General features: G+C 39.4%; 2 protein-coding genes across 2 annotated transcripts; both read right to left on the bottom strand.

Annotated features, from left to right (window-relative positions):
- Positions 1–55,961: 55,961 nt before the first annotated feature.
- BCAS2 (BCAS2 pre-mRNA processing factor) lies at positions 55,962–72,903 on the bottom strand. The gene is made up of 7 exons (XM_003409598.4): positions 72,681–72,903; positions 72,479–72,571; positions 67,769–67,839; positions 62,485–62,646; positions 59,007–59,057; positions 58,282–58,362; positions 55,962–56,293 (listed from the first exon to the last, which is right to left on the bottom strand). Exons 1-7 carry the CDS (start codon positions 72,771–72,773, stop codon positions 56,167–56,169), a joined length of 678 nt encoding a protein of 225 aa, XP_003409646.1. The 5' UTR covers positions 72,774–72,903; the 3' UTR covers positions 55,962–56,166.
- DENND2C (DENN domain containing 2C) lies at positions 72,479–122,887 on the bottom strand. Its single transcript, XM_023547492.2, has 18 exons — positions 121,819–122,887; positions 120,537–120,673; positions 119,932–120,044; positions 119,133–119,303; positions 115,739–115,835; positions 108,507–108,551; positions 106,471–106,658; positions 102,930–103,039; positions 101,216–101,285; positions 99,756–99,833; positions 98,835–98,975; positions 98,196–98,344; positions 97,517–97,694; positions 94,617–94,658; positions 93,473–93,578; positions 78,102–78,338; positions 77,762–77,848; positions 72,479–76,319 (listed from the first exon to the last, which is right to left on the bottom strand). Exons 1-18 carry the CDS (start codon positions 122,625–122,627, stop codon positions 76,288–76,290), a joined length of 2,790 nt encoding a protein of 929 aa, XP_023403260.2. The 5' UTR covers positions 122,628–122,887; the 3' UTR covers positions 72,479–76,287.
- Positions 122,888–140,829: the final 17,942 nt, after the last annotated feature.

Raw genomic sequence — 140,829 nt, 5'->3', positions numbered from 1 at the left:
TAGTCACTGTGTGGCCTCAGCTGTCCATTATGAACTGTATGTTGTCTGACGCACAGGACCACAAAGTTGAACATGTACAGCAGCACTCCATCATTAAATGGAAGTGGTATATACAAGATCAGGCCTGAGCAGGACCTGAAGGCACAAGTAAGTTATATGAAGAAATGGCCCAAATGCCCATGGTCTCCACTCCTGTTACAGTACCCTCTGCCTCCCAGCCTGTACTTATGGCCTCATGGGGAGTTCTTTACAATCAGTTGACTGAGGAAGAGAAAACTCATGTCTGGTTTACAGATGGTTCTGTGAGATATGTAGGCACCACTCGAAAATGTACAGTGGCAGCACTGCAGATCCTTTCTGGAATCTTCTTGAAGGGCAGTGGTAAATGAAAATCCTCCTAATGGGCAGAACTTCTAGCGGTGCACCTGGTTGTTCACTTTTCTTGGAAGGGGAAATGGCTAGATGTGCAATTATATACTAATTTATGAGTTGTTGTCACTGGTTTGGCTGAATGGTCAGGGACTTGGAAGGAACGTGATTGGAAAACTGGAGACTAGGAGGAATGGGGAAGAGGTATGTGGATAGACCCCTCTGAATGGGCCAAAGAAGTGAAGACATTTGTGTCTCATGTGAATACTCACCAAAGAATGACCTCAGCAGAAGAGGATTTTAAAAATCAAGTGGATCGGATGATGCATTCTGTGGAAACCAGTCATCCTCTTTCCCCAGTCACTCATGTCATTGCCCAAAGGGCTCATGAACAAAGTGACCATGGTGGCAGGCATAGAGGTTATGCATGGGCTCAGCAACATTAACATCCACTCATCAAGGCCAACTTGGTTACAGCCACTACTGAGTGCCCAACTGGCCAGCAACAGAGACCAACCCTGAGTCCTCAATATGCCACCATTCCTCAAGGAGATCAGCCAGCAACCTGGTGGCAGATTGATTACATAGGAACCATGGAAATGGTGGCATTTTGTTCTTACTTGAATAGACACTTACTCTGGCTATGGATTTGCCTTTTCTGAATGCAATGCTTACCAAAACTACCATCTGCGGACTTGCAGAATGCCTTACCCGCCATCATCGTATTCCACGCAGCATTGCCTTGGATCAAAGGACTCACTTCACAGCAAATGAAGTGCAGCAATGGGCCCATGCTCGTGGAATCACTTGTCTTACCAAGTTCCCTATATCCTGAAGCAGTTGGCTTGATAGAACAACGGTATGGCCTTTTACAGACACAGTTACTGCATCAGCTAGGTGGTGATACCTTGCGGGTTTGGAGCAAAGTTCTCCAGGAGGCTGTACATGCCCTAAGCCAGCATCCAATACTTGGCGCTGTTTCTCCCATAGCCAGGATTCATGGGTCCCAAAATGAAGCAGGTGCAAATGGGAGTGACACCACTCACTATTACCCTTAATGGCCCACTTAGAAAATTTTTGCTTCTTGTCTCTGCAACCTTATGCTCTGCGTGTCTAAAGGTTTTACTTCTAAAGGGAAGAATGCTCCTACCTGGAGACACATCCATGATTCCGTTGAACTGGAAGTTAAGAATGCCACCTGGCCACTTTAAGCCCCTATGGCTCTGCATCAACAAGCAAAGAAGGGAGTTACCCTATTGGCTGGTGTGATTGATCCTGATTACAAAAAGGAAATCAGATTGGTGTTAAATAATGGAGGTAAAGAAAAGTATGTCTGGAATGCAGGAGGTCCCTTAGGGCCTCTCTTAGTACTACCATGCCCAGTGATTAAAATCAATGGAAAACTACAGCAACCCAATTCTGAGGTGACTACTAATGGCCTAGACCCTTCAGGAATGAAGGTTTGGGTCATCCTGACACAGAACCCCCACAGCACTGTATTCTTAACCTGGCTTCCTCCCCTAGAGTGCTGTATTACAACAAAGTTTCCTTTGCTGACCCCCCCCCCCTTTGCATTTGAATCCTGCTTTTGCTTGGAGGTTTATATAAACCCCATTGCACCTGCACAGTATGATTAAGAACGTTGCTGATGTAACTTGTAAACCATTTTAAAATTAACCTATCTGCCCGCCCTTGTCTAGCAGTCTTGGCAGCAGTAAGCACTGACTTACTCCATTTCCTTGTACAATGAAATAAAGGTGCCTTTATTTGTTTTCTCACCTCAGTCTCTCTTTTATTGGCTAATACGAGTCATGCCAAGTGGAACCTGAGGTTTCCACCCAGTAACGTTTCTGGCAAGCCAACCGGGAGCCATCTGCTCGGTTCCTGAGGTGAATCTGAAAACAGAACAGTCCCAGTGGCTGGCACCACCAAGGAGATTTCTCCTAGAGACCTTGGAGCAATGCTCTGAAAGCCGATCCCCGCCCCCCCTCTCCCGCCACCACACACACACACACACACACACACATGCACACACACACCTGGGACCCACACGATGGCTCTATGAGAGATGTGAAATGGACCTGGGTTGTTTGGTAAGTGCCTAGGTAAGGCCTTAGAAGAGTCCCAAGAAGCAGAAGAAATTGACCCTTGGGGGCATTAGAAATCTGAGGTTATTTGGTAAGAGACAGGGTAATTCCTAGTTAAGGCCTTAGACAAATCCCAAGAAGCAGAAGAAATTGACCATTGATGGCATTGAGAATCTGAGGGTATTTTGGAAGTAACAGGGTAATTCCTAGGTAAGGCCTTAGAAGAGTCCCAAGAAGTGGGAGGAATTGACCACTGAGGGCATAAAAGGTTTACATACCTGTTAAGTTGGTGTACAGGATTAGGTTGTATGAGTGTGTAAATCTAGAATACTCAAAGGATCCCAAAATGAGGCTCACTAAGATGCATCCTTAAGAACTGGAGACAGTGACTCAGAAAGACATGGCTCTAGCAACATGCTTTTTTGCTTCCCACTTTTGCCTTTTTGAATATATGTCAAATAAAACCCTTCTTTTTGCTTTACTAAACTTTGTGTTTTCACCCTACAAGTGTTAGTTGCTGCAGGGATTCTAAAACCACAAATCCAGACGACCTTGAAGAGACCTGGACTGCAGAACAGAAGCCGGCAAAAAGAGAAGTCCTATCTTCTGGAACCAAGCATTCATACTCCATATCCCTTCGACACCAAGGAGGTGAGTACTCTCAGAAAATTAGCCTTTGCTTATTCTTTTTTTTTTTCTCATGTTTTCTTAAGTTTTGTTCTGGGTATTTGTTTGAAAAACTGATTAAGGAGACTCTTTCCTAGATTTTTGCTTGATTGTTCATTTTAAGAGCAGTTTCTACTAACCCTTGGTGAACCACAGTTTAAGTCCAGATTTGGGCATTTGAAACATTAAAGAGGTAATTCTATTTTCAAAGAGCTCTGAAGTACTATAAGCCACAGAAACTCAGGCTCGGGTCGACCAGTAAAAGCCATTAAGATGGTCACCATTGCTCATCATAAGCGTTAAAGACTCCCATGACGGGGTAAGGTGGTCTCAAGACAGGCTAGAGCACTAGGCTTCCTTCCACCCACAAGAGAAAGCTCATGCAATGAGGGTACACATTTGTCTAAGCAAAACACTGCCCAAACCCCACGGTGTTGCTCATTAGGTTTCTTTTGTGGTTCAGAGAAAAACTGGAAAATAGTGCTCGTTTTTCCAAATTTGCAGAGCGAAGTGGTAGTTCCGTACCTGTTTTATGATATAGTTTCTCAATAAAGAATCACAATGTTAAAATTAAAATCATCAGTAGATACTTTACTTTCCAGTTGGAAGAACTAGTATATTTAAGGTCTAAAATAAGAGATTAGGTCTGTAGCCATCAGAATGAATTAAGTTCAAAAAGAATATTACCAATCGCCAATCTGACACAAAGGGTCCTTGTCTTTTCCCAAGTAAGAATACATGTGAAAGACAAACTTTATCTTCAGCAAGCTTTATTTTGCTTGAGTCAAGCAAAAGGAGTCAGTGGGGGACTAAGCCTAACCGAAAGGCTAACTCAAAAAGGGAAGAAAGGCTAGGGTTTATTGGGTTCAGTGGAGACAATAGAGTAATGAATATTTAGTGGACTTCTTTCAAGGGACGGGTACTTCTCAGAATGGCAGTGCATTTTAATTAGGTTGCACACACATCTGGAATCCAAGATGGAACCCACTGATATTCAAGATGGAGTCCCCTCAGCAGCCCTTGGCATCACTTATTATGGGATATAGGTCAAGCACACTGATCTTTGGCACTACATCGCCATCTTCAGAGGGCTAAGGAAGGTTAAAAAGTGGTCACACTTTGTTCTTCTGCACATGCAGGAGCCTGTAAAGGGGGAAGGGACTAGAAGAACACTAAGAAGGAGATAGTAATTCATGGGTTGTTTCAACTTCGTCTCATGTTGACAGGGCGTGGTTCCTGTTTACCAAACTTCTAGAAGGTAATCTTTTAACAGCTCTTGTGTTCTGCCAGTACAGTTAATCCTATCTGCCTCAAGAAGAAAACCAAAAACTTGAACCTTAGAGCTTAACATCTTTGATAAATGAGCTTAGATTCCCCACCCCTTCCCCCCACTACCAAGACACTGGTTTGGGGTTCATATTTAAAAACACTATAAACTGAGTGTACTAAAAGTAATTTGGAATTTCAGCGACTACTTTGGGAAAATGAGCTTTCATTTGTGCTGTCTCTTCCTCTTTGGAGAACTTTGCTCGAAGCTCAGGTTTTGTCAAAAGATCTAATATTCCTCTATCTGAGGCTCTGCCAAGTTAATAGGTTTTATCTAAAACCTGTTATTTCTGTTGAATTGAGTCAATCTTACCAAAAATTGCTGTATACATATCCTTGTTTTGTGTGGTATCTTTTGGTGAGTTTATGTGGTTTTTCTGTTTCCTTTTGTTCTGATAGCTTGCTTCTGGCCTAAAGCATTGTGTCTAAGTTTCTGTCTTGTATGAAGTTAAAGGATATGATTGAAATTGCTGTTTTTTGGTAAGACTGCCTTAGTACCTCAGTTTATTCCTCATCCAAGAAAAACTGTGTCTTATTGCCACCAATTACCAATCCAACACAAAGGGTCCTTGTCTTTTCCCTAGTAAGAATACACGCGAAAGACAAAATTTATCTTCAGCAAGCTTTATTTTGCTTAATTCAAGCAAAAGGAGTCAGTGGAGATGTAAGCCTCCCCAAAAGACTGACTTGAAAAGGGAAGCAAGACTAGGGCTTACATGGGTTTGGTGGAGACAACAGGGTAATGAATATTTAGTGGGCTTCTTTCAAGGGGCGGGTACTTCTCAGAATGGCGGTGTATGTTAATTAGGTTGCTGCACATCTGGAATCCAGGATGAAACCCTCTGATATTCAAGATGGATTCCTCTTGGCAGCCCTTGGCATCACTTATTATGGGATATAGTGTAAGCGCACTGATCTTTGGCACAGATCACCATCTTTGGAGGGCTAAGGAAGGTTAAACAGAGGTCACACTTTGTTATTCTGTGCATGCGGGAGCCTGTAAAAGCGGAAAGGACTAGAAAAACACTAAGAAAAGATAGTAATTAACAGGTTGTTTCAGCCTTATATCATGTTGACAGGGTGTGGTTCCTGTTTACCGAACTTCTAGATGGTAACCTTTTAACAGCTCTTTTGTTCCACCAGCAGTTAACCCTGTCTTGATATGTCTGTCTCATGTTTTAGACTTTTAGTAGCAACTTGGGGAAATTTTATATAAATTGTTCTGTTTGAAAAGTACACTAAGATCTTTATGTTCTATACTATGTCAATTTTAAAAGCAAAACCTTTCTAAGTAACTTAAGCTAGATGTCATACAAAATGCGTTTTATCTAATGAAAAAGAATAATTTTGTCTGAAACTAAAAGTAGCAGTTCCAGAACAGTAAAAGGGAAAGAAATTAGTTATCTTTTGCCCTTCAAAATTCCTAGGTCAGCTTAAACATATGTAAATGTCTTCCATGAGTCAAGAGAGTGAGGGAGGGGCAAGATCACGCTTCCCCTGTTCCCAGTCTCCAAGGTCCTATAGCTCCAGGGAAGCTTTTGAAAAACTCTTTCCAACTAGGTGGAGAGCCTTTTTAGACAAAAAGAAGATAGGAAAGAATTGCTGCTTTGCTACAGTTATCAGAGATTGGGTGGATACCAGTCATAAAAATCTGTCAGCAATTTCTCTCTATTATAACCCTATGCCATCAATTCTGACTCATAGCGAGTCTATAGGACAGAGTAGAACTGCCCCACAGAGTTTCCGAGTTGCGCCTGGCGGATTTGAACTGCCGACCCTCTGGTTTGCAGCTGTAGCACTTAACCACTCCGCCACCAGGGTTTCCCTCTCTATTATAACGGAATTATAAGAAGCCAAAAAATAGGAATCACAATGAGGCACACCTGAAATGGCCTGGAAGAATGTTTCCAACAGTAGCCAGAGACTTAAGGTTATATCCATATCAATGAATTGGGATGGCCTCCCCGCCCCCCAGCCCAGTCTCCATAGCCAAGAATTGATGGATTCATTTACAAAATTGCTTAAGAGCTTAGATATTTACTGGGTAGGTAGCCTTTCAAAATCCCCTGATCAACTTAAACATATGTAAATGAATCAGAATGGCCTAATCTTGTCTTCTATATCCATCTCAAGGAATTGGTCAATTGAGTAGAGACTCTGTGATTTCTAAAAAAAAAAAAAAAACTAAAGCCAGTTGATAAATCTTTAAGGTCTAAAATTAAATTGGGAAAATATGAGAAATAGTAAAAGTTGAATGAAAACTTAGAATGTTTAAATGGACTTTTTTTCAACAACAGTTTTATGTTTTATGGTATGGAGGCTTAAAATAATTTCTAAGACCTTTTAGGTTACTTGTTGATGTTAAATTCCGTTCTTACATACTTTTGCTTTTTATGCAACAAGAGAAAGGATATATATATGTGTATATTTGGGTCTGCTAATGAGTGTGTTCATTTTTGCCATTTAAAAGGATGCAACTTAAGAGGTATACAACAAAGACAATGTTTAAGAAGTTTATTAAAAAGAAATTTATTTGATATGGTCAAAATTTTATCTGACTGACTGAAGTTAAATGGTTTAATTTATGAGATTTTTAGGAGCTTTAGCGTTAAATAAAATGTAAAACAAAGAATTGGGTTTCTTGTTAAAATAACAAAAATTTTTTTGATTTCTGAGTTGAAAGGTTAATTTATTCTTTGTGTAATCTGCCTTGAAGGCAGAGGTTTGGCCTCTCTTTAGAATAAGATTCCTGAGCCAAAAACCAAGCTGCATAGCTTTTAGAAAAAAAAAACAACAAGGTTTTTACTTTAAGATCCCTGGTTAAATAACTTAGGTATTGTTTCACAGCGACCTGTAATAAACTCCTGACAACTCTGAAACTTCATGGGAAGCCACAAAAAATTTTTTATAAAAGAAAAGTGCTAAAAATTTTTATTTAATAAATTACATAGAAGATGGCTGATCCTCTTTGGGTTAAGATTTGTATTAGTATTTCGTCTTGTGTTTTTGCCTAATATTAGACAGCAAACACATAATATTATGTCATAATTTTAGTATTATTTCTTAATTGCTAAATTGGTTGCAACTTTATCAAAGCCAAAGGTTTATTTGAGAATTCACATCATTTACTTATGAAGTATTCTTTTATTACTATTCACGTGTTTAAACATTCGATCATCTTGGTATAACCTGACTTGGTATATTCTGGTATTATGTCTCAAGATGATTATGTATTATATCTGAAACTCTTTAAAGTACAGCTAATGGTTAGATTTAGAGATTTTTTTTATCTAAAGTTTCTTTTTTTTTACTGATTTTATTTGGCCTTTATGCTTGTAATTAATTTCTATCAGGTCTTTTACTACTAAGAGTATTATTTTTATAAATTAATCATGGCACAAGGGAAAGATTAGTCCACAAGACTAATGGACCACATCTACCAAGGCCTCCACCAGACTGAGTCCAGCACAACTAGATGGTGCCTGGCTACCACCACTGACTGCTCTGACAGGGATCACAATACAGGGTTCCAGACAGAGCTGGAGAAAAATGTAGAACAAAATTTTAACTCACAAAAAAAATACCAGACTTACTGGCCTGACAGAAACTGAAGAAACCCCGAGAATACGGCTCCCAGATATAGTTTTAGCTCAGTAATAAAGCCACTCCTGAGGTTCACACTTCAGCCAAAGATTAGACAGGCCCATAAAACAAAACAAGACTAAAGGGACACATCAGCCCAGGGACAAGGACTAGAAGGCAGGAGGGGACAAGAAAGCTGGTAATATGGAACCCAAGGTTGAAAAGGGAGAGAGCTGACATGTTGTGGGGTTAACCAATGTCAAAAAACAATATGTGTACTACTGTTTAATCTTAATTAAAAAAAAAAATTAATCATGGCCATATTAAGTTTTGTCATCTGCAGATAAGTTTTTACTTTGCTGATTTTCTGAAAACATTTGACCAGAATATCTCAACAAAAAGATAGACTACACTGGACTTATGAAAAGGATTATGACTAGACTCAGTCAAGATTTCCAGAATTCTTATGCAGAAGCTGACTGTGGCTGAGCCAGAATCACGTGGAACAGAACTTAACTACACAAGACTGAGTAAACAAAAGGAAATTATGGATTCTGTGTGAGAATATTGCTGATGTTTTCAGGTCCTACTTTCTAGATATAAGAAACCGTTTTCCTTTCTTCTAAATTATTTAACTAATGGGTTTAGATATTGTAACTCTGAATTAGAAGTTCTTCTCTCATAAAAACAGTTTTGTGACACTACTGCTTTAGTGACCGGGGACTGTTAACAGGTAGCCCAAGGAGGCACAGCTTGCCCTTGAGAAGAACACGTACTATGTTTTAAACAGATTTACTAAAGATCTCCAATAGAGGAGGTCCATCCTATATCATCTTATTAATCATGTATTCTCTAATGAAAACCTGGTTGTCACATGTGAATTTTTCTATAACTTCTGTTTCTAGACAAACTTTGTGTGGGGTGGATCGAACTATACTGGTTTAAAATGATCCCTTTCCAACTGACAGTGAGTTTACATGGGCAAACTCTTGTTTAGTTTCCCGGTGAACGCACAGTGAATGTACTTTGAGAATTTTAAGCTTACCTTTAGATATTCATAGTAATGATCCTAGTAAATATTGAAAAGGTAATGTTAAATTGTTACACACTTTAAAACAAGAGTCAAAAGAAACCCGTTGGTCCAAAACTCAGGGTATGGTTGGTAGCTTTAATTCCAAGTTATGGTTTAGTTGAACTGGAGAAATCTTTAAGAAATTTATCAATCATTATGGGGCAAGTAACAAAGTTCCTAATGAAATAAAGACACAACAGTAATCTCTGACCTTATTATCCAAGGTGACATGAAATAACAAAATAGCCTTAAGATTTTTGTATTTGCCCAAGAAAGTGTAGTCTGTGCTATAGCAAATGCCTCTTGTTGCATTTGGATAAATAACACAGAAGTAGAACAAGATATACACAGAATTAGACAGCAAGCTACTGTAACACCCTTACAAACATAGGATTTCTTTGGTTGGTTACCAGCAGAAATAAGTACATGGGCTAGATCGATCACTACTCCAAGGGACAGTAATATTCTTAGTCTCCATCCTGATAGTATTAGGCATAATAAAATTTATCTTCTATTGTCTTACAGGCCTAATTCAGGCTAAAATGTTGATATACATTGAACCTGCCCACTCCGACAATGCGATTGAGAATATCGCTCTTAATATCCTGGTGAATAACCAACTGGTATCTGGTGAAAAACCAGCACTGTGAGTTTAAAGAGTCTGCAATGGCCACCATTTAGGAACTCAAACTAAGTCCAGGTCTTGATCATCGATAAGTTATCTCCAATCTCCGATCGACAAGAGGGAAGGATTTAGAAAATAATATTAAAATCATTATTCCCTCTCCTTGAGCATAGAGAATGTGACCCAGCTGGAGCTGGACTCACAAAGACTAATAAAGACACACCACCTAGACCCTGCAATTTAAAGGCAATAGCTAAAACAATCTGAAAAAAAAAAAAAGAATCTTCAGGGAGACATTCACATAAACAGGACATAAAAGTCACTCTTTTTCTTTTAATATTTGGCAAATAGTTATGAACCAACAAGATGTCAGTAGCCACAATGAAAGGCCTAGGTTCAATACTTGCCCCTCTGAAAATATGCCAAATAATTCGGAACCAGGATATAGCTCAAAATGGACACTAGTCTTGAATGACCGATGTCCAAAAGAAATGGGAGGAGTGAGACAGAACCCGCACAGTGCTGTTTTTCTTCCCTGTTTTCCTCACCTACAGTGTTGTATTGCAAAATAGTTTCCTTTGCTGAGCTTCCTCCACTCAGCTTTGCATTTGAATCCTGCTTTTTTTGCTTGGAGGTTATGTGTAAACCCCATTGTGCCTGCAAAGTGTGATTAAGACCTTTGCTGATGTAACTTGTATGAACTCCCTACTTGTAAACCCTTTAAAATTAACATGTCTGCCTGCCCTTGGCAAGCAGTCTCGGCAGCAGTAAGTACCGACTGACTCCATTTCTTTGTACAATGAAATAAAAGTGCCTTTTTTGTTCTCCCACCTCGGTCTCTCGTTTATTGGCCAATTAGGAGTCATGCCGTGTAAGGACCTGGGGTTTCCACCCAGTTTCTACCTCGGAAAAAACCACGACTAGCTGAGGTGCTTGCTGAGGGCAAAAGTAATATGGACTGAGTCGTGGAAGAAGGTATTTCTAAACACCAGCTACAACCACGGGACTAACTGCAGAAATGAGGACTGTAATTGTTATTAGTATTTCTTTCTTTTATGTATGCATCAAATATTTTTGTTTTCTTCACTTATAAAACATAACATGTAAACAGAGCTAGTGCATTTTTGGTTGTACATGTGCTAGATGTATCATGTTAGGTGCAAGTAAAACTCTATAATCATCTTTATTCAGGGATTATGTATGGTTTAAGGAGATGTGTACAGGCGTCAAGTTCACAAGGGGTGAACTGTGATGGTTGAACTGTGTGTCAACTTGGCTGAGCCATGATTCTCAGTGATTTCGCAGTTGTGATGTAGTTTGGCAGTTATGTAATGATGTAAAACCTCCTTGATGAGATCTGATATAATGTAATCACATCCATGATGAGATCTGCTATGAGCAGTCAGTCGGTTGGAAGGCACTTTCTAATCCATTGGAAGTCAATAAGTTGGAAGGTGTGGTGTGCATTCAATATATATGGACTTTCTGGAAAAACTTGTGGCTTTTGCTCTGCTCTGGGTCTTGTATTCGGCTCATCACCATGTGACCTCTTGTTCTAGGGATTTGAGTCACCAGCCTGCCATCTTACCTGCTGATCTTGGGATTGTCTGCCCCCTGCAGCTACTTGAGTCCGGAGAAGCCTCCAGCCTGACACCTGACCCACAAACTTGGGACTTTCCAGCCTGTACAACCCTGTGAGCAATTTACTTGATATAAGTCTCTCTCTGTCTCTTTTCCTGTCTCTCTCCCTCTTTTTCTTTCTATATATATGCTTCACTGGTTTTGCCTCTCTGGAGACATAGCATATGCTGAAATCTAAAAGGAAAATAGTGGCAATAGATTGGCTCACTCATTCTTCATTACAGAACTTTTTTGTTTGCCTTACTCTCCATAGAGTTTACAATCTCATATTCTGCATAGCTAAGTGTGTTCATGTGACTCAATTCTGGCTAAAAGACTTAGTTAGACTTCAGCTGCCACTGTCTTTTCCTCTCCTCCTTTCTGTTTGGAATGTATAAAATATCTGAGGGGCAGTATCCATTAGCTAGAAAGGTAAAGCAGGAAGGTAGAAGAAGGCTGGTTCTTTGAAGGAATCATTAAACTCCTGATACCACTTCTGGACTACTTACCTGTGTACATATAAAACAAATAAACTTCTTTCCTGTTCAGTGAAGCTTTCTGGTAACTAAATCTAAGTGTAGTTTTAACTAATATTGAAATCATAAATCAAAGTAATATATAGTATATTTTTAAAGAATTTAATGAAAGATCGAAAGCCAGATCAGAGAAGGCTAACTGTTGTAACAAACAACTCCAAAAATCTCAGTAGCCCAATCCAATAAAAATTTATTTCTCCTCTTTTATATTGTAGTGCAATGCAGGAGCAGGAAGAAATAGGAGGTGGGGGTAAATTCAGGCTTCTATCATTTCGCGGCCATCAAAATGTAGCCTCTAAGACTACTGAGAAGGGAGAGGTAGATGAATGGGTTTATGTGTGGAGAATCACGTATCATTTCTGCGTGCATTCCGTAGGGCAGAACAAGTCAAATGGCCCCACCTAGCTGCAACAGGGCTAGGAAATGTAGTCTTCCGATGTGCTGAGAACTGGCTCACTGAACACATTGAAAAGTCTTTGCCATGGGAAATTTTGTGGAGAAGAATGGAAATTCAAGACATCAAAACCTTGTACCCAAATATCCAAAAGTAATGTAATAAAAATTAAGGAAAAGATTATATATATACCTGCTTTCTTAAAATACAGTAGAGGTCATCCAAAATTTAATTCCAATATTGGGTTTGAGAAGTGTGGTATTTTCGTTAACTGAATTTTCTTAATAATTTAGGAATAACACCAAAACTCTTGTTTTAATTTTTGTTTAAAACCTCTCTATCATCTTAACGTGGTTTATACACTAGTAGTGTAGTGTGTGTGGTATGTCGGGCACTGTATACAAATATTTACTGCCTAGTTCTACTCCGTCCTATAGGGTCGCTATGAGTCGGAATTGACTCGACGGCAGTGGATTAGTTCTCCCCTAGTACATATCTGTATTAATTTCCTATTGCTGCAGTAAAAAAATTACTACAAAATTGGTGGCTTAAAACAACACAAATATATTATCTAATAGTTCTAGAGGTCAGAAGTTCAACCTGGGCCTCACTACCCTAAAATTAAGGTGTCAGCACAGATATAGGGGAGAATCCATTTCCTTGGCTTTTCCAGCTTCTAGAGGCCACATGCATTCCTTGGCTCACGGCCCCTTCCTCAATCTTCAAAGCCCGCAGTATAGCACCTTCAAATCTCTTGCTGACTGACATTTTACCTCCCTCTTCCACATTTAAAAAACGCTTATGATTCCATCTGGCCCACCCAGATAATCCAGGATAATCTCCCTAGTTTAAGGTTAGTTGATTGTTACTGTTAGATTCCATATACCAAAAACCAAACCAAACCCGTTGCTGTCAAGTCGATTCCGACTCATAGCAGCCCTATAGGACAGAGTAGAACTGTCCCATAGAGTTTCCAAGGAGCGCCTGGTGGATTCGAACTACCAGCTTTTTGGTTAGCAGCTGTAGCACTTAACCAGTACGCCACAAGGGTTTCCTAAATAGTCATTTCCAGCTCATAGCAACCCTATGTAGAACATAACAAAATTTTGCTCGTTCCTGTGTCATCCTTACAGTAGTAGGTATGTTTGAGCCCATTGTAGTCACTGTGTAATCCATCTTCTTGAGTGCCTTCCTGTTTTTCACTGATTTTACCAAGCATGATGTCCATTTCCAAGAATTGATTCCTCCTGATAACATGTCCAAAGTAAGCGAGAAGCAGTCTCGTCATCGTCACTTATAAGGGACATTCTAGCTGTACTTCTTCTGAAACAGTTGTGTTTGTTCTCCTGGCAGTCCATGGTATATTCAATATCCTCCATCAACACCATTTAATTATTGCATCAATTCTTCTTTGGTCTTCCTCATTCATTGTTTAGCTTTCACATGCATATGAGGCAATTGAAAACACCATGGCTTGGGTCAGAAGCACCTAGTCATCAAAGTGACATCTTTGCTTTTTAACACTTTAACATTTTAGAGAGGTCTTTTATAGCAGATTTGCCCAATGCCTTTGATTTTTTGACTTCTGCTTTCATGGGTCTTGATTGTGGATCCAAGTAAAATGAAATCCTTGACAACTTAAATGTTTTCTCTGTTTATCATGATATTGTTTGTTGGTCCAGTTGTGAGGATTTTTGTTTTCTTTGTGTTGAGATGCAATCCATACTGAAGACTCTAGTCTTTTTTTTATATATATAATTTTTATTGTGCTTTAAGTGAAAGTTTACAAATCAAGTCAGTCTCTCACACAAAAACCCATATACACCTTGCTACACACTCCCAATTACTCTCCCCCTACTGAAACAGCCCGCTCTCTCCCCTCACTCTCTCTTTTCATGTCCATTTCATCAGCTTCTAACCCCCTCCACCCTCTCACCTCTCCTCCAGGCAGGAGATGCCAACATAGTCTCAAGTGTCCACCTGATCCAAGAAGCTCACTCCTTACCAGCATCCCTCTCCAACCCATTGTCCAGTCTAATCCATGTCTGAAGAGTTGGCTTTGGGAATGGTTCCTGACCTGGACCAACAGAAGGTCTGGGGGCCATGACCACCAGGGTCCTTCCAGTCTCAGTCATACCATTAAGTCTGGTCTTATGAGAATCTGGGGTCTGCATTATCCCACTGCTCTCCTGCTCCCTCGGGGATTCTCTGTTGTGTTCCCTGTCAGGGCAGTCATCGGTTGTAGCTGGGCACCATCTAGTTCTCCTGGTCTCAGGATGATGTAGTCGCTGGTTCATGTGGCCCTTTCTGTCTCTTGGGCTTGTAATAGCCTTGTGTCCTTGGTGTTCTTCATTCTCCTTTGATCCAGGTGGGTTGAGACCAATTGATGCATCTTAGATGGCTGCTTGCTAGCGTTTAAGACCCCAGACGCCACTCTTCAAAGTGAAATGCAGAATGTTTTCTTAATAGGTTTTATTATGCCAATTGACTTAGATGTCCCCTGAAACCATGGTCCCCAGACCCCGAAGACTCTAGTCTTTGATATTCATCAGCAAGTGTTTCAAACCATCATTACTTCTGTAAGCAAGGTTGTGTCATCTGTATATCACAGGTTTTTAATGAGTTTTCCTCCAGTCCTGATGGAGCATTTCTACTCCTCACACATGGGATCACCATGAGTTGAAATCAACTCAATGGCAACTGACCACAACAACAACACAGCTCTTTCTATACTTGGCACTTAAAAAAAGGCTCTGTTGCCTTTTAGGCTGAGTAAGGTCCCCCTCAGGATTCTTGGGCAGTTAGTAGAGAGGAGGGGAGACCACAATTGGAAAAATAAAACTTTCTTCTAATGAGCTTGTAGGAGGTTTAAACTAAAATAGAGAAAAATAACGGAGATATAACTGACCACACTTGTATCTTAATTCCATCTGAAACCTTAATTCACCCTTGCCGTGTAGTATAACACATTCATAGGTCCCAGGGATTAAGACATGGCTATCTCTGGGGAACCATTGTTCTGTCTACCAAAATGCCATTAAAAATATATATATATATATATTTTTGTGATTAAAAACAATATATCTATTACAGAAAATTAGAAAAATACAAAGAAAAAAATTAAAATGAAGTGATCCTGTCACCAGAAATGACCACTGTTGACATTTTGATGTGTGCTTTTCAAAAAATTTTATTTATATAAAAATTGGATCATGCTAGGTATTGTGTTTTCATTCAATATAAATATCTTTCCAATTCAATAAATATGATTCAATCCCATTATCTTCTTTTTAATTTTATTTTTTGAATATGTAAACTTGTTTATGGTTCAAAAGTCAAACCAATATATAAAATTATATTTAGAGATGTCTTGCTCCTATCTTTATGCCTATATTCAAAGTCTTGCACACTAATGTGTAGTCTCTTTCATGTTATTTAGTGCAGAATTCTGAGGCTTATTCTAACTCTTCAATCCCGCCCCCCAAAAAAAGACGTTAGGTCTTTTGTAATATGTCAGCACTATGAATATATTTTGTTCCTTTTGAATATACACCTACTCCTAACTTATCAGCTATCTCCTTATCTGACATTTCACATTTATGACAATAGTAAAAAATCTACAGACTATTTTGTGCATCAGTGACATACATCTGGCAGTAGCTATGTACATCTGGCAGTAACTAATACCGAGGTATGAGGCGAGAGAGTAATGTTGGCTGTGATGGTTAAGGTTATATGTCAACTTGGTTGGGTCATGATTCTCAGTGATTTGGCAGTTATGTAATGACGTAATTTGGCAATTATGTAATGATACCATCCTTTGTTTCATGATCTAATGTGGTCATCCTCCATTTTCACATAAAGCCAAGGTTTGCATAACAACCTCGTCTTTGGAACCTAACCATGTGGAATAGTTTAGGATTAGAGGACATAGCCAAGCCAAAGTTTTGAAGTGAGTCTTGATAAGTAAACTGTTGCTTGATAAATGAGCTGTTTGCCCAGGTGAACAGATTATTAAGAAACTTTAGGAAGCAATCAGTGAAATTACTTCCTGGTTTATAGGTTTATCATTCTTGGACAAAACAAATCATGTTAATATAGGTGGTTGATGGTCTTATCTAAGATATGTTGACTCAGATAATTTCAGTTATCAAGTATTTCCCAAACTTCCCTCATATCACTCAGAATTTAACTAAACTTGTACTAGCTGAACTGGTGCTAGCCTGATACAGATGACAGGGTGGGTTTGGGGGGATAGAAGAGTCTACGCAAAGCAGGAGGGCTTTCTAAGAAATGTATCTTTAACTGTTAAATGTATCTTTAGGAAATGCTCTGACATTTCTCTAAGATAACTTCAAACTTTCTAGGAAGTCTGAAAACAGAAAAAAAAAAGTCAATGCAGTACTTTTTTGTGACTTGTTTCACTATTAAAATCCTTCTGCCTTGTCTTTTGGATAAGGGAGTTTTGTTTCAATTACTTAGACTCTTTCCCACCTTCTCCCCAACAATTGTTAGAGTACTGACCAATAGTTTTAGTCTCTGGCAGAACAGTTCCAAACACAATGTGAAGTTTGGCTTCTTTAAGGGTGTGAATGAGTCTTTTCTAGGACTCTGTATTATTTCTCCTTTACTAGCATCATCATGCCCTCATGCCTTTTATAGACCCAACTGGTTTCAATTGTCTCCAACTATTATTTTAATTTTGATGCTCAAATTGCTGCTCTTTTACCTCTAACAACTCCCTCTTCTGGGTGACTCCCAGGAACCTCTGAAATCATCTTTCCTTTCTGATAAGATATATATCTTTGACTTTCCTTGACTTCTCCCATTTTCAAACATAGAATGAAGTATGCTCCAAGGACTCATGTTCCTTCTAGAGAAGAGTAATATTAGAGAGCAAAACCCTGAACTGGATGTGTACATCAGATAGATTCACAGGACCAGTAGTGATAAGCAGGAAGGTATCAGAAAGGGGGCTATTAATTCATACTGGAAGAGCAGAAAATTTTTGGGTTGCTTTTTAAAGGATTTATATCAATGTTGATATTAACTAAGATTTTTCCCTAAACCATGTTCTATTATGAAGCTTATGAACACAGTTTTTTCTCTTCTACCTTCAGTGTAGGGGAGCCCTGGTTAGACAGCGATTAAGTGCTCAGCTGCTACCAGACACAGCTGTTCCTCAGGAGAAAGATGTGGCAGTCTGATTCTGTAAAGATTGCAGCCTTGGTAACCCTATTGGGCAGGTTTACTCTGTCCTATAGGATCGCTGTGAATCAGAATTGACTTAATGGCAGCGAGTTTGTTTTTTTTTAGCTTAATTGCACCATGCTATAATTTATTTTACAAGATGGTTAAATTACAATGTTGATCCCAAAGTTTAGGAGTCTTTTGCTCTTTCCTCTTGGTGCCAGCTCTCCAGGTTTGGCTTCAGATCTCCTTTCCCCATCTGACTAGGTTCTGAAAGAGCCAGCTCATTAAAAAAAAAAAAAATTTTTTTTGTATTACGGCACATTTAAATACAGCTTTCTATTCAAATTACTTTATAGGTATTTCCCAATACCTTTATAAATAATTCCCAGGCATTTTTGGCCCTCTCAGGAGGTTTTTATCCTCTCATAAAACAAATGTAGAGAAAGTAAGTTACGGAAAATAGCACATATATCTAAATTTTTGCAGGAATTAACACATGCTCTTTCTGTAACAACAATTTTATTATCTCGAGCAACTTTAAAAAATTTTTTAAATTTTCCTTTCTGTAACAACAATTTTATTATCTCGAGCAACTACACTGTCACTAAAGGGAAGAAACCCAATGAGACTAGTGGAGTGGCTTCAATAAGATCCACATGCGGGATATTGTTTTGCCAAAATGTAAATAGGCCAACCAGATATTAGATGTCCCATAGAAGCTAAGTGGGGCAAGGCTAGTAACATTTACAAAAAAATTTTAGTAACACATTTTTAATTGACCAGGTTTATTAGGGAATGTCTCTTGCTGAAGCAGTCAGCAGGAATTTAACTGCTTAGAGCAGCACTACGCAATAGAAGTATATAATATGAGCTATATCTGTAATTTTAAACTGAAGCCTGGCAATCTGCTTCTGAAAGGTCATAGCCTGGAAAACTCTATGGAGCAATTCTACTTTGCCATGAGTAGGAGTCAGCTTGACGATAATAGGGTTTTTTTTCTTTTTTTAGTTGCTGAATTTAAAAAATGGTGAAATCAATTTTAATAATATGTTTTACTTAATCCAGTATATCCAAAATAGTATCATTTTAACATTTAATCAGTATGTATTAATGAAATATTATACATTCTTTTTATGGTAGTAAGTCTTCAAAATTCAGAGTGTATTTTATATTTACAGTACTGTTACTGGGTAGAAACCCCAGGTTCTTACTGGGCATGACTCATATCGGCGAATAACAAGAGACCAGAGTGAGAGAACAAAAAAGCACCTTTATTTCATTGTACAAGGAAGCTGAGTCAGTCAGTGCTTGTTGCTGCCATGACTGCTCACCAAGGGCAGGCAGGCAGGTTACCTTTAAAGGGGTTTACAAGTAGGGAGTTATACAGGTTAAGTCAGCAAAATTCTTAGTCATACTATGCAGGTGCAATGGGGTTTACATATAACCTCCAAGCAAAAGCAGGATTCAAATGCAAGGCTGATGGTGGGGGGAGCCTAGCAAAGGAAAGGATTTTTCCATACAGCAGTGTAGGGGAGGAAGCCAGGTAAAGAATGCAGCACTGTGGTGGTTCTGTCTCACTCCTCCCCATTCTTTTTGGACATTGGTCATTCAAGACCAGTGGCCATTTTGAACTACACCCCAGCTCCGAATAGTGTGGCATATTTTTGAGGAGGGGCAAATATTGGACCCTAGGCCTTTCGTTGTGGCTACTGACCTCTTGTTGGTTTATAACTTACTGTTTACTAAATATTAAAAGAAAAAGAGTGGCTTTTATGTCCTGTTTATGTGAATGTCTCCCTAAAAGATTTTTTTTTTTTTTTTTTTCCGATTGTCTTAGCTATTGCCTTTATACTTCAGGGCCCAGTTGATGTGTCTTTATGACTCTTTGTGAGTCCAGCTCCAGCTGGATCACATTCTCTATGCTCGAGAACAGGGACTAATGATTCCAATATTATTTTTAAAAATCATTCCCGCTCGTTGATCAGAGATTGGAGATAACACATGGATGATCAATACCTGGACTTAGTCAAGTTCCTAAATGGCGGTAATTGCAGGCTCTTAAACTCTCAGTGCTGGTTTTCCACTGAATACTATTTGGTTTTCCACAGGATGTTAAATAAGAGTGATAATCTCACGCGCTTTGCTGTGGTGGGCAGATTCAATGCACATCAACATTTTAGCCCAAGGCCTTCTTTTGCCCTTTTAGGTATGTAAGACATTTTATTATGCCTAATACTATCAGGATGCAGACTATTACTACCCCTTGCAGAAGTGATCTAGCCTATGTACTTATTCTTGATGGTAACCATCCAAATAAATCTGGTGTTTGTAAGGGTGTTACAGTAGTAAAAAAAAAAAAAGAAATTTTTTTTTCTTGCTGTCTAATTCTGTGTATATCCTGTTCTACGTCTCCTGTGTTATTTATCCAAATGCAATAAGAGGTATTTGCTACAGCACAGTGGGACCATGGTTTAAGGGGACTTCTAAGTCAATTGGCAAAATAATTCTATTATGAAAACATTCTGCATCCCACTTTGAAATGTGGCATCTGGGGTCTTAAATGCTAACAAGCGGCCATCTAAGATGCATCAATTGGTCTCAACCCACCTGGAGCAAAGGAGAATGAAGAACACCAAGGTCACATGACAACTAAGAGCCCAAGAGACAGAAAGGGCCACATGAACCAGAGACCTACATCATCCTGAGACCAGAAGAACTAGTTGGTGCCCGGCCACAATTGACGACTGCCCTGACAGGGAGCACAACAGAGAACCCCTGAGGGAGCAGGAGATCAGTGGGATGCAGACCCCAAATTCGCATAAAAAGACCAGACTTAATGGTCTGACTGAGACTAGAGGAATCCCGCCGGTCATGGTCCCCAAACCTTCTGTTGGCCCAGGACAGGAACCATTCCCGAAGACAACTCATCAGACATGGAAGGGACTGGACAGTGGGTAGGACAGAGATGCTGATGAAGAGTGAGCTATTTATATCAGGTGGAGTGGACACTTGAGAGTGTGTTGGCATCTCCTGTCTGGAGGGGGGATGGGAGGATAGAGAGAGTGGGAAGCTGGCAAAATTGTCACCAAAGGAGAGATTGGAAGGGTTGACTCATTAGGGGGAGAGCAAGTGGGAGTACAGAGTAAGGTGTATATAAACTTATATGTGACAGTCTGACTTGATTTGTAAACGTTCACTTGAAGCTCAATAAAAGTTAAAAAAAAAACAGGTATTTGCTACAGCACAGACTACACTTTCTCGGGCTAATAAAAAATCTTAAGGCTATTTTGTTATCTCATGTCACCTTGGCTAATGAGGTCAGAGATTACTGTTGTGTCTTTATTTCATTAGCAACTTTGTCTGCTATTTGTCCCATAATGATAGATAAATTTCGACCCTATAGGACATTATAAAACATAGACTTCTCCAATTCAACTATAGCATAACTAGGAAATTAAAGCTACCAAACCTACCCTAAGTGTTGGACCAATGGGTTTCTTTTGACTCATTTTACAGTGTATAACCATTTAACATTGCTTTTTTTTTTAATTTTAATTATTATTGTATTTTGGAGACCCTGGTGGCGTAGTAGTTAAGCGCTACGACTGCTAACCTAAAGGTCGGCAGTTTGAATCTGCCAGGTGCTCCTTGGAAACTCTATGGGGCAGTTCTACTCTGTTTTACAGTGTATAACCATTTAACATTGCTTTTTTTTTTTTTTAATTATTATTGTATTTTAAGTGAAAATTTACAATTCGAGTCAGCCTCTCATACAAAAACTTACACACATTTTGCTATGTAACCCTAGCTGCTCTCCCCCTGATGTGACAGTGCACTCCACCTCTCCACCTTGTATTCCCCGTGCCCATTTAACCAGCTTCTCTCCACCTCTGCCTTCTCATCTCACCTCCAGGCATGAGCCGCCCACATAGTCTCAAGTGTCTACTTGAGCCAAGAAGCTCACTGCTCATCAGTATCATTTTCTGTCTTATATTCCAGTCCAACTCCTGTCTGAAGAGTTGGCTTTGGGAATAGTTCCTGTCTCGGGCTAACAGAGGGCCTGGTAGCCATGACCTCTGGGGTCCCTCCAGTCTCAGTCAGACCATCAAGTCTGGTCTTTTTACAAGAATTTGAGGTCCGCATCCCACTGTTCTCCTGCTCCATCAGGGGTTCTCTATTGTGTTCCCTGTCAGGGCAGTGATCAGTGGATAGCCAGGCACCACCTAGTTCTTTGGTCTCAGGCTGATGGAGTCTCTGGTTTATGTGTCCCTTTCTGTCTCTTGGGCTCATAATTACCTTAAATATTTTTGGTGTTCTTCATTCTCCTTTGCTCCAGGTGGGTTGAGACCGACTGATGCATCTTAGATGGCTGCTTAGGAAACCCTGGTGACGTAGTGGTTAAGTGCTACTGCTGCTAACCAAGAGGTCAGCAGTTCGAATCCACCAAGCGCTCCTTGGAAACTCTGCGGGGCAGTTCTACTCTGTCCTATAGGGTCGCTAGGAGTCGGAATCGACTCGACTGCAGCAGCAGCAGCAGCAGATGGCTGCTTGCTGGCGTTTAAGACCCCAGATGCCAGTCACCAAAGTGGGATGCAGAAAATTTTCTTAATACATTTTAACATTATTAAATAATTATAATTATTAATATTTTCTAGTATCATTACTAAGACTATCTAAAGGTAATTTTAAAATTCTCAAAGTGCGTTGCCGATGCATTCACCAGGAATCTAAACAAGAGATTGCCCATGTAAACTCACCGTCGGTTGGAAAGGGATCATTTTAAACCAGTATAGTTGGATTCACCACACACAAAATTTGTCTAGAGGAAAAATTCACATGTGACAACCAGATTTTCATTAGAGAATACATGATTAACAAGATGATATAGAATGGAACCCTCTTCTTTGCGGTCTTCGGTTAATCTGTTTAAAACATACTAAGTGTTCTTTTCGAGGGCAAGCTGTCCCTCCTTGGTCTACCTGTTTACAGTCATAAGTCACTTTCTCAGAAGCAGTAGTGTCACAAAGCTGTTTTTATAAGAGAATTTCTAATTCAAGAGTTACAATAGCTAAACCCATTAATTAAATAATTTAGGAGAAAGGAAAATGGTTTCTTATATCTAGAAAGTATGACTCTAAAACATCAGCAATATTCCTACATAAAACCCATAGTTTCCTTTCATTTACTCAGTCTTATGTAGTTATTTCTGTTCCATGTGATTCTGGATCAGCCGCAGTTAGCTTCCGTATAGGAGTTTTGGAAATGTTATTCAGACTAGTCAGTCCTTTTTGCAAGTCCAATATAGTTCATCTTTTTTGTTGAGATATTTTGGTCAAGTTTTCTCAGCAATTCAGCAAAATATAAACTTGTCTGTAGATGACAAAACAATATGGGCACAATTAACTTATAAAAATAATACTCTTGTAGTGAAGACTTGATAGGAATTAATTACAAGCATGACGTAAAGGCCAGATAAAATCAGTTAAAAAAAACTTTAGATAAAAATATTTCTAAATATAACCATTAGCAGTATTTTCAAAGAGCTTCAGATATAATACAAAATAATCTTGAGACATAGTACCAGGATATACCAAGTCAGGATATACCAAGTCGGGATATACCAAGGTTCTCAAATACCTGAAAAAAACTTCAGAGTTAAATGATGCAAATTCCCAGTCAAACCATTGGCTTTGATAAAGTTGAGATCAAGTTAGCAATCAAGGGATAATAATAAAATTATGACATAATATTATGTGTTCACTGTCTAATAGGCAAAAACACAAGAGGAAATACTAACATAAAAATCTTAACCCAAAGAGCTAAAAAAACACCAAACCCATTGCCGTCGAGTGGATTCCAACTCATAGCGACCTTACAGGACAGAGTAGAACTGCCCCATAGGGTTTCCAAGAAGCACCTGGTGGATTCGAACTGCCAGCCTTTTTGGTTAGCAGCTGTAGCTCTTACCCACTAAGCCACCAGGGCTTCCCAAACCAAAGAGAATCGGGCGTTTTTCTTAATTTCGACAACACCTTCCATGTAATTTATTAAATAAAACTTTTTAGCACTTTTCCACTAAGGGGTTTGGGTAGCTTGCTAATAATGTAAATAAGCTGCATGGCATTCCTGTGGGAGTGGGACCATGCAAATAAGGTATATGGAAACCTCACAAAGGGATTGGTCAGTTTTGCCATCCCACTAGGCTGAAAAGACAGTCAATTCCAGAGCAGAGGGAGGACCTCACCACCACTAAGAAAGAAGAGCCAGGATTGAAGTGTATTCTTTGGACCCAGGATCTCTGTACTGAGAAACTCTTGGAACCAGAAGACCATTCACTCTGTGGGCAGGGAAGCCCACTGCACTATCTCCAGCTGGTCTCCTGCCATCTTCAGTGTCACAGTTGTCTCCCTTGGTCTTCTCAAAAGGAGGCAGCAGAAGCAGGAGACCAGCTGGAGATAGTGCATTGGGCTTCCCTGCCCACGGAGTGAGAAAACTTAGTGTGTTCAGGCAAGAGGCTTGCTGGTGGAGTGGGGTGCCTCCAGGCACTTGCTGAGTTGGCTGACCTGTGGAGCTAGAGGTGAGTGCCTTTGGGCCAAGGCTTACTGGTGGAGTGAGGTGACTCTGGGTACTATCAGGAGAGCTAAAAGATCTTTATAACACTTGCCTGAGCAGGACAGAGGCCAGGCCAAGTAGCCGAGGGCCAGAGAGAGATCTGCCTGTGGGCATGGCTAAGAGGAGGCTGTCCTTATCAAAGAACTGTATCCTGAGCATTTCTGAACCTGAATCACAACCTGTTATGTCCCTAAAGTCTTAGTCATCTAGTGCTGCTATAACAGGAATATCACAAGTGAATGGCTTTAACAAACAGAAATTTATTTTCTCACAATCTAGTAAGCTAGAAGTCCAAATTCAGGGTGTTAGCTCCAGTGGAGGGTTTTCTCTCTCTGTCAGCTCTGGGGGAAGGTCTTTCTTGTCAATCTTTCCCTGGACTAGGTGCTTTTCCGTGCAGGAACGCTGGGTCCAAATATGTACTCTGCTCCAGGTGCTTCTTTCTTGGTGGTGTGAGGTCCCTGTTCTCTGCTTGCTCCCCTTTCCTTTTATCTCTTGTAAGATAAAAGAAAGATAGTGTAGGCTACATCCCAGGAAACTCCCTTTACATTGTATCAGGGATGTGACCTCAGTAAGGGTGTTACAATTCCACCTTACCCTCTTTAACACAAAATTACAGTCACAAAATGGAGGACAATCACACAACACTGGGAATCATGGCCTAACCAAGTTGACACATATTTTGGGGGGACACAGTTCAATCCAAGACACCTAATAAACCCCATAACTGAGTATGGTCTGCGAGTTTTGTGTGGCAATTGCAACAAATTATTGAACCCAGCAGAGAAGTAGAGAGTGCCATAGGAAGGATGGTTGGTATCAGAATTGGTAAAAAGATTGCCGAGAGGAGGTATGTCTGACTTCTACCTCATAGGAATCAGCTTTGGGTTGTTGATATTAATTCTCCTTCCCCCTTGTGAAGTTAGACAAGGAGGTCAGTTGCCCCTGCCACACCATTGTTACAGTTGGTATCAGAATTGGTAAAAAGGTTGGAGGGTAGAGGCATGTCTGGCACCACTCCATATGATTCAGCCATGAGCTGCTGATCTTGACTTTTCTTTCCTCTTGTGAAGTTAGAGGAGGTCAGACTCCCCCACCATGGCATTTCAACACCTGTTAATTTGCTTGGGAGAGACTTTTTATCTAAATGGAACTGCCATTTAAGGCTCACTGAGTGAGGAGAAATATCGCTAGATTTGCCTGAAACCAAATTACACAATGATTCCCAAATAGTAGCATCCCAAAATCAAAAAGAAATTCTTTGTTATTTACAGGCACTCCATTTTCTGCTGGAGGAACATAAGCCCTCAGCTGCCATCTCCTCCTTCTCAGATTTTTATCCACAATTTCTGAAACCTTACAAACTATCACATCTACTGATTTTGGCTGGGTCCTGTCAGCAGACCCAGTCCAAATTCAGATTGACGACTGTAATCTTTTACCAAAAATCTCAAACTATCCTTTGAGATGCGACTCTAAAGAGTAAATTTCTTCTATAGTTCGAGATTTCCTTGCTGAAGGTTTAATTGTCACATGTACTAGTCCTTGTAACACACCCATGTTTTCCAAGTTAAAAAACCAAATAATTGGGGATGGAGGTTTATTCAAGATTTATGTGCTATCGATAGCTTTTTGGTCCCTAGATTTCCATTAGTTCCTAATCCCTATTTGCTTCTTTCCAACGTTCCCCTTGATACCACTCATTTTACAGTGTTTTACCTTTACAGTGCACTTTTTAGCATTCCTGTATACCCCGATAGCCAATATTTGTTTGCATTTAGTTGGGAAAACCAAAAAACCAAACCCAGTGCCATCGAGTCAATATACTTGGACTATGATGCCTCAGGGCTTCACTAAATCTGCAATCTATTTTTCACAAATTTCGTATGCTGATTTGCAACCTTTACAGTTTACTAAAGGGTCTACTTTGTTACAGTATGTGGATAACCTGTTGGTGTATTCTAACTCTCATTCTGACTGTTTAGAGGACAGTATCCTCCTATTACAGCATTTGATCACTGGAATACACAAAGCATCCAAAGAAAAATTGCAATTGGTCCAGACCTCAGTTAAATATTTGGGCCGCATCATTTCTTCAGAAGGAATTACTATAGACCCCAAGAGAAAGGAAGCTATCGTAGCCTACCGTATTCCTAAAACCCAAAAAGCATTTGAGGGGGTTTCTTGGCCTCTACAGATACTGCTGAACCTGGATACCAAATTTTTCTTTATTGGCTTGGCTGCTACATGAACATTTAAAAACCTCTGAATCACTTGAGAAATAGTTTAAACTGAGAAGAAAACATTCTTTTGTGGTTACAAGAGCAGGGAGGGAGGAAGGGTGGGAGAGGGGTATTCACTGATTAGATAGTAGATAAGAACTACTTTAGGTAAAGGGAAAGACAGTACACAATACAGGGGAGGTCAGCACAATTGGACTAAACCAAAAGCAAAGAAGTTTCCTGAATAAACTGGATGCTTCAAAGGCCAGCGTAGCAGGGCAGGGGTCTGGGGACCATGGTTTCAGGGGACATTTAAGTCAATTGGCATAATAAAACCTATTAAGAAAACATTCTGCATCCCACTTTGAAGAGTGGCGTCTGGGGTCTTAAACTCTAGCAAGCAGCCATCTAAGATGCATCAATTGGTCTCAATCCACCTGGATCAAAGGAGAATGAAGAACACCAAGGACACAAGGTGATTACGAGCCCAAGAGACAGAAAGGGCCACATGAACCAACGACTACATCATCCTGAGACCAGGAGAACTAGATGGTGCCCAGCTACAACCGATGACTGCCCTGACAGGGAACACAACAGAGAATCCCCGAGGGAGCAGGAGAGCAGTGGGATAATGCAGACCCCAAATTCTCATAAGACCAGACTTAATGGTCTGACTGAGACCAGAAGGACCCCAGTGATCATGGCCCCCAGACCTTCTGTTGGTCCAGGTCAGGAACCATTCCCAAAGCCAACTCTTCAGACATGGATTAGACTGGACAATGGGTTGGAGAGGGATGCTGGTGAGGAGTGAGCTTCTTGGATCAGGTGGACACTTGAGACTATGTTGGCATCTCCTGCCTGGAGGGGAGATGAGAGGGTGGAGAAGCTGGCGAAAAGGACACAAAAAGAGAGAGTGGAGGGAGACAGCAGGCTGTCTCATTAGGGGGAGAGTAATTGGGAGTGTATAGCAAGGTGTATATGGGTTTTTGTGTGAGAGACTGACTTGATTTGTAAACTTTCATTTAAAGCACAATAAAAATTATAAAAAAAAAAAAAAAAAAAACCTTCTGAACCTGATCCTTTCCAGTTGCCAGAAGAGAGCAAGAAGGCTGTCCAACAAGTAAAAGAATCTTTAATTAATACTCCTGCGTTAGGATTTTCACTGTTTGTACATGAAGTGTCTTGAGATGTGTTAGAAGTTTTCACTCAAAAACATGGGGGCAGCAAAGACCCATTGGGTATCTTGTATCTAGGGACCACCGCCCCCCCCAACCTTGCCTCAGGGCAGTTGCCACAACTGCTAAACTGGTTGAAAGTATGGCAGACATGGCTTTGGGAAATTTTTTAGATGTCCATGGGAACTGACTCAATGGCACCTAACAACAACAAAAATGTTCCCCGTGCAGTGTCAGCCATTTTAAATTAAACTCTGACCCAGCATTTATCGGTTAATAGACTAACTTCCTGTGATGTTCTTTTAGCTGCGTCTAAAATTAGGTTGCATTCGGTAACCTCATTAAACCCAGCTACTTTATTACCTCCACTTAGTGAAGATGATTACCTTACCTCTGACTGTTTAAATCTTACTGAACAAGCATTGTCCCTCAGTCAAGATTTACAAGAGATCCTACTGCCAAATCCTGACTTGGTTTTATTTGTTGACGGATCATATTTAAAACCTGAGCCTACTAGCTCCCATTACCAGGAAGGTTATATGTGACCACATCCACCAAAATCCTTAAAAGTGGCACCCTTCCTAAAGTCACTTCAGCTCAACCAGCTGAACTGACTCATGAGGGCTTACAAATTGGTCTTCTGGGCAGTCAGTAAAAGTTTACATGGACTTGAGGTATGGATTCGGGGTGGTTCAAGATTTTATTACATTATAGAAACAGAGAGAGTTCTTAACCTCTTCTGGGATCCAAATTAAAAATGGCACCTTAGTAGCAGATCTCTTAATACCCTCATTCATGATTGTAGTGGTCTTACTCATGATCATGATGAAAAGGATGGAATAAATGCTGGTAGAGCACTTATGACACCTATATTAAAGAACCTTGGAAAACGCATGCTGAGTTTCTATTCTCATGAAATTTCAAAGCTGCTTTTTAAACACCAACAGTTAACTCCAAAAGAAGAATTTAGAGACTAGGAACAGGCCAGATGTCATCAAGACCCAACCACTGGGTTGTGAACTGGTCCTAATAACAAAATTGCTTTACCTGGGTGAGCCCATACAGAAGAAAATCAAACAAAACCATTGCTGTTGTCCTCGTCAAGGACAGGTTGGAAATTCCCCATAGAGTTTCCAAGGAGTGCCTGGTGGATTTGAACTGCTGACCTTTTTGTTAGCAGCTGTAGCTCTTAACCACTATACAACCAGGGTTTCCATGCAGACGAAGGCACTCTTTTTATTAGTGGTCAATAAAATGATAAAGAATTTCTCTCAAAATTCTTGATCAAAGGAGGGAATGTGCAAGGCTTCCAAAACTGAGGTGCCTGGCATGTTAAAGGTAGCTGGCTCCGGTGTAGCTGACTCCCTTTTGTGACTTCTGCTTCTAGATTCCTGAGAATGTAAACTTGACTTCCTCATATGCATATGGCTTCCCGGGCTTTTGGCTGGGTGAAACCAGGAGACTAATTTATTTCATTCATATGCATATGGCACTGGGCTTCTGGCTGGGCAGAACCAGCAGACCCTGGCCCCCTATCAATCATCTTGTGACCCACTTGCGAGAATATACTTCTGCAGTTATGAGAGTGTACCCAATCCCCTTGATTCACATCTTTTCTCTTGGGTTGGTCAGGTTTCCCCAGCAAAGATTCTTGCAATCTTCTTCCTGAAAGAGGTGGGGGAAGTCTTATTAGTTAGTACACATTTAAGTGTGTGAGCTCTCATTTAATCTCTCTCCTTTCTATATTGAATCCTTTCTTTCAACTGCTTGATGCTCCTCAGTCAGGCAATCCTCTCTTTTACTCTTTTCAGGGAATATACCTCTGCCTAGGTCAAGAAAGAGTAAGTAGTTGCCCAACCAGGTGGAGTTGGAAGGAGGAATCTGACAGTATGTTTCTTTAAAGTTAAGATATAACAACAATAAAGACATTTTTTGTGACACTCAGGGACAATATATTTAGATAATATAATAATATCAATATTTAATTTTATTTTTAGCCTCCTTTGCCCCCCTTCTATTTTTAACCTCACCTTTGCTCTCACTTCCAAAGGTCACTAGATCACAGACGCTACCAAATCCTGAGCCCAAAAAGGTTATGTGGATAAACGGAACTGCTTTTTATTTTTATTTTTTGCTTTACTCACCGCTGGTTTCAGGTTTAGCTTCCTTGTATCATGAAAGAGCTCCTCTTTTCATCTGCATTCCATCTTACCCATTTTCTTGTTGTTGTCTCCTAGGAAACTAAGACAAAGTTTGGTACTGTGAAGTTGGGTGTTGTTCTAACAAATACCTGAAAATGTGGAGTGGCTTTAGATTGAGTGATAAGGAAAGGTTGGAAGAGTTTTTTATTTTTTTTAATTTTTATTGTGCTTTAAGTGAAAGTTTACAAAGCAAGTCAGTCTCTCATACGAAAATTTATATACTCCTAGTTGCTCTCCCCCTAATGAGACAGGGCACTTCTCTCCACTCTATTTTCATGTCCATTCAGCTGGCTTCTGACCCCCTCTGCCCTCTCATGTCCCCTCCAGACAGGAGCTGCCCACATATTCTCATGTGTCTATTTGAAGGTTGGAAGAGTTTTGAAGTGTTTGATAGTAGAAGCCTAGATTGCCTTGAAGTGACTGTTGGTATACTTACGGACATTAAGAGTAATTCTGATGAGGGCTCTGAAGGAAGTGAAGACGGTAGCAGAGAAAGCTTCTATCATCATAGAAGGAATGTGGCTAAAAATGTGGATGTCACTTGTGCTTCTGGTGAGGCCTTAAAAAGAAATGAACATGTTATTGGATACTTGAGGAAAGGTACATAATCCTTGTTATAAAGTGGCAAAGAACTTAGCTGAATTATGTTCAGATGTTTTGTGGAGAGTAGAGTGGTCTTTAAACTCAACAAGATTGGTGTCCTTATAAGAAGAGAAGAGACGCAGACATAGAGGCACACAGGAAAGAATACCATGTGGTGACAGATTGAAATGATGCATCTACAAGTTAAGGAATCCCAAGGGTTGTAGGCAACTACCAGAAGCTAGGAGAGACACATGGAACAGACTGTCCCTCAGAACCCTCCAGAAGAAACCAACATTGCTGACACCTTGATTTCAGACTTTCAGCCTCCAGAACAGTGAGGGAATAAATTCCTGTTTTTTTTAAGCCACCTGGTTTGTGGTACTTTGTTATGACAGCCTTAAGAAACTAATACAGGCTCTTTAAATATTCATATTTTTCAATCTATGGTGCCAAATCACCTGAAGTCAAGGTATGAGTGGATAAACTCCATTGAAATGATTCCTTCTCATTAGAAGTCACAAAAGTTTGTGATCTTGTCCCCTGGGCATAATCCTAGAAATCTTGAAACATGTTTCTTTGCTTCCATTTTCCAACATTTTCCTCCAAATTACTTTAGGAGCTGGGTACTTTGAGCCAATCTCACCTCCGATGCCAGTCTGCGTTGTTGTCAAAGGGTGATAATGGCACGATTTACCAAAAGACACCAATAGAACCAAGCAAAGAGAACAGCTGTCTTTAATTTTGGTAAACACACAACAACTTAACTGCTAGAAAACAACTTTTCGGAATGGAAGACACAACAGCATCCTCAGGTAAAGGGGCTAGCTTCCCTGGGAGATACTGAAATGTCTGCAAAAGGGGCAAATTACATCTTAACTAATGTGAAAAATAATAAGAGATGTGGCTTTATAGAAAAACATGCACATGTGTTTTTACATACAGATGTGATAATCCATATATATGCTATTCTATAACTTGCTTTTTAAAAAATTTATCATTATAATATAAATATTGTATTAGTTATCATTGCTGCAAAACAATTACTCCAAATGTGAGTGCTTTAAACAACATTATGTCAAATTTTCTGAGGGTCAGGAATCTGGGTACAGCTCAGCTTGGATCCCTCTTGCTCTGAGTGTCTTGCAAGGCTAAAATCAAGGTGTTAGCTGAGGCTACAGTCATCTCAAGGCTTGGCTAGAGGAACATCCATTTCCAACCTCAGTCATGTGGTTGTTGGCAGCACTTAGTTCTAGTTTGCCACACAGGTTGCAGACAAAAATTATAAATATATTTTAAACCAGGTATAATTTGTCTTTTGACTTTGGGTATGATTTTATTTTTTGCCTTAAATTTTTATTTAGTCAAATTTATTACTATTTTCCTTTATGGTTTTTGAATTTTTACATATGCTTTTAAAAAGGTATTTACCACTCCAAAATAATTCACCCATCCTCTTTTCTAGTGCTTTTAATGGCTGTATTCTTTACGTGTAGAGTTTTAAATTTATCTAGAATTTATGCTTGTATAAGGAACTAGGAAAATATTGAGCTATATGTATTTTTCCAAAGTAGCCTTATGGTTTTCCCAACATTGTTTTTGAGTAATCTCTCCCTTCCCCACTGGTTTGAAAAAAAAAAAAAATTTTTTTTAATACTAAGTTTCCTGTATATTTAGGTCTATTTTTCTACTTTCAGTCTTTGATCTGACTTAGGTTCACTTCTGCAACAGTGTCAGTTTGTGTCAGTTACTAAAGCTTTATAATATATTTTAGGTGGCGCAATGATTAAGTGCAGTTTGAACCCACCAGTGGCTCTGTGGGATAAAATACCTGTTGATCTGCTCCCATAAGACCACAGCCTAGGAAACCCTATGGGGCAGTTCTACTCTTCTTATCGGGCGCTATGAGTTGAAATTGACTCAAGAGCACACAACAAATTTGCCCATTATTCGTCTTTACCAGATATTACCTGACTCTTCCCACGTATTTATTTTTCTAGATAAACTACAAAACTATCACCAAATTCCAACCAAATAAGCAATCAAAAACAAACCAATTGGTATTTTGATTTGGAGCTATGCTGAAATTACACATTGATTTTGAGAAAATTGGCACCTTCGTAATCTATTTCAGTCTTTCTGGCCAAAAATAGGATTTTTAAAAACAATTTAGTCTTTTTAAAAAATATATTTCATTTTAATGAACAGTTCTTCAGTGCCCAATATGTGTTAGATATATAACAACAAGCCTTGCTGCTGTTAACTAACTGTCAGGGAGTCAACCCATGACTCATGATGACCCCAGCACGATGGAACAAAACTCTGCTTGGTTCTGTGCCATCCCCAGTTTGGACTGTTGTGACCCATAGGGTTTTTGTTGGCTGATTTTTGGAAGTAGATTGCCAGACCTTTCTTCCTAGTCTGTCTTAGGGTGGAAGCTGTGCTGAAACCTGTCCAGCATCATAGTAATATGCATAGCTCCACTGACAGACAGGTAGTGACTGCATGAGGTGCCTTAGCTTGGACTTGAACCCAGGTCTCCCACATGGAAGGCAAGAAGCTCTACCACCGAACCACCATGAGTCCTCATTAGAGGTACAAAATTTAGTAAGACATGGCTTTCTAGGAACTCACATCTTGACTGGAAAGGCTGACAAGTAAAAAAGTAGCTCTAATATAATGTAACAAATACATATAAAAGTATGTCTGTAACTTAAAAATATAGATAAAGAAGAATGTAACTCTGCCTCACGGAGAAGGGTGCAGGAAAGGTTGCAGAGAAGCTATGACCCTTAACTTGTTTCTTGAAGGGTAAGCATAAATTCATTAAGCAGGAAAGTGGGGGAAGATATCCATTCCAGGGAGAGGAAAAAGCATAGGAAAATGGACAAAATAATGTCATGGTGGGTTTGGGAGATTATGGAAACTTCAGTATGGCTTGGAAATGGGGTTCAAATTCTGGATTGGCAGATGAGACTGAAAAGGTAACTTGTTCCAAATTTGGAAATAATAGTAGTGCTTAATATGTATCACACGCTGTTCTATGTACTTTCTGTGTATTAAATCATGTAATCCTTACAAAAACCCTATTAGATTATCATGCTCATTTTTCACATCGGAAACCAAGACACAGAGAATAAACTTGCCTGAAGTCACATAGCCATTAAGTGACAAAATCGAGATTTACCTCCAGGCAGTTTGGTTTAACCACTAGGCTCCACTATTCTGCCTCTCTCTAAAAGGCTTTTCATGGAATGCTAATAAGTTTAAGTTTTAATCATAGGTAACGAAGCACCAATGATGGTGCAGTGCAGTTGGGCAGGACTGTGTGATAGGGTAATTGTGGCCCACCAAGGAGATTGATCAGTTTTGCCTTAAAAAAGAGCCAATTCCAGAGCAGAAAATAGGATCCTACCACCACCAAGGAAGAACAGGCAGGAGCAGAGAGTGTGCCTTTGAACCCAGGATCCCTGCACTGAGAAGCTCCTGGGAAACAGGAGACCCAAAGAGACAGAGCAAGCTATAACCCTGAAGATGGTGAAAAGCTGTGGCAGGAGAGACCTGGCAGCAGGAGACGGCACAGTGGGCTTCCTGGCCCATGGAGCAAGAAAGCTGAGTGCCTTTGGGCAGAGGCCTAGGGCCAGGGAGAGGCGTGCCTGCGAGCGTGGTTGGGAAGAGGCTGTCCTGATGGAAGAACTGTATCCTGAGTGTTCCTGAGCCTGAATTGTAACTGTTACTTCCCCAATAAACCTCATAATTGTGAGTATGGTCTCTGAGTTCTACGTGGCCATTGCAATGAATTATCAAACCCAGCACAGAAGTAGAGAGTGCTGTGCGAGGGATGGCTGGTGTCAGAATTAGTAAAAACGGTGGACAGGAGGCTTGTCTGGCCGCCACCTCATGTGAGTCAGCCTTGCGCTGTTGATCTTGGTTCTTCTTCCCCCCTGTGTGGTTGGAGGAGGTCAGACACTGTCCCCAAGCTGTTTTTACAGAAGGCGTTTAAACAAAGTAGTGGCTTATTAGATTAATTTTGGAGGGAAGATTACTTCAGTAATAGCGTGGAGGGTGAACTAGTGGGAAAATAAAGGTTAGCAGAACAGGGAAGCCCTGGTAGTGCAGTGGTTAAGTGGAAGAGGCTATTCCTATCATTCAGATATAAGGAGGGTATGAATTCATGACAGGTGGCATTAATGTGACATTTCCAAGGTAAATGGATAGATTTCGTGGCCAGTTGGATAAAAGGATTAGGGAGGAGTCAAGAACAACAGTCTGAGAGTCTTGCAGAACACCCAGGTGGTAATTGAAACCAATGGAAATGGGTGGCTTAGGTTAGTGAACCCAAGACTGAGTTTTAGGGAATATCAGCATTTAAACAATGGACAGAAGAAGGGAAGTCGCCTGTAAAAATGCAGAGGAAGACCAGTAAAACAGGTAGAAAAATGATTAAAATACCAGATGGAAAGCAATAAATACTAAAAAAGAGATACAAACAAAGTAATGTGGGAGTTCAAAGGAGTTTTACAACCTCATCTTTCTGAGTCTCTGTTAACTCAACTGTAAAATTAGGTTGGACTAAGTGGTCTGTGAAGTCTCTTTTATCTTTAAGCCTCTGAATCTATTCAATGTCTGCCATGTCCCTACTAACATGGTAGATGCTATGGGAAGATATCAGGCACAATCCCTGCCCTAGAAGAGCTTTAGGTCTACTGGAGATCCTAGTCTCTACACACGCAAACACACACATACTTACACACAATAAAAAACACTGGAGGTAGGAGATTATTTATAATTAAGAGATGAATTTTGTGGTATGTCTTGAGGGTTGCAAATCCAAAGAAGGAAGACAGTATGGTAATAGTATGTGTATAGAAGTTTACTGGAGGAGGAAAAAGGAGATGAGATGGATTTAAGTAGAGAAAAGTGTGAGCAGAAATGGAAGTGTGATTCCATTTACCCGATGAACTACAAGTCTTCAGTTGGGGATTCATGGGAAATTGGATACGTAGGGTAAGGCCAGATTATGGTGGTTCTTATAAACCAGAGAACTGGGTTTAGAAATGGGTAGGTTTGTGATATGTTTAAGATACAGGTAATTTTTTTATTTGCTATGTACTTTTTTTTTTCATTGCTAGTTTCACACTGGAGTAGATGCTGTGGTGTGCCACTCAGGTCATCCCCTTCCAGATCTGAAGTATACACCCCTCCAGCTCTGGGAGAATAGGCAGCCAACAGCTCTCTGCTAAGACGCTCTCTGGGCTTTGCCCTTGGGTGAAGAGAACCGTCCTGCCAATATCACACCACCTTCCCTGGAGCAGGCCATATCCAATGACTGGTTGATGAAGATTATGAAGGCCTAGGCCCCTCTCCCTAGTTCAGGAAAACTCTAAAGTGTCATCCCAGCTCTCAAGCTTCCTGTAGGGATTGGCTAAGGCCTTTGTTGTAACTGCATTGCAGTTCAACTTCTCCTTTTGCCCAATCTTGCTTCCTTTACTCCCCCACAGGTGTTGCTCTCAAGAACTCTCCCTAATAAACTTCCTGTATGCTTATTTCCATCTCAAAGTCTGTTTCCTGAGGAACCAAACTGCAACACACGTGATAATTATATATTTGGCTTCACTTTTCATCATGTTATTTAACAGTTTTACTGTAGAAAAAAATGTGTGAGCCTAGATTTTGATCTGAATGCTATTTCTCAGCAGTTTTGACATTTGTAGTTTCGAATAGCAAGATCTACCTTTTATAAAACCTGTGATGTGGAAAATCACATACCCTCTTGGGAATATACCTTAGCTCAATTTGTGAAGACCGTAGTAGCTACAAACAGCTAAGCATAGGTAATGAATATCAGTCAAGAGGAAATAATGGGTTGGTGGTAAGCATGCTTTCACAGGCTGTACCCTTGGCTAGTGGAGCGCATTGCTAGCCAAACAGCAATGCCCTTCATTAGCCAAGGGTGTAATATGGTAACATTGCTGGAGATCACAGGTGCTCCGCAGATGGTGCTAACAGCTGGGAGTTTTACAGAATGTTGTCTCAGGTCATGAAGACATCATGAAGCCTTTTTTTTTCTTTTCCTTGTTTGTTTTGTTTTTTCTTTGCTTGCTTTTGAAGTTGTCAAAAACATCTGAATCTTATATACTTTGCATTTAGCATAAAAATACAATCACAAACCATAACACTGCCAGAAGATGCTCAGCTAAGCACATTACTTTAGTTTAAAAGCACCACAAATAAAGTTCAGAAACTTAAAATAATGGAAGAAAAACAGGCCACGAAACATTGTCATTGTAAAATTGACAGTGGCGAAGCCATCAGCACTGTTAGGGTGGCTGCCTCCCAGTGTCCACAGCATCAAAGTGGCTGTGTGAAATATCCTGCTAGGAAGATGTTTGGTGTGGAAGCTTTGGGAGGGATGGAAGGTGGGCAGAGGAGCAGTGAGAGACATTGGTCATCCATGTCACTGATGGCCTGTGTCACTTTTTTGTCATTATGATGTCTTATTTTTTAAAATGTCATTCCTCAACAAGATTAATAGAAGTAGCTTTACAAATAGCATTCAGTGCATGCTAAAATTATTATGTTTTTAACACTGAAGTTCAGGGTCTAACCCTGTCTCTCTCTCTCTCTCTATATATATGGAAACCCTGGTGGAGTAGTGGTTAAGTGCTACGGCTGCTAACTAAAAGATTGGCAGTTCGAATCCACCAGGTGCTCCTTGGGAACTATAGGGCAGTTCTACTCTGTCCTATAGGGTCGCTATGAGTTGGAATCGACTCGATGGCAACTGGTTTGGTTTTATATATACATTTTTTTGTGTGTGTGTAATGGGAAACATATTGAAGATGCTTGGTCTGCAATTGACATATTGTCAAAGAATAAATTATATCCTGTGTTGCAATTATGTATTCAGCAATAATGAATACGAGAAGAAAATAGCAAAGTAGTAATTATACCAATTACAATTGATTAGTTGATTAGTTGGTATTAACATAAAAAGGTGCTCTTATTTGGTTTTACTCTACTATGCCACAAGAAGGCTCTGATGAATTAAGACATCTGATCCTTTTTTTAGGTGATGAAAAAACTTGGAAGCAGATGATGGTGATGGTTGCACAACATGACGAACACAAATAATGTCACTGAATTGTACGTTTGAAGAACATTGAAATGGAAAATGTTGTGTTTTATATACATATATATATACCCATTGCCATCAAGCTGATTCTGATTCATAGTGACCCTATAGGACAGACCAGAACTGTCCCACAGGGTTTCCAAAGAGCAGCTGGTAGATTCGACCTGCCAACCTTTTGGTTAGCAGCTGTAGCACACCATAGCTCTTAACCACTGCATCGCCAGGGCTCCATATATATATATTATATATATACATATATATATATAATATATATAAGGGGTTGGGATATATACATACACACACACACACATATGTATTTGTTGTTGCTACTGTTTTTTTTTTTACTGTTAGGTGCCAACAAGTCGATTCCGACTCATAGTGACCCTATGAACAACAGAACGAAACACTGCCCAGTCCTGCACTATCTTCACAATCGTTGTTATGCTTAAGCACATTGTTTCAGCCACTGTGTCAATCCATCTCGTTGAGGGTCTTCCTTTTTTTCGCTGAGCCTCTTCTTTACCAAGGATGATGTCCTTCTCCAGGGACTGATGCCTCCTGACAACATGTCCAAAGTATATGTGAGATGTAGTCTCACCACCCTTGCTTCCAAGGAGCATTCTGGTCGCACTTCTTCCAAGACAGATTTGTTTGTTCTTTTGGCAGTCCATGGTATATTCAGTATTCTTTTGCAGCACCACAATTCAAAGGCATCAATTCTCCTTTGGTCTTCCTTATGCATCATGCAGCTTTCACATGCATATGAGACAACTGAAAACACCATGGTTTGTTTTTTTGGGTCAGGCACACCTTAGTCTTCAATGTGATATCTTTACGTTTCAACACTTTAAAGAGGTCTTTTGCATCAGGCTTGCCCAGTGCAATGAGCCTTTTGATCTCCCGACTGCTGCTTTCATGAGTGTTGATTGTGGATCCAAGTAAAATGAAATCCTTGACAACTTCAGTCTTTTCTCCATTTGTTATGATGTTGCTTATTGGTCTAGTTGTAAGGATTTGTGTTTTCTTTATGGTGGGGTGTAATCCATACTGAAGGCTGTGGTCTTTGATCTGCATCAGTAAGTGCTTCAAGTCCTCTTCTTTTCAGCAAGCAATGTTGTGTCATGTATATTTACCACAATAAAAAAGTTATTTGATTCATTAAATTTTGTGAATTTGGAAAGAGACTGAAAATTTGTATTTTTAACACATGACAAAATTTTATTTAGTGATGCTACAAATTTCATTCTTCTGTGCCACTATAGTCTCTAATTTTCCAATCTGTTTTTCTTCAGGGTTAATGGAATACTATCACTGAATCTTTTTCACTGTAGTGAAATAAATATCACAAAACGTTTGCTGTTTCAGTCTTTAGTGTACATACAGTTCAGTGACATTAATTACATTCACCATGCTGCGCAACTGTCACCAGTATCCATTTCCAAACATCTTTTATCACTCCAAACAGAAACTCCTTAAACAAGAGCTCCCCATCCCGCCTCCTTCAATCTCCTGGTAACCACTGATAAACTTTTGTTTCTGTGTATTTCCTGTTCTAGATATTTCACATGTTGTAGGGAAAAAAACATCACAACGTTTAGTAAAGCAAAAAGGAAGTTTTGTTCAGCATATATTCAAAAAGGCAAAAGTGGGAAGTAGACAAGCATGTTGCTAGAGCCTGTCTGCCCAGAGTCTAAGGAGACTACAGAAGAGACAAAAGTGGGAAAACAGACAAGCACACTGCCAAGTAATGTGTACTCGAACTCAAAGAATGTTACCGAGAGATCAGTATGTATTAACACTACAAAATGGGCAAAACCATCAAAAGCTTCATCTTTTCACCGATTGGCTAGAAACTGTGATCCTACATTTTGAATTGTCTTTCTTAACAATCATTGGTACAGGTTTCAGTAATGACAGTCAAGAGGTTCTCCACTGGTCCAATGAATTTTCAATTCATTAAATACTAACAGGAAAAAAAAAAAAGAGTGGAAAGTCTTTTGTGTTCTATTTCATTGGCTTATGTGAAAGGTTGCCTAAAAGATATTTTCTAAGATTATCCTAGCTATTGTCTTTATACCTCAGGGCCCAGTTGATGTGTCCTTGTGAGCCCAACTACAGCTGGGTCACCTTCTCTATGCTCAAAGAGAGGGAATAATGACTCCAATATTATTTTCTAAGTCACTCGTACGTGGAATCATATAGTACTTGTCATTTTAATCTGACTTGTTTCACTTAGCATAATGTTTTCAAGGTTCATCCATATCGTAGCATGTATCAGAGCTTCATTTGTCTTTATGGCCGAGTAGGATTCCATTGTATGATGCACCACATTTTGTTCATCCATTCTCTATTGATGGACGTTTGCGTTGTTTCCACTTTTTGGCTATTGTAAATAAACTGCATTCTTTAACAGAACAAAGTAGTCCAGAAGACCTGTAACAGCTGGAATGCATCAGTATCCATTGTTGTTTACTTTTTGTTAGAAATTGAGATTAAGGGTGGCAAAGTAATTGCCTACATAAAGCTGAGGCTCTGTTCCTTTGCAGACCTCAGAAGTGCAAATTTGACAGCTTTGCAGGACAAGTTGATAAACTTAGACTCTTCTAGTGAGTTGGAGGCTCTTTGTATTTTTGACGATGAAAGTGAGGTCTACATGTGATCAAATTTAATCTCTGAAAAAGTGAATGAAATACCAGAGTAAATTTAATTATCTCCCTTTTCTTGAGTGATGGGAGTAGACAGTGACAGGTACGAAGGACTGCTGCATGAGCAATTTATTTAGCTTTTTCATGACCTTCTATGGAGCCCTGCCCTCTGTAGTCAGTCAAGAATACTATAAAAAATAAGCAGTTTCTCTCCTAAAAATGGAGGAACAGAATAGAATGAAGACTGAAGACCTTAAAAAATTAGTGAAAAGTACAAGAAAAAATAAGTCAATGAGTGGCTAAGTAGATGTTCTTAGAGACAATTTTAGTGAGGGTTGAGAATTTAATTATAATTGTAAGCAAAAGCCTGACATGCATGTTCATTAACAGGATTCAATTTAAGAAAGCTGTTTTCTGAGCTGTGTACACATCGGTAGCCTATTCCTTTGAAAGAACCTGGTTGTACAGTGTGGAGAAGGAGGGAACACTGAAGTAAGATAAAGCTGAGTTTTTTACTGTCCTTAATTATGTACCCTTCAAGTCTATACCCAAATTACTGTATATTTATGCAAATAACACGTCCCTTCTACTTTGTTTCCCAACTACTCCCTTCCCCCATGTTGCTGTTGGGAGCGGTTGGCAAACAAACATAGAAGGCATGTGTTACTTATGTAAAAATACAGTACTTGACCAAAAATAGAAAAAAAAAAAATTATGTTAAGGTGACTGTGTTAACATGGCTCTTTCTTCTTCTGTATTTAAAGTATTACTTTTTGCTTTTTGATAATAGTGGGACATTTGGGGTGCCTTCTACTTCATTTCTAGTTTCTGCAGACTGAGATTGTGTGTTAACATGAACAAAATTTGGCTATAACACAATGCTGATACCATTTTAAAGGCATTTCTATCTGTAGACAATTGGATGTAAACTAATTTTACTAGTGTACTTCTTTCTATTCTCTATAATTGTAATTAATTTTTTTTATGATGGTGCAAAATCAGCTTTGGGAAAACCAAAGTTTAACTGTGGATAACTCAAAACATTGCAGTTAAAATGAATGATTTTCGCCGTACAACAAAATCTCATTGTAATGAATTTGAGTTGCTATGACGTATCTAAATCTCATTAAAATGGAAATTTACTGTTACTGTGCGTTGACAGACTATTTGATCATTTAAATAAATACTAAGCATGTTGTTCACATTGTTATCAACACAGTATTCCCCTTTTTCCCTGTCTTTACTCTTTCTTCATGTATTAGCTTGACAATAATTTATGGTGTGATGCAGGACAATTTATCCTATCTAGGCCTAGGCCTCCTGGTTGGTAAAATGTGGGAATTAAGTCAGGTAAGTCGGGATCAACTTGACAGCACTGGGTGTTGGGTTTTGTGTCCCTTTAGCTCTACATGAAAAGCCTAGTCTTCAGGAAGCTCGAATCACTGGTCTCTGCTCAATTGTCACCTGCATATTCTACCCCATGTTGTTTAAATGTACGTGTGGTACACGCTGTCTCTCTGAGCAGATAACAGTCCCTAAAGGGCTTGTTGACAGATATGGGATAAGTGATTTGTTATTGGCAGTAGGTCAAGATTTTAAGTTTTTCATAATTCTCTTTTTAAATAATGTACTGTGTGCACAGTACCTGACACAGTGAATTTTTGTTGTGAACGAAGTTCTTGCTCACTGCGGTTATTTTTCTTTGAAGAGGAAGAAAGCTAAATAAAACGCCATAGAGAAAACTAGATGATGCTTCCACGACCAGATTACAGTTACTTTCCTGGTTAGCAAAAAAAGTTTTTAATCGTGTACATCTTAAGTCAGAATAATATTGTAGGGCAGGTGTGCATGATGGGGGGAGGTGTTCACTTGCTTTCCTCCTTAGCACATACTTCAGGGCAGTCATTTTTCAACCATGATAACAAGACGAACAACACAGAAGTATCTTACACACTCCCTTGTTTATTGTATTAGTTAGGATACAGGTTAGGTTTCTGTTAAAAAAAAGAAGAAGAAAGAGAGACAGACATCAATACACAGCACCTTTTTTTTTTTTTTTTTTAACACTGGGCTTCTGTTAAGGGTGATGGAAAAATTTGGAAATAGATAATGGTGGTGGCTGAACAACATGATAAACATAATTACCGTCACTGAATTGTACATGTGAAGAATGTTGAAATGGCAAATGTTCTGTTACATATACATTTATCATACACACACAAAATACAGTGCCTTAATTAAGGTAGAAGTTTATACCTCTTATGTAAAAGTCTAGGTAGGTACTTGAAGGCTCATAAGGTGGGTTGGCAATGTCAGGAATCCAGTCTTTTACCCTGTTTTCTGACATCTTTAATATGTGACAACTTCCATCCCATAGTTCAAGATGCTGCTCAGCTACCTCTATAACATTAATGTTTCAGTGAGTTGGGAGAAGGAGAAGGAGAAGGGGAGGGCACACTCCTTCCCTTTAAGGGCATGACTTGCAAGTTGCACTGCAGATCCTATCTCATTGGACAGAACCCAGTCACATACCATACATGGTTGGAAGAGCAACTGGGAAATTAGATTTTAGCTGAGAGCAGACATGTGCCCCACTAAAACTTCTATTATTTTAGAAGGGGATAGCATATATTAGAGGGATAAATAGTAGTCCCTGTCATAATAAGTAATCAATACAGTAAGCTCTGGGTTTACCTCTTTCCCTTTCAAAAACATAATTTAAAAACCATTTTTGCTGTGCGTATTCTCAACAACAAAATAAATTAAAAAAAAAAAAAAAGAACTTTGCACATAGAAAACTATAAGCCCAGGTTGTATCACTAGTGAATTCATCCAGACATTTAAGGAAGAATATTTCTTACACAAAGTTTTCCAGAAAATATTTCCCAATTTGTTTTGTGAGGCCAGTATAACCTTGACTTTAAGAAGGGAAAGTTACAAATAAATCTCTTTCAGGAGCAGAGATTAAAAAAAGAAAAACTGTATTAAAAATAATAATAATAATAATAAGGTATTATGTCCAAGTTGAGTTTATTCCTAAAACACAGGACTGGGTTATCATTAGGAAAATCCATCGCTATAATCCCTACATTAAAGGAGCCCTTGTTGCAAACCCACTGAACAGTTCTGCAGGAGAAAGACCTGGTGATCTGCTTCCATAAAAATTACAGCCAAGAGGAAGGAGCCAATATGGCACTATACACCAAAGCCCCATGCTGTTCCTCCACAGCAAAGACCTGAAAACTAACTAAAACAGAGACAGACATTAACCGTGGAAACCTAAGTGTCAAATGAAGACACAAAGAACTCAGCCAAGCACTGCATGGAATAAGAAACTGACAGAGAACTGAGAAATACCAGAGGAGGTCCCCTATCAGCTAACGCTGTGTGGATTCACCATCTTGGACTCCTGTTGGAGATTGGCGGACAGGGACAGGAGCTTCACGAAGCTCCCAGCAGGAGACAGAGCACCCAGTAACCAGCAATATATGCTTTCCCACCCCTTACTCTTCTCCCCACCCCCACCCCAGCCTCCATCTACAGAAATGAAGTTTTATTTTTATAACTCAGGCAAAAAAACAATTAAAAATGAAATTTTAAAAATGATACCATTCTGGGTTAAATAAAAAAGATCAAAAATACCTAGGAATAAATCTAAAGAAAGAAGTCTAAGATTACTACACAGAAAATATAAAACTTTATCAAGAAAAATTAAAGATCAGCTAAGTAAATGGAGAGTCCCTCGTGGTGCAAATGGTTAACATGTTCAGCTGCTACTGAGAGGCTGGAAGTTTGAGTCCACTCAGAGGTGCCTTGAAAGAAAGGCCTGATCTACTGAAAACTCAGCCACTGAAAACCTTATGGAGAATAGTTTACACTGACACACACAGGGTCACCATGAGTCAGAATTTATTCTATGGTAACTTGTCTCCCATCCGAGGTGGAGTCTAACTCCTGTCCTCTTGAATATGAGCTGGCTTTAGTGACTTGCTTCTAACAAATATGTCAGAAGTAACACTATGACTTCCAAGACCAAGTCCTAAAACGTAATATAGCTTCTGCTGAGGTCTCTCTGACACTTGCCTTTGGAACCCTAGCTGCTATATAAGAAGTCTGGCTGCCCTGAAGCCACCATGCTGGAGAGACCACATAGACACAGAAAGAGAGATACCCAAGGATCCCCAACTATTTCAGCCCCCCGTTTGAATATACCGTGGACTGCCAGAAGAACGAACAAATCTGTCTTGGAAGAAATACAGCCAGAATGCTCCTTAGAAGCAAAGAAGGGAAGATTTCACCTCACATATTTTTGTCCCTGGAGAAGGACATCATGCTTGGTAAAGTAGATGGTCAGTGAAGAAGAGGAAGACCCTCAATGAGATGAATTGACACAGTGGCTGCAATAATAGGCTTAAGCATAACAACAATTGTGAGGACTGGGCAGTGTTTCATTCTGTTGTACACAGGGTTGCTATGAGTCAGAATCAACTCAATGGCACCTAACAACAACAACAATGACAGTTGTTTGAGTCATTCCAGTCCAGGTGCCAGATATGAGTAGAGAACTCCAGGCCCAGCCACCATCTGACTACAACTGCAAGAGAAATCCTGAATAAGAACTCTGTACCTGAGCCCAGTCAATCTTAAGAACTGTGAAAGTTAGTACTGTTTGTAATTAGTGTTGTTAGGTGCCTTCTAGTCAGTTCCGACTCATAGCAACCCTATGCACAACAGAATGAAACACTGCCCCGTCCTGCGCCACCCTTACAATCGTTGTTATGCTTGAGCTCATTGTTGCAGCCACTGTGTCAATCTACCTCATTGAGGGTCTTCCTCTTTTCCACTGACCCTGTACTTTGCCAAGCATGATGTCCTTCTCCAGGGACTGATCCCTCCTGACAACATGTCCAAAGTATGTAAGACGGAGTCTCACCATCCTTGCTTCTAAGGAGCATTCTGGTTGTACTTCTTCCAAGACAGATTTGTTCATTTTTTTGGCAGTCCATGGTATATTCAATATTCTTCACCAACACCACAATTCAAAGGTGTCAATTCTTCTTCCATCTTCCTTATTCATTGTTCATCTTTCACATGCATATGATGCAATTGAAAATACCATGGCTTGGGTCAGGCGCACCTTAGTCTTCAGGGTGATATCTTTGCTTTTCAACACTTTAAAGAGGTCTTTTGCAGCAGATTTACCCAATGCAATGCATCGTTTGATTTGACTGCTGCTTCCATGGCTGTTGATTGTGGATCCAAGTAGAACAAAATCCTTGACAACTTCAATCTTTTTTCCATTTATCATGATGTTACTTATCGGTCCAGTTGTGAGAATTTTTGTTTTCTCTATGTTGAGGTGCAATCCATACTGAAGGCTGTGGTCTCTGATCTTCATTAGTAAGTAAGTGCTTCAAGTCCTCTTCACTTTCAGTAAGCAAGGTTGTGTCATCTGCATAATGCAGGTTGTTAATGAATTGTTAACAAATTATGGATAACATTGTGAAGAATGGGATTTTCAGAACACTTAATTGTGCTCATGAGGAACCCGTACATAGATCAAGAGGCAGTCGTTCCAACAGAACAAGGGGATGCTGATTGGTTTAAAGTCAGGAAAGGTGTGCGTCAGGGTTGTATCCTTTCACTCTACCTGTTTAATCTGTATGCTGAGCAAATAATCCGAGAAGCTGGGCTATATGAAGAAGAACAAGGCATCAGGATTGGAGGAAGACTCATTAACAACCTGCGTTATGCAGATGATACAGCCTTTCTTGCTGAAAGTGAAGAGGACTTGAAGTACTTATTTGTAATTAGCATATATTGTTTTACATCATTAAATCTGAGGTGGCAGAAATAGATGATTGGAACAGAAGAGGAGGAGAAAAAGAGGGAGGAAAAGGAGAGCACGGGAAAGAAAGGGAACAAAAAGTACATTTTCGATAAAAATTAAAATGTCTCACACTTCCAGATTTCAAAATATACTACAAATCTACAGTAATTAAAACAGACTGGTACTGGTATAATAATAGACATATAGACCAACGGAATAGAACTGAAAGTCCAGAAATAAATTCATACATCTAAGGTCAACTGATTTTTGACCAGGGTGCTAAATCCGTTCAATGGGGAAGGAAGAGTCTTTTCAATAAATGGTCTGGGAAAACTAGATTTTCACATGCAGAAAAATGAATCAGGATCCATGCTTCACACCATATACAAAAATCAATTCAAAATGGATCAAGGACCTAAATGTGAAAACTAAAACCATAAAACTCTTAGAAGAAAATGTAGGGACAAGGCTATGGGACCTAGTGTTTAGCAATAGATTATCAGGTATGATAACAAAAACCTGAGCAGCAAAAGTCCAAATAGATGGGACCTCATAAAAATTAAATACTTATGTTCCTCAAAGGACTTTATCAACAAAGTGAAAAGACAACCTACAGAGTGGGAGCAATTTTTTTGGAACTATATATCATATAAGCACTTAATATCTAAAATATATATAAAACTTCTACAACTTAACAACAAAAACACCAACAACTGAATCAAAAAATGGGCAAAGGACTTGGACAGTTAACCAAAAAGTATATTCAAATGGTCAACAAGCACATGAAAAGATGTTCAACATCATTAGCCGTTACCCAAAAAACCCATTGCCATCAAGTCAATTTCGATTCATAATGACCCTTGACAGAATACAACTGTCTTATAGGGTTTCCAAGGCTGAAATCTTTACGTAAGCAGACTGCCACATCTTTGTCTTGCAGACAGGCTGATGGGTTTGAACCACTGAGCCTTTGATTAGCAGTCAAGCACTTAAACACTGTGCTACCAGGGCTCTTTCATCAGCCATCACCCATTAAAACCAAACCCACTGCCCTCGAATCAATTCTGACTCATAGTGACTCCATAGGGTTTCCAAGGCTATACATCTCTACAGGAGCAGACTGCCACATCTTTCTCCCGCGGACCCACTGGTAGTTTTGTACCACTGACCTTCCCGTTAGCAGTCCATTGTTTTAACCACTGTACCACCAAGGTGATGCAAATAAACAACAATGAGGTATCACATCACTACCATTAGAAAGGCGATGATTAAAAACCAAAAAACAACAAATGTCGATGAGGTCGTGGAGAAACTGGAAACCTCATCCATTGCTGGTGGGAATGTAAAATGCTACAGCCACTGTGGAAAACAGTTTGGTTTATATACCCATAAGTGAAGGCATGAATGCAAACAGAAACCTGTACACCAACGTTCATTGCAGCACTTTTTACAATAGCCAAAAGGTGGAACAGAAATATCGATCAACAGATGGAGGGATAAGTAAAATGTGGTTGTCATGGACTGAATTATGTTCCCCAAAAATGTGTGTATCAGTTTGGCTGGGCCATGATTCCCAGTATTTTGTGTGGTTGTCCTCTATTTTGTGATGTAATTTTATATTAAAGAGGATTAGGGTGGGATTGTAACACCCTTACTAAGGTCACATCCCTGATCCAATGTAAAGGGAGTTTCCCTGGGGTGTGGCCTACCCCACCTTTTATCTTACAAGAAATAAAGGAAAGGGAAGCAAGCAGAGAGTTGGGGATCTGACATCACCAAGAAAGAAGCATGGGGAGCAGAGTGCATCCTTTAGACCGGAGGTTCCTTCACAGAGAAGTTTCTAGCCCAGAGAAAGATTGATGAGAAAGACCTTCCTCCAGAGCTGACAGAGAGAGAATGCATTTCCCTGGAGCTGATGCCCTGAATTTGGACTTCTAGTATACTAGACCGTGAGAAAATAAATTTCTCTTTGTTAAAGCCATCCACTTATGTATTCCTGTTATAGCAGCAGTAGATGACTAAGAGAGTGGAATATACATACAATGGAATATTACTCAGCCGTAAAAAGAAATGAAGTTTGGATCCATGCCACAACAAGGATGAACATTGAAAGCATATGCTGAACAAAAGAAGTCAGTTGCAAAAGGACAAATACTATATGATCTCAGTTATATGGAAGAGCAAATATGTAGAGACCAAAGATTATTAATGGTTACCAGGCGTGGGAGGTAGAGAGGAGACGGAGTGTTCGCTTGGTGGCACTGAGCTTATGTTAATGGTGGGGAAATGTTGGATGAGGATATTGATGTTGGTAGCAAAACATGAAAAATGTAATCAGTGTCATTGAGTTGTAAATGTGGAAGTTGAGTGGGCAGATGTTTTGTTGTGTAGGTTTTCATCCCATTGAAATACAGGAGAAAAAAATTGAAAATCTGTAGGGTAATGCTATTCAACTATATGGATCCCCTCCTAGTGGAGTCATCTTTGCTCTTCCCTGAAGCATGCTGGGGATGAATTCTGGATGGATTTGGGCTAAGGTACAAGGCCAGGAGTGACATGACTGGGCTGGTGCCCAAGGCCAAGGAACGCCTTAATAACAAGAAGGAAAACATCTGTGTCTGGATGTGAAGTCCCTGGGAACGCTGGCTGTCCAAGGACTTGGAAGAAACCGATGAGCCTTGGTCCCAGCTGGAATGGTATATAAGCTTGTGTTCCCTGCTAGGTGGTTGCGGAGCCCTACATGGGTCCAGACGCTGCCCTGGGCCATGGTCCTGTAAGTAAGCTTCCCGAATAAACCATATGTCATGATTGCTGGTTCCAGAGTCTTTCTTGCATCTCTCAGAGATGTGGCCGACCTTGAGTTCAGATGCCGCTGAATTGTTACACGACAATTGGCAACCCAGCCAGGAGACTGAGAAAACCTTCGTGGGCACTGGCCATATGGTGGGGAGAGAGACCTTGATGGGAGGAATCCTGGGATGGTCTATATCCTCCATGTCAGCAAGGGCGGGGGGAGGGGTGCATCGGATGGCCCCTGTCCTCCACAGGGGCCGGGGTTGCTGCTATCTTGGATAGCTGGAGCCCACTGCATGAGTACAGGACCACCCCCCAAACACCTAAGGGCATTTAAGATATGCTGTGTCAGCTGGAGACCCCAAAGTGAAAGCCAGATTGCTATGCTGCCGTGGCTAGTTTGGGGTGGCTCCTACTGGCAGCATCGAGAGGGGCGTCTGATGTGCAGCTAGCCGCTAGGGTCCTAACTAGGCAGCTAAAAGCAGAGCTGCAACTGGATGATTTGTGTGCAGCATATTCCTCCTCCACTGAAATATTAGTGTCCCATTTGTGGGAGCAAGAGGCGTCTGTGGGGGAAATCCCAGGATGGCCAGTGACCTGGGATGTATGGTTTTCTGGCCCATATGCTCTTCTCTGGGGGAAATCTCAGGTTGGCTATCAAAGCCTGGCTGGCTCAGTCCGTAGAGGATGATGGGACTGGAGCTAGTTGCAGGTGGGATAAACAGGTCCCTGGCACGGAGAACAGCCTGTAACACTCAATGCAAAGCAAGAGTTAAAACAGCAGGAAAAAAAGGAGTAAAAAGCCCTTCAAGATAGCTTGTGTTGAGCGACCTTGAAGAGACCTCAGAATTCTCTGGTATCTGCCCCTGCCAAGATAACCGAGCAGCAACATAGCCGCAGCTACAATGGTAAGGGAAAAACCAAAAGAGGGAGGCCCCCACTCCAGGTTACCAGGCCACTGGGCTGGACTCACGCTTGCACTTGGTATGGTGGGGGCGTGGCTCCACAAATGAGTGAGGGCTCTGCCAACTTTTCCCAGATCTTCTTTCAGAAATAATTAAGACTGAAGATTAAGCCTAATTTCTCTGTCACCAGCAAAGAACAAAGGCCTTGTGTTACAATTAAAATTCAATGAGGTAAACTTTCGGGTCTGAAGTCACTATCATTGAGACACTTGCCCAAGTCTGACTATAGATAAGTCCGTTTGGGGCCCCTACAAATCTTTATTGTATGTACTGATGATGTTGATGTATTAATACACACCTTTATATATTTTGCCTCCAAGCCCTGATACAAATTGCTACGGTTAGGGCCACTTTTAGAGAGGCACGCAGAAACTGTGACGTAGGGTATAGCTAATAGCCTGGCCATTCAATCTGGCCACTGGCAACCCTCGGACTGACATTTAAAACAAGCCCCTATGGAAATGAGACATCTGGACAAAAAAAAAAAAAAAAAGCAGACAAACAAAAACAAAATCAGTTCTGCTCCTGCTAAGCTTTTGTCACTTGTGTAGATAGTCATCAGAACAGCCTCTATGCTGAGAGGAGAAAACAACCAACAAACAGATCGGTCTTCCAGCTGACTGCAGAGGCTAAAACATTGTCCGCTCCAGAACAAAGAAATGTGCAATCAACCATCTCCTAGATTTAAGAGAAGACAGTCCATGGAGATTCACACACCATCCTAGGCTGGGCCTACACACATGGACTGCCACTATCATCAGAAAATGCTGGTCAGCACAAGAAAGCTGACCCGCCTATGAGACCCTGGCCAAGGCTAAAACCTGTGCAGGGACAGATTCCCGAGCCAACAGGTCAGGGCGTTCTTGACAGATAAATCATATCGGGGCCTTTTATCCTATACAGAGGCTTCCACTAGACCCTAAATAGGCTCTTCACATTCTTTATCACCCCAAGCCACAGGGGCAAATGAGCACTTCAATGGACAGGTTTAAATGGCTGATGGGAGGGGACAAGACAACCCCAGCCTGGACCATGCATCTCAGACAAGCACTCTGGGCTCTCAAGACAACAGTTCCCTACAAGGGCATTCCTTATTTGTGCTGTATGTTTGATTAAACTGTCTATTCTATAAAATGTGTTTCTTTAATATACAATTGCTCCTAACAAAAGATCTGGGTTCCACAAAGACACTGACCAGAGCCATAGAGAGGAGGCCAAGCCCAGGGCTCCAAGCTGAGCGGTAAGAGCCTCCCTCGCCTAGGGGTGTGGCCAAGGTGCCCTGCAGTTGCGGGAAGCCTTCTGCCAGGGTGATGGGGGACCAGAAGCCACACATTTAAATGATCATACACTAGGCCCCCACTAACAAGCAATATGTTTTGGGCAGTGGAGCAAAATGCACCCTGATTTACGGTAACCCGAATAGGTTTAAGAGGCCACTAACAATTATTGATGGATACATGGGTGGGACCGTCAGGGTGCTGCCAAATCAAACTAGTGTTACAGATTGGAAGGCCACCCCGAAGGCCTACCAAGTATACATAGCGCTAATACCAGACTACGTTCTGGACATAAATGTCCTGTAAGGACTAGAGCTGCTAGACCTCCGCAGACAAGTTCCACATGTGAGTGAGAGCCGTAAAAACTGTAATATGAGGTAATGCTAAATGGTCCCGTGTGCGGTTACCCTCTCCAGCTTGGGTTGTGGCCCTTAAAAAAATACCGCCTCCCTGGCAGGCACCAAGAAATCACTAAGACCATACATGAACTACATCAAGTGGGGATTCTGAGACCAGCCAAGAGCCCCTTCAATAGTCCTGTCTGACCAGTGTACAAGCCAGACGGCTCCTAGAGAATGACAGTAGACTACCGGCAATTGAGTAAGGTGACTCCCCCCCTTGTTTACAGCTGTACCCAACATCGCACAGATGATGGGACAAATAGAAGAGACATTGGGCACTTAGCACTTTGTGCTCGACTTAGCTAACACTTTCTTTAACATCCCTCTACACCCATGCAGCCAAGACCAGTTTGCCTTCAGCTGAGAAGTGAGACAGTGGACTTTCACCATGCTTCCACAAGTGTACCTGCATAGCCCTACCATGTGCCATGGCATGGTTGCCCCTGACCTGAATTTGTAGACTCCCCGTGTTCCACTATATTCATAATGTCATGCTGACCTCTGATTCGTTTGCTTCTTTGCAGACTGCAGCTGGTGAGGTAGTCACACATCTCCAGTCGTGGGGATAGATAGTGAACGAGGGAAAACCACAGGGGCTTAAGTTGTCAGTCAAATATTTGGGTGTTATCTGGTCGGGTAGGATGCAAGTGACACCTAAAGCGATGATAGATAAGATCCAAGCCTACCCATGCTCAAAAGCTGTGAAACAGCTACAGGCATTTGTTGGGTTCCTGGGGTACTGGCGCTCCTTCACACCCCATGTAGCTCAAACCCTACGGCCCCTATATAGCTTAGTGAAAAAAAGAGGTGAGACTAGAGAGAGTTCTAGAAAGTGAGGGTGTGAAAAGAAGAGAGAGCCCATAAGAGAGACAGAGACATAGTGCTACTGGGATTTTAGTCCCAGTTGTGGAGAAGAGCAAAAGAGAGGTACAGCATGTTGCAGAAAAGTCATGCGCAGTGTATAATGCCCTACTATAAGTGGAAACAAGTCTTTATAAAGGGCCAAGCTCCCCTTTGCTGGGAGTGTCCAAATGAGACTAATACCTCTCACCCCTTCGGGGTGATGGGTTAGATCTCCCAACAACAGTGTGCTAGAACCCTGCTAGTTGTTGCCAAGAGTTGGTTAGAGAAACAAAAACAAAGCTATGGACAGGGCCGTACCCTTTGCCCAAGGGGTGGCTTTAAATACGCGGCTCACATGGGTGGCCATACCTGCCCTATGACTGGGTGGGGCACTGCACCTGGGGGTGGTGACCTTACATAGCTGCTAACATTTACATTGCCCTCCCCAGTGTTCTCAACAATTGGCAAACTGTAACAGCCTGACACAGATACCAACACACATCATGGTGGTTTTACCCCTTGGCCCTTTTCTCACCTCAGGCTGCCACTGTAGATGTACAGTGACAGGTAGTGGCACTAGCCAGACACACCACGGCTACCCCTAATGACACCAGGTGGGTTATCACCCTTCTGAATGGACAGACTCAAAAAATACAAAAGGTCGTCCTTCAAAATAAGATGGCCTTTGATATCCTGACTGCTGCCCAGGTGATGCCTGTGCCATGGTAAAAACTAAATGTTGCAAAAATATCTCTGATGCCTCTAAAAATATGTCTTTGACTCTACAGGACTTATAGCAACACATCACTGCCATCAAACATGATGCCACTGACCCCATCTTCAGCTGGCTACAATCCCTCCTGTCTGCCTGGCGGACAGGCTTCTGAGTGTTATTGGGACTCTTATTACTATGTCTTTTCCTGTGTTGCAGGTTATACTGAGTATGTGGTCTACTTTTACAATGCTCTTCTGCATACCAAGTCTGAGGGCTGTCGCTGAAGAGGGGACAGTAAGATTGTAAAGACATTAAGAGGGTATATAGGGTTGGAGTGTAGGGTAATGTTATTCAGCTATACGCATCCCCTCCTAATGGAGTCATCTTTGCTCTTCCCCGAAGCATGCTGGGAATGAATTTGGGATGGAGCTGGGCTAAGGTACAAGGCCAGGAGTGGCATGACTAGGCCGGTGGCCAAGGCCAAGGAACGCCTTAACAAGAAGGAAAACATCTGTGTCTGGACATGAAGTCCCTGGGAACGCTGGCTATCCAAGGATGTGGGAGAAAAAGATAAGCCTTGGTCCCAGCTGGAATTGCGTATAAGCTTGTGTTCCCTGCTAGGTGGTTGCAGAGCACTACATGGGTCCAGCCACTGCCCTGGGCCATGGTCCTGTAAGCTTCCCGAATAAATCATATGTCATGATTGCTGGTTCCAGAGCCTTTCTTCGGTCTCAGAGATGTGGCCGACCTTGAGTTCAGGTGCCTCTGGGTTGTTACCCAACAAAATCAATTAAAAAAAAACTACAAATGACAATGTGATTAAAACATTTAAGACGAATAACATATATGCTAATGAACTGTATGGTAACAGAGCTTTCTTTCATTTGGGGTAGGAAGGTCAATTTCTCTTGAGGTTGATAAATAAGGGTGACCAATCCATGCTTCTCTCTCCCCAATATTTTTCCTTTACAGGAAAATGACAGATAAAGATTCCAATCCAAACTGTATATTGTGAGATAAACATTATAAAAACCATGTCTCTTGCAACATGTTAAATCCCTTCAGAATGGTTTGGGTATTTTATCTTAAGGATCTTGTTTAAATTAAGACACTTAATGTTGTGATACAAAACCCGACTTAAAGGGGCTCAAACAGAACAATTTATTGGCTCACATGTTGAGGGTAGGCCTAGCTAACTTGCTTCAGCAGTTCACCCAATGTTACATAGACTTGGTTTTCTCTTAGCTTTGTTAGGGTCACCCTCAAACTTTTGGTGGTTATTTACGAATAATTCATAAATGGAGCAATATTTAAAGAGTATGTTCAGTCTAAAGAAATAGAACCATAAGCCTTATTTAGTGGTTTGTCGTCTATCATGGCTGCTTCTTTTTATGGAGTAATATCCTGAATTTGGCACACTCACCTGGGACAAAGAAATTTGAAGCTTTTGCAAGCCAGTTGCTGAGATCTACTAGCAAACTGTTCAAAGAAATCATTGGAAAGACAGGAGTTTGGCAAGGAGCAGGGACTACCTGGGGTCCAGTCTCAGCTGGGAAGGGCTGGAGAAGATATAACTTCTTAGGGCTGAGTAGAAGGTACAGCCAATTGGATTATACTATATAATGAAATGAATTCCCCCATGGGGCAAGAATGTAATTAAAAAAAATTTGTTTTTCAAAAGATTGCAACATCTGGTATGCATGGCACTCACTTCAGGTTATGGCTGTAAACCAGAATCCTTCCATTCACAAGGTGGTCTTTACCCTCCTCCATTAGAGAAAAAAAAAACTTTTTTTTGGACAAGCATTGTTCTAGCACTTTACCTTACTTCCTTCAAGATTAGGTTTCTCAACCCAACACGTATAGTTTGACTAAGGCCGAATCCGGTTGGGGATAAGGGGGCTGGGGACAGAGGATGGTGGAATTTGATGTGACAGAAAACTCGTATCTACCAGGGGAAGGACCTTTCTAGCATTACAGATCCCTCTGAGTATCTGATAGAAATTATACTTTTTATTTAAAAATGCATGCACACACACATACACACATAATTTGAAGAAGCTCATTGCACCCTTAGAGCCCATTCATAGACCGCCAGCCAGTCACGTGTATTTAGTGTATCTTTTCAGATATTGGTCTTATGCTGGAAGGTTGTTGCATATGGGTTCCTAAACCAGTTTAGAATAGTCAGAAGTAAAAATGAGCTGAGGGGAGGATAGGAGGGAGCTGTTGTTACAGAAAGGCAGAATACAGAAAAATTTTAAATCTTGTTAGTATTTTTTCCCTTTAGTGCTGCTAACTTTGAAAGGTGTATTATCAACCTGCCTTAAAAAAAATGTTAAGGGGAAATTATGGGGTCGTATTATACAAATTGTTCTGTAACCTGCTTTTCCTAAACACCTATCTTCAAAAGCACTGACCATTATCAGGTTAAAAAGTTCTAGGTTTATCTCGTAGTATTAATTCTAAGCATCTTTTCCTGTTTTCTGGAGGGGCGTTTATTGCTCATTGATTTATAAACGGTCTTTGTACGTTAAGGTTCTTACCCTTTGATATGCTGCAAATGTTTTTTCTCAATTGGGCAGGAATCTTTTCTACAAACACAAACTCCGGCACTAAACCATCTGAGTTCAAAACCTGGCTCTGGCACTTTGCAGCTATAAAACTTTAGCAAGTAAATAAATGGTGACTGTTAGATGTCTGTAAATGGGAACAACAGTACCTGCCTGCTAAGATTTTTGTGAAGATCTAATTATTTTTATTCATGTAGGTTTAATTCATCTACCCAAAGTGCTCAGAACAGCACAAGTTAAGCTTCATGTAACTATCAATGATGATGATGTTGTAGATGACAAGACACTGTATTTCTGGTCTTGTCTGATTATCAAAAATTTATTTAGCATTGCCTCTGCTGTAGACAAAGGTATGAACCAAAAGCTTCCAAATTCCTGTATGTGCTGACATATTTCCACAAGGATTTCTTGGCTGCAAAACGAGACCCAAGTGGTCAAAATGAATTGTGTCAGAATATTACTCTACAGTCAGTCACATTTATCTTGAAAGCCTAAAGTTTCCCCCCAAGACTATAAAAATACCACCACGTTGAAAATTTTTATTTTGCTAAAACATACGAATAGAGAAATAAGACAACAGTTCACACATTCTATGGTTTCTACACATTTAACCACCAATGGTTCCCGGAAGATGCTGCTGCCCTTCGCGGGGCAGAGGTAGTTCAGGTGTCTGATCTTCTGAGAAAGCTCAATTCTCCCTTCTTTTTACCCAACAAATTCATTTTTCTTTTCAGAAGTCTTGTCGAATATTTTCTTTGTTTGCCTCTCCATGTTGCTGCTTAATCTGATAGATTTCATTTTCTAGTTGTACAATAGTCCGTTCAATCTCATAATTCTTACTAACCAGAGATACCCAACTAGAACAGAAAAAAAAAGGGGGGGGGGAATTATTCAATGTAAAATTTCTTTTGGAAGATTTTATGGTATACATATTTTCACTCAGTATCACAACACAAACCTTCATTTTTAACTTTCCATTTAAAAAAACTGAGGCACAACTGAGGGAATTAGGTAAAGGGTATATTGTACCTATTTCTTATAACTGCATGGGAAATTACAATTATCTCAAAAAAGAAAACTTTATTTAAAAAAAAGGGGGCAAATTCCAAGTGGCCATCCAAGGCATGACAACTGGTCTCTATTCATCTACAGCAACAGAGGAAGGAGAGCCAGGAATAGGAAGGGGGTGTGGAATGTGTGGCTAACTGCCTCCATTGCCATGAAACCAGAAGAGCTGGATGGTGCCATTACTGAACATTTTGGTCAAAGATTCTACAGAAGAATCCTGATCAAAAGGGGGAAAATGCAGAACAGAATTCCAAATTCTCATGGACTTTGAACTTCCTGGAGCCAAGGGGGCTGGATGAACCCTTGAAACTAACGCCGTGAGATAACCTGTAAAACTTAAATCAAAAATATCTCCTGAAGTCTTCTTTAAAAAAAATAGTTTAGCTTCACTAGTAAAAAAAATACCTACCTTGAACATTATGCTCTTTTAATAACTATCTGTATGGGATCCAAATGACAATGGTAACCCGGAAGATTAGATAGGAACCTTAAGAGTGATGAGTTTATTTTAATGGCGGAGGGACAACTCAGAAAAGGAGGGTGAGAATGGCTGTACAACTCAAAGAATATAATCAGTGTCACTGAACTGTACATGTAACAACTGCTGAATTGGTGTATGTTTTGCTGTGTATATTTTCAACAACAAAATTTCAAAAAAAAGGCAAATTGGACATAGCCGAGGAGAGAACTGGTATAACAGAAGAGACACAGAAGACAGTGTGATGGAAGATAGTGTTTAAATTGGATTAACAGAAAAGGAGAGAAAATAGGGCAATATTTAAAGAGATAATGGTGGAGAACTTTCTAAAATTAATTAAAACACAAAACAAAACAATCCACAGATTCAAGCAGCCTCCACCCTCCCCATCAAAAAAATTTCTAGGACAAATAAAAAGAAACACATGCCCATATACACATCTGTAAGATTAGCTTTAAAAAAAACTGTGGAAGGATACACAACGGACTAATAATGTGGCGTACATGGGCATGAAGGTGGAGGCGGGGTGGAACAAGGAGAATGATGTGGGTGATGAAGGGAGGAAAGGTAGGGATATAGCAAAGGAAAAAGGAAGAAATAGCAAAAAAAAAAAAATCATGATAATATGTAGGTATTTAAAGAGCCCTGATGGCAACGGCTAAGTGTTCAACTGCTAACCAAAAGGCTGGCGGTTCCCACCCACCCAGTGGCCCCACCGGAGAAAGAGCTGGTGACCTACCCCCGTGAAGACTACATCCTAGAACGCCCTGAGGCAGTCCTACTCCGTTACATGGGGGCGCTAGGAGCTGAGAGTGACTCGACGGCACCTAACGACAACATGGAGGGATTTGTATAAAGTGACGTGTGTGTAGATGTGGAAGGACATTTTAAAAATAGAAGGTATAACCAAAGGGAAAACAGGGAGACATGAACAAATTATCAAGAAACGTATGGAACTCCCCTCCTGAAAAGTTTAAGAAAAAGACAGATAATTTTTCTTCCTTCTAAGTGGAAAATATAAGTAGAATCCGATTCAGAACCGGAAACAGTAGAAAGACTGAAAACAGGGCTCTCTAAGACCAGGATCATTTAGAAGTAGACCAACTCTTGTTTATCACTCTCTTACTGCCTTCCAAACTCACACCTCAGAAAAGCGCAGAGGCAACGAAGGGTGGGATCCAGAAAGTACCATTCCTTGGATACTGTGGCATCATATTCAAACACCGAACCATATTATTGAATCTTGACATTAAAAATGTGCTAAGCAACTAAAAAGATGATGGAACTTTGGATACTTACTTTGACTCCATTTCTCTCAATTTAGACCCAGCTGTTAGTTGCATGTTCTTTCGCTGCCAGTTTAAATCTTGAATATGTTTCCTGTGGGAAATAATTTATACAACCCAATTACACTTTAACATAAAACTAAAACCAACAGAAAAATCAATAATCAACACAAGACAATATCTTTAATCCCTTAAGAACATATATATATGTGTGTGTGTCTGCGTCTGTGTACACACAGTTTATAAGCTAATTCCAGAAATTTGCTTCTAACTATTTTTCAATTACAAATTTCACAAAGCATGTGAAAAATTAACATACAGAGAGAGATTAAATCGAGAGCCCCTTTTCCCATGCTGTTTTCCTCCTCCATTGCTCAGTTTGGTGAGCATCTGTCCAGGCTCTTTTCTCATATGTGTATGTGCACAGAGAGATCAGTGTATTACACACAGTCAGGTTATATATGTTATTTATTCTAGAACTTTTCTCTCTTCTAAAAATGCCTTTTCTATGTCTTCAGACTTACAAGGTGTCAATGACCTGGCAGAGATGTTTTTAGACCTTAGGCCTTTTTCTCCTCCACTCAGCGCAAACCCTGTCAGAAGTTGGACAAAGAGTAGATCAATCTCTTACTCTCATGTGACTATTTTCTCACAGATTTCTTTTTCTTCCACTCTCTATCATATTTATTATGGGTTCACCTAAACATTATTCTGAAATAACATGTACATACAATTTACCTTAATTTCTGGAGCTCTTTCTGCGCATGTTCAATCATATGAACTAGATTTCTAAAGAAGGAAAAGACGTTAAGGTACATTAAAATTTATTCGTACCAATAAAAGTGAATTATCTGGCTGATACCAAGTATTTCTGCTAAAATCAGTTAATATTTATCAAGCCTTCTATGCCAGGCACCATGTTAGACACTATATCGTTGTTGTTAGCTGCTGTTGCGTCAGCTCCCAATTCATGGCGACTCCATGCAAAATGGGATTAGACCATTGTGATCCACAGGATTTTCATCGGCTGATTTTCAGAAGTAGCTCCCCAAGCCTTTCTCCTTATCTTAGTCTGGAAGCTCCGCTGAAACATGTTCAGCATCATAGCAACATGCAAGCCTCTACCAGCAGACATGTGGTGTCTGTGTTTGAGGTACACTGACCAGGAATGAACCTGGGTTTCCTGCCTAAAAGGTTAGAATTCTACCACTGACCGCCGATCCCCTTCACAAATATTTGTTGTTGTCGTATGCCACCACATTGGATTCTGACTCATACATGAGCAGAAGTTATAAATACTAGCTAATTTAATTTTCACAGGAATTCTTTGAAGTCAGTATAACACCTGACCCAAGCCATGATATTTTCAGTTGCCTCATATGCATGCGAAAGCTGGACAATGAATAAGGAAGACCGAAGAAGAGCTGATGAATCTGAATTATGGTATTTATGAAGAATACTGAATATACTATGGATTGCCAGAAGAACAAACAAGTCTGTCTTGAAAGAAATACAGCCAGAATGTTCCTTGGAAGTGAGAATGGCAGGTCTGTGTCTTACATAGTTTGGACATGTTATCAGGATGGACCACTTCCTGAAGAAGGGCATCATGTTTGGTTAAGTAGAGGGTCACTGAAAAAGAGAAAAACCCTCAACGAGATGGACTGACACAGCGGCTACAACATCAGGCTCAAACACAGCAAAGATTGCGAGAATGGCATAAGACCAGGCAGTGTTTTGTTCTGTTGTTCATTGGGCCGCTATGAGTTGGAACTGACTTGACGGGACCTGACAAAAACAAAAGCTTCACATGTGAAGAATGAGGTATGTGTCAGAGCTGGACCCTAATCCAGGTCTTTTCAACTCTAGAGCCCAGTTTACTCTGATTTTGAGCACTTAAGTCACTTCTTGGCAGACACTATGTAACCACCTCCCATTTTGTGATCTGATGTGAGCAACCAATCAGTGGGAAAAGGAGCTTCCTTGTGGGTGTGGTGTGCATCCATGATATAAATGGATATTCTGGCAAAGCTCGCTCTCTTTCAACACTGCCCTTTTTTTGTCCCTTGGCCTCCAGTTCTTGGGATGCGAGAAGCCTTCAGCCTACCGCCTGACCTGCAGATTTCGGATTTGTTACCCCCCGCAACCACATGAACCAGTAGGAGCTTTCAGCCTGCTGCCTGACCCATGGATTTGGGACTTGCCAGCCCCCAAATTGCGTGAGCCATTTCCTCACAACTGTGTGAACCACTTGCTTGAAGTAAATTTCTACCTATATGTGCTTCACTGGTTCTGCTCCTCTAGAGAACCCAGACTAAGGCACTCTTCTGTCTTCTTTCTCAAGTATATAGGTCCCTCCTCAGGCACAGTGAACATACTTCTAAACGAAACAGACTCCATTGTTATCATGGGAGTCAGAAGATTTGGGTTTGGGTTCTAGTTCCAGCTCTGCCCTGAACAGCTGTGTGTCCTTAGATGAGTCACTTGACATGACTGAAGCTATGCCTACTTATTTGTAAAATCAGGGGCTGAACTTAAAGATTTCTCTTTAGTAAAAAAATTCTAAGTTACAAGTATAGTATTTTCTCCTTATTAATGAAATACTATTTCTTCAGCAGGACTGCACCAAGACTGTCTTAGGGCTAAGAGCTCTTTGCCCAATATGCATGAGACCTTCAAAGCCTTGTATGAGGAAAGAAAATTTACTTTGGTAAGATATAGTACACCTCCTCTGGATAAGTGTCCATTGGGATTGGAGGAGACAAAACATGCTGAGGAAAGTTAAACACTACAGAGTACTACATGATTAAATGAAAAACAGATGATGAGCATAGTAATTAGTATTATTACTTAGAGAAGGGAGAGATTATTATAGGCAGAATTTCAATCAGGGAATACAAGCAACCAGACTCAAGTTGGGTCTTAAGTTGAATTTGGGTAGAATAGGTAACGGCATTCCAAAAGGAAGCAAGGCATGAGCAAAGACCTACAAGGAGGGTTTACGATCATCAGAGAGGCAGCTCATTTGGCTTGGGTGAAAGTCTAAAATTGAAGTGTGGAAGGCCTTGCGCATCATGTTAAATAGTCTGGACCTTATCTTGCAGGTAATGGGGAATTATTAAAGGTTTCCAGGTGGCAGAGTAACAAGTTAAAAGCAATGTTCTTTGCAACTCAATGTTCTTTCCCCTGCATCCATGTTTTGCCCCATTACTGGAATGTTCTTTCTTCTCCTCTAAATATCCAAATCTTACGCTTCTTTAATGACCTTCATTCTTAGTGTCCCTGCTCTACATCTCCGTAGTTTATACATACACCAGAGTACACAATGTAGCACTTGCCCCTACACCACCAAAAACGGACCAGGGGTTATTTTGCACAGAACATCTTGTACCCTCAACTAGATAAAGCTTCTTGAGAACAAGGATCACATTTTTTCCATTCTGTGAAACAGAGACATGTTTTTGATTGATCAGTCTCTTAAATGTCTTAATAACCCTGACCTCATTCTTTGTTTTTTCCCTCTTGCAACATGTTCACAAAAGAAACCAAGTTGTTTGTTGTGCAGTATTTCCCAAATTCTGGCTTTTGCCCACTGGATCCTTATGTTGCCATAGAAAGGTAAAACATAGTTCTCTGAGGATGTGAGAAAAGGTATTTATCATTTTGTGGTTTTGTTTTACTTTTATACAGTTATGTTTCAGGAAACACACTCTAGCAAATAGTTTTGTGTACAATCATGAAGTTTAATGGTCTTTTCTCTCTTAAATTGTTGCGACACTTGAGAATTTAGGCTCAAAGGGACCAAAGACATAATCTAACCTCCAAATGTTGCAGATAAGGAAACTGAACTCTAAATAGATAATAAATGGTAAAGCTACTTACACAGAACAGAAATAGGAGTTCAGAGGCCAGTTCTGGCAGCAAAATCCTTTATGGGGTTAATTCTTCAGTTATAAGGAACCCCAGATTTAGAATTGCATTCCACCAAATAGTAATTTGTAAATTAGACCTCCGTATTCTTGAACTTTGAGGTGGGTCTCAAACCAGTGGTCTTTCACATGAGTTGGTGGTTTTAGGGCATGGTCCCAAGACAAGAGTCTAGCTATACTGATTTTCATCTCACTTCCCTTAGCCTAATCCCTTCTCCACTTTAAAAAAATAACAAAGCTGGGGCTGGAATGGGTTTTAAACAAATAAACAAAGAAAAGCTTCTTACTCATTATAGACTTTCCAGGCATTGCATCCATGCTGTGACATTAGTTCCAGGTTCTCAATTCGAACTGCTTGATGTTCTAACTGGGCCATAGAATTGTTTACACATTCTTGCCATGCAGTTATATCATTTTTCTGACCTGAGGAAGGAGCTGGAAGCTCATATCTAAAATTAAACAACAAAAAAGGAAAATAAAACCATATACTCCCCCAAACCTTTGTCCTTCCTAACAGCATGTCCCATGGGTCTACATATACTGTAAATACCACAAAGACTGAAAAGATGCAGACCTCAAAATAATAAGAAACTTCTTTATCCTAAGAATCAACGTGCAAATAAGATTTAACATCATTATATACAATAGCAAAAAATTATTCACTTCAATGTCAATGCAAGGAAATTGAATAAGCTATGACACATTTATAAAAGGTATTGTTATGGTACAGAATACTTAATAACATTAAGACGTCTGTAATATATTAAGGGAAAAAAGTAGAACACGGTAAACTATGCCACCACATTTGTAGAACACACACACAACCCCTCTAGAGGAAAAGATGGGAAGGATATAACAATTTTTTGCATCTGGACCTCACTTCACATTACCCCTTTTTCAACATGCCAATATAGTCAGCAAATACAGACCACTGTAAGAAACATATTTTACACTGTGATCCAGTACACAAATCCACATAACTGAAGTTTCACAAAATATTTACTCATATACGCAATGTGCTGATATTTCCTATTCTACTTCCTTTAAAAAGTGCTGGTAGTACCTTACTAAATTTATTTCATAACCCACTGCTTAATGGGTAATTACAGGTTGAACATACTACCATAAAGGAGTTGCTATCATTATAAAAACCATTTCAGCAGAGGAACAAAAAATGGGAGACTTGAGGAGTCCTAGATTTCTCTACCTCATAGCTCTGTCCTGTCTTCATCACTCAGACCAGATAGGAAAAAGAAGAAATCCTAGTCTTCTAATATGATGGTTAACGTCTGTCACCTTGGCTAGGCTATGATTCTCAGTGGTTTGGCAGACACCATGTGATCTTGTGATCTGATGTGAGCTGCCAATCAATTGAAAGGGGTGCTTCCTGGGGTGTGGCCCGACTCCAGTAAATAAGTGGACCTTCTGGCAAAGGTCACTCTTTCTCAACTCTGTACTCTTCTACTCACCTAACCTCTGGTTCTAAGCCTGCATTAGTCTCTGGCCTGTTGCCTGACCTGCAGGGTTTGAATTCACCAACCTCCCAATCCCACGAGCCAGCGGAGACCTCCATCTACTGCCTGGCCTGAAGATTTTGGGTTTCTCAGCTCCTGCAACCACAAAAGCCAGCAGAGGTCTTCACCCTGTTGCTTGGTGCACGGATTTGACACTTGGCGGCCCCCACAACTGCGTGAGCCATTTCCTTAAAGTAAATTCCTCTCTAAACATTTATATACACTTCACTGGTTTTGCTCCTCTTGAGAACCCCGACTAAGAAATTTGGCAGCAAGAGTGATCCCAGAGGAACAAAATCTTACGGATTGAGTTTTCTAAATTGGTTCTCGGGTCTCACTAGACTTAAAAGTCATGAATTACTTTATTTTCAGTAGTAAAGAGGCCACTGTTAATCCACAGCATGATGTGGCAATACACAAAATATCACCACCATTGGATCAACTATCTGTGAGAGACAAGGCGATCGTGTACTTGATGCCTTTCAACATTTGTGTCAATCTAAGAATAATGAAGGTGGAAGGTTGGTTCTATTTTCCATAGACCAAGTGGAGAAAGAAAAAGTGTGCCACTCCAGCAATACACCTTCACCACCTAACCTCAGTGGTATATAAACTCTCCAACTTTATGTCCTACTTTAGTGCGCAGGCATCTTGATCACCTTTCCCTTCCGTAAGATGTCATCTGATCCATTACACTAATGATATTATCTTGACTGGACTTAGGAAGGAAGAAGTATCAATGACTAGACTTATGATAAGACATTTGTGTGCTACAGGATGGGAAATCAACCTGACAAAAATTCAGGCAGCTCCCATCTCAGTGCAATTTCTAGGGGTCCAGTTGAGCTATTCCTTCTAAAGAGAGGGATAAGTTGTTGTATCTGGATTCTACTAAAACTAAAAAGTAAGGACAATGCCTGGTAGGACTCTGGATTTTACAGGCAACATATTTTTGCTTCCTGTCCCCGTGACCCTATGCTCTATGGGTCTAAGTCTTACTTCCATAAGAGAGGAATGCTTCCTCCAGGAGACACAACACTGATTCCATTGAAGTGAAAGTCAAAAATGTCACTCATACACTCTGGGCTCCTCATGCCTATGGATCAACAGGCAAAAAAAGGAGTTATCTTATTGGCTGGTGTGATTGATCCTGATTACTAAGGTGCAATTGGGCTGATAGTAGATATTCGAGGTAAAGAATATTGCGTCTGGGATATAGGAAATGCCCTAGGGCATCTCTTAGTACTACCTTGCCCTGGGATTAAAGTCAATGGAAAACTAGAGCAACTCAATTCCAATATGACTGCTAATGACCCAGACCCTTCAGAAATAGTTTTGAGTCACTTCACCAGGCAAAGAGGCACGACCAGCTGAGGTCCTTGCTGAGGGCAAAGGGAACACAGAATGGGTGGTAGAAGAAGGCAGCTCTAAGTAACAGCTATCACCATATGACCAGCTGAAGAAATGAGGGCTGTAATTGGTGAGTGCTTTTCCTTGTTTTGTGTGTATATCAAATACTTTTTTTTTTTTTATTAATTGTGACTTAGGAAAAAGTTTACAGAACAGATTAGTTTCTCATTAAACAATTATTTCACATACTGTTTTGTGACATCAGCTGCCAACCCCGTGACATGCCAACACTCTCCCCTTCTTCACCTTGGGTTCCCCACTTGTATCTGTCCAGCTTTCCTGTCCCCTCCTGCCTTCTCGTCCTTGCCCCTGGGCTGGTGTGCCCATTTAGTCTCAACACATGGTGAACTACGTGTGTTACTGTTTTATAAGCCTGTCTAATCTTTGGCTGAAGGGTGAACTACAGGAGTGACTTCAGTACTGAGTTAAAAAGGGGCCCAGGGAGTCAAATATCTTTGTTTTCTTCTTTCAATTACTCCATTCCTTATTATAAAATACAAGATGTAAAAAGGGCTAGCGCATTTTCAGTTGTATACGTGTTAGTTGTATAGACGCAAGGTGCAAGTATCACTTTGTGATTGTCTTTATTTAGAGAACATGTATGGTTTAAAGAGATGTGTATAGGTGCCAAGTTGATAACGGGTGGACTGTTAGGATTAATGTTAAGTGTCAAGTTGGCTAGACTATGATTCTCTGTGGTTTGGCAGTCACTATGTAATCACCCTCCATTTTGTGATCTGACATGAGCAGCCATCAGATGAAAGGGGAGTTTCTTTGGGGGTGTGGCCTGTCTCTAGTATATAAATGTATGTTCTGGCAAACCTCTTTCAACCCTGCACCATTCTTGTGGCCTGACCTCCAGTTCTTGGGATGTAAGCCTGCATAAGTCTCTGGCTTGCTGCTTAACTTCGAGATTTTGGATTCGCCAACCCCTGCAACCCTATGAACCAGCAGATGCCTCCAGCCTACCGCTTGACCCGTAGATTTCTGGTTCGTTAGTCACTGCGGCATGAGACAGCAGAGGTCTTCAGCCTGTCACCTGATCCACAGATTTGGGAGCTGCCAGCCCCCACAAGTGCGTGGGCCATTTCCTTAATTTCTGTCTCTCTCTATACATATACACTGCACTGGTTTTGCTCCTCTAGAGAACCCAGCCTAAGACACCTAGTTCACACACTCAAGCCCCTCTTTTGATACATGCTGAGAGGATAGCACTGTTGTTCACATATCCCGCCATGCTAAATAAGAGGCATGATGGGCAAATTCCACCTTCATCACTAACTGCATGGCAAGGATCAGCATGAACCCCCATCTGGAAATGGATCCAGTCCTCACCTTCCCACTTCTCCATCCTTGTCGCCAGCTGATTCAAGCAACACTCTCTCTCTGACCCCAGCCAACCAGAGCTGTTTCAGAGCTCACAAGTTAAAAGGACATCATCCTTTAGACTGAGCGCCTATGCAGCCCTTCTGACTCTAGCCACCCCGAGTTAGGTGTAGCATCTAAGACAACACAGTCCTTCAGACTGCTAAATTGGCAGACACCAGCCCCTGACAGCTGACTGCCCCTGTGGGGTTCACCCCTTCCCTGAAATAAACTCACAGATTCTAGAGAGAGAGTGTACCATACTGATTTATTATAAACAGAAAAAATACAAAGAGACACATAGGGCAAAGTCTGGGAAGGGTCCCAACCAGTGCCTCCACGTTCCCAGAGATGCGTGACCCTCTCCCATGCATGGATATCTTTTTCCAACCAGGAAGCTCACGGAACTTCCATGCTTAGGGTCTTTATTTGGCCTCATTGCATAGTTATGATTGGGGTCTCGCCGAATATGCATGACTGACTAAACCATATCCCTCTCCCTTCCAGAGGTTAGCTGACCAGGTGTGGTCTCTTGGGCCTGGCCAGCCCTCATTTGTTTGCACAAATCCTGAAGTGTTGTCTGGAGATGACAATAAAGGTGCTTTGATTACTTGAGAAATTCTAAGGGCTATCTCTTGGGAACCAAAGACAAAGGCCAAATCAAGTTCTTAGTCTCATACCGTCTCTGCTCTGACAGCTTGTATTAGTATAATCTGACAGATTATATTATTATAGTTCCATAGTATCTTAGCATTGGCAGAAAATTCAGGTGTTAACCAATCCAATTCTCTCTTTTAGGGAAAGTAACAAAGGGTGCCTGACCCCCACCCCAGGGAGAAAGGAAGAAGAAACAGTGGCATGGGAAGGAAGATAGTGGAGCCAAAGTCAAACTATTATCCAGGTACCCTACAATTACTAATACTGCCTTTTATAAGAGTGAAGCAAGAATCACTATAACTCGTAACATTGGTTATACTACATGATAGGAAAGAACTACAATGACTAATCAGGGATATTTTCTTGGGAAGTCTTGTACATAAACTTTAATTCACATTACCATTTCCCTCTTGTTGGAATTTAAAAGACTTTGCACTTTTAAGTAATGGTTCAAAGAACATCTTTCAACATTAAAGCTGTGTCATATGATCTACTGTCACATGAAAAAACATAAACATATAGGAATTTTTTTTCAACATTTACTTTTATATCGTCATAGCACAGCTTTACTAATAAGTTAAAGTGAACAATGATTGAGCCCCAAGAACCCAGAAATAGGACTTACCGTTTCATACTGAGTAATTCAATTGGTTGTCGAGCAGCCAATCTTTCAAATTCATTTCTCATTATGTCAGTCTGATGTATAAATCAAAGAAATAATTATTTCCAAGACTGTAACTACAAATTGAAATTAGCAATCACCAAACAAATAATGAATCTAACCTACTCAAGCATTTACGTATACTGTATCAGCTGCCATCGAGTCAACTCGGACTCATGGCGACCCCGTGGTGTGTCAGAGTAGTACGGTGCTCCACAGATCTTTAAGGACTGATTTTTCGGAAGGAGGTCAACAGGCCTTTCTTCTGAGGTGCCTCTGGGTGGACTCAAACCTCCAACCTTCCCGTTACCAGCCAAACGCATTAACCATTTGCACCAACTGGTGACTCCTAGGTCTATCAATTGTAATGTATCATTTCCCTTTCCCCAGATCTTCTCTGAACTAAATGCTCTCGAGGAGCAGGAGTAGAAGCAGAAAACATATGTGCACACAGCAAATGTGTATTTCTTCAATTCTGTACCCAGCTCAAGCAGGAAATGTGGAATATAAATAAGGACTCCACGGAAAAAAAGGTTTAATCCTAAATCAGCGGTTCTCAATCCCAGCAGCATATAAGAATCAGATGGGATGCTTTGAAAACAATTACAATCCTGGCCATCTCTCACCCTTCGCCCCCACTTCCACTGAATTAGTCTGAGCTGGGGCCTCACATGGTTATTATAATTTTTGTTTTTAACTCACCAGCTGATCCTAAAGTAAAGCCAGTGTTGAGAACCATGGATCTAAGTATGCATTGGGGATAGGGGACAGAGGACTTGGACATAAGATAACGTGCATTAGGATACTTCCTTTTTGGCTGTTATTTTCATACTTTGATTTTTGCAAAGGATGGAGGAAGAGGGCAAAAGGAACTGGTTCTGCTATCTGATCTAGCAATTTTACTGTTTTCAATGTTCTGCCAATGTCCTATTCCACTTCTGTTCTGCACATTTCCTACTTCAAGTATAAAGAACTGTTTAAGTACAATATTCATTTATCCCATGTAATTTTCAATAAACTGTAAGCTTCAACTTTCCTAACAATGAAAAACTGAAAAGTAAGCAAAAAGAGCCTTTCAGAGCCCAAATTCCTGTTTGTAAGTTTTTTAACAGCTTTATTGAGATATATTTCACATACCATACAATCCACCCATTTAAAATACACAATTCAATGATTTTTAGCATATTCGGATATAGTCATTCATTACCACAATCAATTTTAGGACGTTTTCATAACCCTCTCCCCAAAATTCTGCCCTCCCCCCAGCCATTACCTTTCTACTCTCATCCCCCATCCCTCCTAAGCAACCACTAATCTACTTCCTTTTTTTTAATACATTTCCTTATTCTGGAAATATGAACGGAAACAGACTACATGTGGACTTTTGTGACTGACTTATTTCATGTAGTATAATGGTTTCAAGGTTCACCCATGCCGTAGCATGTATCAGTACCTTATTCCTGTTTATGCCATTTATCCAGTGATCAGCTGATAGACATCTGGGTTGTTTCCACCTTTTGGCTCTTATGAATAATGCTACTATAGCATTTATGTACAAGTTTTTGTGTAGACATATACCGTCATTTCTTGAGTATACACCTAGGAGTGGAATCACTGAATCTGTTTAGAAGTTTTACATTAAGTATTTCTCATGGTAGAAAGCCTTTCTTAGGCTATTACTAAATCACATACAACTCTAAGAAAAAGTGGCTATCTAGTTTCCTGCAAAAAACTAGGGCATTTGAGCTAGACGGATATGCACAGTGACAAGGAGTAATAACTAATAATGAGATAAGAAACAAACTATAAAAATGCAGTACAAGTGGCCTTGAGCCATGTAACACAGAAGCCCTTAGCTAACTCACAAGGCCAGTAAGTGATAGATCTGGAATTTTAGCTTAACTCCCTTAGAAGATAGAGCCCACACTCATGGAGTTCTTGCAAGGATTAAATCTCATGAAACGTTATTTTGGGCATGTCTGGCACACTGCAAGCATTCATTAAATAAAACTGCCTTAGAAGCTCTTCACGTGTTCGACTAATAAATATTTGGGTTGCTATCATGTGCCAGGCACTGTTCTAGGTGATAACGATACAGTAGTAAAGAGGACAAACAAGGTTGCTGCTCATGGAGCTAACATTCAGTCTCATCTCAGCACAGATAGGATTTCCTCAAGAATGCAATCTAAAGCAGCCACTGAGCCACTCTATCACATCATTACTTGAATTCTTTGTATATCATTTATGAATAATCCACTACTTGCTGATTTACTTCTCTGTTTCAACACGCTAGGATGTAAGCTCCACGAGGACAGACCTTGCCTATCCTGTCCCCCCAAGTGTGGCACGTAACAAACCTTTATAAATAGTTGTTAAATGAATAAATGGAAGAGCAGTTTCAAGGGCAATTTGAGGAGTGATTAAGATCTTGAACACAATTACCCACCTAAACAATGGGGATAATACAGATATTTGTTCATAGGGCTGTTCTGATGACTAAGTAAGCCCAGAACAATATTTACCTCCTATTTTTAAGAAAGGATTAGGTCCCCAGACCTTCTGTTAGCCCAAGACAGGAGCCATTCCCAAAGCCAACTCTTCAGACAGGGATTGGACTACTATGGGATAGAAAATGATACTGGTGAAGAAAGACCTTCTTGGATCAAGTAGCTACATGAGACTATGCTGGTATCTCCTGTCTGGAGGGGAGATGAGAGAGCAGAGGGGTCAGAAGCTGGCCAAATGGACATGAAAAGAGAGAGTCAAGGGAAAGGAGTGTGCTGTCTCATTATGGCCAGAGCAATCAGGAGTATATAAAAGGTGTGGGTAGTAGTGGGTATAAATTTTTGTATGAGAGACTGACTAGATTTGTAAACTTTCACTTAAAGCACAATTTAAAAAAAAGGGGGTTAAATAATCAGTATACTAGTTATAAAGATTGAAAACATGTTGTATTTGAGAGAGCAAATTAAAGTAAAAATAAATTTAAAAACTGGTTAAAATATTTAAAAGTTTCAGTCCAATAAGGAAGCATTACTGTACTTAGTACTTAATGTGAAATAACCCACATTTGGGTAACTACAAAGGAGCCCTGGTAGTGTAGTGGTTAAGTGCTCAGCTGCTAATCAAAAGGTTGGTAGTTCGAACCCACCAGCTGCTCCACAGGAGAAAGATGTGGCAGTCTGCTTCCATAAAGATTATAGCCTTGGAAACCCTATGGGACAGTTTTACTCTGTCGTTCAGGGTCAGTATGAGACAGAATTGAATTGATGGCAACGGGTTTTTTAGTTTTGGGTAACTACATTTAAAAAAAAGTATGAGAAAACAGAACCCATCAGCTACTCTCCGGTAGAAAGGTGTGGCAGTCCGCTTCTGTAAAGATTTACAGCCTTGGAAATCCTATGGGACGGTTCTACTCTGTCCTATAGGGTCGCAGTGAGTTGGAACCAGCTCTGTGGCAGTGGGTTTGGTTTTGGTTTTTACGTGAAATGCCGAACGAAACAGAATTTCAAAGGAACATCTCTCTCCTACTTAAAATTTAACCAACATTTTTTCATGTAACAAATATAAATACTGCTTTTTAACAACAAAATCCTCTCCTAAATAAATGGTTGCATATAGGGAGGGAAAAACGCCAAACATAATGTTCGGAAATGCCTAAAACAATCCAGTAATTTAGAAATACTTTACATTCAGCGGATTAGACCATAATTAGTATCCTGGGTTCACTCCTACGGTAAACAGTTTAAAACGGTATCCAAGTGTCCTGTCTCCCCGCCCCCCATCCAAAAGTAGAGTTCCCATGAAACCTTTCCTAAGACGAAATGGCTTACAGCGAAGAAGCAATTACCATTAACTTATACGGGAAAAAATCTGGGGCATTTCCAGACCCCCCCCCCCAAAATAACCTACCAAATAACATATAAAACACAAAATAATACCAACATATAGTAAAAGCTGAGATGCTGAATGTAATTCCCGGGGAAGGAGCTTGGCGACGCCGCCACTCTCGCCGCCTCTTTAATGGCTAGGTGCAAAACAAATGCTGAAAGCTATTTCTGGTTTTCGTAACATCGAAAATCCTCTTGGGATTTCTTTCTATTAGTGAAAACAGGTACTCATGTAGGTCTTTTCGTAGAAGCGAAGTGGCGAAAGGCAAACTTTGAAAAGCGGGGGATACCTGTATAGGTACCTTGGTTTGCCCATTCGGTCATTCTCATCCATTTGGTAAAATACAAATAGAAAGCCCGCCCTCCAGTGGTTCTCAAGAGCCAAGGTAATTAAGCTTATTAAAACACACACAAAAAAAAATCCCAAACTAGATCACTTGTTTTAGAGTAGACCTTATAGAGTAGCGGGTTCCTTTGAAAATTTATGTGTGGATCCCATTTCAGAAAAAAATGTACACACAAGTTTCTGCATTAAGTTTGGGAGTTCGCGGAGCATCCCCCCTCCTCCCCGAAAGTCCTTCTAAGGGTCTCAGGATAAGAGGCCCGGAGAATGCTTATCCATCTAGTTGTTTTCCATAGACGGATACCCATACGTCAGAGTAAGAGCTAAGCAAGCAATAGAGTGGGAATCTGAAATTCACTTTTACGTAGCAAAGGCTCTCAATCCAAAATAAAGATTCGTGGAATTATCTTCCACGTCCGGGGCTCAAGACAGCTCACTTACTTCAAAAGCAGAATAATCCGGGGCTGTCAGGTAGCTCAGGTAGTTCTTTGTAGGTCGGTATCTCCGAGTTTCCTCCTCCACCAGAGCCGCAGCCTGAGAACGAGAACGGGGGCCAGGGTAGGGGCGGCAAACTGTCACGTGTATCTTCCAGCATTGTGAAATCTAGCAAGCGCCGAGTCAGCTACAGACACCCCTCACTCACCGCTTCCCGCACACCAGGCGCTTCGTAACCTTGATCAAAATAGGGCAGCGCATCCACCACAGCCTCTCCGGCGACCAATCCTGTGCCCGCCATTCCGGGTACCTCAGGTCCGACTGAGTTTTCTGAGTCTGCGCAAACTCGAGTACTCTCAACTACGCCTGCGCCTACCTCGGACGTCGTCCGTATCGCCTGCGCCTGGGCCTCAGCACTTACTCAATCGCCAATTCGAAAGGCGCGCTCGCCCCGCCCCTTAGAAGAGCCGGGCCCTTTTATTTTGGTGGGCCGTGACGTCACGTCCGGATTCCCTAGCGTCAGCGGAAGGTCTCGGTTGTTTGTCTCCCTCTTGCTCTTTTTTTTTCTGCCTCCGACTGGAAGCGGTTTGGTGAAGACGAAAGTTTCCTTTATTTAAAAACTAAAATGCGGGAGGGGAGGCCTTTAAAACTTTTTGCGGCAACTGGCTGCAGGGTTTGGCGGGGAGAGAAACTAGTTTACCAAATTGGCTTACTCCCCTAACCTTTCTTCTCCCCTGAGCCTTCTCTCCCCCTGTGGTAGCCTTTCCTCCTCTTGAACTTCTTTGCAGCACCCCACTATCCTTCGCTTTAGGCGTCCTGAGAATATCTGCATTGGGTAGTACAGTTCTTTCACAGACACAAGAAGTGTATGCCAGTCTTCAGTTAAAACTGTGAAACTTGGGGTCTGCGTAACAAAAAGAATCATATCTGCCCACCGCGAAACTGATAACCGCTCATCAACCGCACTTTGAACAATCCTGTCATTTTGCTTTTAGGGCGTATACAAAACCCAGTCATTTTGCCTCTAGGACTTCTGGTAATAGAAACGCACTCCTCATTGCCTCCCAACCAGCCCGGTGCACTGCAGTGCCCTGTGTGGTACGTAGCTCTCAGCCTCCTTTGATGAAGCAAAGACCCTACACAGTGTACAGTCTAATCCAGGCTTTGTCAGCCAAGAGCCTGGAAATGTTGACCACAGTTATTAAGCCTGGTTGGTATAAAATTGATTTGGATTAGCTTTCTGTTGTGTGCTGACCAGTGGATTCCAACTCATACCGACCCTATAGGACAGAGCAGAACTGCCCCATAGGATTTCCAAGGCCATTTTTTTGGAGGGGAGGAGGTTTAATCTATACAGAGGAGCACTTGGTGCAATCGTTAAGAGCTTGGCTGCCCACCAAAAGGTCAGCAGTTCCAATCCACCAGCTGCTCCTTGGGAACCCTATGGGGCAGTTCTACTCTGTCCCATAGGGCCCCAAGAGTTGGAATCTACTCAACGGCAACAGATTTGGCTTGGTTTTTGGTAATCTATACGGAAGCAGATTGCCGTATCTTTCTCCCACTGAGTGGCTAGTGGACCCAGATCACCAACCTTTTGGTTAGCAGTTGAGCTCTTAACCACTGCACCACCAAGGCTCCTTGATTAGCTTTCTAATTTACCATTATTTAGATAAATGTGCTACCCATGGATTTAAGTGAAGGATAAGATCTCTAAGTCCCTAGGTGGCTCAACCAGTAATCTAACGCTTGTCAGTTCAAACCCAACCAGCACATCATGGAAGAAAGGCCTGGGGATGATCTGCTGTTCTTAAGATTAAAGCCAAGAAAACCCTATGGAGCACTTCTACTTTGTAACACATGTGGTCTCCATGAATTGGAATTGATGCAATTTTTTTTAAAATAAGATCTCTAAATCTTAATTTTATTTAAAATTGTCCAGACGTCTGTGGGATTTTTGTGTGTTTATTCTTTTAAAGATCTGTAAACATTTTATACAAATCTTGAGCAATTCTTTTACAAACATGTCCAGAATATGTAACACTTTACAAAAACAAAATATAATAGACCTAGGGGAGCAGCTTCAAATTGCAGGGATAAAGTCCCCCATCCTGAAGCAAAGATCTCCTCATAGAGGGATGGTAAGGAATGCACCACAGTAATCCCTCTTACTCCCATTTTATAAACACTCAATTCCCAATTACTGCTTGCTTGTTCCCTCAGGGTTTCAGTGTTAGAAAAAATCAAACGAGGAGATGTCTGGTAAAAGCCCCACTGGGGTAAGCTGCTTAATAAACATTTTTAATAAGACATGAGCTCAGTTCTATTCCCTGGACCCACATCTATAGGAATTATATTACACAGCACCGTTCTTTACATGGTGTCGGCTTCAGATTCATGCATGCACACCTGAATGTGTTGTTAAGACAATACTGTACAAGTCAATAAATTGTAGCACAACACAACTTTTAAGGTTTTGTTAAGTCTGAATACTTTTTATGCCAGTTAAAACCATTAGCAGGGTTTGAAGAAAACAGACTGACATCTGCTATAACTGCTATAACAGTGAAAACTGCCTCTCATTAACAAATTCCTCTTTCCAATGATTAATACTAGTTTAGAAATTAAGGATTTGGGTGGTTAAGTGGAGGGAGCCCAGGAAAGTTCATAATTCTGAGTTCAATTTAATTAGGGCAAAAAGTCCAACAATTCATGAGGAGCTAAAAAAAGAGTCTTATCTCAGGTACTATAATTTAAAGTCCCTCATCCTCAGAGCTGGGAGGTGGCCCTGGTATGCTTCAGCTTAATAGGAAACTTTTTAAATACTGAAATCCCACAGAGCGCAAATTTTCATCTGCAGTACTAACCAACTTGCTCTGCGTACATAAAATAATAGTCCTGGGCGTCAATATGGGCTCTTTTGTGTAACTTTGGGCAAGTTATTTCACCTCTTTGAATTCCAGTTTCTTCACTAGTAAAATGGAGATGCAAATATCTATCTCATAAAAATTGATGTAAGGATTGAATAAGATGACATACATACATGTAGCATAGTACACAGCACATGATGGATAATTAAAAAAAAATGGTAGTTCCCATGCCCTTGAAAGGACATTTTCCTAGCAACTATAATTCCACAAAGTTTAATGTTGACACATGAGGGACAAGCTACCCAAGTGCAACATATTGTGAAGGAGGAGCTCCAAGACATCTATATTTATGAAGCAATACCAGTCCTAACAAAAAGGATTTCTACCTAAGTGGGATTCTCCTAGATAGAACATGAGACAAAAAATCAAAAAACAGGAGGCATATGATTATATTACTTAGCCCAGCTCAAAGAGTCCATGGGGTTAAAGCTGCCATGATATTTCGGTGATGAGAATTATATGTGTAGCGCTAGTGTTCTCCACTTCCATCATGCTTTTCTAGTACCCTAATCTCGGCATTTCCCTTGTTATGTTAATCTTTGAGCTGTTTTTTAAATGCAAAACCAACAAGTCTGTCCCCTGCAAAAGACAAGTGCCTTCCTAAACTAAGCACAAAACGATGAGTCCAAATATCAAGTAAAAAGCCCACTTAAAAAAAAAAAATTGGAGGCAGACTGAAGAGAGCATTGGTTCCAGATTACCGCCAACAATTCTCCAGTGATTACCACAGCAGCAACAGGAGAGTCCTCCTCTGAAGGCAGGCCTCACTCTGAAACCTTTTAAACTTGCAAGGAGTTTGCAGAATACCTCAAGGCATCTGACTCTTGGGAAAATATTTTCTTTGGCACATTCCCTTCTAGTTAAGATAGAGACAGTCAATCAAAGATTTCATTTCTTCTGGAGAAATTTCATTTTACTCCCTAAAAGAAAAAAAAAAAAGGAAATTCTCATTAATTCATTTTTACTTATCGTAGATTATTTGAGGCAAATGGCTAAAATTTAGTTATTCAGAATAGCCCATGAGTAAGCTATCAGGTGATATGTATTCTGAAATGACATATTTTAAAATTAACCAGCAAAAAAACTCCCAAGTGTCTAATTGTAGAGGTAGAAGAGTATTCAGACTTTGGAGCTGAGAACCACTGATCTAATAATCACTGTGGTTTAAAGAGGAAATAACAGCCTGGGGCATAATTTGTCCAAGGTCTCTCAGCTCATTAGGGACAGAGCCTAATTAGGAACATATATTTCAAAGACCAGTATAAATACCATAGAATTTAAGTTCATTGTTTTAGACTAGCTACACCACAGTTCCTAGATCCCCTGGATAATTAACAGTTAACTGTAATTGAAAAAATTACATGAACATCTGTGTTTCTCTATGATGCATAAAACATTTGTAGGAAATTTCCTTTTGCCTCAGATTCCATGCAAACCAGGTGTTTTTTTTTTTAATACAATTTATTTTGTTGTTGTTGAAAACATACACAGCAAAACATACACCAATTCAACAGTCTCTACATGTACCATTTATTGACATTGATAACATTCTTCAAGTTGTGTAACCATTCTCAACCTCCTTTGAGTTGTTCCTTCCTCATTAACATAAATTCATTGCCCCCCTAAGGTTTCTATCTAATCTTTAGAATTGCTATTGTCAGTTTGATCCAATATAGATAGTTCTTAAAAGAGCATAATGCTCAGAGTAGACATTTTTTACTAGTTGAGCTAAACTATTGTTTGGTTTTAAGAAGACTTGAGGGGATATTTTTGATTTGAGGTTTAAAGATTATCTCAGGGCAATAATTTCAGGGGTTCACCCAACCTTAATGGTTCCAGGAACTCTGGATTCCATGAGAATTTGAAATTCTGTTCTGCATTTCCCCCCTTTTAATCAGGATTCTATGAACTAAACCAGGTGTTTTTAATCTGGAGTCCATGGATGGACTTCACGGACTCCATGAACTCCCTAAAATTACATGCAAAAATTGTTTATATGCTGTAAGTGTATTTTTCTGGGAGGAAGGTCCACATTAAAAAAAAAAATTCTCTAAGGGATTTAACCTAGGAAAGATTAGTAATCATGATATGCAAACTCTTATGTCATGAGGGGCTAGTTCAGGGTGCTTCATCTGAGGAGAACAGCCCCATGGACCACTCTGATAGGGGATCCTAACCTCTGAGAAAGGGATGTCTTTTTCTGCAAAACACTTTGGGATGACAGTCATGGTCTCCAGTCAGCCTACCTGAGATTATCAATATTCAGATATATCCCTGACCTGACTATAAAGCCTTAGTGACTGAGGCATGCTTTTCTTGTTTTTTAGCCACATTTATCCAAGAGGAAAGTACAGCAACTCACCAAGACTCCGCAAAATTCTGTTCACCCCACTTGGTTCAGACTCAGGAATTGTTTCCAAATACTGAAGGGCCCGGACCTCAAACAAACCTATGAGGAAAACTCATGTTGATGAAATTGCCTAACATTCAAAACTGAATGTTAATTAAATAAAACTTGATGTTCATTACCAATGTAGTATTTCCATGGGCAAAACAATATTACAAAATAAATAAGTCTCATAATAAACAACTCACTTTTTGAGCCCTTGTAGCTATTACGTTATTTTTTGTTTGTTTCTATTATTTTCAAAAGTTTCACAATTTTACTAAAGAGAGAGGGAGAACTTTCTGATGAAACTGACCTTTCACCCCACTTTTCCGAAGCTCTCGGTCCTGGATGAATCCTGCAAACATCTGAGTCTCCATGAAGAGATCCAGGAAGTGGCGGACGCTTCGGGAGGTATGGGACTTACGGAATGGCTCCCTTTGAAATACACGCTCTCCACGCTCAGTAACAGTCATGCTCAAAGAATAATGTCCCACCAGCTCTACAAAAAACTTGACAAATGCTTCCGACACCACAGAGTTGAGTGTCACATCTGCAGCAAGATGAAAAAGGGGAAAAAAAAAAACCCCTAAGTTTTGTGTATTTGGGAACACTGGCTCTGGTTTTGGAAATCATGACTAAGAAGTCATACTGAGAATCAACTTAGGGCTCCAGATTCTTAGTTCTCTCTTGCTCTCTCCATGATCTGATGAAAAGCAAATGGTTTATACCCTTGCCCTCATTTTCTTCCTACACATACTCTCATTAAATTATGCAGCCTGGCTTCCACATCTGTGATTTCACTGGAACTGCTCTTCCAAAGGCCACCAGTGAGAGCTAGCCAAATTCAATCTGCTTTTCTATTTTTATTCTCCTTTACACTCTATTGCTGCTTTGGTGCCAGTCATTCCCTCATTCCTCTTGTCTCCCACAAATTTCTGCTCTCCTGATTTCCTAGTTTTATGACCCAACATTTGTTTTTCCGTTGCTTCTTCTTCCTCTTCCTGAGATAGTCCTCAGACCACTTCTTCTCTTCAACACTCCCTTCCTTAATGAGCTAATTGGCACAGAGATAAAAGCTGGCTTTCTAGGTTGATAATTCCAAACCTTAAATTTCTAGCCCTGATATGTCACCAAAATTCCTCTTCTGTGTTTTCAGGCTGCCTATGAGCAATCATCATTTGGCTGTTCCAGTAGCACCTTATATATCAGGTCCTTTTTGGAATTTTATACAATACAAATCAGTTAGATAACACATCTAAAACAACATTTACTAGGAGGCGGAGCCAAGATAGTGGAATAGAGAGTCACTTCCCGCAAGCCCTCTTACAACAAAGACCCGAAAAAACAAGTGAAAAGTATATTTATGACAAGCTAGGAGCCCTGAGCATCAAAGGCAAGCTTAGAAAATGAACTGAGGGGTAGGGGGAGGAAGAGCTGGTTCAGAAGTGGAGAGGAGTTACCAGACCTGAATCGTGGGGAGTCCTCAGGCACCATTACAGGGAGTGGCAACGGTGGGCTGGTACTAGTGTTTGGCCGCAGTTTCCTGAGGGAGAAGCAGCCAGACACACAGCCTACTCACACCTCTGGAACCAGAGAAGAGCGGCACTCTTGGCAAAAGCTAAGTACTTGTGTATATTTTACCCACCCCTGCAAGCCGGGTTCAGTGGCTGATTTCCTGGGGCTGAGATAGACCCTGATGAGCGCATAGAGCCATCCTCCTGGCCTTGGAGAAGGAATAAATTTGTAATTGGGGGAAAAGATAATTTGCCAGCTCCACTAACCTGGGGAGCTCAGGACAGAAGTGGCTCCTGTCCAGGCATAAACGGTCCGTGGATTTTGAGTACCTTTACCCTCTGCACGGACCTGTGTGGACCTATTTCAGGAGAACAGGCCCTTGTTGGCAGACTCCAGCCATTTCAGCTGTGCAGTGGAGAGGTGGGTGTTTGATGTTTGACATTTCTTTGCCTATTAAACACGGTCCTCACCTACCCACATCAGGGGCCTAAGAACTGGTGGCTCCACCCAGGTCACCCAGCCACCCGCAACAGGGGTCCAAGGATAACTGGTAACTCCCAGTCCTTAAAACCAAAAACACTGGGTGCCCATGGTCTGTCTGTAGAACCCACACACCCGTATGCTCTAGGGAACAGGGACACACTCTCCTCAGAGACACATGGGGGACAATTCTCAGTCCCCTGCCTTGTTCAAAGTGTGACCCCCTGCTGCAACCAGATACTGGTACCTACACCAATCACCCGTGCCCCTCTAAGACTGTATGACAGAGCCTATACCACGCACTTGATGATCAGCTACCTGGACACCTGAGCTGAATTCATACAAGAAGAGTGAATGGACTCCTAGACTGATATACCTCATAACAACTCTAGCCATCTGGGGACAGAGCTCCAAAGATGAAAATAATCAAGCTGGCTCACTCAAGCAACCCATTGGGCATATCAAAACAAAACAAAGCAAGAAGCTATGACACAGTAAGCAAACATAAAATAAACTAATACAACAACTTATAGATGGCTCGGAGACAACAGTCGATATCAAATCACATAAAGAAACAGACCATGACTGCCTCAACAAGCTCTCAAAACAAAGAATCAAGGGATCCTCTAGATCAAGGTGCCTTCCTAGAATTACCAGAGGCAGAATACAAAAGATTAATATACAGAACCCTACAAGACATCAAGAAGGAAATGAGGCAATACACAGAACAAGCCAAGGAACACACAGATAAAGCAACTGAAGAAATTAAAAAGACTATTCAGGAACATAATGAAAAATTTAACAAGCTGGAAAAATCCATAGGCAGCATTCAGAAATTCAGAAGATTAACAATAAAATTACAGAGGTAGACAACTGAATAGAAAGTCAGAGGAGCAGAATTGTGAAAGTAGAAGGCAGAATTTCTAAACTTGAAGATAAAGCACTTGGTACTAATATATTTGAAGAAAAATCAGATAAAACAATTTAAAAAAATGAAGAAACCTTAAGAATCATGTGGGACTCCATCAAGAGAAATAACCTACAAGTGACTGGAGTACCAGAACAGGGAGGGATAACACAAAATACACAGAGAATTGCTGAAGATTTGTTGGCAGAAAAGTTCCCTGATATCGTGAAAGATGAGAAGACATCTATCCAAGATGCTCATCAAACTCCACGTAAGGTAGAATTTAAAAGAAAGTCACCAAGACATATTATAATCAAACTTGCCAAAACCAAAGGTAAAGAGAGAATTTTGAGAGTGGCTAGGGATAAACGAAAAGTCACCTACAAAGAAGAGTCAATAAGAATAAGCTCAGACTACTCGGCACAAACCATGCAGGCAAGAAGGCAATGGGATGACTTATAAAAAAAATTGAAGGAAAAAAAAATCCCAGCCAAGAAATCTTATATGCAGCAAAACTGTCTCAGATATGAAGGCAAAATTAGGACATTTACAGATACACAGAAGTTTAGGGAATTCGTAAAACCCAAACTAAAACTACAAGAAATATTAAAGGGAGTACTTTGGTTAGAAAATCAATAATATCAGGTATCAACCTAAGACCAGACCACTGGGCAGAGCAATCAGAAGTCAACCCAGGCACGGAAATCACAAAAATAAATGAAGATAAAAAAATGCTCAAAACAGGGAAACAGCGATGTTATTATGTAAAAGAAGACAACATTAAAACAATAAAAAGGGACTAAGAAATGTAGTCATAGATCTTCCACATGGAGAGGGTGACAAGGCAACACAAAGAAATAAAATTTAAGTTTAAATTTAGAAAAATAGGGGTAAATAATAAGGTAACCACAAAGGAGACAAACTATCCTACACATCAAAATAAAATACAAGAAAAAAATAGCAGAAACAAAACCAACAACAATGAATATGAGGAAAGGACAATATATAATCTACTCAGCACATAAAATGAAGTGAGAAAAAGAAACTGTCAACAACACACAAAGACATCAAAATGATAGCACTAAATTCATACCTATTCATAATTATGCTGAATGTAAATGGACTAAATGCACCAATAAAGAGACAGAGAGTGCCAGAATGGATTAAAAACCACGATCCATCTATATGCTGCCTACAAGAGACACACCTTAGACTTAGAGACAAAAACAAACTAAAACTGAAAGGAAGGAAAAAAATATACCAAGCAAACAACAATTAAAAAAGAGCAGGAGTGGCAATATTAATTTCTGACAAAATAGGCTTTAAAGTTAAATCCATCATAAAGCATAAGGAAGGACACTATATAATGATTAAAGGGACAATATACCAAGAAGATATAACCATATTCAATATTTATGCACCCAACGACGGGGCTGCAAGATACAGAAAACAAAACCTATCAGCACTGAAAAGTGAGATAGACACCTCCACAATAATAGTAGGAGATTTCAACACACCACTTTCAGTGAAGGACAGGACATCCAGAAAGAAAACTCAATAAAGACACAGGAGATCTAAAGGCCACAATCAATCAGCTTGACCTCACAGACATATACAGAACACTCCACCCAACAGCATCCAAGTATACTTTCTTTTCCAGCTCATATGGAACATTCTCTAGAATAGACCACATATTAGGTCGTAAAGCAGATTCTAAAACATTGAAATGTTACAAAGCATCTTCTCTGACCATAAGACCATAAAAGTGGAAATCAATAACGGTAAAAGAAATCAAACACTTGGAAACTGAACAATACCCTGCTCAAAAAAGATGGGATTATAGAAGACATTAAGGATGGAATAAAGAAATTCCAATGAGGATGAAAACACCTCCTACCAGAACCTTTGGGACACAGTGAAAGCAGTGCTCAGAGGTCAATTTATATCAATAAATGCACACATCCAAAAAGAAGAAAGGGCCAAAATCAAAGAATTATCCTTACAACTTGAACCAACAGAAAGACAGCAACAAAAGAAACCCTCAGCACCCAGCACCGGAAGAAAACAATAAAAATTAGAGCAGAACTAAATGAAATAGAAAACAGAAAAACAACTAAAAGAATTAACAAGACCAAAGGCTGGTTGTTTGAAAAAATCAACAGAATTGATACACCATTGGCCAAATTGACAAAAGAAAAACAGGAGAGGAAGCAAATAACCCAAATAAGAAATGAGATGGGTGATACTACAACAGACCCAACTGAAATTAAAAAGAATCCTCTCAGATTACTATGAAAAATTGTACTCTAACAAATTTGAAAACCTAGAAGAAATGGATGAATTCCTAGAAACACACTACCTACCTAAACTAACACAGAGGTAGAACAACTAAATAGACCTATAACAAAAGAAAAGATTGAAAAGGTAATCAAAAAACTCCCAACAAAAAAAAACGCCCTGGCCCAGATGGCTTCGCTGCAGAGTTCTACCAAACATTCAGAGAAGAGTTAACACCACTACTACTAAAGGTATTTCAGAGCATAGAAAAGGATGCAATACTCCCAAACTCATTCTATGAAGCCAGCATATCCCTGATACCAAAACTAGGTAAAGATACCACAAGAAAAGAAAATTACAGACCTATATCCCTCATGAATGTAGATGCAATAATCCTCAACAAAATTCTAGCCAATAGAATTCAACAACATATAAAAAAAATAATTCACCATGGCCTAGTGGGATTCATACCAGTTATGCAGAGATGGTTCAACATTAGAAAAACAATTAATGTAATCCATCATATAAATAAAACAAAGGTCAAGAATCACATGATTTTATCAATTGATGCAGAAAAGGCATTTGACAAAGTTCAACACCCATTCATGATAAAAACTTTCAGCAAAATAGGAACAGAAGGAAAATTCCTCAACATAAAAAAGGGCATTTTTACAAAGCCAGTAGCCAACATCATCCTAAATGGAAAGAGCCTGAAAGCATTCCCCTTGAGATTGGGAACCAGACAAGGATGCCCTTTATCAGCACTTTTATTCAGCATTGGGCTGGAGGTCCTAGCCAGAGCAACTAGGCTAGATAAAGAAATAAAGCGTATCCAGATTGGCAAGGAAGAAGTAAAAGTATCTCTATTTGCAGATGACATGATCTTATACACAGAAAACCCTAGGGAATCCTCCAGAAAACTACTGAAACTAATAGAAGAGCTCAGCAGAGTATCAGGATACAAGATAAACATACAAAAATCAGTTGGATTCCTCTACGCCAACAAAAAGAACATTGAAACCACCAAATCAATACCATTTACAGTAGCCCCCAAGAAGATAAAGTACTTAGGAATAAATCTATCTTACCAGAGATGTAAAAGACATACAAAGAAAACTACAAAACACTTCTGCAAGAAACCAAAAGAGACCTACGTAAGTGAAAAAACATACCTTGCTCATGGATAGGAAGACTTAACATTATAAAAATGTCTATTCTACCAAAAGCGATCTATAGATTTAATGCAATTCTAATCAAAATTCCAACGACATTTTTTAATGAGATAGAGAAACAAATCACCAACTTCATATGGAAGGGCAAGAGGCCCCGGATATGTAAAGCATTACTGAAAAAGAAGAACAAAGTGGGAGGCCTCACACTACCTGATTTTAGAACCTATTATACTGCCACAGTAGTCAAAACAGCCTGGTACTGGTACAACAACAGATACATAGACCAATGGAACAGAATTGAGAATCCAGACATAAATCCACCCACATATCAGCAGTTGATATTTGACAAAGGCCTCAAAGCAGTTAAATGGGGAAAAGACAGTCTTTTTAACAAATGGTGATGGCATAACTGGATATCCACCTGCGAAAACATGAAACAAGTCCCATAACTCACACCATGCACAAAAACATGCTCAAAATGGATCAAAGACCTAAATATAAAATCTAACAACAAAGATTGCGGAAGAAAAAATAGGGACAATGTTAGGAGCCCTAATACATGGCGTAAAAAAAAAAAAAAAAAATACATGGCGTAAACAGTATACAAAACATTACTAACAATGCAGAAGAAAAACTAGATAATTGGGAGCTCCTAAAAATCAAACACCTGGAATCGACTTGACAGCACTGGGCTTTTTTTTTTTTTTGGTGATGCTCATCCAAAGACTTCACCAAAAGAGTAAAAAGACTACCTACAGACTGGGAAAAAGTTTTTAGCTATGACATTTCTGATCAGCACCTGATCTCTAAAATCTACATGATACTGCAAAAACTCAACTACAAAAAGACAAATAACCCAATTAAACAATGGGCAAAAGATATGAATAGACACTTCACTAAAGAAGATATTCAGGTAGCTAACAGATACATGAGGAAATGCTCACAATCATTAGGCATTAGAGAAATGCAAATCAAAAGTACAATGAGATTCCATCTCACTCCAGCAAGGCTGGCATTAATCCAAAAAACACAAAATAATAAATGTTGGAGAAATTGGAACACTTACACACTGCTGGTGGGAATGTAAAATGGTACAACCACTTTGGAAATCCATTTGGCGCTTCCTTAAAAAGCTAGAAATAGAACTACCATACGATCCTGCAATCCCACTCCTTGGAATATATCCTAGAGAAATAAGAGTCTTTACATGAACAGATATATCCACATCCATGTTCACTGCAGCACTGTTTACAACAGCAAAAAGATGGAAACAACCAAGGTACCCATCAACTGATGAATGGATAAATAAATTATGGTATATTCACACAATGGAATACCATGCATCGATAAAGAACAGTGATGAATCTGTAAAACATTTTGTAACGTGGAGGAATCTGGAAGGCATTATGCTGAGTGAAATTAGTCAGTTGCAAAAGGACAAATATTGTCTGAGACTACTATTATAAGAACTGGAGAAATAGTTTAAACAGAGAAGAAAATATTTTTTGATGGTTACTAGAGAGCGGAGGGAGGGAGGGTGGGAGAGGGGTAATCACTAATTAGATAGTAGATAAGAACTACTTTAGGTGAAGGGAAAGACAACACACAATACAGGCAAGGTCAGCACAACTGGACTAAACTAAAAGCAAAGAAGTTTCCTGAATAAACTGAATGCTTCGAAGGCTAGCGTAGCAGGGGTGGGGGTTTGGAGACCATGGTTTCTGGGGACATCTGAGTCAATTGGCATAATAAAATCTATTAAGAAAACATTCTGCATCCCATTTTGGAGAGTGGCGTCTGGGGTCTTAAACGCTAGGAGCGTCCATCTAAGATGCATCAATTGGTCTCAACCCACCTGGACCAAAGGAGAATGAAGAACACCAAGGACACAAGGTAATTACAAGCCCAAGAGAGAGCATGGGCCACATAAACCAGAGACTACATCAGCCTGAGACCAGAAGAACTAGATGGTGCCTGGCTACAACTGATGACTGCCCTGACAAGGAACACAACAGAGAACCCCCAAGGGAGCAGGAGAGCAGTAGGATGCAGACCCCAAATTCTCATAAAAAGACCAGACTTAATGGTCTGACTGAGACTAGAAGGACTCCAGTGGTCATGGCCCCCAGACCTTCTGTTGGCCCATACAGGAGCCATTGCCAGAGCCAACTCTTCAGAGAGAGACTGGACCAGACAATGGGACGGACAGGGATGCTGGTGAGGAGTGAACTTCTTGGATCAGGTGGACACTTGAGACTATGTTGGCATTTCCTGCCTGAAGGGGAGATAAGAGGGTAAAGGGGGTTAGAAGCTGGCGAAATGGACATGAAAAGAGAGAGTGGAGGGAGGGGGCAGGCTGTCTCATTGGGGGAGAGCAATTGGGAGTATGTGCAAGATGTATATAAGTTTTTGTGTGAGAGGCTGACTTGATTTGTAAACTTTCACTTAAAGCACAATAAAAATTAAAAATAAATAAATAAAACATTTACTATATTTCACCAGCAAATCAGTTTCCCTCTCAACTTTCCCATTTCATATAGTACCAAGATTATTCCATAATAAATAATTTACTGAATGCTTAAGATATGCCTGGCAGGTAAGGTTGCAGAGCTGATTAATGTAATTGCTGTCAATAAGTTGTATACCTGTAAAAAGTTGAATTGGCAAAAGTTGTGTGATAGGTATACTTATAACAATGACAAAAAAAAAAAAAAAAGGAACTGCTGAAGCTGCTTATGTACAACCAAACACCTCAAAGGATTTGGTTTCTTGGGTTTAGAGTCATGGTTTCATGGGATAAAGAAAAAAAAAAACAATTAGCCTAATAATGTGTTTAGCGCTTCTGCTTTACCTCCAAGTTCATTGTAAAGTGCCTGGGATCTTAAAGGCTTGCAAGCGGCCATTCAAAGCACAAATGATTTCTATTCTCCTGGAGCAACAGAGGAAGAAGAATTGGAATAGAAGGAGAAAATGGAATGTGTGGCTACTTGCCTTCATGAACAACTTCCTCCTTTGCCATGAGACCAGAAGAACGGTGCCCAGCTACCATTACTGAACATTTTGATCAAACAGTTTATAGAAGAACCCTGACCAACAGGGAGGGAATACAGAAGAGAATTTCAAATTCTCTTGGAATCCTGATTTTCTAGAGCCATGGAGGGTGAATGAACCCCCAAAACTATTGCCCTGAGATAATAAAAAAATCTTTAAACCAAAAATATCCCCTCAAGTCTTCATAAAACCAAATTATGGTTTAGCTTAACTAGTAAAGAATGTCTACCTTGAGCATTATGCACTTTGAAGGTCTGTCTATATAGGATCAAGTGAAAACAGCAACTGGAAAGATTAGATAGGAACTTTAGGGGGCAGTGAGTTTATGTTAATGGGGGAGGACTGGCTCAGAAAAGGAGGGTGAGAATGGCTGCACAACTTGAAGAAAATAATCAATGTCACTAATTGTACATGTAGAAACTGTTGAATTGGTGTATGTTCTACTATATATATTATAAACAACAGCAAAAAAAATAAATTATTAAAAAAAAGACATGTAACCTAATTTTAAAAATGGGCAAAGGAACTGAGCAGACACTTCTCTACGAAAGATATGCAAATGGCCAATAAGCACCTGGAAAGGTGCTCAATATCATTAGTCATTAAGGAAATACAAACCAAAATCACAATGAGATACCACTTCGCTTCTACTAACCAAAAAACCAAACCAAATCCACTGCTGTCGAGTCGATTCCGACTCATAGTAACCCTGTAGGACAGAGTAGAATTGCCTGATAGTTTCCAAGGAGCGCCTGGCAGATTCGAACTGTTGACCTCTTGGTTAACAGCCATAGCACTTAACCACTATGCCACCAGGGCTTCCTCACTTCCAGTAGCACGGCTATTTTTTGAAAAACAAAACAGCAAGTGTTGGAAAGGGTGGGGAAAATGTGGAACCCTCATACATTGCTGGTGAGAATGTGAAATGGTTCAGCTACTGTGGAAAAGTCTGATGGTTCCTCAAAAAGTTAAATGCAAAATTACCATATGACTCAACAATTCCACTTGAAAGCAGGGACTCAAACAGATACTTGTACATCAGCGTTCATTGCAGCCACTGTCCATCAATGAATGGATATACAAAATGTGGTATTATATATACAATGGAATATTATTCAGCCATAAAGAGAAATGAAGTTCTGAAACATGCTACAACATGGATGAGCCTTGGAAAGGCTCTGCTAAGCCAAACACAAAAGTACAAATATTATATGATCTCATTTACAGAACAGACAAGTGAATAGAGACAGAAAGTAGACTAGTGGTTATCAGGGCCTGGGTGAAGGGGAGAATGGGGAGTTATTGCTTAATGTGTACAAAGTTTATGTTTGTGGTGATGAAAAAGTTTTGGAAATACATAGTGGTGATGGTTGCACAACATCTGGATATAACTAATGCCACTAAATACACCTTTAAAAATGGCTAAAATTTTATATATATTTTATACGATAAATAGAAAAAAGAAAATGCCATCATTATGTGCCTGTTAAAAAAAGATATGCCAGGCACTGTATTAAGCACTTTTACAAACACAGCAGTCCTGTGAGGTAGGTAGATATTATTTCCCTTTTACAAATGAGGTAACTGAGGCTCAAAATGATGACAGAAATTCTCCAGGGTCATCTCATCTAGTAAGAGACTCCCAAGTCATGTGACTTAACCACCGTAATATACTAAAATGTCCTGCCTCCCAGGCCCCAGGCTCAAACCTCAGATTTGACTCAGACTCTTCCTTTTTATTACAAAGCGCCATAATCTATCTTCTTCTTTTTTCCCTTCACAATATCTCTTACTCTTTTTCATGAACTGCACCCTGGACTGGGAAGCAGAGACCCAGGTTTAGTCACAGTTTATATAACAGTTGGTAGCTCACTTCACCTCTTTTGGCTTCTCTTCCGCATTATATTTGATTCTAATCTAGGTTTTTATTATATTTTGCTCAACAGACCTCCCTCTTGTCTCTTTTCTTCTAACGTGTAGAATCCATGGCCCATCACTGCATTTATTTTCAACACTTTTGCCCTGCTCTCCCACCCCTTCCAGTTGCTACCCCATTTCTGTTCCACCTTGCAGCAAAATTTCTTAAAAGAGTTGTCTATACCTGATATACTACTTTCCTTCCTCTACTTCCCTTTCTTTTTAAAATTATATTTTTCTCTAATTTATCTTCCATTCTTTCTTTTTTAATGTACATACTTTACATAGGTGTGTATGTATATATGTATACATATATACGCGTATGTATGTAGAGTCATTCTCTGGTATATATGTATTATTTCATAACAGTGAACAACGAAATCAATATCCAAGTACTCACCACATAGCTTAAAAACAAGTCTCTCTGAAGCTCCTTGTCTTTAATTTTTTTTATTGATGAAAAAATATGCCACATAACACCTGTCAATTCAATATTTTTTGGGTATACAATTTGTTAGTTGCCATTGAGTTGGTTCCAACTCATATTGCGACCCCACGTGTGCAAAGCAGAATGGCTCCATGGGGTTTTCAAGGCCGTGACCTTTCAGAAGCAGATTGCCAGGCCTGTGGCTATTGTGAATAACGCTGCAATGAACATTAGTGTACATGTGTCTGTTTGCCTTGCTGCTTTCGAGTCTCTTGGGTCTATACCTAGGAGTGGAATTGCTGGATCATATGGTAGTTCTATGTTTAACTTTTTGAGGAACTGATTACATGTTTTTCACAGTGGCTGTACCATTTTACATTCCCATCAGCAAAGGCTAAAGGTTCTCATTTCTCCACATTTTTGCTAACATTTGTTCTTTTACGTTTTTTTTTTTTCCTTAGCCATCCTACCAAAAAAAAAAAACAAAACAAAAACTGTTGCCATCAAGTCAATTCTGACTCATAGTGACCCTATAGGACAGAGTGCAACTGCACCACAGGGTTCCCAAGGAGTGGCTGGTAGATTCGAACTGCAGACATTTATGGTTAGCAGCCAAGCTCTTAACCACTGCACCACCAGGGCTTTAGCCATCCTGTTGTTGGGTACTGTTGAATTGATTCCGACTCATAGCGGCCCTACAGGACAGAGTAGAACTGCCCCACAGGGTTTCCAAGGAGTGGCTGGTAGATTCAAACTGCCGACCTTTTGGTTAGCAGCCTGAGCTCTTGACCACTTCACCACCAGGGCTCCTTTAGCCATCCTTTAGCCATCCTACTGGGAGTGAAATGATATCTCATTGTTGTTTTTATTTGCATCTCTAATTTTTTTTTTTATAATGGTTTTTCAGTGAAGGAGCCCACCAGCTGCTCTTGGGGAGAAAGATGTGGCAGTCTGCTTCTGTAAAGTTTTACAGCCTTGGAAACTCTGTGGGGCAGTTCTACTCTGCTCTATAGGGTTGCTATGAATCAGAATGGACTCAAAGGCAATGGGGTAATGGCTAGTAAGAGGAGCCTTGGTGGTGTAGCTGTTAAGCGCTCAGCAGCTAACTGAAAGGTCGGTGGTTTGAACTCACCAGCTGCTTCGCAGGAGAAGGATGTGGCAGTCGGCTTCTGTAAAGACTACAGCCTTGGAAGCTGTATGGGGCAGCTTTTCTCTGTCCCAAAGGGCCACTGTAAGTCCGAATCCTTGATGGCAGTGGGTGATGACTCTGTCATTGAGCATCTTTTCACGCATTTGTTGATCATCTGAATATCCTCTTTGTTGAAATGTCTGTTCAAGTCCTTGCCTATTTTTTGATTGGGTTTTCTTTTTTTTTTTTTTGTGACTCTCTCTCAATGGTGTCGCTCCCTACCCTCCCAAAGAGGTTGATCATTACTTGGAATTCTATCTTTATCACTGCCTTGCTTTATAGTTTCACTACACAAGTATGTAATATGCAACAACACATGGTTGTGTTTGATATGTGTTTGAACGTTATAGAAAACATTATGTTCTTCTGCAACTTACTGTTTTATTCAATATTGTACATTGAAGTTGTTTCTAGTTTTCGCTATCGCATACAACGTGACTATCAGATTATTGTACTTGTTTCCTAGTGAACATGTATGAGAGTTTCTCTAGGGTATATATCTAAAAGTGGAATTGTTCGGATGTAGGGTATGTACATCTTTATTTTCCCTAGCTAATTTTTTAATAGGGTCGCTATGAGTCAGAACCGACTCGACGGCAGCAGATTTGGTTAATGCAAAATTGTTTCCCAAAATGATTTAATTAATTTACACATTTTTTTGCAACACTCGATATTGCTAGACTTTTAAGTTTTTGCCAGTGTGGTAAGTGTCTCATTGTGGTTTTAATTTACCTTTTCCTGATCCTGACTAACTGCATTCTGTTACATGTTTACGGGCCTTTCACATTTCCTCTTCTAAGAAATGACTGCTCATATCTTTCCCCCATTTTTCTATTGGTTTTGTTCATCTTTTTCTTACCAATTTTTTAGCAGGCCTTTATAAATTCTAGATACTATTCCTTGTGTCCGTTATATTTTATTGAAGAATTCTTCACTCAATTTGTGGTTTGTTTTTCATAGTGTCCCTTGATGAACAGAAGTTTTAAATTTTAACACAGTCAAATTAATTGATCTTTTCCTTTATGGTTTGTGCTGTTCTTTATCTATCACTGCACAGTATTGTATATACTGTGCAGTGATAGATATTTAAGAAATCTATCACCGTCTTCAGTATATACAATATATTCTTTTCTAAAAACGTTTACAGTTTTGCTTTTAACATTCAAGTCTTTAATTTACTGGAATGGATTTTGTATACAGGGTGATGCATAGGATCTGTCTTCATTTCTTTTAATATAGAAAGTCAATTGCCCTAGCATCATTTATTGAACAGTTCATCCGTTCCCATTGATGTGTAACGCCAGCACTGACGCAAATCAAATTTCCATATGCGTGTGAGTTCTCTATTCTTTTCTCTATTTGTTCATTCCTGCACCAAAACCAAACTATGCTAATTACTATGACTTTAGAATTAATCTTGACGCCTGGTAGGGTAGGCCCTTCAATTTTGTTCTTTTTTTCTGGAGTGTCTTGCCTATTCCTAGCCCTGTGTACTTGCATTTATGTTTTAGAATCAACTGAATAGCATTTCATTTCTCTCTTGAACCCTCTCCAGTTATGCTTTTCTTCCTACTACCCTAATGAACTTGCTGTTATCAAGGTCTCCAAAGCTTCCTGTTGTCAAATCCAATGGTCAATTCTTAGTCTCCGTGGCATTAGATGTAATTGTTTACTCTTTCCTTCATGAAATACTTTCTTTACCTCAGCTTCTGTAATATCATACACTTTTGGTTTTCCCCTACTTCACTAGCTTCTCCTTTGTTGGATCTTTCTCCTCTTCCCAACCTCCAAATGTTGGAAACTATACCATTCTCAACCAACCTAGGGCTCAAACCTTAAATTTCTGTTCCTTTTTGTCTATATTCACTTTATTGGGTAATCTGATCTTGTCCCATAGCTCTAAACAGCAACTTCTAAATGTATATCTCTAACCCAAATCTTTCTGCTGAACCACAAATTCATGTATATAAACATCTACTTGACATTACTAGTTGGATGTCTGCTAAGTATTGGACACCCAGTAGGTATTTCAAACTTAATATACAAAACTAAACTTTTAATTGCCTTTCTGAGCTTGCTCCTTTCCTTATGTTCCCAACAGTAAAGAGCCTTTTCTCAAATGTAAAATGGGGATTAAATAATGATACCTATTTAATAAGGGTATTACAAGGGTGAAATTATATGTATTTTAAGTGCTTAGCCCAATGCCTTGTACCTAATAAGCACCCAGTACTACTATTCACCCATTTATTCAACAAATACCTATTGAATACCTATTTAGTGAATACTTATTTTTATACTGTTTAAAGTATTGGGGATGAAGAACAAAACAGACAAAGTCACTGCCCTCACAGAACTTACAACATAGCTCATCAGATGGTGGGATGAGCCATGAAGAAAAATAATGCATGGAAGGAGGACAGGGAGTGCTGAGGGAATGGGTACAATGTTAAACAGGATGGTCAGGAAAAGCAACATTTGAGCATGGACCTGACGGAGGAAAGGGCAGAAGCTATGTGGCTATCTGGGGAAATAGTATTCCATAAATGGAACAGGGCAAGTGCAAAGGTTCTGAAACAGAAGAGGGCCTGGTGTATCTGAAAGTCAGCAAGGAAGCTGATTATACAATTTCCAAGGTACAGACAATCTAACACAACTTTTGTATATCTGCAAGTGCTTAGCAGGGTGCTGAGTATCCTGTAAATATTTACAGCTTTGACCATAAGTCCTTAGCTCACTTGTCTCATACCACGTGAAAAATTCTGCTCCTGAGACAAGATTTCATTTCGTTCTTCCAAAATCTGCATCAGGGCAGCCTGGAGTTTAGGTGGTAGAATTTCATCCTCATCAGATACCTTAGGAGAAGAAATTGAAATTTCACATGAGTTTTGAGGAAGAAAGTCTCAACCACGAACTAGTTAGGTCCCAAAATTCCACAGTGGCTTTGTACATTTTTTGGCTAAAGAATCAGTCTTAAGTGTCCTTCCCTACGCTGAGCAGAGTACATGATGTTTATGGTTATATATCTTATCCATAAACATGAAAAAAGTAAATAATATACTTTATAAACTTTTCTGGGTCTTAAAGCAAATAATACTAATAACCAGCATTTTTCCTCCAAATATCTCTCATCAATAAGTCTCACGCTTTATTACACAGATCATCCCAAATAAATGGTGTTTTAAATGTGGTGAGCCAATTGATTTTTAAAAAGAGACAAAGTCCTAGGGAACACTGTTTTCACCTGTGTTTCCGAAGTTATAAACCTATGTACAAGTTATATATGAAAGGCTGCTCTAAGAAGGCTTTCCTAATTCTCCCTTCCACTTTGATATCAGGATAAATGACCACTTTCTTCTTTTCTGTCCTAACTGTAACTCGGAATCAACTCAACAGCAACAGGTTTGGTACCTTGCACAAATTTCTATTATTACCATTTTTAAATGTTTCTAAGTTTTTAATATATATCTGCCCCCTACCCCATGTTAGACTAGAAGGCCTGGGAGCCCAGATTGTTTCTAACTCATCTATAGGTTCCAACTGCCTAAAAGAATATCTAGAAATAATAAGTGTTTAATAAACGGCTGTTGAACTTAATAAAATTAGAGGCTTATATGTCAACCCATTCGGATTTGAAGGGAGGGTCACCTCTTTTGAGAATGACATTTATTCTGTTTCCTCTTTCCTTCCTTGGGACAGACAACTATAAACCCAAGCCAAAATTTTCAGGTCAATCTTGTATAATTGGCCACAGTGTCAATTCAAGGATATGTGGAAGCTAAAAGTCTTCCCTGAGTCATCTTCTCTAAGTATTTTCCCATATTTTCTGTCCAATTACCTACAGACAGACCTTTATTCTCAAACATTATGTAATCACCTCATTTGTCACTCACCTCCTGTAAGAACTTGTCTGCACAGAGATCAACTATCAGCACCTATGGGATAAAGGAACCAGACAAGTTAAACCAGAGACATTTACAGAGGAATATCTTGGGCACTACTAGATCAGGAAGGGAGTTTTTATTCTTTTAAGCAATGGGATTGTTTTAAAATTAACTAAAAAAAAATTGTAGCCATTTAAAAGTTAACACATCAACAAATAAATTATAAGTAAAAAAAATGATGGTGTGTACATCTATAAATTAAAAGAAACTTAAAAATGCAGCCAAATGCAATGTGTGGACTTTATTTAGGTCCTGATTCCACAACAAAATATTAAAAAATTATGAGACAATTGGTTATTTGAACACTGGATTTTGGTTATATTAAGAAATCATTATTAAATGTTTTAGGTGTGATAATAGTTTGTGGTTATGTTTAAAATGCTTTTTTTAAACATAAAATTCATGTTTTAGAGATTCATACTGTAATATTTACAGATGCCACGATGTCAGGGATATGCTTCTAAATAGTATAGGAGAGAGGAACAAAAAAGGATAAAGATAGGCCATAAATTGAAAAGTACTAAAGTAGGGTGATGGACACATAAGGGTTCATTTTACTCTTATCTCCTTTTATATGTTTGAAATTTTCTGTAACAAAAAAGTTAAAAAAAAATGTTAACCCATCAGAGTAGTGGGGAAGAACAGTCTTTTCAATAAATGGTGTGGGGACAATTGGATAACACTAAAAAAAAAAAAAAAAAAACTTGATCCCTACCTCACACCATATACAAAAAGCAAGTCCTAGGTGGATTCAGAACTAAATGCGAAAGGAAAAATTATAATAAAGATTCCAAGAGATAATAAAGAGAATATCTTCATGAAGTTTATGAAAAGAAAAACTTAAGCAGCTCACAAAAAACATGAACTATAAAGGAAAAGATTAATAATTTTGACCACATTAAAATTAAGAACTTCTGTGATTGAAAAACACCATTTTGAAGAGTGCAAATGCAAGCCACAGATGAAGGGCTGGTATCCGGAATATACAAAGACCTCTTACAAATCAATAAGAAGATAACAATCCAGTAGAAAGATGGACAATAAATTTCACAAGATGATATTCAAATTGCCAATAAACATATACAAAGATGCTCAACTTCCAATCAAGGAATGTAAATCAAGCCACAATGAGAATATCACTACGCACTCACCACAGGCTGGATTATACACACTGATGATAACAAGTGTTGAAGAAGATGTGGAGCAATAGGAATTCTGACATACTCCTGGACGGAACTGATATTGGCATAACTACTTTGGAAAATACCTTGATTTTACTTACTGAAGTTGAAGATATGCTTACATCATGACCCAGCAATTCTACTTCCAAGTATACTCACAGAACTGCATACACATATGTACCAAGAGTCATGTGCAACAACATTCATATCAGCATTTTTTGTAATGACCCTAAACTGGAAACAATTCAGTCCATCAACTACGGAATGGGTAAGTAAACTGTGGTACATTCACACATATACAGCAACGAGAATGAACAAACCAGTGTTTTACACAGAAACATGGATGAATCTTACTGATATAATGTTCAGCAAAAGAAGCTTGACCAAAAAAGCTACATGCAGTACAAGTTAATTTATATAAAGTTTAAAATCAGGCAAACCTGGGGGTGGGGTGGGGAAGGAAACACTGATTAGGAGGAGGCATGATGGGGGCTTCTGGACTGCTGTCATGTGTCCATTCCATTCCATTGCTGGTTACACATATGCTCACTTTGAGATAATTCACTGAGCTATATATTTTATTTTGGGCACTTACTTATATGTGTATTATATTTGAAACAATTTTCATAAGTTAACCCAAAGTAGTTTTTGTTTGACTTAAGCAAACAAACAAAAAACCTACCCTTCAGAAATAATGCAAGAATGAGCCCATGGTTCACTATTGTAAATAAGATACAACTTTGGATTCAAGTGTATTATAGTGTTTTTCTCATTTAATAAAAAGGTAAGAACATATTAATTATGTTAATGCTAATTACAGACAACTCCAGCACTCATAAAGATCATGTGTTTTCATTTGTCAGTGCACCAATCTTTTGGCAGAATTTTATATAGTTGTAAATCAAAGTTCAGAATAATTTATATGCTTTTTTCTACTTACAAGCATTTTTCATATTGCTACATAGACTAAAAAATTGTAATTGTCTCACACCATACCATCAACTTAACATGCCATACTTCACCTACTCTCCTCACTGTTAGATACTGTTTTTCTCAATTTTTTACTCTTCTAAATAATTTTTCATCAATATCCTCATGCATATAGTTTCATCATTCTTTTAGATTATTTTCCTGGGATAGATCCCCAGGAGTAACATGATAAGTCAAAGGACATTATTAGAGCCCACTGTGTGCCAGCTACAATACTAGGTGCTTTACTGCTAATCATTATGAAAACATGCAAGGCAGTTATCATTATTCCAGCTTTAGAAAACCAAATTGAGGCTCAGGAAGTTTAAGCAAGTTGTTTAGGGTCACACAGCTAGTAAGTACAGAACTGAGAATCGAACCCAAATTAGTCCGCCTCCAAAGCCTGGGCCCTGTCATCTGTATCTGTAACATACTGCTTGTATGAAATGAGTTGCCAACTTGCTTTCCTCTTTCATTACACCCTTGCCAAGACTAAATATTTGTATTATTTTTAATACGTGAATAGCTGAAAGTGGTAACTCATTGTTATCTCTTTCATAACAAAAAGCTGAACATTTCCCATGTTGATTGCTTTTTATTGCAACCTTTTGAGAAACAATTTTTCAGTTATCAGGGGTGAACACACTGGCAACCATTCCACATATGTTATGCCGTGAAGTACCATTTCTCTCATCTCACCTCTTCAATGGGTAGGTCCTGAAGCTGTGGTAAGGAGCAAGACAGGATTCCAATTAGGAATGGAGTAGGTGAGCACACAATGTCGATCATAGATGCTGGCAGGACTGGGATGTAGGTATGCTGCCATGTGAATGGATACAGCGTGGCTACCACGGCATGACCACATTTCGACAAGGTGCTAGCCAGAAGAGAAAGCAAATGGTGTCACATACAGGGGAACACAGAAGGCCTTTCAGATATTATATTTTAAAAAATTATAAATCAACACTTGTTAATGATCATAAATTAACACCTCTGTGATTACTCATTAATTTTTAACTTCTATTTAAATTTTTAATTTACTAAAAATGTTTAATCTCAATCTACCTCTGCCACAATTTCTCATGTTAAAAATCAGTGCGTATTTAGAAGAGCAAAATCAATTTTTAGCAACGGTTTAAGCAAAATGCATTTTGAAAAGTAAATTTATTGTGCCTCAAAAAAGTCATTGCTGTAAAAATTAAAAAAAAAATTTTTTAAAAAAAATTTTTTAGCCTAATGCAAATGACTTTTGGACTATTTACTATTTGGAATTACCTATGTCACTACTCTATTTCATAGGTAATTGAGAGACTGATCCTACATTTTTTTAATAGCCCCAAAGAACAAGTGAAACACCAGTACGAAGTGAAATACTCACCTTAGGCTGTTGGCAACAAAGATTACTCTCCGCTCCAAAAGGAGAGAGGCACAGACCCGGATGAGATGGCACACACTTAGGCACTTAAAGAGACATTCAAAATCAACATGTTCCAATCGGGAGTCCAGTGGTCGGCAGAGTTCTATCAACTGAAATGCAAGAATTTGAGTCAGGGGAGCTGACGTTGAAAAAGAATCTAATGACGACGATAATGGATCTTGTCATTCTTTTACAATAAATAAATGACACAGAGTCTGCTACAAAGAGATTATGAAGCTGTCTACGTGAATCCTCAAACCAAATACTTTATTTTTCTGCTGTAAATTTCTGATAAAATCTTTCATCCCATCTGTCAATGGTATGCATAGCCTTCATTTATCACACTGAAATCATCATTACAAGGGTATTCATTTGATGTAAGCTAGAAAACAGTTGGTTCCTGGGTCTAGGATCAACTATCTCAAAGACCCATTGGGCATTTCTGCAGTGCTTTGTGGGACTAAACCAAATTCTTCAGTTTATGGAAAAGGAAACATGTTGGGAGGCTTCTGGAAACTATGCCTATTAGGATGACTTTATGGAATCTACCAAGCCCACTTTCTGGAATCTATCAAAACTTTTCAAAACCCGCTAACTTACCCCATCTCCAGCCCCAGGGAGGTAGCTCTTAACTGTGATGGTGCGTCCAGGAGCTGGGAAAGGAGCTTCCATGACACTTCGCATGAATGGGTAAACTAGGGCTGGAGACATTTCTCTTCTCTTCTCTACTTCATCCAGAATCTAAATGCACAAAATGTTATTTTATTATGGACTTACTTGAAAAATATCAAAGAATTCTATTAAAGGAACTACTAATGTGTTGATGCACAAACTTGCAAATATTGGAATTTAAGACAGGTAAGCTTCCGCAACCAATAGACATTCATTAAAGGCATCGCATCTCTTGGGGGAGTCTTGGGGGTATCTTTGGACTCCAAGAAAAGTTTCTAAAATAGGTCATCAACTGTTTTTTTAGGAGAGGAGCCCCATTGCATTTCTGTAAGGACTTGAGACAGAGGTAGGGGCAAAGCAGGTGGCATTGACAATGATATCCTGCAATTTAGGGTCTGGAAAACGTAAGAGACAAGGTAGAACTTCAGGCTGTATCTTTCTAGCTGAGAGTTTTAGCAAACTTAATAGAGGATGATGTGGCATCAGCAGCTGGATTAAAGATCTAAATTTACACCTCCATGCCTGTCATTCCTAATCTACTAATGGGGAACCTTTCTAAGGTCTATGCCATTTAACGTTGCTCGGCGCAAGCAGTTTGCAAATGGCTGCTAAGCTAAAGGCTGGCAGTTTGAACCCAACCAGAAGGTCCGTGGAAGAAAGCCCTGGTGAACTGCTTCCGTAGAGATTTCAGCCAAGAAAACTCGATGGAGCAGCTCTACTTTGCATGGATAGCCATGGGTCAGAATCGACCCAACAGCAACAGGTTTGGTTTTGGTTTTTAACAAAGTCGTCAGAAACAAAAACTTCTTCAGAGCTCATTTCTTTTCATGGAGTCCATTTTTCACTCACCTTTGAAAAAAGGTTGAAGCAGCCTAGGCGACTAACCACGCAGTATACCTCAGGGAGTCGCTTTCCTTTGCCTTCTGGCTAAAAGAAAAAAATAACACAACATAAATCAAGCAACGCAAGTCTTTTCTAATTTGGACTATTAATACTTTTTCATTTATTTTGTGTTTTATTATTTTTCTTTTATCTTTACTTACATTGTGCTTTAGGTGAAAGCCTATAGCTCAAGGTAATTTCTCATACAAAAATTTATACACATATTGTTATGTGACACTAGTTACAATCCCTATAATGTGACAACACACTCCTCCTTTTACCCCGGGTTTCTCGTGTCCATCCAACCAGCTCCTGTCCCTTTCCTGTCTTCTCATCCTGCCTCCAGACAGGAGCCGCCCTTTTGGTCTCATGTGTCTGCTTGAACTAAGAAGCACACTCTTCATGAGTATTATTTTGTCTTACAGTCCAGTCTAATTTTTGTCTGAAGAGTGGGCTTCAGGAATGGTTTTGGTTCTGGGTTAACACAGCATCAGGGGCTGTGGCTTCGGGGGTTCCTCCTATCTCAGTCAGATCATTAAGTCTGGTCTTTTTATATGAATTTGAGTTCTGCTCCACACTTTTCTCCTTCTCTGTCAGGGACTCTCTGTTGTATTCCCTGTTAGGGTGGTCATTGGTGGTAGCCAGGCATCGTCTAGTTCTTCTGGTCTTAGACTGATGGAGTCTCTGGTTTACGTGGCCCTTGGGATAATATTTTCCTTGTGTCTTTGGAGTTCTTCATTCTCCTTTGCTCTAAGTGGGTTGGGACCAATTGATGCATCTTACATGGCCGCTCACAACCTTTTAAGACCCCAGATGCTGCTCACCAAAGTGGGATGCAGGACATTTTCTTAGTAAACTTTGTTATGCCAACTGACCTAGATGTTCCCCAAAACCATGGTCCCCAGACCCCAGTCCCAGCTACTCTGTCCCTCAAAGTGTTTGGTTGTATTCAGGAAACTTCTTAGCTTTTGGTTTAGACTATTAATACTCTTCTAAGTACAGAACAGGAACCAATGCTCTTCTCACTGAATACAGAGAAAGAAAGATGGGAGGCATGCTAGAAATGATAGCATGATCCATTCCAGGTTTAGTGGAATAGTGGCATCTACAGAAGAAGAAAGCCTCAGAAATCCCTGGATTGGCTCACTGTACTCCATTCCTCAAATCTTTCCAGACTGATACCTAGCCACTACATCAGCAGTTTATTCCTCTATTACAAAAATAAATAAACAAAATCATAACCCTCTATTATAAAGTGCTCCATGGCTAAGTCCTAGCTTGCTCTCACTGTTTACAGCTAACATAGCTTCTTTAATACACAGGTCAGTGAGTAGCCCTCAAACTTATTTGAGATAATGTTTCTGAAGTTCCTAATCTGACCCTACTGTTCCTTGACACCCTGCTGGTAGCATAAGTCTGGTACTTACCAAGAGCTTCTTACAGTAACCAAACCACCGGCTCCCATCTTCACCAGTCAAGACAAAGGAGAAAGTTTCACTGAAAAAAAAGTTAATAGTTATTCTGAGACTCAAGCAATCACTTAGGACATTCTTCATGGGGAAAAAAAAAATGAACACTAGGGTCCAGCAACAGTTATTTTATGATCTAAGACAGAGCATTAATACTACATTTATTGTGAGTCACATTCATCCTCAGCGAGAATCTCCAGGCCTTGAGAGTACCTTGTCTCGGAGCACAGTAAGAGAATAGGTATAGGCTCAGTCTTTGATTCCACTGCCTCCCTTTACTTTCTTATTTATTCACTCTAGCTGTTAATTAGGACTATCTTCCTTTTGTTGAATGTTCAATTTAGTCAAACATATGGGTAAGCCATAAAGGATTTTGATAAGCCATTTTTCCCTTCCAAATTCTTATATTTTGTTCTGAGAGGCCCCATGGAACAGTGATAGGCAAAGGATTATACCCTTATACATACAAATCAATAGGAAAAATATCTACTCCTCATTAGAAACGTGGGCAAAAGGCATGCATAGATAATTTACAAAGAGACCTACAAGATGCCCAAGAAACAAACTCAATAATTAAAGAGATCCAAATCTGGAACAACGCGTAAATATGTCTACCTATTGCCAAAAATTAAGGCTGGAAGAGGATATGCCAAAATAGTTACAGTGATTATCTCTGGGTAATAAGACTGCCCGTGATTTCTAATTTCTACTTTTTACTCTTCTGCATTGTCCAAATATTCTAGAACAAACATTTATAGCTTGTTAGGGAAAAAAGCCAACCACAGAGTAGCCAGGCCAATGTGAAAGAAGCTGCGTATGAGGTTACAGGTGGAACTGACAACATAAGAGCATCAGGATTGATGGCTAAGAGATGAGCATGGCAATCTGGCTGAACTGGTTATGAGACAGCAGCTGAGTCTGAAAGCAACATGACGTCAAAGGGCAGAGCTACTTAGGCAACAGCTGAGGCTGTCATCCAGCAGGTCATCAGCGTGGGATATGATTCATATCGTCAAGTTTTTGAGCCTTAAATAGGACCATTGATAATTACAATTTTGAGCAAAGCAATTATCTATTTACAAACTGGATTCAGAGATGATGAGGGCTTAATAATTTAAAATGGTAATTTCCTCTAGGTGCTGAGGAGAAATGCTTTAGGACCTTCCCTTCTTAATATACCAAGCAAAATCTACTCTCCTCCCCCTATACCTCCCAAACTGGAGCCTCCCTTTGTACAAGTTCTACAGGAAACCACATAATGTGGGCTGTGGCTTCTTCTATAAACTTGAAGAAGAAACAAGATGCAGACATTGTTCTGTTTTACCACTCTTTCCAGGTTAAGTCTCAAAATCCAAATCCTTTTTCCCTTTTCTGTCCACTTAGGAGCATTTCTGATTGTACATAAAGTGGAACTATTTTTCCTGCAGCAGTGGCATACTGAAGAGATTAGCAAACTTGCTTTCTCTCTGACACTGAAATTATTCAGTGTGTCTCTTTTTTGACTCCCACATAGGAAATGTTCTAAATCTGTTTCTTCCTTCCCTCCCACTGCATCCTTGACCTGCCACAGGGTTCACTTGGGAGTCACTGCTGGCTCTACCCATTTCTCAAATATTCTGAGTCTACACGTGAAGTTTCCACAAACAGAAGCCAGATAAAGTAGCCCATTTACCTCTCAAGTTCTGAGGTTGGTATCCAGTCCTTTGAATCAGGAAAACAAAATTTTGGGATAACTTTGAGCCTCTCCTCAGTATCTTTGGACTGCTTAAAACCATGATCACCCTGAAAAAGAGAATACTATAGGTGACTATCATCTGATGTAAGTGGAGAGTAGAAATAAAAAATTCAGCTTAGTCTCAGGAAGAGTGGTCTCTGGTAAGCCTGAGCAGCCATCTTGGCATGGTTTGGTAAGGCTTAACAAAATATGAAGGCCAGGGTCAGTGATCACTGAAGATGCACTGAGAACAGAGTTACTAAGAATAAAGAATCCTATCTTTACACAGAAATGGTACCTATCTAAAGGTAGAATCTTAATTCAAAATTTGCACACAAGCGGGAACCCAATATTTTCATGAATCATGGGAACAAAAAATAAATCCAAATCCATTCTACACTATACTGATAGCAAAAGCCTAGTCAGCTCAAGACACTCTCTGATCAATAACCAAAGGCGCTTTGAAAGGCAGATGAATGTGATTTAGAAAATATACTATTTTTAGAATCCACTCCATATATAATCATTTCCCTTAGCATATAATCTTTGCTACGTAATTACTGGTTTGTGACTTCCTGAAAAATTTTAGCATGAAAGACCCTTTCATAAAAGTCTGGTATTGTACTTTAAAAGGTGGCTTAAATTTAGTTAAACCAAAAGATTTTAGAAATTAGTGTGAACTGTCCTACTTTAAAAACAGGCAGATAGTAAGTCTAATTACCATATTGCCTTCAATATGCCTGCTAATAGAGATGATCTATTCTTTTAACTCAATTTCTAAAATAAAACATGCAGCCACTCTGGGCCACTTGGGTATCAAGATCTTTAAAAGAAAAAAATGTACTAACAAATTTTTAGCTGTATCAGATTCTTTTAATTTTATATTGGTAAATGATTCACATTTGAGTTCATCTTCATTCAAGGTTTTCCACAGCAGAATCAACAGAGGCTCCATCAGCTCTTTCCCTAACTTATGGGTGCCCGAGGCACTAAGATGCCAAGTAACTTGCTTAGAGACAGACATCCCTGAGTCACTGCCAGAGACAGCTGGGTCTTTAGCTTGTTCTGAGCAAATTAATTCAGGCTGTGCTGAAAATAGATTCAACCTCAAAATTTCCCTCTCCCAATATAAGACTGATCAAAAACAGGAAAAAAAAAAAATTAAGCTCCTCTTGACTGGGAAATGTGATTACTAAAGATTACCTAAATGACATTATTTTAGAGTCTTATGGTCCTGTTTCACTGAACAGTGTTGTGACATGCTTTCAGGCTACATTGAAGAATTTTATAAGAAAAGAAACTTTGTGGGACCCATGCAGGAAATGTCTCTTAGATCCCAGCACAGCTGTGCTTCACTAGCTTTCTCAGTGAAACATGCAGCTCAGGGGTCACAAACCCAAAGTCCGAAAGTGGCAGATAAGTGAGAGAAGTGGTCCAGACAGTAAGGTGGAGAGGGAGTACATGTCCTCATATAAAGGGATTACTCCTTCGTTCACTACATAATTTGTGGAGCACAGCACAAAATGAAAATGTGGGGCCATTTGTTCTAAAAAAAAAAAAAAAAGTGCCATTAAATAGAAAACGTTTTCCTTTCTTCTGTAGTCTTTCTCTCAACCTGTAGTCAGGTTTTTGCCTGCTATTTAAATGATGTGTTCCCTCAAGCACAACGATACTTGGAGGATGGGTGCAGCAGACCCTCAAAGACACCCAGGAGCCCCAGGGACACAGTACATAGCCAGCCTAACGGCTTGGCTTCCCCTCTAGCCAGCCTGGGGACTGATGGTCTGTATCCTGAGTTGGGGTGGGGAAGTTAGCCGGGTATCTCCCCTTTTCACAGGCCTGCCACACCGATACATGGCAGCTGGGGAACCTTCAAAGAACTGTAGCCTCCGCGTTGGGATGTACTTTATTATCTGGATTGGGTTGGTTGAGAGGTTTGCCTCCCACCCCAAGTTACCCACTGAACATTCCATGGCACTGCCAGCCCAGGGCAGAGGGTCACAGCCATGCCCTGCCGGGACTCACTGCAACGAGTGCTTGCCTGATCCAGCCCCTTCCCATGACCATACCCAGGCCCCCAAAGGGGACGGAGGGTGGCAGCAGTACCGACCAGGAGTGGGAGGGGAGGCTGGTCAGGGCTTCGGATGCCAGGGGGGCAAGGGAAAGGGAAGCCAGAGGACTCATCCTGTGAAGGCGGCAGGAGTTGGGACCACAGGAGAACTGAGGCTTTAAGACCCAGCACATGCCCCATTGTCAAATCAGACTTCACTTACAAAAGACAAATTCAAAGACAAAATTCAGACTTTCAAGATGGTGACTACAAAGCATTAAACCCCAAGCACAGAGCCCTTCTGAGAGTGGGGCCCTGTGTGACTATACTGGTCACACACCCATGAAGCCAGCCCTGCTCCTTACTCAGCTTCCGCCAACTGCTGCCAATTAGGAATGTAGGTCAGGTGCTGGTAATCCGTGTACTTTCTCAAGAAAAGGCAGAAACAGGTTTTTATGTGAAAAATTATTTTTAAACATTGGCAACAAAATTTATTATTATTATTACTTTTTTACAAAACACTATGCAAACCAAAAAAGCACATCTGTTGGCTTAATTTGTTCAGTTTGCAAACTGTGTTCAGTGTGTTCAATTTGCAAACTGTGATGTAAGAATCAAGTTTCTGTCTTTGTAATTGTCTCTATAAAGCTGAGAGTCACCTGTGGGGCCTACATTATAAGCTCTGTGAAGGTAGAGACCAAAAAGATCTTTTCCAGTTATATCCCCAGCACCTACCCCTAGCAAATAAAAAATATTTGAAGATTAAATGAACAATGAATGATTATTTGAAAAAGGCAAAGCAAAGCTAGATAATACTGTTAATAATAATAAAGAAAGAAACAAACAAACAGAAAAAAAAAACCATTGCCATCGAGCCGATTCCAACTCATAGCAACCCTACAGGACAGCGCAGAACTGTAATATACATGGAACAGTTCTACTCTGTCCTGCAGGGTTGCTATGAGTTGGAATCGACTCGATGGCAACAAGCGATGCAATTCCTAACACATAGTAAGCACTCAATAGATGGCAGCTGTTATTATTATTGAGGAGCCCTGGTGGCAAAATGGTTTAACGCTTGGAACCCACTAGCTGCTCCATGGGAGGAAGATGTGGCAGTCTGCTCCTGTAAAGATTTACAGCCTTGGAAACCCTATGAGGCAGTTCTACTTTGTCCCATAGGTCGCTATGAGTCAGAATCAACTTGACAGCACTGGGTTTTGGAACACATAAAAAAACAACTTGGAGAATGAGCTTGTTTCCCGCCCCCCCCCCCCGCCCCCGGTTGTAGCTCATGCCTGACAAAAGATTTAGTCAGATTAGTTTACCAAATCCTACAAGTACCGTATTGGTAAAGGTGGCTGAGATTACGATAAACAAGAGAAGAGGAAATAAACACACAGAGACACAGGAACATTCCTGAATGCCTCTTGGCCTCCTTGCACCTACCTTGCTAGGGAATTGTTGTATGACCTGGGGAATATAACTTTTTTCTGATGGGTTCTTCTGTAGAGACACTACCACAAAAAGTTCAAACAGCTGCTGCTCCTGTAATTCAATAAGGTCCCGCTCCAAGGTCTGGTAGTGAGGATTCCTCTTGGAAGCTTGCTGCAGTTGTGCTAAGCGCTTGTGGCGATCTGTAATGAAATCATAGAGCAATGTTTTCCTTCCTCACGCAGAGTTCATGACCCATTCAGGATTAATCTTCATGCAGTCATTGCTGAATGAATGTTGACTAGCCAATGTCTGTCACACAGACAGACCTCTTGGGGCTATGACATACTCAGGGAATGAGTGCAGACCCTCACAGCCATCTGGTCAGTCATGGGACTGACCCTCCAGGCCCCAACTGGATAGGACAGAGTATGTGCCACTACATACTCTACGCCATGCCATCTTCCATGACATAACACCAGGACACATAGAAAAACACATGGGAAACACCCAGGAAAAACCACTGGACTGGGAACAGATGCCACTGCTAGGACCACGAAATCATGGGCAGGGGTTGGGGGACGTTGATTACAGTCCCACAGAAGGTAAGTGCATAAAGGGAAGAGTTTGATAACATCAAGACAAAAACTAACCTCACATTAAAACAACTGTCCTTTTCACTTCTCTCCTTGGCATATATTACTAGTAATGGGTATATCATAAGTCAATAAATTGTGCTAAATGCAAGCGGAAAAAAACTGAGGAGGAGGAAGACATCTATTAAAAGAACATTCCTCAAAAGAATGAAATTATGGAAGCACACTATTTAAGCAGTCTGTAGTAATACCATTCAAAGCTGGATAGCATCTACCCTCTATTCTCATTCATTTCTACAATCTGAACAGTTTTGGGCAGTCTGCACTACAGGAAACTGTGTACTTGCAAAAGAAAGAGTCCAAATGTCCCAGAGTTTTGCTTATGTGTCATTCTGTGCCAATGACTAAAAGACTCATCCCCTGATTGACTTTCTTTTTGAGATATGATGCATTCTGCCCCAAATGAAGTCATACTGTGTATCAAAATATTAAGAACACTTAAAAAAATACATCTAGGAGTAAATGTTCCTTATGGCTCCCCAGAATTATCTATTCATTTGCTGCTCTGGGCAAAGCCTTACTTATTTCTAGAGAGCTGAGTTCAATTCGAAAATATTTTAGGTACTGTTTTCTCAGTACCAATAGCACTAAATTAGTTATCTTTACACATGTAGGATGAGCCAGGTGATGATTTAAGTTTGATCTTCAGTCAGGTTGCAGAATTAAACACCTGAAGCAATCAGGCCAGTGGAGGGAGCACAAGACTAGTTAGTCATTATAAGGTTAGAGTATCAGGCATGGCACTGCCCCATGCTCATCTTTGATAACTCAAGTCTCCTACTTATTCCATGCTTCAGATGCTAGTCAGTTCAACAGGAACTAAATAACTTGCTGTGAAAAGTCATTTGATGAAGGGTACAGCAGCCCAAATACAGCTGGAATTGCACGGCACTGTTCCACATATTCTAAAAGAAGTAAACACCATTGTAATTTGGCATGTAAATGCCCATGAATAAGAAACAGATGAATATTTTCTTTCTCAAAATTAGAGAGATGTCAGAGTTACTTAGATAATTACACTTGAGTGACTATGAAAAATCAGATACTTAATGCTTAGTATCTGTCTCGGGATGATTCACATACTCTGTTTTGGCTGCCAGTAAACTACTGCACATATGTCTGGACATGCAGCTCTGTGCTGCTCCCCAAGAACATTCCATCCCAAGAACTATACTGGTTTACTCTACTCCACTGTGGGAGATTTTAGTGCTGTCAAACATCTGGCAGTGCACTGTTCAGTCCCTCAAATTTCGGCAGGTTCTGATAATAATGAAGAAATTCACCTACAAATGAAACTTCATGTGGGAAAAACATGCTTAATCATAAAGGTGAGTGTCACTCCACCTATAACCATGATCATCACAAGAAAGGGAGCAGCCCCACTGACTCACTCACTCTTTGGCAGGTACTCGGCATCACTTTCGTTCCCACTGGTTTCACCTGAAAAGAGAGGAAGAGTTTCTATTTGTATTGTCTAACAGCAGGAAACACACGAAGATGAAAACAACACAGAGCCTCCACAGACCTGGGGACTTGCAATAAGGAATAGTAATAAGTATGCTGAGCCTTTCTCCAAATTGCTTAGTTGTATCAGGTTAAAACTCTTTCCAAAAGAGAATAAAAGGTTCAGAGCAGAAATAGTTTTTTCCATCTTCTTCCCACATCCTACCTCCTTTCTCAGTTCCCCTCTCATCTTTAACTACAGAAATTAGTAGCATTTCAGACTAGTTTTAAGAATGCAACTCTAGTCCAGAGTGGATCATGTTTCTATTACTACATTCATATCCTTGTCTCTTATTCACAAATAAGGTATCAAAGGTAGAACAACATCAAGCTGGCTAAACAAAAATCTGAACACCAACTAACCTGTGAATTTAGAATTATAGGAAAACGTGATAGCTGAGAAAGATTATCAAATAAATTTATGAAGTAACATTCTTTCTACGTCCTCCATGATGCTTCTAAGCTAACTCTAGCCTATACTGAGCTTTCCTTTACTATGAATTCTTAGTAGTATCCATACTGCTTTGGGCTGGTCTCATTTTCTGCAATCAGATTTTAAGTATCTTGAGGATAAGGGGTTATGTTTTCACGAGGGACTTGTTTTGTACCATTGGACCTAGCACAATGCTGGGCACACAGACAATTTACCTAAAAAAAATAAAATAAAATAAAGACTTTTTGAATAAATGAATGAAGAATTTCTAGATTAAGCCTGAAAAGCTAAAGCAAAATAAAAAAATGCAAAGAAATGGAAAAACATTTAAATTTATCAGGAAAAACAAAGCCTAAGTGTCATAAATGAAAATATACTTAAGTTTGGTTACATTAAAATATAATACATATAGAAGTTCTATCTAATAAAAATATCACTAATAGATTCAAAAGCTGAACAATAAACTCGGAAAATATTTGTGATATACATAGCAGATATAAGGCTAAGTTTCTTAATATTCAAATACCTGTTAAGATCATTAAGAAAAAGACAGCACAATAGAAAAATGAATAAAGAACAGGAACAGGCAATTCATAAAAAAGATACATGAATTGTTGACAATCTTGAAAAAAGCCCAAATTCATAAACAGAGAAATGTAAATTAAAACAATAAACAAGACAAAAAATTTCATCCACCATATTGGCAAGAAATCAAAAAGTTTGATAAACACAGTATTGATGAAGGTTATGGGGAAGAAGCATTTTCAAATGCCGTTGGTAGGAACATAAGCTACTACAATCACTTCCTAAAAAGGTCTTACAAAAATCTTTTAATAAAAATTTTAAATGCATATGTTCTTTGAGGAAGTAAGTCCATTTCTAGGAACTTAGTCTATAGATAAAAAAAATATATCCTTATACATGGTAAAAACATATTGCAGCTTTTTTGGGGAAGAAACAAAATATATATAAACAATTTAAACATCCACAGGTTAAATAAAATGTTAGAAACAACCAAAATGTCTTCCCGGTAAATAAAATTCTTCCTGTGATGTTGGACGCTATGCTACTGGTATTTCAAATACCAGCATGATCACCCACGGTGGACAGGTTTCAGTGGAACCTCCAAACTAAGACAGACTAAGATGAACAACCTGGCAGTCTACTTCTGGAAAAATCAGCCAGTGGAAACTTTATGAATAGCAGCAGAACATTGTTTGATATAGTGCCAGAAGATGAGCCCCTCAGAATACAACTAGGGAATAACTGCCTCCTCAAAGTAGAGTTGACCTTAATGACATGAACAGAGTCAAGCTTTCAGGACCTTCATTTTTGCTGATGTGGCACAACTCAAAATAAGAAGAAACAGTTGCAAACATCCATTAATAATGGGAATGTGGAATGTATGACATTATTAATCTAGGAAAATTAGAAGTGATCAAAAATGAAAGAGAACACGAAAAGCTCAATACCCAAGGCATCAGTGAGCTGAAATGGACTGGTATTGGCCATTTCGAATCAGATAATCATATGGTCAACTATGCTGGAAATGACAAATTGAAGAGGAATGATGTCGCATTCATCATCAAAAAGAACATTTCAAGATCTATCCTGAAGTGCAATGCTGTCAGGGATAGGGTAATATCCATATGCCTACAAAGAAGATCAGTTAATATGACTATTATTCAAATTTACGCACCAACCACTAAGGCCAAAGATGAAAAAATTGAAGATTTTTACCAACTTCTGCAGTCTGAAATTGATCAAACATGCAATCAAGATGCATTGATAATTGCTGGTGATTGGAATGAGAAAGTTGGAAACAAAGAAGGAACAGGAGCTGGAAAATATGGCCTTGGTGATGGAAACAACATATGATAAAATTTTGCAAGACCAACAACTTTTTCCTTGTAAATACCTTTTTTCAACAACATGAACAGCAACTATACTTGTGGACCTTTCTAGATGGAATACACAGGAATCAAATGGACTACATCTGTGGAAACATGATGAAAAAGTCAGTATCATCAGTCAGAACAAGACCAGGGGCAAACTGCAAAACAGACCATCAAGTGTTCATATGCAAGTTCAATTTGAAGCTGAAGAAAATTAGAACAAGTCCACAAGAACCAGCATACAGCTTTCAGTATATCTCACCTGAACTTAGAGACGATCTCAAGAAGAGATTTGACAAATTGAACCCTAATGACAAAACAGCAGATGAATTGTGGAACGACATCAAGGACATCATAAATGAAGAAAGCAAGGGGTCATTAAAAAGACAGGAAAGAAAGAAAAGACCAAAATGGATGTCAGAAGAGACTCTGAAACTTGCTCTTGCATGTAGAGTAGCTAAAGTGAACGGAAGAAATGATCACATAAACTAGCTGAACAGAAGATTTCAAAGGGCAGCTTGAGGAGACAAAGTATTATAACGAAAAGTACAAAGACCTGGAGTTAGATAACCGAAAGGGAAGAACACACTCGGCATTTCTCAAGCTGAAAGAACTGAAGAAAAAGATCAAGCCCAGAGTCGCAATTTGAAGGATTCTATTGGCAAAATATTGAACAACGCAGGAAGCAACAAAAGAAGATGGAAGGAATATACAGAGTCACTGTTCCAAAAAGAACTGGTTGGCATTCAACCATGATGATGGTGATTGTGGTACTGAAGGATAAAGTCCAAGCTGCATTGAAGGAACTGGTGAAAATCAAGGCTCCAGAAATTGACGGAATACCAATTGAGATGTTTCAACAAATGGATGCAGTGCTGGAGGTGTTCAATTGTCCATGACAAGAAATTTGGAAGACAGCTACCTGGCTAACTGACTGGAAGAGATCCATATTTGTGCCTATTCCCAAGAAGGGTGATCCAATTGAAGGCGGAAATTATTGAACAATATCACTAATATCATATGCAAGTAAAATTTTGCTGAAGATTATTCAATACGGTAGCAATGTATTGACAGACAACTGCCAGAAATAAAAGCCAGATTCAAAAGAGGATCTGGAACAAAGGATATCATTGCTGATGTCAGATGGATCTCGGCTGAAAGCAGAGAATACCAGAAAGGTGTTCACCTGTGTTTTATTGACTATGCAAAGGTATTCGCCTGTGTGGATCATAACAAATTATGGGTAACACTGTGATGAATGGGAATTCTAGAACACATAATTGTGCTCATAAGGAGCCTGTACATAGAACAAGAGGCAGCCGTTCCAATAGAACAAGAGGATACTGCCTGGTTTAAAGTCAGGAAAGGTGTGCCTCAGGGCTGTATCCTTTCACCATTACCTATTCAATCTGTATCCTAAGCAAATAATCTGAGAAGCTGGACAATATGAAGAAGAGCGGGGCATCAGGATTGGAGGAAGACTCCTTAACAACCTGCGTTATGAAATATCACAACCTTGCTTGCTGAAAGTGAAAAGGACTTGAAGCATTTACTGATGAAGATCAAAGACCACAACCTTTAGTATGGATTACACCTTACCATAAAGAAAAATACATCCGGACCAATAAGCAATATCATGATAAATGGAGAAAAGACTGAAGTTGTCAAGGATTGCATTTTACTTAGATCCACAATCAAGACCCATGGAAGCAGCAGTCACGAAATCAAACGACGCATTGCACTGGGAAAATCTGCTGCAAAAGATCTCCTTAAGGCGTTAAAAAGCAAAGACGTCACCTTGAAGACTAAGGTGCGCCTAACTCAAGCCTCATATGCATGCTAAAGCTGGACAATGAATAAGGAAGACTGAAGAAGAACTGATGCCTTTGAATTGTGGCATTGGTAAAGAATATTGAATATACCATGGCTGCGAAAAGAATGAACAAATCAATCTTGGAGGAAGTACAACCAGAATGCTCCTTAGAAGCGAGGATGGGGAGACTATGTCTCATATACTTTGGACATGTTATCAGGAGGGATCGGTCCCTGGAGAAGGACATAATGTCAGGTAAAGTAGAGGGGTCAGTGAAAAAGAGGAAGACCCTCAATGAGATGGATTGACACAGTGGCAGCAACAGTGGGCTCAAGCATAACAACAACGGTGAGGATGGTGCAGGACCGGACAGTGTTTCGTTCTGTTGTATAAAGGGTCACTACGAGTCGGAACTGACTTAAGAGCACCTAATTACAGCAAAAATGACAACAATGTATTCACATCTACAGGTTCTGATGACCTGCATTCCCAGGACACTGAATGATGGTTAAAGGGTTATAAGCCTATATAATCTGTTGAGAATCTGTATGGATTAAAAAATACTTGAGTGTACTTTTTTTGTTGTTTGTTTTTTTCTGCTACCATACTAAAACATTTTTTTTCTTTAGTTGTGGTAAAAATATACATAATAAAACATTTGCCAATTCAACAATTTTTGCATGTATTATTCAGTGACATTGATTACGTTCTTCAAGTTTGCAAATATTATCACTATCATTTTCCAGATTGGGTGTCCCTTTTTATATACGACTCAATACACAAAATTATAATAACAGAATTGAAGCAGGGGAATAAATAATTTTGTAATACTACCTGATAATTGAGAAAATTAAGAAATATTTTGGTTGGAATACAGCCAGTAAATCCTAGCATGTACTGACAGAGGAGGTAAATATAATAATCTAGTTTTACTAGGTATTGTTGATATACAGATGAAAGCTTAAGGAGAACGTAAAGCTGAGAGCTGTGACCATGAAGTCAGAAGATTCTCAGGCAGAAGAGAAACTCCTCTGACTCACTGGAGGAGCTGGTAACTGACGATGGGTGAATGTGTATTTTCTTTGAGCCATGCAAAGGAAAAACAAACTTTTAGGGAAGGGTTACAATTTAGGGAATACTCCCTATTTTTTTTCTTTTTGGTGCTAGAAGTTAGTGACTCACGCTATCGATTTTTTTTTTCTTTCTTTTTTAATAACGATACAAGTCAATGAGGAAAAAGGATCTGGCTCTTAAAAAACTTGTCTTAGAGCCAAATTCATTAAAATGTTTCTATTCTATAAGGCATAAAACATAATCTGTTTAATTAGAGGGGCATAGCTGGAGAGTAATTATTATTATTATTATTTTTAATTGTTAATCTGGGAAAATGCAATTAATATTTTCCAAGAATCTGTCCTGGCTCCAGTGTCTTGGTCTTTTACAAAATTTGCAATTTGTAATTTATTTCCATATTTATAAAACAGCGGCAATAACATCTGCCACGTAGTCCTATTTAGAAAATTAATGATAATGCATTTCAAAGGATCCAGCACACTATCTGGCCTTAGTGTTCCTCTTCTGTATCTAGTTCTGAATTTTACAAACAAAAAGCCTTTTGACAAAACCTTTGTTGAAGATTAGGAAACACGTGGAAAGGAGATAGGTAAACCTCTGAAAATCAAAGTTACGAGAAAAAGTGAGAGTAACTAGGTGACAGAAAAAAATAAGATTTTGTGGTGCCATGTTCCTTGATTCAAATCTACGGTTCCTCATGGGGCTCAGCTTCTTCATCTGTAAAATTAGGATAGTCCCTGCCTTCTAGTGTTGCCATATGTTATACATAAGACAAAGTCTGTAAAGGAACAATTACTTCATGGAACAAATGGGAGCTGTTTTGATAACAACAACCAAAAATATTTCTTCTACAGAGAAGATCAAAACATGTTTGAATAATTGTCTTGGAAAATATGAAAACTCACATTAAAAATGGTGATCAGTTGGTCTTAATTGGCACAGAGTAAGAAGAAAGAGTCTTAAAATTGTGGAACTGAAAATTTTATTTTCTGAGAGTAAGTTGTCAGAATAAAGAGTAGATTTTCAAGGGAAATTAAGAAATGTCTGCCTTGGAAGTCTGCAGAAATGAGAAACATTCTCCCCTGGTACGACTTACTGTTGTTTTTCATTATAGAATCTTTCAAGGTTCCTTATGAATCTTAGGTCCTAAAACTGCCAAATTCTACATATCCTTTCCCTGACGACCAAGTTAAGAACCTCACATGAGTTTTAAAAAAATTCTAATAATGCACTGTGGATGCTGACAATTTCTTAATTAAGACAATTTCTTAACTAATCCAGGCATCTGAAGGGTAAAAACTACTGAACTTATTAAATGACAAGTTGAGTACAAAGTACCTTCAGTTTATACATATCAAACATTTTGATTTTCTTTATTGAAAGAACCTATGCTAATCAATGATTATAAATCAAAGTAGGACCATAAAATGATGCAATCTAACCAGATGCCATCAAGTTGATTCCAACTCACAGCAACCCTACAGGACAGAGTAGAACTGCCCCATAGGGTTTTCAAGGTTGTATCTTCACAGAAGCAGACTGCCACATCTATCTCCTGAAGAGCGGCTGGTGGGTTGGAATTGCAGACCTTTCGGTTAGCAGCCGAGCCCTTAACCACTACGCTACCAGGGCTCCTCAATGATGCAATCTGCCTATGAAAATCAGTCTCTTTGTTTACAGTTATTTTTCCACTTATTTACTTATCCATTCAATAGTTATTATACGGAAGAGTCTAAATAAAAGGTATATGAGGAAGAATAAGAAATAGCCCTTATCCTAAAGAAGTTCCGTTATATTTAAATGGAACAAAATAAAAAATTATAATACGCGTCAAATATTTGCTTATGTAATGACTCTCCCCTTATAATGCTGATAGCTCAGGAAAACTGGAACAGAACACGATTTTTACCTTTTGAGGGAGGTACCTCTTTTCCAGTGTAAGGGTGTAACTTTACCCTCTTCTTTCCTCTCTTAGATTCAAATATGTCATCTATTTTCAACACAAACTGAAAAGAAGACCAGAAAGTACAAGTTAAAACCAACACTATAAGCTTTACAGGTTGATGACAGTAATTTAACAGTGATTCTCATTCAGAGAAAAGATCTATTTTACAAATGAAATCATTTAAAAATTTCAATTTTGAGTCCAAAATCATGTACTTTAGTTAAATGATATGTTATTCTAATACAAAGGTCAGGTAACATGTGTAAGGAAAGTGGGAAAGGGTATCTTCTTTCCAGAAGAACCCCGCACAGGCTCTTCAAGAGATTCTTTGTCACTTCATGTCACAACATGCTGGCAATCTGTCTGCTGCACTCCATATAGTGACCAAGGCTTTATCACCAAACTCAAGCGTTTGCTTCCCCAGAGTAGGAAGTGGAACACTCATTCACTTGGAAGGCAGGATGAAGCTCAGTTATTTCTGCTCCCAGGAACTCTTCATAAAGAGGATACTCACTCTTAAAAACCTTTTGTCAAAGGGAACACCCATCTCTTTACTGCTGGGAACACCAACACTACAATTCGTTTTAGAAACACGGCACAAAAATAAGAGCCTCTCAAATATCCTCAAGTACAAAAACCATGCTTTTTTTTCTTCCTCTCATCATCTATATCTCAAGCAAGTAGAGCCTAGACCATTTTAAAATCATTACATAATTGCTTCTCTCCATTTAACAGGAACTTCCTCATTAGAATTCTTTGCTGCTGGGAGGGGTGTACGTATGGGTGTATGTGGGTCAGAGAGAGAAAGAGAGAGAGGGAGAGGGAAGGAAGAAGGGATGAAGAGGGAGAGAAAAAAAGACAGGCTGGAGTAAAAAAGAGGAAAGAATTAGAGCTGATAAACACATTTTAAAAGGGGAAACTGATATATTAATTTTTCCGTTTTTCTTAAAATTCTAAGCTTTTTTTTTTTTTAACTATTCATCTTGACTTAACATATTTAATGCCTAGAGTTACAAGTGTTAGGAACATTATAAAAGATGCCAACCAACAAAGTTTCTTAAGACAAGTCTTGTTTTCCCTTTTGACTTTGCTTCTCTAGTAATCTTGGCAATCAGTAGGGTAGTGAATCAATCCAGTGCAAGAAAAATAACATGTGAGAAACATGTGCTTCCAATATGCAGATTATTCCCACACTTTTGGATTAGTTTTCTTTTTTTTTAAAGGTTTTGTGTGACTGTCATTCAAGTAAAAAATTACTAATATTCTTAAATATTACCATTACAAAAACACGGAAATCCAGAATAAAAAGATATTGTTATAGGTTAAAGAAAAGATCTATGAGGTAAACAAGTATTTGAAGTACTTATGACCAAAGATAGCATAATTATTAATGTGCATTTGAAAAGCACACTCAAATGTTATAAAGGAAAGGGAACTGTGCGCTCTAGAAATACAAGATAATAAAACTTAAATTTAGATTATGAACCGGGAAGAAAGGCCTACGTTTACCTTCTAGTTGCAGGAAATACTGAATATTCTTCCTAAGAAATGATAGAAACCATGTTGCTAAAGATACTTGACAAAAACAATACAAAACATTAGGAAATCTACTCTAGCAGACAATCCCACACAGGCTTCCACAGCAGGCACAGAAAGGAAGGGTGGGGAAGAGGCATATGGACTAGATCAGGGGTTTTCAAACCATGAAAGCAGTTTCCCTTCCAGGGATAGCTCTAGTCATCAAAAGGGAAATAAACGAAAAATATTTTTCTTGTGAAATGTTGTTCCTGAAGATACTCCAAAGCCAAAATTTGTATTGCATATAGAATCTACTAAAAGGATTTCATCCAAGGAGGATCACAGGTAGAAATGCTAACAGCTTGTTCCTGCCCAACAATTGAGAGTTCATCACCATTTTCTTTCTCCCCAGTCCTCAAAAAACTTTTGGGAAAATATTAGAAAGGGAAAAGTTGGATTATACCACCTATAATCAGAGAGGGAACAGGCTTCGAGTATTTCGGGGATTCACAGTACAAAAAATACTCAGGCTTGGAGTCAAAAGCACTCCAAAATCTCCTCGGGTCTCGTTAAACCCTACAATTCATAATTCTTAAATATTTGTTAATGCTATTCCAGAAGCCACATCTAAACGCGACCCCTTATGTGTTTATATTCTTCCTCCTGCGAACACATGGGCCTGTGTCTGGGCGGTGTGGGAGGCTGCTCTGTTGTGCCAGCATGATCCACAGGAGTGGAGAGCTACTGCAGATGCCTTGCGGTTCTTTAAACCTCTGGTTTTTTAAATCTATTCCTCACCATACACAGGAGAAGAAATAGCTAAAGATTTTCTTTTCCCCACTGAGAGAGATCAGTTTAGTGCTTTTTAAAAACTGTGTGTCTTTAACTCTTCATATACTAAAGAGGGAGGGGCAGGAAATAGATCAGAAGAATTAAAGTAATTACAAAACAGAATATTTCCCAAGGAACCAATCAGCAGTTACTAAACCAAGAAACAGCTGTAACTTTTGTTTAACGTTGAAATCAGGTACAGTGTGCTAAATGAATACATGCAACTAAATTGGACAGGATTAAGGAAAGGAATAACATTTAAATGATCTAATTTCTACATTGCCGCATATTTGCACAGCATTTTTTCAACCCTGAAAACATTCTGAATTATAGAACAAAGTAACAGAGTTTGATAAATGTTTTCATGTAATTTCCCAAATGACTCTCCTAAAAGAAAATATATCTATCTACAAGTAACCCCAATTTCTTCATGTTGGACCCTACAGCTCTAGTCTAGATGACTTACAGACTTACTGCCCTTTTTCCTTTGAGGGAGAAGTCATTTATTTAGTATAATCGCTGGTAATTTCTAGTCCCAAGTAATAGATTTCTGTTTTCCTTCCTCCAAATGGAAATTTTTGTCCCAAATTAATGGCATATACTTTGCCATAAATAAACATCTGTAAACTCAAGGACAAAACTGAATTTACTCCAGCAATTATGTAAGTCAATGAGCAGTAATAACAACAGACACTAAGTCCAGCTTGACAAAATGTCCTTTTATATGAGATTCTGGGGCTGCCTTTAAACAGACAGCTGATTTTAATAAGAGCTAAGGTAAATGAAATAAGTCCATCTAAAATCAATTTTCCATATCCATAAAGAAACCCTGGCAAAAGCCATTCATGCACTTGTCTCACATGAGCAAAAGTTTAAAACTTTAGGCTGCCTTCCAAATCTTCTAATTCCAGTAGGTCAGTTCCAACCTATTATTCATTTTAGCCCATTTATTCTCATGTATGGAAATGCTGAAGTAAAGAGTCAAAGAATGAAAGACTGGAGCTCTTACCCTTGGAAGATTTTTCCTTTTCCTGTTTGCAACTTCTCCAGCTCGGAATAGCTTCCATTCAGTTAAAGTGACGGGCAGAGAGGCATCCTTTGTGAGCTTTGAGCGTAAATAGGCTTGGGAGTTCTTCAGTTCCATCGTTTTCCGGAGAAGGAATTGAGGTTTGGGAGGAAGCTACACCAGGAGAAGATGTACTGGTAAGGGGTAAGGATAAGGTCATCCTGCTTATGCCCCTGTTCTCATACAAAGTCAAAGCTATCCCCAGAAACAGATTTATCTTATCTTTCCTATAAAAATGGGCTCAAACGAGGATTCCATAGTTTACTTCTCACCACTTGTAAAGAAGTTTCTCAGGTTTCTGATCCAAAATTCTTCTATTACAATATAATCAAATTCCCAGAAAACAATGGCTCACAGTCCTCAGTAACTCAAGGGAGGCTTTGCTTCCAGAGGTCACAGATGCTTTCAGGGCCAGGCAGATAATTTAGGCCACAGCTAAATGTGAGATTAATAAAGAGTCTTGGGAGCCACAGTAAAATGAATAGTTCATGTCCTATCTAAAGGTACTCACATTCAAATTAAAAAACAAAGTGCTTAAAAAAAAAAAAAAAACCCTAGAGAAAACAGAAAACTGTGTGTTGCCCAAAAAGTGAAGCAAAACAAAACAAAAAACCACCACCAACAATCAAAAATATCACATTCTCAGTGCCTGTTGATTTTGGCCCCAGTTAAACCATCTTAACCCTTTTGTAGGGATCTAATTAGAGTCTCATGTTCTCTTCAATTAATTGGCTGATCATACCTTAGGTGTTTTGAAAGCACTTTTAGGGGGTGGTAGCTTCCATGCTGAAGGGGATCTCCACATGGGTAAAGGCTGTATTGGAATATCTTCATATGGATTTTCTTTGGCGGGATCTGGATAGTGAAAAAAATAACTTTAAGAAAAAAAAAAAATTTTTTTTTTTCTTAGAGGAACACAAAATGGAAACAAAAAAAAACAACTGACTAAATATGTTTTTCTTATTCTACCTTGCTGTAGGGATAAGGGTCTCAAAATCAATGGCACTGTATGCTTATAAAGCGATCAAGAGTTCCACTGAGCTAAAAGAATTCTCAAAAGACTATACTATAAACATCTACTTCTGAGATGAACAGTCCATTACACTATTTCTAAAGTCCATTAAAGAACAAAAGATATTATCCATTAAAGAACAAAAGATTTCCATATTAAAAAGAAAATCTAGAGCAAAATATGCTTGATTGTAAAAGAAAATGCCATCTTACAGTTAGCCAGTACCCAGTGCCGTCGAGTCGATTCTGACTCATAGCGACCCTATAGGACAGAGTAGTTAAGGGCCACCAAACATATACTCATCAAATTTAATTGCAAAGTTTGTGGACACATACACATGATATCCTCATAGATATTGTCCTCAGACTGTGTGTAATAAAGTGCTGAACCAGAATTTCTTCCAAGTTCTTCATGAATCTTCTGTGCGTTCCGATTTCGAAAGTGCTGAATATCCTCAAATTCAAAGGATTTCCTTAAGAAAGGAAATAAATTTTAAAGTCATGCCTTTCAAAACTCTCATCTTACTGCCCTGACAAGGAACACAATAGGAAAGCAGTGGGATGCAGACCCCAAATTCTAGTAAAAAGACCAGACTTAATGGTCAGGCTGAGAATAGAAGGACTCCAGAGGTCATGGTCCCCAGACCTTCTGTTAGCCCAAGACAGGAACCATTCCTGTAGCTAACTCTTCAGACAGGGATTGGACTCAACTATGGGATAGAAAATGATACCGGTGAAGAGTGGGCTCCTTGGGTCACACAGACACATGAGACTACGTGGGCAGCTCCTGTTTGGAGAACAGATGAGAGGGCAGAGGGGGACAGAAGCTGGCCGAATGGACATGAAAATAGAGAGTGGAGGAAAGGAGTATGCTGTCTCATTGGAGGGAGACCAAATGGGAGTGTATAGCAAGGTGTGTGTAAGTTTTTGTATGAGAGACTGACTTGGTTTGTAAACTTTCACTTAAAAAAAAAAAAAGTAGCACAGTAAAAATTCAAAAAAACTCTCATCTTTACATTGGTATGGTAAACATAAGTTGATAATGGACTTGTGAACAAAATTAGAAGGGCATTTTTATCAGATACCTAAGAATAATAAAATAGGCTGGTCCCCTGTATGTACAATGAGAAAATTGGAGGCTTTTAGTCAATCACATTCATGTTCTTCATTCAGTTCCTTTATTAAGTTCAGTCCCGCATAAAGAGTGGGGATAAGGCCAGCATGCCGTGAATGAAGTGGAAGAATGTATTTGCGTCCCTAGAGATTCTTAAAGATATAAATAATGGAAGTTTTTCTGATGCTCCTATGTCAGTAAACTGTCTTAGCTATTTCCTATTAAAAAAACCCAAACCCATTCCATTGAGTCAATTCCGACTCATAGCAACCCTCTAGGGCAGGGTAGAATTTCCCCATAAAGTCACCAAGGCTCCTCACTATTTCCTATGCTTCTACTTGTTCCTACTCTACTCATTCCCCCTGTCAGTTATTCAACATCTGTATGTTCAAACTAGGGCTACAACTCTCGGAGGGAAATGGTACAGGGATTGATTTGAAAAGAACCTCAATAATCCTACAAATAAAATACCTACAAATCATTAGCTATAGAATAAAAACATACCTTTTAGATCTCCCTCTGATTTTTCCATCATATTTCTTTGGTTCGGGTTCCTGAGAAGGGGCAAAAGAAGATCCTGCACAAGAATTATTTTCACAGTATTTTCTGTCACAGTTTCTTTCTTTACATGGCATAACACCAGATTCAGATAAATATCTGAATGTCCTACGAGGTTTTGGCAAAGGATTTATAGAAGGTCCACATTCTTGCCCCTCAGGTTCAGAGTAAATATTTTCTAAGCTCTTGGTTATTCCATATGAACTATCCAGAGCTCCAAAATTCAGTTCTTTTTCTGAAGAGTCACAACATTCTAAAGCCAGGTTTAAGACTTTATCTGAGGGAAGTGCTTCTATTTTCTTCCACAATATTTGTGAGGTATACAAGTTTCCTGGAGGTAATGAAGTCTCTGGGTCCAAAACAGCTTCTTTCCAGCTTTCAATTTGTTTGACCCGAGAGCACACCCATTTGGTTTCCGGTTCATTTTCAAAGAAACATGTATCATTAGAGTTCCGTTTCTCACTTTCACCCTCACTTTGATTGCGGCTTTTGGCATCTTCCTTGAGATCTGACCCCACATTTTGAGAGTTGGTTACATCCAAATTTTTACTCTTTTCCTCAGCAACAAGTTTTTTCTTGGGAAGACTCTCCTGGTGACAGTTATATCTCACTCCAAACTCCTTTGGATTAGATACACCATTTGTCCTTCCTTCCCAGTGAGAAATTTTTTGTTTGATGTTTTTGCAGTGGCTTCTTGACAGTGTCTGAACAGCAGAACGAGAAAAACCAACATCCATGTTCCCAGTTGGGTGCATGAGATGTGATGAATTTTACACAGGTTCCATTACAAGTAACTGTGAAATATCGTATCCTTTACCCTGTCAGTTAGCATCCAAACCATTCCAGCATTTTCCTTTCATCTTTAACTTGTATATCTCTTTTTAAAAAGAAAGATTTTGACCATTGATCCTTGCTGGAAAATGCTACAGCTTTATCTTGAATATTCCTGTTAAAATGAGACAAGAATATGTTAGCATAGTTCTATAATTTTCCCAATTTCGACTCCACTCAAACACTGCCCACCTTTCCCTAAATAGTTCATTTACAATGCATATATAAAATTGTACTTGTCATCTATTAAGTAACTCAACACTATAAAGGCACTCCTAAGATGGCTGATACAATAATACTGAGAAAACATTGCTTGTGGTATTTCTCAAGTTGTCAGCTTTAATGTTCTGCCGTATTTCATCTCCTAACGTTACGTGGAATAGAATTTTGTAAGAGATTACACAGAGCAGTTTACAACGCTATTTTTAAATCAATCGATTCTTTATGAAACCTTCTCTTAATGAAACAATGACCAATGGAGTAGTATAAAAAGCATACATATACAGAAATACATCTCAAATGACCAAAATGCTTATGTATACATTCAAGGCAAGAGCCAGTTAGTCTGGAAACATACCAATAGTTAATTTCCCCCTCCTTTTTTATGTGGATAAATAATATTAGCTCATCACATACCCTCATTTCACTTTTACTATTAGCAACACAGGATTCCATACACACCATGCTGAAGACAATCCAAGGTGCCCATTAACAAATAGTTGTTTTAAAATGTAATCTATTGTGTCACAGACTGAACTTCCCACATCTGTGCTGCCACACCCTTGACCCAAATCAGCAAAAATACTTACAGTCACTGTCACATTCCTTCCTTTCACACAGAGGCTTCACTCAGTTAGGCCCATAAACAATTTCCTGAAATGTACAATGTGGCAGAAAACTTTTCCTGCCAACTGAGTGAAGACCTGATCTCAAGTCCTACTCTGTACTGGTTATAAATAGCAATTGATACAAAACTTCCTGAGGCAGGGGTCATCCTTCCTTGAGCTTCGTCTGTGTGGCCTTGATTAGCAGGCAGGAAAATATCTTGCCCAGCTCTGTCAGTGCAGCTGACCAAGACTGACACACACACACACACACACACACACACACACACACACACACAATTTATTCGAAGGAGTGCAACAGCTAATCAGGACTTCTACCAACTTTCCCTGAAGCCATTCCTACAAGTGTATAGAAAAACCAGATTTGCCAGTAAATAAGCTTTGGTGAGGATCTGATGCAAATAATATCATTCTAAAAAAACCTTAAAACCCATTCACGTGGGTGGAAAAAAACAAACAACAGAAAACAAAACAAAAATACCAAAACTGTTGCCCAAAACCCTTGATAAAAGACTAATGCATAGCATTTGAAGATTTACTCAGCTACTGTTCATGACTAAAACTCTGAAAATCCTTTTCTTCTGTCACTTACAGGGGATTCCCAAGAACTCAGGTTTTCCTCATTCTATACAAGGTGGAAGTTTTTTCTCTGCCCCCAAGGAGACTAGTAGAGGTTTTTGACAGTCTTTGTTAACTCCTTCGTTACTCTTCCCTAGTTGATGTGTCTTTTGTGTGAATGGTCATACAGAGAAGAAAAAGATGAAAATTTCCAGGGCTAAAAAAAAAAAAAAAATTTTAACTTGAAAATGACTAGCAACAGATGGCTTAATCTATGAAATTCACACACAAATACAAATGAGGGGCACTGATGGCATTTCAGTGACGGCAGAGTGGCACAGCGGTGTGAGAAACTCCGAACATAGGCTTGACACTGTAAAGAGAAATTCTATTTGCTCTGAAATGTGTTTATTCACACATTGCAATTTTCAAGAAACTGAGCAATTTCAAAAACAAAACTAAAAAAAAGTTTCAGCATATTTTAACTAGATCTATGAATGTACTGACAGTATAAAATATGCCTTTATATCTCCTTTCACAGTTTCAATTTTTGCCAAATTAATTTAAGCCCTTTATAATGTGGCTTGCTCATTCCCATGTACAGGCTGTGATTTGTTTGGTCTCATCCAAAAACTAAGAATCATTCACCAAAATAAGAGTTGCTTCAGTTTTTTTCTTACAGGCATCTGGTGTCTAACTCTCCCTTTACCTGAACTGCATTCTGAGCCACCTTGCCCCCCTCCCCAGCAAGATTTATTATAAAGTTACAGTAACCAAGATAGTGTGTATTAATGAAAAGATAGACAAATGGATCAGTGGAAGAGCACAAAGAGTCCATAAATAAACCCACACTTACATAGTCAATTGATTTCCACAGAGCTGTTTTTCTTTTGCTAAGGTAATTCAATAGGGTAAGAAAAATCTTTTCAACAAACGGCACTGCAACAAATGGCTATCCATATGGGAAAAATGAAACTCAATTCTTACCTTACACAATTTAAAAAATTAACTGGAAAGGGATCATAAACCTAAACAAAACACCTAAAGCTATAAACCTTCCAGAAAACAAAACAAAACAAAAACAGAAGAACATCTTCATGACTTTGAGGAAGGAAAAGACTTGTTAGGACACAAAAGCGCTAACCATAAAGGAAAAAAATTGATAAACTGAACTTCATCAAAATTAAAGCCTCTGCTCGTCTAAAGATTTTGTTTTTAAAAATGAAACGACAAGCCACAGACTAGGAGAAATATTCACAATACATGTATCTGACAAGAGCTGTCATAGATTGAATTGTGTCCTCCAAAGATATGTGTCAACTTGGCTAGGTCATGATTCCCTTGTATGATTGGATGATGGCCTACCATTTTATCTTCTGATGTGATTTCCCCGTATGTTGTAAATCCTATCATTATGATGTAATAAAATGGCTTAGTGGCAGTTATACTGATGAGGTCTACAAGATTAGGTGTATCTTAAGCCAATCTCTTTTTAGATTTAAAAGACAGAAACGAGCAGAGAGACATGGGAACCTCATGCCACCAAGAAAGCAGTGCGGGGAGCAAAGCATGTCCTTTGGACCCGAGGTTCCTGCATTGACATTCTCCCAGACTAACGAAAGACTGATGCATGGCAAGGACCTTCCTCCAGAGCAGACAGAGAGAGAAAGCATTCCTCTGGAGCTGATGCCCTGAATGTGGACTTCTAGCCTACTGGACCGTGAGAGAATAAACTTCTCTTTGCTAAAGCCATCCACTTGTGATATTTCTTTTATAGCAGCACTAGATGACTAAGGCAAGGGCCTGAATTCAGATTTTATAAAGAACTATAATAAGAAAATCATAAGGCAAACGACACAATTAAAACATGGGTTAAGATATTGAACAGACGCTTCACAAGAGAGGATTTATGAATAAAGCACAGTAAAGCATGTGAAAAGATGTACATCATCATTACTTATCAGGAAAATGCAAATTAAAACACAATGAGATGCCTCTACACACCCATTAGAATGGCCAAAATGAAAAAGAAATGACAGTACCAAGCAGTGGTGTATTGCTGGTAGAAGTATAAAATGGCACAACCACTTTGGAAAACCGTAGGGCAGTTTTTTTTTAAATAACATTAGCGTGTAATTGCAGTTTCTTACAAAATTACACATGATTATCATATGGCCCAGCAATTCCACTCTTATGTATTTCACATGAAAGGAAAACATATGCTCGCATAAATACTTCTACATGAATACTCACGGCATCTTTATGGCACAGTGGTGAAGAGCTTGACTGCTAACCAAAAGGTTGGCAGTTTGAATCCACCAGCAGCTCCTTGGAAATCCTATAGGGCAGTTCTACCCTGTCCGATAGGGTCACTATAAGTCAGAATTGATTTGACGGCAATGAGTTTGGCTATTCATAATTGGCCCAAACTGTGAACAACCCAAATGATCATCAACAGGCGGACGCATAAACAAACTGTGATATATTCATACAATGGGATATCATCAGCAATTAAAAGGAATAAACAAATGATATGAACAACATGGATACATTTCAAAAACATTTTGAAGGCACAAAAGAGGGTATTTCATTTACATGAAATTCTAGAACAGGCAAAACTAATCTTGCCTAGGACCAGGAGTATGAGAATTGACCACAAGGGGCATGAGGGACATTTTTGGGTTGATAAAAAGATTAGAGATCTTTATTGGGGTGGTCATTACATAGATGTATACCTTTGTCAAAATTAATTGACTATACTCTTAAAATGGGTGTATATTATTGTATGTAAATTATACCTCAATAAAGTTAATTTTTAAAAATTAAAAAAAAGATTAAAGGTAAGATATCTAAATATTCTTTGAAAATTCTATCCATTTTTGCTCTTGCTATTCATGAATGAGAAAATCACCCTAACTTCAAAGACAGGTTTAAAATAGGCCAACTTTACTTTGCATAGCAATTTCAGTTACTAAGCAGTTTCAGTTAATTCACTTCCTTTCCTCTCATAATAGCCTTGGTATATATTACTGTGCACATTTTACAGGTGAGGACACTTCAGCTCTGAGAAAATTAATGAATTGTCCCATGTTACAAAGCCTCAGATTTTTCTTGTATATCACAGCTACTATTAAAATTTTGATAACTAATTTCAACTGTTTTTCCACACCCACTGAACTCTCCAATTGTTTCCCATGCAAAAAATAATGCCAAGGGGAGTTAATTTCCTGAATGAGTGCTTTAATGGAAATCACTTCCAATACCAATTTTAAAAACAAATGGTCTCCTTTGTGGAGGTCAGTGACCCTCAGAGCAGGTGCTGCTGGTCTTCTGTATCTTTACTAATAAAGTAACAATCATTTAAAACTAAGTAGTGTTAATATACACTATTTAGTTTTAAATGATTGTTATTTGGGTAGTGTTAATATATGTTACTGCAATAAGCAAGACCCAAACAGTGAATTCCACATGTGGGACAATTAGATTAACAATCTTATATTCGATTTTCACATAAGGCTTACTAATAACTTGAGGAGCAAAGGAAGGGTCCATATTTGTAATGAATTTCAGATCTTTTAGAAGCAGTGAATGTATGCTGGGTAAGATATTTTAATTATTCTAAACAAAAATCACTCTTTGTAATCAGCCTGGGTTCTGTAGAACTGGTATTACCTTTCTAGGAACAACAGATTTTGACCAGGAAACCTAAAAAAAGTTGTCATACAACCATATTCTTAAACATCTAAATAATCAGATATTTCTTCCTTAGTAACGTATTCGGCCCCCATGGAATATTACACTAGTCACTGCAGTTTTACCTTAAGCTCCTACCTCTTCTTTTGTCCTGGGAAAAGAGAACCCTTAGGTGCAGATGCCTATTTTTAAAATGCCAGTTGCAGGTTTAGGGCCAGAATGACTACTTATCTGAAGACACCAAACCCAAAACCAAACCCACTGCCATCGAGTTGATTCTGACTCATAGCAGGTCTATAGGACAGGGTAGAACTGCCCCATAGAGTTTCCAAGGAGCATATGGCAGATTCGAACTGCCCATCTCTTGGTTAACAGTTGTAGTACTCAACTACTACACCACCAGGGTTTCCATCTGAAGAAAAGAGGTGCCAAAGGGATTCCAACTACTCAGCTACTAGAAAGAACACAACCAAATGGGAAGAGAATCACTGTTGGTATCATAAAGATGCCTTATTTCAGAAAAGAGGTAAGACTCAGGATAGATGAACAAAAGAAACCTCCACTGATTAAAAAAGGAAAAGGCTGCATATACTATAGTACAAAGAGAGGAATAGAACTAATACCCTATGTCTACGATGTGCAAAGTATTTTAGTAAATATTATAATTCTCCCCTCAATCATATGAAGTAGACATTAATCTCTCTGTGCCACATTCCTTATTTGAAAAATGGGGATAAACGACTAAACATTATATAATTCTCCCCTCAATCATATGAAGTAGATATTACCATATTTTTACGCAAATAACTCAAACCTATGTTTGTTTGCAAACTGTGCCTTCACCCTGCGGGGTATTTTCAAAAGTGCTGCTATGCTAATTTTTTCACATGTTGCTGTGAAAAAAATTAGCATAGCACCTATGAAAATACCTTGTGGGGAGAGGGTGAGGTTGGCAAACAAACATAGTAGGTGCGTGTTATTTGCATAAAAATATGGTCATCTCTCTGTGCCACAGTCTTCATCCGTAAAGTGGGGATAAATGACTTTCCTAATAGTCCAAGGTCCCAAAGCTAGTGGAGCTGGGATTCAGACGTGAATATGACTACTCCTAAATCCGCTGCTTTTTCTACTCTCACAATATGCTGTGCGCTCCCCCAAACAGGGAGCACTGGACTAGAAATCAGAAGAACTGGATTCTAGTCCTAACCCTGCAATTTATTAGCTGTGTGACCTTAGGAAAGTCACTTTACCTTTCTGAGTTTCAGTTTTCTCATCTGATGAAATGACAATTAATCACTGCTTTCCGTGTACTTCCTTTAACATTTCTTGTAGTGTAAATCTGCTGGCAACAAATTTTCTCAGCTTTCTGCAGTATGAAAATATCTTAATTTTTAGCTTTGGAGGATAATTTTACTGAATATAGAATTCTAGATTAGCAGTTTTTTCTTTAATTACTTTGTCTTTTTAATAATCTAAAAAAGAGTGAAAGAAACAAGCAGATTCTCTGAGTGTAGTAAAGCTGTTTACAGGTTAGCAAGGTACATCACTTTTCAACTTCGCAATGAGACAACGCATAGTAATAGGTTTTTTATAAAACTTATGCAGAAAGCCATATTTAATTAATAAGTGAGGTATTGCGGCTGAACTTTAATCATCTCTGTGATATCTTTGCCTTTTAACACTTCAAAGAGATCTTTTGCGGCAGATTCTCCCAATGCAAAACATCATTTGATTTCTTGACTGCCGCTTCCACAGACATTGTTGATCCAAATAGAATGAAATTCTTGACAGCTTCAATTTCTTCGCTACTTATCATGAGGTTGTTTATTAGAGCAGTTATGAAGATTTTCATCTCCCTTATATTCAGGTGTAATCCAAAGGCTGTAGTTTCGACCTTCATCAGTGTTACGTCATCTGCACTTTTGGCAAACAAGGTTGTGTTATCTGCATATTGCAGGATGTTAATGAGTTTTCCTCTAATCCTGATGCTACGTTTTTCTTCATACAGTCCAGCTTCTTGGATTATTTGTTCACCATACAGACCAAATAAGTAAGGTGAAAGGATACAAATCTGCTGTACACCTTTTCCAATTTTAAACCACAGAATCCCCTTGTTCTGTTTGAGGGACCGCCTTTTAATCCATGTTGAGCATTAAGAGCCAGGCATAGTTGTAATCACTTTACAGATAATTAACTTGCCTAATTCTTATAAGAACCCCAGGAGGTAGATACAGCTATCCTCATTTTATAGATGCAGAAATAAAGCTCAAGGAGATTAAGTAACTGATATAATGTCTTATCCTCTGCCACAGATGACATTTATTTTATAAAGTTGTTGTAAGAATAAACTATGAGACGATATAAAGTGTTTCAGACAGTATATAGTAATGCCATATAGTAAATGCTCAATAAATGATAGGTAAGTAGGGAGAGAGGGAAAAAAGGAGGGAAAGAGAGAGGTAGATAGGTAGACAGACAGACAGACAGATAGCTGCTACAGAGCTGAACTGCTGGCCAGTCCTGCATCTTTCTCAAGATCGTTGGCAGGTTCAAGTCCATCGTTGCTGCTACTGTGCCAATCCATTTCACTGAGGGTCTTTAATGCCTTCGTCGGCCCTCTGCTCCACCAAATGTGATGTCCTCCTCTAGTGGTTGATCCCTCCTGCTGATGTGCCCAAAGCCAGCGAACTGGACAGTTTTGTGTGGTACTTTATAACACTTTTTTTTTTAATTGTGCTTTAGGAGAAAGTTTACAGCACAAATTAGTTTCTCATTCAAAAATTTATACACAAGTTGTTTTGTGACATTCATTTCAATCTCTGCATTGTGTCAGCACTCTCCCCCTTTCCCTTTCCACCCCATATTCCCCGTGTCCGCTCATCTAGTTTTCCTGTCCTTTCCTGCCTTCTGGTCTTTGCTTTTGGGCAGGAGTTGCCCATTTGGTCTCGCATACATGACTGAACTAAGAAGCACATTCCTCGTGTTATTGTTTTATTAACCTGTCTCATCTTTGGCTGAAAGGTGACTTTGGGAGTGGCTTCAGTTCTGAGCAGGGTGTCTGGGGGCCATAATTTTGGGGATTTCTCCAGTCTCTGTCAGACCAGTATGTCTGGTCTTTTTTTTCTGAATTTGAATTTTGTTCTATATTTTTCTTGCACTCCGTCCGGGACCCTCTATTGTGATCCCTGTCGGAGCGGTTGGTGGTGGTAGTGAGGCGCCATCTAGTTCTTCTGGAGTAAGGCTGGTGGGGCTGTGGTTCATTTGGTCCATTAGTCCTTTAGACTAATATTTTCCTTGTCTTTGGTTTTCTTCATTCTCCATTGCCCCGGATGCGCTGAGACCAATAGATATATCTTAGATGGCTGCTTGTAAGCTTTTAAGACCTCAGACGCTACTCTCCAAAGTAGGATGTAGAACATTTTCTTTATGAACTACGTTATGCCAATTGACCTAGATGTCCCCCAGGACCATGGTCCCTAGCCCTCAGCCCCAGTAACTCAGTCCCTCAAGGTGTCTGGATGTGTCTAGGAAGCTTCCACGACTTTCCCTTGGTTAAGTTGTACTGACTTCCCCTATATTACGTGTTGTGTTTCCCTTCACCAAAGTTAACTCGTATACTATCTAGTTAGTAACTAGTTAGTAAATTTTTCCTCCCCAACCCTTCTGTCCCTTGTAATCTCCAAAGATTGTTTCTTTCTGTGTGTAAACCTTTTCATGAGTTTTTACAACAGTGGTCACATACAATATTTGTCCTTTTGTGACTGACTTATTTCACTCAGCATAATGCCCTCCAGATTCACCCATGTTGTGTGGTATTTCGCAGATTCATCATTGGTCTTTATCGTTGCATGGTATTCCACTGTGGTACGTATCATACTTTGTTTATCCATTCATCTGCTGATGGGCACTTAGCTTGTTTCCACCTTTTTTTTTTTTTTTAATAATTTATTGCATTTTTTGTTGTTGTTGAAAATATACACAGTAGAATGTATACCAGTGCAACAATTTCTACACGCACAATTTAGTGACGATGATTATATTCTTCAAGTTGTGCAACCATTCTCACCCTCCTTTTTCCAAATTGTTCCTCTCCCATTAACATAAACTTACTGCCCCCTTCCTAACCATTCCAGTTGCTCCTCTCAATTTCATCCCATATAGATAGTTCTTTTCAAAAGAAGAATTTTAAAGAGGGTGCCATTACAAAGAAGTAACAATGGCCACAAAAACAGACTTGATTAACAACACTCCTCTTTGGATTGCTAAAGGAAGGGCACAACATTGCCAAGTAACCAAAACAGGGTTTCATCTATATAAACTCCATGAAACAGGTTATCTGACCAACTTTGTTGTTTTTATCCTGAAACAAAATTAATGTACATTTCCTGACTAAAACTAAGGCTTAGAGACAGACTAGAGGAAGCATTACCCACCCATTGCCACCGAGTAGATTCTGACCTCAAAGAGACCCTATAGGACAGAGCAGAACTGCTCCACAGGGTTTCCAGGGCTCCTCAGTAAAGTCAGGTCTAAATGATTTTTTTTAAACCTCAGAAGAACTACAAGATTAACTACAGATAATCAAGAATTGACTCTAAGTTATGCCCTTTCCTTTCTATGAAAGTACTTCCAAAAAAAACTAAACCCACTGTCATCGAGTCAATTCTGACTCATAGCAACCCTACAGGACAGAGTAGAACTGCCCCATAAGGTTGCCAAGGCTGTAAATCTTATGGAAGCAGACTACCACATCTTTCAGCTGCAGAGTGGCTGGTGGGCTTCAACCGCCGACCTTTTGGTTAGCAGCGGAGTGATATAACCACTGTGCAACCAGGCCTCCTTGTAAATACATAATGTCTATAAAATAAAAAGATTATACGGTGGATGGGACTTTTTTGTGTGTGTGCTTTAAGTAAAAGTTTACAAATCAAGTCAGTCTCTCACACAAAAACTTATATACACCTTGCTACATACTCCCAATTAAAAAAAAAAAAATTTTTTTTTAACTCCCAATTGCTCTCCCCCTAATGAGACAGCCCACTCCCTCCCTCTAATCTCTCTTTTTGTGCCCATTTCTCAGCTTCTAATCCCCTTTACCCTCTCATCTCCCCTCCAGGCAGGAGATGCCAACATAGTCTCAAGCGTCCACCTGATCCACCTGATCCAAGAAGCTCACTCCTCACCAGCATTCCTCTCTAACCCACTGTCCAGTCCAATCCCTGTCTGAAGAGTTGGCTTTGGGAATGGTTCCTGTCCTGGGCCAAAAGAAGGTCTGGGGGCCTTGACCACCGGGGTCCTTCTAGTCTCAGTCAGACCATTAAGTCTGGTCTTTTTATGAGAATTTGGGGTCTGCATCCCACTGCTCTCCTGCTCTCTCAGGGGTTCCCTGCTGTGTTCCCTGTCAGGGCAGTGCCTGGTGTAGCCAGGCACCATCTAGTTCTTCTGGTCTCAGGCTGATGTAGTCTCTGGTTTATGTGGCCCCTTCTGTCTCTTCAGCTCGTAATTACCTTGTGCCCTTCGTTTTCTTTATTCTCCTTTGATCCAGGTGGGTTGAGACCAATTGATGCATCTTAGATGACCGCTTGCTAGCATTTAAGACCCCAGACGCCTCTCTCCAAGGTAGGATGCATAATGTTTTCTTAATAGATTTTATTATGCCACTTGACTCAGATGTCCCCTGAAACCATGGTCCCCAAACCCCTGCCCCTGCTATGCTGGCCTTCGAAGCATTCAGTTTATTCAGGAAATTGCTTTTAGTTTACTCCCGTTGTGCTGACCTTTTCTGTATTGTGTGTTGTCTTTCCCTTTACCTAAAATAGTTCTTATCTACTACGTAATTAGTGAATGCCCCTCTCCAGCCCTCCCTCCCTCCACCCTCTCATAACCATCAAAGAATATTTCCTTCTCTGTTTAAACTATTTCTCCAGTTCTTATAAGAGTGGTCTTGTACAATATTTGTCCTTTTGCAACTAATTTCACTCAGCATAATGTCTTCCAGATTCCTCCATGTTACGAAATGTTTCACAGATTCCTCACTGTTGTTTATTAATGCACAGTATTCCACTGTGTGAATATACCATAATTTATTTATCCATTCATCCATTGATGGGTACCTTGGTTGCTTCCACCTTTTTGCTATTGTAAACAGTGCTGCAGTGAACATGGGTGTGCATATATCTGTTCGTGTAAAGGCTCTTATTTCTCTAGGATATATTCCAAGAAGCAGAATTGCTGGATCGTATGGTACTTCTATTTCTAGCTTTTTAAGGAATTGCCAAATTAATTTCCAAAGTGGTTGTACCATTTTACATTCCCACCAGCAGTGTATAAGTGTTCCAGTCTCTCCACAGCCTGTCCAACATTTATTATTTTGTGTTTTTTGGATTAATGCCAGCCTTGTTGGAGTAAGATGAAATCTCATTGCAGTTTTGATTTGCATTTCCCTAATGACTAATGACTAATGATCGTGAACATTTCCTCAAAAATCTGTTGGCTACCTGAGTGTCTTCTTTACTGAAGTGTCTATTCATATCTTTTGCCATTTTTTATTTGGGTTATTTGTCTTTTTGTAGTTGAGTTTTTGCAGTATCACGTAGATTTTAGAGATCAGGCGCTGATCGGAAATGTCATAGATAAAACTTTTCCCTAGTCTGCAGGTAATCTTTTCATTCTTTTGGTGAAGTCTTTGGATGAGCATAGGTGTTTGATTTTTAGGAGCTCCCAGTTACCTGGTTTCTCTTCTGCATTGTTAATAATGTTTGTACACTGTTAATGCCATGTATTAGGGCTCCTAATGTTGTCCCTATTTTTTCTTCCATGATCTTTATCGTTTTAGATTTTATATTTAGGTCTTTGATCCATTTTGAGCTTGTTTTTGTGCATGGAGTAAGGTATCGGTCTTGTTTCATTTTTTGCAGATGGATATCCAGTTACGCCAGCACCATTTGTTAAAAAGACTGTCTTTTCCCCATGTAACTGACTTTGGGCCTTTGTAAAATATCAACTGCTCATATGTGGATGGATTTATGTCTGGATTCTCAATTCTGTTCCATGGGTCTATGTATCTGTTGTTGTACCAGCACCAGGCTGTTTTGACTACTGTGGTGGGATGGGACTGTTTTAATGGACAGAAATCTGGACCACTTTAAAGCAATGAAACATTACAGAGCTTAGTGAAAACTGAGAGCTGTAGTTCAGCGATTCCCAAAGTGTGGTCCCCAGACCAACAGCGTCAGTGTCACCTGACAACCTGTTCCCGATCCATTGCCGATGAGTTTATTCCGACTCGTAGCGACCCAACAGGACAGAGTAGAACTGCCCCATAGAGTTTCCAAGGAGCGCCTAGTGGATTCGAACTGCCAATCTTCTGGTTACCAGCCACACCTCTGAACCACTATGCCACCAGTGTTTTCAACAACCTGTTAGAAATACAAAAATCCAGGGCCAGCCCTCAGTCTCTAGAGGTGGAGGAGGAGGCCACAATCTGTGCTGTAACAAGCCCTCCAGATAATTCCGAAACTAAACCTTGAGCACTATTGCACCAGCTTATCGCTATGTGTTTCCACACTGACTTTAAAGCTGATTCCACGCTTGGGCTCTGTGTTTTCATCTGTAATTTATCTAAAATAAAAATTATTTTGGAGTCCAAAAGGAAGACAGCCTTGTCTAACATTTGGACTCTCTCATGTTGGTGTTCAATATTTTCTACACTGGGTAAGGAGGACTGGTAAAGCGTTTTCAGATCTTGGAATGAAATGTACTAATTATTTTACTAATTAATTTTCCATCTCAAATATCTGATTCTGTGATTATGGCAGCTGATTAACTTACATGGTAGCAAAACAAAGTGACAACAAAAAATTAGAACTAATGGATCTGAAATTGTAACCATGTGCCATTTGATAGGAAATCACAAAATTAATCACTGTCTTTTGGTATTTTCATTTCTTTTTCTTCTCTCAAACTTATGATATATTGAAGCACCATGCATTTTAATATACGAATTTCACTATTTTTTTGCCTTTTTTTATTGTGCTTTAAGTGAAAGTTTACGAATCAAGTCAGTCTCTCATACAAAAACTTACATCTACCTTGCTATGTACTCCTAGCTGTTCTCCCTGTAATGAGACAGCACACTCCTCCTTTCCACCCTGTATTCCCTGTGTCCATTCAATCAGCTCCTGTCCCCCTCTGCCTTCTCATCTTCCCTCCAGATAGGAGCTGCCCACATAGTCTCATGTGTCTACTTGAGCCAAGCAGCTCACTCCTCATCAGTATCATCTTCTGTCTTATTGTCCAGTCCAATCCCTGTCTGAAGAGTTGGCTTCGGGAATAGCTCCAGTCTTGGGCTAACAGAAGGTCTGGGGACCATGACCTCCGGGGTCCCTCTAGTCTCAGTCAGATCATTAAGTCTGGTCTTTTTTTATGAGAATTTGAGGTCTGCATCCCACTGTTCTCCTGCTCCATCAGGGATTCTCTATTGTGTTCCCTGTCAGGGCAGTCATCCGTTGTAGCTGGGCACCATCTAGCTCTTCCAGTCTCAGGCTGATACAGTCCCTGGTTTATGTGGCCCCTTCTGTCTCTTGGGCTCATAGTTACCTTGTGTCTTTGGTGTTCTTCATTCTCCTTTGCTCCAGGTGGGTTCAGACCAATTGATGCATCTTAGATGGCCGCTTGCTAGCGTTTAAGACACCACTCACCAAAGTGGGATGGAGAATGTTTTCTTAATACCTTTTGTTATGCCAATTGACCTATTTGTCCCCTGAAACCATGGTCCCCAGACCACCGTCCCTGCTACTCTGGCTGTCGAAGTGTTCAGTTTATTCAGGAAATTTCTTAGCTTTTGGTTTAGTCCAGTTGTGCTGACCTCTCCTGTACTGTGTGTTGTCTTGCCCTTCACCTAGAACAGTTCTTGTCTACTAATTAGTGAACATCCCTCTCCCTCCCCACCCTCATAACCATCAAAAAATATCTTCTTCTGTGTTTAAACCTTTTCTTGAGTTTTTGTAATAGTGCTCTCATACAATATTTGTCCTTTTGCAACTGACTAATTTCACTCAGCATAGTGTCTTCCAGATTCCTCCATGTTATGAGACACTTCATGGATTCATCATTGTTCTTTACCAATGTGTAGTATTCCATTGTATGAATATGCCGTAATTTATTTACCCATTCATCCGTTGATCAGCACCTTGGTTGCGTTCATCTTTTTGCTATTGTAAACAGTGCTGCAGTAAACATGGCTGTGCATATATCTGTTTGTGTAAAGGCTCTTATTTCTCTAGGATATATTCCAAGGAATGGGATTGCTGGATCATATGGCAGTTCTATTTCTAACTTTTTAAGGAAGCGCGAAATCGAATTCCAAAGTGTTGGTACCATTTTACATTTCCACCAGCAGTGTATAAGTGTTCCAGTCTCTCCACAACCTCTCCAACATTTATTATTTTGTGTTTTTTGGATTAGAGCCAGCCTTGCTGCAGTGAGACGGTATCTCATGGTAGCTTTGATTTGTATTTCTCTAATGGCTAATGCTTCCATCTTTTTGCTATTGTGAATAATGCTTCAATGAACATGGGTATGCATATACCTATTTGTGTGATGGTTCTTACTTCTCTAGAATATATTACTAATAGTAGGACTTCTGGATTTATGGTATTTCTACTTTTAGCCTTTTAAGGAGGCACCATATCATTTTTCCATAGTGGTTGTATCAGTTTACACTCCCACCAGCAGTACATAAGAATTCCAATCTCCCCACAACCTCTCCAACATGTTATTTTCTGTTTTTTTGATTAGTGCCAGTAATGTCAGGGTGAGATGGTATCCCATTGTTGTTTTGATTTGCATTTGTCTAACGGCTAATGACCATGAGCATTTCCCTCATGTGTCTGTTAGCCACCTGAATGTCTTTGGTGAAGTATCTGTTCAAACCCTTTGCACATTTTTTAATTATTTGTCTTTTTGTTGTTGAGATGCTGAAGTATCTATAGATGTGATAGATTAGATTCTTGTCAGATATATCATAGCCAAAAATTTTTTCCCATGCTATAGGTTCTTTTTTTTACCCTTTTTGTGAAGTCTTTTGAGGAGCATAATTGTTTAATTTTTAGAAGCTCCCAGTTTCTATTTTCTGGTTGTTTGCGTATTGTTAGTTATGGTTTATATTCCATCTACCCCATGTATTAGGGACCCTTGCATTATCCTTATTTTTTCTTCCATGATCTTTAGCATTTTAGGTTTTATATTTAGGTCTGTGATTCATTTTGAGTTAGTTTTTGTGTATAGTGTGAGGTATGCGTCCTATTTCATTTTTCTACAGATGGACATCCAGTTTTGCCATCACCGTTTGTCAAAAAGACTGTTATAAGGTTTTCATTTGCTGATTTTTAGAAGTAGATCACCAGGCCTTTCTTCCTAGTCTGTCTGAGTGAGAAGTTCTGTTGAAACCTTTCCACCATGGGTGACCTGTTGGTAACTGAAATACTAGTGGCACAGCTTTCAGTATCACAGCAACATGCAAACCACCAGAGCAGGGCAAACTGACATGTGGGTAGTGGCAATAAATGATAGCTACTGTTTTATTAATTATACTACAAAACGCTATGTACTTTCAAGACTAGTTCAAACTTTTTCTACGAAACCTTCCTTAAGCCTTTCCCCCCTGTGTGCTTCCACCATTACACCTACTAATATACTGTAACCATTACCCAATTTTGAATTCCCCTGAAAGCAAATACTTCTGTAGACATTTTCTGTAACTTCAAGAAGCTCAGTACTCTGGAGTCATTCTTGCTGGCAATACTTAGAAAAAGAGGAAACTCAGGGATGTGATTGGAAAAGGAGGTATCATGAATAGCCAGAGAGGAGGAACTGCTTCTGCAGTACTGTCTTGGAAGGCCTGAAGCAAACTTAAATCTCAGAACGGCACCCCTGCACCTGCTACAGAGGATGCTAAAACATGTCAGAGAAAAAGTGAACGTAATAAAATCTGCTCAGGAAGATGGGTGGGAATTTTAACTGCTCACATTATTATTTTTTTTTTTGATTTTGTATTAAATATATTTCTATTAAAATATTCGTGTCTTATTTATTTTGTAAAGCCTCTGTATAAATTTGTAATAAAGCCCACAGGGCCAAATTCCATACAGAATTCCTTTCATTGAGTTTAGCTAAAACATTTTAAAACAAATGATAAAGGACAAAAACAATAGAGAAAAAAAGCAAGTGTCAAACTGGCTTCTACTTTTCAAAGTTTTATCATCTTGTTTACTGTTCCTTGAATAATAAATTTTCAAAGCAAGTACATACAGGATATCAGCCTTTTATCTCACTCCTATCAGAGGAAACAGCCTTATAGGTCACTAAAAATGGCTCCCAAAATAGCAAAGGAACTTAAAAATCCTAGTATTATTTGTAATACACAATACAAATTTCCCAAGTAGTTACTGTGCCTAACTGCAAAGCAAAAAGAATGGCTCCTTAAAAAGTAAAATTTAGTTTTTTCACAGTTCCATCAACTCTGTTGAGACATTTGTCATGGAAATTTTTCAAAGTTTTTTAAAATGAAAGAATGAAAAATGGTAGCTGATACCATATAGATTATATGTCCAAGCCAAAGACTTAGAATAATGCTACTTTTGTAAATGTGTTTGTTACACGGTTGGTTATCCACATTATTCATAAAACCTTCCCAAAGACTACAGTGGAGACCCTGGTGGTGTAGTGGTTAAGAGCTTGGCTGCTAACCAAAAGGTCAGCAGTTCAAATCCACCAGGCACTCCTTGGAAACTCTAAGAACAGTTCTGCTCTGTCCTATAGGGTTGCTATGAGTCAGAATCAACTCGATAGCAATGCCTTTTTTTTTTTTAAAGACTACAGTTCCTCTACTCTCTTGCTGTTCACTGATTCTAATGGGTACTACTGAAAGCTTTATGTGTTGAAGCTGCATGAGCCTAGAAATTATTCCCCCAAGTAATCCAACAGTAAGTAACTCCTTTGGCCCCACCTTCAAAACACATCTCTAACCCTGACCACTTAGCATCTTCGCTGCTTCCACACTAACCCAACCACTATCATTCTTCCTCCTCTCATTTTCAGTTTCTACTTAATTTTCACCTTCTGTTTCCATCCCATGGAAAATAAGACTCCTCTCCCCCACATGATTCTCTATGCCGTCACTTTGCTGTATTTTCTCCGTATACTTGTCATTTACCTGAAATTTCTATTATTTATTTGTTTGCTTATTCTCTCCCCTATTGAAATAAAAGTTTTTTTTTTACCACTATACTCCCAGAGCCTAGAATAGAACCCACCATACAGTAATTTCTCAGTAAATATTTGCTGGTTGACTGGATAAATTCTGAAAAATATTTGAAAAGCAAAAGTTTATGAAAATTAGCAATGCCTATTACTGTGTCTCTAATGCTTTGAAATTGTCCCATTTATAGGATGGGACAGCATTTTAGAATACCTTAAGGATAAATAGGTAAGACTTCAATAACTTAATGATAATAATCACTGCAATAGTAAGAAAGTTTTCCATATATTTACTATTTGCCAGGCACTATATCTATAATCCCATCTAATTATCACAACATTCCTTAGAGGATGGTATCTTCATTTTCTAGATGAGCAAACTGAGGTTTAGCAAGGGTAGGTCACTTTCTAAGGCCACATACATTATTACAAGTGGCAGAGCCAGAAGCTGAACTCTCAAATGCTTGCTCTTATTAACACCCCAAACCACACTATCTTCAGGATAGAAAGATATTTTGAGAAGGGCCAATATCTAAGTCAGGGGCAACGGTGGTTCAGTGGTAGAATTCTCGCCTTCCACGCGGGAGACCCAGGCTCAAGTCTACCAATGCACCTCACGCACAGCCACCACCCATCTGTCATCGGAGGCTTGCATGTTGCTATGGTGCTGAACAAGTTTGAGTGGAACTTCCAGCCTAAGATGGACTAGGAAGAAAGGCCTGGCGATCTGCTTCCAATGAAAACCCTATGGATCACAACAGTCTGATCTGCA

Source organism: Loxodonta africana, chromosome 3 (genome assembly GCF_030014295.1).
Source record: "Loxodonta africana isolate mLoxAfr1 chromosome 3, mLoxAfr1.hap2, whole genome shotgun sequence".
Lineage (NCBI taxonomy): Eukaryota > Metazoa > Chordata > Mammalia > Proboscidea > Elephantidae > Loxodonta > Loxodonta africana.
This window is presented reverse-complemented; position numbering and strand designations above follow the sequence as displayed.

What these genes read in the sequence shown, in the direction of transcription:
- BCAS2 (XM_003409598.4), bottom strand. Translation starts at nt 72,773, where the DNA reads ATGGCGGGCACAGGATTGGTCGCCGGAGAGGCTGTGGTGGATGCGCTG. An exon ending in GAATTACTCAGTATGAAACG is followed by an intron (nt 62,647 to 67,768) that starts GTAAGTCCTATT and finishes GTTTAATTTTAG; the next exon opens with ATATGAGCTTCCAGCTCCTT. An exon ending in TTGAGAGAAATGGAGTCAAA is followed by an intron (nt 56,294 to 58,281) that starts GTAAGTATCCAA and finishes TTTCTGTTCTAG; the next exon opens with TTGGGTATCTCTGGTTAGTA.
- DENND2C (XM_023547492.2), bottom strand. Translation starts at nt 122,627, where the DNA reads ATGCACCCAACTGGGAACATGGATGTTGGTTTTTCTCGTTCTGCTGTT. An exon ending in TCGGAAAAGTGGGGTGAAAG is followed by an intron (nt 77,849 to 78,101) that starts GTCAGTTTCATC and finishes TTTTCCTCATAG; the next exon opens with GTTTGTTTGAGGTCCGGGCC. An exon ending in CAGAATTTTGCGGAGTCTTG is followed by an intron (nt 76,320 to 77,761) that starts GTGAGTTGCTGT and finishes TTTTTCTTTTAG; the next exon opens with GGAGTAAAATGAAATTTCTC.